A 129,589-nucleotide genomic window follows, 5' to 3' on the forward strand; every position below is an offset into this window, starting at 1 on the left:
AAACCAACCTTGAATGCCTGTGACCTTCGATCCGTCAGGCGGTACTGCATCAAAAACTGACATCAGTGTGTAAAGGATATCACCACATGGAATCAGGAACAATTCAGAAAACCACTGTCAGTAACTACAATTTGTCGCTACATCTGTAAGTGTATGTTAAAACGCTACTATGCAAAGCGAAAGCCCTTTATCAACAACACCCAGAAACGCCGCCGGCTTCGCTGGGCCCGAGCTCATCTAAGATGGACTGATCCATCCATCCATCCATTTTCTACCGCTTATCCCTTTTGGGGTCGCGGGGGGTGCTGGAGCCTATCTCAGCTACATACATACAAGTCGCCACCTCATCGCAGGGCCTAAGATGGACTGATGCAAAGTGGAAAAGTGTTCTGTGGTCTGACGAGTCCACATTTCAAATTGTTTTTAGAAAACTGGGCGTCGTATCCTCCGAAACAAAGAGGAAAAGAACCATCTGGATTATTATAGGCAAAGTTCAAAAGCCAGCATCTGTGATGGTATGTGTGGTGCAATATGAAGCCTAAAATATCACAACGGACTGTTGAACAACTTCAGCTGTACATCAAGCAAGAATGGGAAAGAATTCCACCTAAAAAGCTTCAAAAATTGGTCTCCTCAGTTCCCCAAACGTTTACTGAGTGTCGTTAAAAAGAAAGGCCAAGTAACACAGTAGTAAAAATACCTCTGTGCCATTTTTTTTGAAATGTGTTGCTGCCATTAAATTCTAAATTAATGATTATTTGCACAAAAAAAATTATGATTCTCAGTTCGAACAATAAATATCTTGTCTATTCTATTGACTATACAGTTGTGCTCATAAGTTTACATACCCTGGGAGAATTTATGATTTCTTGGCCATTCTTCAGAGAATATGAACGATAACACAAAAACCTTTCTTCCACTCATGCTTCATGGTTGTGTGAAGCTATTTATTGGCAAACAACTGTGTTTACTATTTTTAAATCAAAATGACAAAAGAAAGTACCCAAATGACCCTGATCAAAAGTTTACATGCCCCAGTGACTTTGATCTGATAACATGCACAAAAGTTGACACAAACAGGTTTGAATGGCTAATCAAGGTTCCAATCCTCACCTGTGACATGTTTGTTTGTAATTAATGTGTGTGTATAAAAGGTCAGTGAGTTTCTGGGCTTCTGACCGACCATTGCATCTTTCAACCAGTGCTGCACAGATGTTTCTGGATTCTGAGTCATGGGGAAGGCAAAAGAATTGTCAAAGGATCTGCAAGAAAAGGTAATTGAACTGCATAAAACAGGAAAGAGGTATAAAAAGATATCCAAGGAAATGTGAATGCCAATCAGCAGTGTTCAAACGCTGATTAAGAAGTGGAAAATGAGGGATTCAGGTAGACCAGCAAAGATTTCAGCCACAACTACCAGGAAAATTGTTCGAGATGCAAAGAAAAATCCACAAATAACTTAAGCTGAAATACAGGACTCTCTGAAAAATTGTGGTGTGGCTGTTTCAAGATGCACAATAAGGAGGCACTTGAAGAAAAATTAGCTGCATGGTCGAGTCGCCAGAAGAAAGCCATCATTCCAAATTACTTTGTTCCAGAAGTTTTTAGGCTTGTCTCTGTGCTGTTTGGCGTAATGTAAGCGGGATACTTTGTGACATTTGCGCAGAAATGGCTTTCTTCTGCCGTTCGCGATCAGATAATAAATAAAACGGAAATAACTAATTATTGTGCGGCCCGGTACCAATCAATCCACGGACCGGTACCGGGCCGCGGCCCGGGGGTTGGGAACCACTGCTTTACACCACTGCATCCAACGCTTTGCATTGGACTTCGTGATGTATGGGTTAGATGCAGCTGCTCGGCCATAGAAACTCATTCCATGAAGCTCTCTGCGTACTGTACATGGGCTAATTGGAAGGTCACATGAAGTTTGGAGCTCTGTAGCAACTGACAGTGCAGAAAGTCTTTGCACTGTGCGCTTCAACATAGACATTTTGAAAAGTGTCTTATTTTGAAAAATGACCAGATTCTCTCGGTTATATCTTGGTCACTTGAGCGCCAAAATTTTACCCAGCTAGCAAAATGAGTAAAAACAGACGTCTTTGTAAAGTTTCTTTGTGAAGGGTAAAAGGCACAGTGAAGAGAGAAAAGAACAGCCTATGACTTCCAACAAAAAGAAAGCTTTTAATAGACAATACCAGGAGCCATACTTGAAATATGGATTTATGGCAACAGGTGATTCCCACGCACCAAGCCCGTTCTGCATAATATGCGGCGACCGGCTCTCAAACATTAGCAGAGATTTTGCGTGGGACTGAGCCTGCGCCTTCATTTACCAAGCTGCTGCACGATCACCTGTCTGTGCTTTTAAAAGAGTTAAAGCGCTACTTCCCAACTTCAAAGGACCCACGAACTGCCAAGGAATGGATCCGCGACCCATTTGTCAAAAAAGCAGGTGAATCCAGCATGTCTGTGCAAGAACAAGATCAACTGCTGGAGATTGCAAATGACGGCAGCCTTAAAAGTGTGTTTGAGACGAAAACTCTGCCTGCTTTCTGGATTAAAGTCATGGCAGAATACCCCGAGATCGCCACCACAGCACTGAAAACCCTGTTGCCATTTCCGACATTCTACCTGTGTGAAGCGGGACTTTCTGCAGTGACAGCCACCAAAACAAAACAACGGAGCAGACTGGACATAAGCAACACACTTTGTCTCCCATTACCCCCAGTTGGGACCGTCTTGTTGCAGAGAAACAAGCTCAGGGCTCCCATTGATTTAGCGTTACGGTGAGTTAAACTTCTCATGCACTTTATATTCGATTTTAATGTTGTAGCTGTAGAAAAATAACATTCATAAAGAAAGTAGTGTGGAATTGCTGGTTCTTGTCAATTATACATTTTTCCACGTGATTTTTTTATGTATGTAATGGGCTGAGTACACAGTGTTTATGTTTTCTATCTTTGCAGTATATTTGATTAGTACTATTTTTTTATACTTAGCCTAACCTAAGCCTTGGTAATAATCTTGGGGGTTAACACATGCTTGACATAATTTGTTAAACTGTAAGTAGGTTATATATACCGTATTTTTTGGACTATAAGTCGCAGTTTTTTTCATAGTTTGGCCGGGGGTGCGACTTATACTCAGGAGCGACTTAAGTGTGAAATTATTAACACATTACCGTAAAATATCAAATAATATTATTTAGCTCATTCACGTAAGAGACTAGACGTATAAGATTTAATCGGATTTAGCGATTAGGAGTGACAGATTGTTTGGTAAACGTATAGCAAGTTCTATATGTTATAGTTGTTTGAATGACGATAATATGTTACGTTGACATACCAGGCACGTTCTCAGTTGGTTATTTATGCGTCATGTAACATACACTTATTCAGCCTGTTGTTCACTATTCTTTATTTATTTTAAATTGCCTTTCAAATGTCTATTCTTGGTGTTGGGTTTTATCAAATAAATTTCCCCCAAAAATGCGGCTTATACTCCAGTGCAACTTATGTATGTTTTTTTCTTTCTTTATTATGCATTTTCGGCCAGTGCGACTTATACTCCGGAGCGACTTATACTCCGAAAAATATGGTACTGTAAATATCAGTGGCGTGCAGTCACTAGAGGCAGGGGAGGCACGGCCTCACCTGCCATCATGGAAAGAAGAAAAAAAAGAAAAAGAAAAAAAAATGTATTAAATTGTTATATATATCCAGTGATTATACTAAAGTTATTTTCCATTTAACTTCACCAGTTTTAGATTATTTTTATTTTTATTTTCACATTTGCCGTTCAAATACTGAGAAGAGACGGTGTGGTGATCAGCAGCCAGATGAGGCACGTCACTGATTTGTGCCTCACCATGGATTGTGACTCGGCTAACTGCTGGCCTGCTGTGCAGTGAGACCGTATTGCTATATGAATTATATTATACATTTCCATAGTTTAGTTAGCTGAGGTATATAATGTACAGTGTATTTTGTCAACAACTGTATGTGTGTAACGTATTTTTAGTGCTGAGCGATCATAAATCTGCTGCGGAGACACACTGTGTGAGGCTCGTATCATAACCCCGCCTCCTGGTGCCAAGCACCTCCGCCGCAGAATGCACTGCCCGACGGGAGCACCGCGGCCACACCAACCAAAGCCCACACCCAAACCCTCCACGTGCAAGACCGAATCCACCCAAAAAAAGTCACTTAACAAGAAGCCAAAAAGTGCAAAAACAACAATGCTCGCGCTGCAGGAGCCGCGAACGACCGCAGGGACACAACATTAGGTACACCTGCACTGCAGGTTCATATGTTTTTAAATTTGACTGTGATGATGTAGTCGTGCCTCACCAGACATTAACCTCACCGCACGCCACTGGTAAATATTGAATACAATTAATCTCAAGAGTAAACATGCTAACATTAAAGTGCTAGCTTTTTTAGCTAATTTTGCAACCGTTTAACCTAGAGTCATATAACTTGGTTTGTGACAGCTGTTAACTGTTAGTGTGCTAACTTAAGCATGCTAACTTTTTCATCTAATTTTACACTTGTTTTCTCTATTTCCGCAGCCATAAACTTTACCGCCGTGTTACTTGAAATGTGAGACATGCTAACTGTTAGCATGCCGTCCTTAGCACACCTGCTAAATGTTAGCAATTTTATGTAAGCATGCTAACGTTTTAGGCTCGCTCTGTAGCTCATTTTATACAGTACACCTAAAATTGACTGATTCAGACACTCGGCACCATCTTAAAAGTACGGCGGCTTCCGGCGACCCCCGGCCAGAGGTCCAGGGCACAGATAGCAGGCCGAACCAAATTTCCGCGTGAAATTTTCTAGTTATTGAATATGTGGGGGGAGATGTAGCCAGCGCTACCTGTAGAAGTAAAAGTCACCGCCGCTGTCCGTGGTGCTGAGGACGAGCTCCATCGGTTGCTGACAGCGAGACACAGCTGGCAGGTGATTAGATTTCACAGGTGGTACGTGTTAATCTAATCATCTGTTGTCTTTAACAGTGAGCGGCCGGGTGCAGGAGGAGGAGGAAGTTTGGAGAGAGACTGGAAAGTCCTGAAAGAAAGCATATTATTTGATGGTTGTGTTGAAAAACATTAAACCTGTTGTCAACTCTGTACGCTTGGGTACTTGACGTGCATATCAGTGGAACCGCAAGACAGCGACTTCTACAGAATACAATTAACTTCAAGAGTAAAATGGCTTATTCAGTGTTAATATTTGAGTGGGCTTCGGGCCCCTCCGTCGCGGAAAAGTAGGGCGCCCATGTCAAAATAATGAGATACCCCTAATGTAGACCAAAAGGAGGTGTTTTAAAAATGAGGGTAATGTTATGTTTTTTTTTTATTTTAATATTTCATACTGTACAATCGAGACAAAGCAAATGCATAATCATTTGTCAAAATAATTAAGAGGGTAAAAAGATAAATGCATTGTGTTGTGAATAGCAAAAAAACACAACTGTCACTCAGGTAAAACAATGTTGCCATAAAGATGGGGTGTTTCTGTGAATTATAATTGTCATAAATAAAAATATGGTTTGAGTTTAGTCTAGAGTTCATCTCTCTCTTCTCCTTGGCAGTAGCATGACGCTCGCTGGCTGTTCATGTAGGGTCTGCAGCCCAGAGTCCACACTGTGTTGAACAAAGTGTCTGCCACCGTCTCACATGCTGTTGAGAGAACATTACATTTTATCCTCAACTATAATACCAAGTAATAATAAGACTGAGTTACCAACCTTCAACTTTAGACACAAAGCCAAGGCTTTTCTTGAGGTCGGAGCAGATGCTGTGGAGGCACCAGCGGAACTTGGAGTCACAGCGGTACTTGTTAGAACCGCAGGTCTCGTAACACATATCCAGCTGGTTGCAACACTTGGTCATGGCGGGGATGCCCATGTCCATCTGAAGTACAACAAACAGTGGCAATGATACACATAAAATATGTTTCTAATAAATTGTTGATGCCACAAAGTACATTTTGCATGATATTGATCATTTCAATTACAAAGTAAAAAAAGCTGTTAAAACATGTAGTCTAACTATACGAAACAAAACCTATATTCTATCAGCGGTGTGCCGTTAGGGCCGGCAAGGCCTTCTCTGCTGGCCTAACATAAATCATGATCATGATCTACTTTCCATAAAGTTCACATCATATTCTCTTCATGTCTTATTAGGATCCAGTGTTGCTTGTTTTTATGTTAGAGCTTTTATCCAATCAGAATTCAGCCAGCTTGTTGCCAGCGCCGTATGAATTCTGCCGGATAGACAGTTGTGATAGCCAATAAGATCACGAGTTGTTGACAGTAGCTAAACGTGACTGTTATTGGATTATCACTTGTCACTCCCAAGTGAGAATCCAATCACAGGTTGTAATTTGCGAAAAGCAGGAAGGGGCACCGGAGCCATACCCGGCCAACAGAGAAATCATCGGTTCTCACTTTTTTAACTCACAAAGAAAAAGTTCAAATATTTTATTGATTTATTTTTCCACATTTAATATATTCTTTACAATTATTTAAATTTTGACAGTACCACGTAATGTTTTAAATGCTGATGCGGGTTCTTAGATTTTGAAATGTGCCGAAATATAGCCTGTTTTGTACACTGTTAAGGGTGTTCAATGTCCAGTAGTGCACAAGTGTGTTTCTGTATAGTATTTCTCCAGCCGTGGTCATGTGGTGACATAAATTATAGTATTTTGAGGGGTATTTATTAATGTCCGACTAACCAGGACATCACTGAAGGCCTAGGTGGGAATCGCACAGCCCGCCACTGTATTCTATAGTCAGACTTAGCAAAACAAAACAGTCTCGACTACAGTACAAAACATACATGCTAGTATCGACTTTCCAAAACAAAACATAGTCTATATTTAAAGTCTGACTATACAAAAAAAAACATAGTCTGACTCCAGTACACAGTACAAAACAACATACATTCAATAGTGTGACTGTTTTTATGAGTTGGACCATTATTTTCATTGCTTATAAACACATGCTGTTACGATACACAAAATGATCCGCAGTAACAGAGAAATCCGCTGAAAAAAGGACACGCTACAACACCTGTGTCAGGCTCCGCGAGTCCGCGTGCACACAGACACACACACCTCTCCCCTGAGCCCTCAGTAAAGCAGTGTGGAGGAATTAAAAACAACTCGGGATCTTTCTGTGTGGAGTTTGCATGTTCTCCCCGTGACTGCGTGGGTTCCCTCCGGGTACTCCAGCTTCCTCCCACCTCCAAAGACATGCACCTGGGGATAGGTTGATTGGCAACACTAAATTGGCCCTAGTGTGTGAATGTGAGTGTGAATGTTGTCTGTCTGTGTTGGCCCTGTGATGAGGTGGCGACTAATAAGCCGCCCAAATGCAGCTGAGATAGGCTCCAGAACCCCCTGTGACCCCAAAAGGGACAAGCGGTAGAAAATGGATGGATGGATGGATGGACTAAAAGTGTCAGAAACAAAATGCAATCATATTTAATTTTGTCTTGTAAATGGTTGGGACAAGTTCGGAATATATCCAATTACAGTTCTTTTATAGCGTACAATATGAGAGAGGGTGGGAGTTAGCGACGAAGGTGGGCCGATCAGATGCTTTTCCTTCTGAGATGAGGAAGTTCAAGTTGAAAGCAAAAAGGTGATGATTTAACGTGTACTACATCGTAATATGTGAACACCTGGGGAAAAGTGAAGAGGACCAGTGTTGGGACTAACGCGTTACTTTGTAACGCGTTAGTCCCATATCTGTATCATGAATCAATTTAAGTGGACCCCGACTTAAACAAGTTGAAAAACTTATTCGGGTGTTACCATTTAGTGGTCAATTGTACGGAATATGTACTTCACTGTGCAACCTACTAATAAAAGTCTCAATCAATCAAGTCCCAACATGCTATAGTATACAAAACCTATATTATATATATTATATTATTATTATATTTTCTGCCTTGGCACTTGGTCGAGGCGGTCACATTTTTTCCCCCCTTCTGTCTCTCCCTGCTTGCTCTCTTTGTTTTGTCTTGTCTATACTTTTTAGGCCTCTTTCTCTGCGCTATCCTCCAAAATCTAAACACCAGAAATGGAATTGATTAGCTGGACTCTCTGGACTTGACAAAATCTTTTTGACGAGGAAAAGAGGTTCTGGGGAGCCTGGCTGCCCTGACAGAGTAATTGCTGCAGGGTGCGTGAGAGACTCCTGGCAGAAATGGAGAATCATGTGCCTGTCAGGGCTTTCCATCGAGGACGTGGAAGACATCTACCTATTTGGAACCCTGATCGCAGGGCATCTGCTGATTGGGCTGAGCATTGGTTTGGTGTATCGTTAAATTCGGAAGACGATGGCTGCCACTCAAGGAGCCCAAAGGCTGTTTGTTGCAATGGAAGGCATGGGTCCAGCTGTGGGTTCACAGACCTTGGATATTTCTAAACTGAATCGTAAATTGGATCCCATCATAGAGAGGCTTATGGAAATGCAAAATTTGGATATGAGAGAACGATTAGAACAGACAAGCCATGGAAATGTCTGCTCGCTTGGAAAAACAACAAACCTAATCTACGATTTGACTCCCTCGAATGGCCTTGACGCTGCTCAAAACAGAAGAAGGCTGTTCTGAAAACATCCCCTGAGGACACCTCAGTGATGGACACTCTGACCTCCCTCCCTCCTCAACAACACCTGGGAGTTGAACTTTGCTTGCACTGCCTGCAGAGCGGCTCCAGGCCTATAGACACTCACCACACCCTGGACAATGGCATATGCACCCCCTAACCCCCACCCCACGCCTTCACCACCGCTTTGATGGAGGACTGAGTAGCACTTATACAGCAGCAGCCGGCCTCTGTAACTCACTCCCCTCTGTTGCAAGTTTTGTTGATTCTATTCATTCATTCTATTCCCACCTTTTTAAGGGGCACCGTAAGTGGCTGACCCGTCAGCGGTCCTGTCTTGTCTCCCTGTAATGTATGTCTGCTCTGAGTGGGACTGTGCTGAAAACGTAATTTAAATTCTTGTATGCCTAGTACATGTGAAGAATGGACAATAATAAAGCAACTTTAACTTGAACTTGACCATAGTATACAAAACAAAACATACATTCAATAGTCTGACTATACAAAACGAAACATAGTTTGACTATAAAATACAGAACAAAACTTACATTCTATTTGGTCTGACCATACAAAACAGAACCTAAGGTATGACTTTCCATACCAAAACCTTTTTTTCTCTGTAATATCCAGAAGAAACATACTATATCGTATGATTTGTTTTGTAAATGCAGACCGTAGGTTTTGTTTTGGAAGTTCATGCCATAGATTGTCTGTACAGAATAGAACATTTCGGACATGCCAACTATTCAGTGTAGATATACATATTGCCAGTCTGACTATACAAAAACAAACCATATCGTCTAGTCTGACTATATGAAAGAAAACTAATTTTATAGTCAAACCATACCAAACAAAACCCCCTTTGCAAATCACTACCTTATTGTGGTACAGGGATTTGAGTACCCGAGTACAGCAGTTTTAGACATGACTGGCTCTGTGTTGTTAGAGGGGACCGTATATTTACACTCTTTACATTCCATCTAACTGTCATTTATTCAGTGTTGACTGACCCATTAAAATATATAACAAAATATTTGCAGAAATATGAGCAATGTTGTCACATATATTATTAATAATAATAGCTTGCGGACATAGAGGAACGTTGCAACATTCAACTCAAGTCACCAGTGACGTCCCTGTGTGATCATCTGATTAAGCACACTGAAAGTGCATGTAAAATACAGAACAGGCCAAAAGTTTGGACACGCCTTCTCATTCAATGCGTTTTCTTTATTTTCATGACTATTTACATTGTAGATTGTCACTGAAGGCATCAAAACTCTGAATGAACACATGTGGAGTTATGTGCTTAACAAAAAAAGATGAAATAACTGAAAACTTGATTTATTTTCCAGTGTCTTCAAAATAGCCACTCTTTGCTCTGATTACTGCTTTGCACACCCTTGGCATTCTTTCGATGAGCTTCAAGAGGTAGTCACCTGAAGTGTGCTTGAAGCTCATCGAGAGAATGCCAAGTGTGTGCAAAGCAGTGATCAGAGTAAATAGTGGCTACATAACTCCACGTGTTCATTCACAGTTTTGATGCCTTCAGTGACAATCTACAATGTAAATAGTCATGAAAATTAAGAAAATGCATTGAATGAGAAGGTGTGTCCAAACTTTTGGCCTGTATTGTATGTTAATCAAAAAACTTGGGTTAAAGTACATATAAGATCACACATGGGGCACACTTGATCATAGGTTGTACTTCTGTTTTTGTCAAGTTGGTTGTCCAAAGGACTAAATACATAAGCCCAAAAGTGCCAAGACTGTGCTTTAAATTCATCATATTGTACCCCTTGAAAAATTTGTTAAATGCACACCTACAGTTGTCTTAAATGGAGTGAAGTACATACCCCTTCTGGAACAGGAAGACCAAAGAAGTAGGAGCTGCACCCATCAGGTTCTGGCATTTGGTACCCAGGACGTGGCAGAGGAGCGTTACCTGTACACATTATTGCATGAAGAGTTAGTGAAATTCTTGGTCAATTAGATTTTATTTTACATTACATTTTTTATTCCACAAATTTAAATGTCTTTAAATACATATTAACATTGATGCAACACACTGTGGCGTAGTTTATAAAAGGCAGTGGCATTGCCTGCACTCTAAATAACAAATGATTATACTACTATATTTATGTTAGCATTTTGGATAGCAAGCAATTAGCAGCACTGTACTGCATTATTAAATTATTTTACTATTGAGTTGAGTTGAGTTTAAGTTTATTTCGCACAATAACAAGGTACCTTTAGGACCATTTAAATTGAAAACTATTGTGTAGGACAATTTTATTCAGGACATTTACATTTGGGGGTCCTTGGCCTTGAAAACGTTAAAGACCCCTCGTCTACGGCTACCGAAAGAGGCAAACGCCCAGCAGTGTCCAAACAGATGCTAAACGAAAATGCTTCAGTCATTTGAACGTTGTAGAATCAAAAACAAATGGCTGAAATGTCAGAATGAAAAGGTAATTTTGTTTTGTCTGTGTCTCCATGTTACTAGCTGGAGAATAACATGCGTACATATATATATCTATATATCTATATATATATATATATATATATATATATATATATATATATATATATATATATATATATATATATATATATATATATATATATATATATATATATATATATACAGTATATATATATATATATATATATATATATATATATATATATATATATACAGTGCATATATATATATATATATATATATATATATATATATATATATATATACAGTGCATATATATATATATATATATATATATATATATATATATATATATATATATATATATATATATATATATATATACACTACCGTTCAAAAGTTTGGGGTCACCCAAACAATTTTGTGGAATAGCCTTCATTTCTAAGAACAAGAATAGACTGTCGAGTTTCAGATGAAAGTTCTCTTTTTCTGGCCATTGTGAGTTTAACTGACCCCACAAATGTGATGCTCCAGAAACTCAATCTGCTCAAAGGAAGGTCAGTTTTGTAGCTTCTGTAACGAGCTAAACTGTTTTCAGATGTGTGAACATGATTGCACAAGGGTTTTCTAATCATCAATTAGCCTTCTGAGCCAATGAGCAAACACATTGTACCATTAGAACACTGGACTGATAGTTGCTGGAAATGGGCCTCTATACACCTATGTAGATATTGCACCAAAAACCAGACATTTGCAGCTAGAATAGTAATTTACCACATTAGCAATGTATAGAGTGTATTTCTTTAAAGTTAAGACTAGTTTACACTTATATATATATATATATATATATATATATATATATATATATATATATATATATATATATATATATATATATACATATATATATATATATATATATATATATATATATATATATATATATATATATATATATATATATAAGTGTATATATATGTATATATATATACTTATATATATATATATATATATATATATATATATATATATATATATATATATACATATGTAAGTATATATATATATATATATATATATATATATATATATATACATATACATATATAAGTATATATATATATATATATATACTTATATATATATATATACTTATATATATATATATATATACATATATAAGTATACATATATATATATATATATATATATATATATATATATATATATACATATGTAAGTATATATATATATATATATATATATATATATATATATATATATATATATATATATACATATATAAGTATATATATATATATATATATATATATATATATACTTATATATATATATATATACTTATATATATATATATATATATACATATATAAGTATACATATATATATATATATATATATATATATATATATATATATATATATATATATATATATATATATATATATATATATATATATATATATATATATATATATAAGTATATATATATATATATACTTATATATATATATACTGTATATATATATATATATATATATATATATATATATATATATATATATATATATATATATACATATACAGTATATGTTAGGTCGGTAAAAACACAAGAGGCTATATCATCCCTACAAGCCTGTTTCACAGGTTTCCCTGTGAAAGCACAGAAACATATACATACTGTATATATATACTGTACATATATGTATATATAGTATATGCCAACAGTTTGGACACACCTCATTTCAATACGTTTTCTTTATTTTCATGACTATTTACATTGTAGATTGTCACTGAAGGCATCAAAACTATGACACCTGTGAAGTGAAAACCCTTTCAGGGGACTATGTCTTGAAGCTCATTGAGAGAATGCCAAGAGTGTGCAAAATAGTGAAGTGTATTTCTGGTCTTGTCGTCCTCGTCCAGACAAAATTATGTTACGGCAGTGCGGCTGGATCAAAAGAGACGTTGGAGACTCTTTACTGAACCAAAAGTTGCCATATTACAAGCGAGCGTCTGCCGTACCCAGAGGAACCTAGGTCAAAAAAATGAAGGACTCCTCAACTGGAGAAGCCAAACCACCAGTTTTATATTCCTACCTCGTGTCTCTGTGTGTGTGCTGGGTCAGGAGAGCACATCCTGACCATAAAAGGAGATGTTACTGTGTAAGTGTCTGGAAAACAACTGCTTTAAGTCATAACTTAAATGTTAGCGTTGAGCTGGACAGGTAGTCTCCTCTCAAGGATATGGTTATCACTTTTGCATTCCAAAGTCCCAATCAGGGCCTCTTTCCTACGAGTAGTGATCCAATCCACCTGCGAATATCAAACTAAAGGGCCTTATCTTATCATGTGCTCAAACTGAAATACCACTCTTTACTCAAACTTGGTGGTTTGCTTTCTCCAAGATGAATATAAACATTCACTGTATGTAGAACATGATATGAGTTAATTAATTCACTTCTATAGTAATCAGAGCAAAGGGTGGCTATTTTGAAGAAACTAGAATATAAAACATGTCTTCAGTTATTTCCCCTTTTTATTGTTAAGTACATAACTCCACATGTGTTCATTCATAGTTTTGATGCCTTCAGTGACAATCTACAATGTAAATAGTCATGAAAATAAAGAAAACGCATTGAATGAGAAAGTGTGTCCAAACTTTTGGCCAGTACTGTACATGTACTATAATAATCTTAGGTCTTTCGCTTACTAGATTGGCATATTTTGCTCTTTTGAAATCCTGAGGTCTTGGAATCACTTTAGAACAGCAACAGAATGCACTGCAAAAAGTCAGTGTTCAAAAACAAGGAAAACATAAATAAAAAAATTAGGGGTATTTTACTTGAACTAAGCAAAATGATCTGCCAATAGAACAAGAAAATGTGGCTTGTCAAGACTTTCCAAAGCAAGTAAAATTAGCTAACCTCAATGCACCCAAAAATACCTTAAAATAAGTATATTCTCACTAATAACGAGTGCACTTTTCTTGGTAGAAAAAAAAAGAGACCTTTCTGCTCAATATGTTGAAAAATATTCTTAAATTAAGTAAATGCTAGTGCCATTGTCTTGACATAATGATATGCGCTCGGCATTACATTTTTTGAAACCAGCAAACTTATACTAAAAACTAATTTATTGTTCTTAATGGAAAGGCAACAAGGCAACTGCTTGTTACTCTCGGGGTCTCCTAGCCGCTCAGGCAAATCATATTGTCTAAAAATGCATTTTTCCATCGACAACATGACATCATCGTGCCAAATGCGTGCTCTTTCAGTCAATTAGTGCGCATACACACAGCCCTTCCCCCAGCCAAATTTTTTTTATTGTAATTTTGAAGAATTTATCTGAATGTGCATGAACTATTTGTGTTCAAAATTGTCAGAAATGTCACATGTTAAATGTTTAAATAGTAACTGTCAGTTTACTGTACTGTACCAATAGTACGTATTTTCTATTGTTTCATTGAAAATAAAACAGCATTTCATCTGTTTTAATTATGATACACAATTGTGTCAAAGTCATGATTTTTTTTTTCATGCTTGAAATAAAAAAATATTACTGTAAAAAAGTAGTTTTATACTGTGAGTGTTGATGACACAGCTTTGCAACAGTTGTTATTCTAGTTTCAAGCATGTTTTACTCAATATAGGTCATAAAATGTCAGCAACAAGCTGCAATATCTTACTGCGATATGTTAGGACCAAAACCCTTCAAACAAGTAAAACACTCTAACATAAAGTCTGCTTAATGAGAAGAATGATCTTATCAGACAGAAAATAAGCAAATATCACCCTTATTAGAGATATTTGCTTATTTTCTGTCTGATAAGATAATTCTTCTCATTAAGCAGACTTTATGTTAGAGTGTTTTACTTGTTTTAAGTGTTTTGGTCCTAAATCTAAGTAAGATTAAATATCACCCTTAATTGAGATATATTTAATCCTACTTAGATTTCAGTTTTTGCTGTGTGGTTTGAAAATTTGTATACGTTGAAAATTATTATGCTGACACGATATTTCTATCATCGCCTTTTCCTATCAGGCTTGAGGCCACAGTCCAGATGATAACGACATTGATAATACTAAGGAATTTACAAAACAGTATCAGTCTCAAGGAAGTGTTGGTATAAGAGTCTTCAAGTTTTGGTATAAAAACATAACATTTGTGTGATTTCTTTGGGAAATGAATCTGCATATTGTCCTTTATCCTTCCTTTCCTCCATAAGACAGAGGAAACCCAAACCCCCAGTATGCGTTCAGACGATATTTTGCTAAATCTGCATTACCGTATCGACAGCGATATTGGCAAAGTCCATCCCGTCCACCCATGAACTCCAGCATTGAGTCAAAGTAGCCACTGACTGCCTCGAAGCTTCCTCTCAGGGAGTTCAGGCCCCATTCTTCGTTCTCTTCCTCCGTACCGTTGGATGCCGAAGGTGGAGGTGGTGCCGCGCTTTGGTCCGTTTCTTGAGCGGCAACGCTTTGTAGGAGCAGAAGCAGGAGGGGAGCGATCCCTGCCCAGCGGGTCATTCTGCAACACAGACGGTTCCGCACAAATAAACCGAGTGAGCGAGGCCGAGGGGAAACACTAATCAAACTGCCTGACCTGACCTTTGAGCCAGACGTCAAGAGAGCCTTGCATGTGGAAGAACAAAGTCCGCATTTTGTGGAGCCTTTAATCATTATTGATGATTCATGTCAGCCTGATTGCGTTTCATATTCTGCTTACTGGAAATAGGTATCAAAGATGAAATCTCATGTCAAGAACAGGATGGCACTTTTATACAATTAAAATGTATAAGTGCAGAGACAAAACACAACTGCTCATACGCTGGTTTTGCTATTGATGGACAAACTGAATAAATAGTTGTTTTATAATAATTAATGTACAAAAATGAATTAACATTTCATAACATGACAGTGTGACTACTAGGAGTGTGGGAAAATTTTTTAATCGCGATTCTCACGTTGTGCGATTCAGAATCGATTCCCTTTTTTTTTAAATCAATTTTTTTTCTTTTATTTATTTATTTTAAATTAATCAATCCAACAAAACAATACACAGCAATACCATAACAATGCAATCCAATTCCAAAACCAAACCCGACCCAGCAACACTCAGAACGGCAATAAACAGAGCAATTGAGAGGAGACCAAAAGTAGTGAAACAAAAATGAATATCATCAACGACAGTATCAATATTAGTTACAATTTCAACATAGCAGTGATTAAAAATCCCTCATTGACATTATCATTAGACATTTATAAAAATAAAAATAAATGAACAATGGTGTCACAGTGCCTTACACTTGCATCGATCTCATAAGCTTGACAACACACTGTGTCCAATATTTTCACAAAGATAAAATAAGTCATATTTTTGGTTCATTTAATAGTTAAAACACATTTACATTATTGCAATCAGTTGATAAAACATTGTCCTTTACAATTATAAAAGCTTTTTACAAAAATCTACTACTCTGCTTGCATGTCAGCAGACTGGGGTAGATCCTGCTGAAATCCTATGTATTGAATAGAGAATCGTTTAGAATTGGGAAAATATTGTTTTTGAATCGAGAATCGCGTTGAATCGGAAAAAATCGATTTAGAAACGAATCGTGACCCCAAGAATCGATATTGAATCGAATCATGGGACACCCAAAGATTCGCAGCCCTAGTGACTACTCACTACTGACTTTCCAGAAAAAATGGCGGCTATCTCATTTAAAATTTTAAGCAATGAGTACACAGCATGAATAAAATGTTCTTATTTGTATTTTATTTGGCTACATTGCCAACCTTATAACTATTTTAAATTGTCTTGATATGAAATCACAATGTACGAATAACTGGACAGTGTATTGGTTCATTTTGAAGTTTGTCATCAAACCCAACAGGCGCAATAAATACATTGGCCACTAGATGTCACTGTTGATCAGCATTGCCAGAAATGACAACTCGTTGTACCAGAAGTGTAAAGCTATTCAAGTATTATTGTAGCAAAACTATCTGCAAATGCTTGTCTCAGTCTGTGCGTCTGTAATCCATTTCACGTGTCTGTATCTCAAAGTGTTTTTGTGTGTGTGTTCTCTTGTATTTCTACCCTTCTTGAGACATCGACAAGGAAACTTACCTTCCATATGAGGACCGGCGAACAAGTTAGGACTGAAATCATGGTCCCAATACGGAAAACCATTGCATCTAATAGAGAATGTCTCATTTGCACCCCTGGTGGTGAAATCTATCAAAATTAGGATGGTCCCAAAAAGGAGGGATTTTTCAAATTGACTGTGTGTCGATTTTAAAAGTGCTTCCCCTCTGGTCAACATATGAAATAACAAGTGTGTGTAAAAATTTGAAGTGCTCCCCCTCTGGCCAACATATGTAATAACAAGTGTGTGTAAGAAATTGAAATGTGCCCCCTTTGGCCAAAAATAATTTTAAATAAATATGTATATAGAGACATACTGTAATAACTTGAAGTAAATAATGAAGATTAAAGGCCTACTGAAACCCACTACTACCGACCACGCAGTCAGTTTATATATCAATGATGAAATCTTAACATTATAACACATGCCAATACGGCCGGGTTAACTTATAAAGTGACATTTTAAATTTGCCGCTAAACTTCCGGTTCGAAACGCCTCTGAGGATGACGTATGCGCGTGACGTAGCCCGGGGAACACGGGTATGCCTTCCACATTGAAGCCAATACGAAAAAGCTCTGTTTTCATTTCATAATTCCACAGTATTCTGGACATCTGTGTTCGTGAATCTGTTGCAATTATGTTCATTGCATTATGGAGAAAGAAGCTGAGCAAGCAAAGAAGAAAGTTGTCAGTGCGAAACGGACGTATTTTTCGAATGAAGTCAGCAACAACAGTACACAGCCGGCGCGTCTTTGTTTACATTCCCGAAAGAGGCAGTCAAGATGGAAGAACTCGGATAACAGAGACTCTAACCAGGAGGACTTTTGACTTCGATACACAGACGCCTGTAGAGAACTGGGACAACACAGACTCTTACCAGGATTACTTTGATTTGGATGACAAAGACGCAGACGTGCTACCGTGAGTATGCAGCTTTGGCTTCTAAACATTTGATCGCTTGACCGTATGTGCGCAACTTTTTTTTTGCGTATGTACGTAACTTTTTAAAAATATATAAGCTTTATGAACCTTGGGTTAGGTGAACGGTCTTTTGGGCTGAGTGATTGTGTGTGTTGATCAGGTGTTTGAATTGTATTGGCGTGTTCTATGGAGCTAGGAGCTAGCATAGGAGCTAGGAGTTAGCATAACAAAGACGTAGGTGTTTTTATGCAGGATTAATTTGTGTCATATTAAATATAAGCCTGGTTGTGTTGTGGATAATAGAGTAAATATATGTCTTGTGTTTATTTACTGTTTTAGTCATTCCCAGCTGAATACCAGGTACCGTGAGTATGCAGCCTTGGCTGCTAAACATTTGATAGCTTGACCGTATGTGCGCGTCACGTACGTAACTTTTTAAAAATATATAAGCTTTATGAACCTTGGGTTAGGTGAATGGTCTTTTGGGCTGAGTGATTGTGTGTGTTGATCAGGTGTTTGAATTGTATTGGCGCGTTCTATGGAGCTAGGAGCTAGCAGAGGAGCTAGGAGCTAGCATAACAAACACGTAGGTGTTTTTATGCAGGATTAATTTGTGGCATATTAAATATAAGCCTGGTTGTGTTGTGGCTAATAGAGTATATATATGTCTTGTGTTTATTTACTGTTGTAGTCATTCCCAGCTGAATATCAGGTCACCCCCGGCTCTCACAGCATCTTCCCTATCTGAATAGCTTCAACTCCCCACTAGTCCTTCACTTGCACTTTACTCATCCACAAATCTTTCATCCTCGCTCAAATTAATGGGGAAATTGTCGCTTTCTCGGTCCGAATCTCTCTCACTTCATGCGGCCATCATTGTAAACAATAGGGAACTTTGCGTATATGTTCAATTGACTACGTCACGCTACTTCCGGTAGGGACAAGCCTTTCTTTATCAGATACCAAAAGTTGCGATCTTTATCGTCGTTGTTCTATACTAAATCCTTTCAGCAAAAATATGGCAATATCGCGAAATGATCAAGTATGACACATAGAATAGATCTGCTATCCCCGTTTAAATAAAAAAAATTCATTTCAGTAGGCCTTTAAATACCAATTACAAACAAAAAATAAATATTTATTAAAAGCTTACCTTTTTATATTTACATAGTATGTATATATTATTATTGTTGTAAATACAAATCTTTATATATCTAGAAAGGGTGGCCCTAAAGATGTAGGCATTTTTCTGAGGTCTCAAGAAGGTAACAAATACAAGAATGTGTATGTGTGTGTGTTCTTGTATTTCTACCCTTCTTGAGACATTGACAAGGAAAAGTACATCCCATATGAGGACCGGTGAACAAGTTAGGACCGAAATCATGGTCCCAATACGGAAAACCATTGCATCTAATAGAGAGTGTCTCATTTGCACCCCTGGTGGTGAAATCTATCAAAATTATGGTGGTCCCAAAAAGGAGGAGATTTTTCAAATTGACTGTGTGTCGGTGCTCCCCCTCTGGCCAACATATGTAATAACAAGTGTGTGTGTGTGTGTGTGTGTAAGAAATTGAAATGCGCCCCCTGTGGCCAAAAATAATTTAAAATAAATAAATAAATATGTATACAGAGACATACTGTAATAACTTGAAGTAAATAATGAAGATTAAAAACCAAACAAAAAATTTAAAAAGAAAAAAATTAATTAAAAGCTTACCTTTTTTTTATATTTGCATAATATGTATATATTATTAATTTTGTAAATACAAATCTTTATATATCTAGTGGTCCTCAAGAGGTAGGCATTTTTCGGAGGTCTCAAGACGGTAACAAATACAATAATTTGTGTGTGTGTAATCAGATTCCCTTAAGTGTGTTTTAAGTTGTCGGTCCGTATTATGATTTGTGTGTGGGGAAAAAAAATATGTCTGCCAGTATTTCCTTGATTGGCTGTCTTTTTACACTGATTTTTTGGCGACCTTTCTGCACTTAAAGAGTCGTGTGTCCGTAATCATAGGTGTGTCCATGTAAAGCAATATGTGTGTGCGTAAAACAATGTGTCTGCAATCAGATTCATGTGAAGCAGGAACCCTAATTGGCCGTCTTCTTACGCGCGACTTTTTTTTACACTCCTGCTGTGAGTTGTGTCCGTGCAGCGATTCTAAGTTGTAAAAAGACTTGTCTTTGTAACGCCACCTTCCCTTTCTTTACAGTATACTTGCCACTTGTCGGCGCCTTGCATCCACTCACACTCGTGATAGTGTTAATGGACTTTCCATCCATCCATCCATTCATTTTCTACCGTTTGTCCCTCAATGTGTGTAAATCAAAGTTCATGTTTTAGCAGTAATTGTCAGAAGTATGTTGTACTCAAATAAGTAATGTTATGACATATAGCAACCAAAATTATCACGTTTCCTCCGTCAGGGAGCGGGGCTTCCATAGGGATAGGGCAGAGGTTGGCAACCCAAAATGTTGAAAGAGCCATAGTAGACCAAAAAATTAAAAATAAAAATCTGTCTGGAGACGTAAAAAATTAAAAGCCTAATATAAGTGTTATAATGAAGGCAACACATGATGTAAGTGTCTATATTAGCTATGTTAGCCTACTATCAAAATGACTATGTTTCGCAGGCTGACACAAACGTTGACAGAAATGTTGACATTTCAGTATTTATTCTACACATTTTACGCAACATTGGAAAACATTACTAAAATGTAGGCTTCTCAGAAGGTACGATAACTCCTGGAAATTACTGGCTCAGAATGGCCAACGGTATAGATGTGTGTGTCCAAGTTAAAGGAAACGGCAGGCTGTCTTCTTCAAAATGATTTATCACAATCTTTGCAAGCTGGGTAACGTTTGCTGTGGTCTGGAACAACATGGCACACAAACAACTATCAGAAATGCAGCCAATATTACATACAGATAATGTGTCATGAGACATGCAATATTTCATTAAATACACAGAGGACATAGGTAAAGGAAATTTAATGGGCTCAAATATACCTACAAACGAAGCATAATGATGCAATATGTACATACAGGTAGCCTAAATAGCATGTTAGCATCGATTAGCTTGCGGTCATGCACTGACCAAAAATGCCGGATTAGCCCTCCAACAGGTCAATAACATCAACAAAGCTCACCTTTGTGCATTCACGCACAGCATAAAAGGTTTGATGGACAAAATAAGACAAAAAAGGAGTGGCATTAAAGGCCTACTGAAATGATTTTTTTATTTATTTAAATGGGAATAGCAGATCCATTCTATGTGTCATACTTGATCATTTCGCGATATTGCCATATTTTTGCTGAAAGGATTTAGTAGAGAAAATCGACGATAAAGTTTGCAACTTTTGCTCGCTGATTAAAAAAAGCCTTGCCTGTACCGGAAGTAGCGTGACGTCACAGGAGCTAGTATTCCTCACAATTCCCCATTGTTTACAATGGAGTGAGAGAGATTCGGACCGAGAAAGTGATGATTACCCCATTAATTTGAGCGAGGATGAAAGATTCGTAGATGAGGAACGTTACAGTGAATGACTTGAGAGGCAGCGATGGACGTATCTTTTTTCGCTCTGACCGTAACTTAGGTACAAGCTGGCTCATTGGATTCCACACTCTCCTTTTTCTATTGTAGATCACAGATTTGTATTTTAAACCACCTCGGATACTATATCCTCTTGAAAATGAGAGACGAGAACGCGAAATGGACATTCAGTGCCTTTTATCTCCACGACAATACATCGGCGAAATGCTTTAGCTACGAGCTAACGTGATAGCATCTTGCTTTAATTGCATATAGAAACAAAAGAAATAAACCCCTGACTGGAAGTATAGATAGAAAATCAACAATACTATTAAACCGTGGACATGTAAATCCACGGTTAATGCTTTCCAGGCTGGCGAAGGTTAACAATGCTGTGCTAACGACGCCATTGAAGCTAACTTAGCATCCGGACTGCACAGAGCTATGCTAAAAACATTAGCTCTCCACCTACGCCAGCCAGCCCTCATTTGCTCATCAACACCCGTGCTCACCTGCGTTCCAGCGATCGGCAGAAGGACGAAGGACTTCACCCGATGCGTTTGGCGGCCCGGAGACGTAGGAAGTCAAGGTGAGGTCGGCGGCTAGCACGGCTAGCGCGGCTAGCGCTCCAACAAAGTCCTCCTGGATGTGTTGCTGTAGTCCGCTGCTAATACACCGATCCCACCTACAACTGTCTTCTTTGCAGCCTTCATTGTTCATTAAACAAATTGCAAAAGATGTCCAGAATATTGTGGAATTATGAAATGAAAACAGAGCTTTTTGTATAGGATTCTACGGGGTACCATAACTTCCGTTACTCTGACTTCGTCACACGCATACGTCATCATACCGCGATGTTTCAGCCGGATATTTCCCGGGAATTTTAAAATGTCACTTTATAAGTTAACCCGGCCGTATTGGCATGTGTTGCAATGTTAAGATTTCATCATTGATATATAAACTATCAGACTGCGTGGTCGGTAGCAGTGGCTTTCAGTAGGCCTTTAAACATGTCTTTCTGTGGCAGTGTCGGAGAAAGTTGTACATGTAAATAAACTATGGTGAGTTCAAAGTCCACTGAAATTAATAAGACAAAACGGCGCTCGCCAAATACTCTCATCAGTGAAGCATGTTTAATATAAGCAGTTGGATTTCAAACAAGTAGGAAGGTTTATGTCATGTTTATCCTCCTACAGAAACTATATTAAAACAAAAAATAGGTTTTTGCCCCATCTTTTTCCATTTTAATACATTTTTGAAAAAGCTCCTGGGAGCCACTAGGGTGGTGCTAAAGAGCCGTGGGTTGCCGACTCCTGGGATAGGGTGACTATGCGATGTGTGCTGTCATCCGGAAGGAGTTAAGAGTACAGCTGCTGCACCTCCACATTGAGAAGAGTCAGATGAGGTGGTATCTGGTCAGGATCCGCCCGGACACCTTCCACGTCGGGAGGTGAGGTGTTTAGGGCATGCCCGAACGGTTGGAGGCCACGGTGAGGTCACCCTTGTCGCTAAAGAAAGCCTGTTTTTATCATCTCAGAAATATTTCTAAAGTGAGAAATTTGCTGTCAAAATTGGATCGCACGCGTTCATTTAATCTTGTATTGACTATAGGTCACTACTGCCTAGTTTCTCTTGTTATATTCTTATTTTTCCTGTTATAGTTTTATTCTTATTGTTGCTTTTTATTTTTATTCTTTTTGTAATATTTTTCTATTTTATTTCCATTTATACTATCATTATTTACTTTTTACTTTTTAAATTCGATCTCAATTCTGTACGCTCCTGCTGGAATTTTAATTTTAATTTTCCTGAGGGAACTTTCCTGAAGGAATCAATAAAGTACTATCTATCTAGATAGCGTTTTAAACTAAAATTCTAACTCTTTTTTTTTTTAAACTACAAAAAACAGGTTAGGTATTTTGAACCTTACATTTATGAATATAAAACTTAGCCAATAGTATCAGAGGTTGCAAAGGTAACGTTATTTTTCAAAATTTTTCTCATATTGTGTATATCCAAATAGCACATCTTTAAGACAAAGCAAAACTTTTTATTTTTAATTTTTTTTATTTTTGTTAATCAATCCAACACAATTATACACAATAAATAATACAATTCCAAAACCAAACCCGACCTAGCAACATTCAGCAATCAACAGAGCAATTGAGAAGACACACAAACATGACACAAAACAATCCAAAAGTAGTCAAACAAAAATGAATAATATCAACAACAGTATCAATATTAATAGGAATTCCAACATAGCAGTGATTAGAAATCCCTCATTTACATTATCATCACAGCCATTTATAAAAATTATTTAAAAAAACATTAAAAAAAAAGAACAATATTTTATGTTTTAATTGTATATATATATATATATATATATATATATATATATATATATATATATATATATATATATATATATATATATATATATATATATATACACACACAACCCTGCGTTGACGTGCGTGTAAGTGACGACATGCCAAGACCCGCCTACAACTGCTTCTGATTGGTTGACATTGCGTTCTGCCTTCCGTGGTTGGCTAGATTTAGGCACAATAATTCATTAACTGGTGTGTGATTGGTTATTTTGGTAAACCAATCAGTTACTCGAACTACGGCAAGCCACGAGTAGTAAAGAGGTTATTATTATGAAAACAAAACTAGAGAATGGCTAAATATGCCGTGAGAATGGGTTAAATTGCGTAACTCTTGGCAGATTTTAAATAATTAAATATAATGACTGTGTTTCTGGGATTTTAACACTCTTTGAAAGTATTGACAATGACAAGAGAAGATTCCGAGGTACCGCGAACGCAGCTATATGACGTAAAATGTAGTCGACACGCTGAGAGTGAACGTGCGCGTTACATAGTACATTTTGAAGACTTGTTAATCTTTTTATTACATTTACAGTCCACAGAGGCGAGCACATCCTAAGTTTGACACGTTTTTTTATTATCATAATGGCTTTCACCAATCTTTTTTCGAAGCTGTCAGACGTTAATGTGAAGCGTCCTGATCAACCGGCGTCTACTTGCAGGTAGTTGTAGTTTACCTTTCATACATTTTGTAATTATCAACAACATTTATTCAAGTCTCACTCGTGTTCATTTGACCAATCTCATTTAGAAACGACACTGGCCATGTTGAAATCGGCGAGAGAAGGAAGAGGAAAAGCGACCAACATGGTCCATATATGAAGGTATGAATGACCAAATGTTTATTACAATCCATCCATCCATTTCCTACCGCTTGTCCCTTTTGGGGTCGCGGGGGGTGCTGGAGCCTATCTCAGCTGCATTCGGGCGGAAGGCGGGGGACACCCTGGACAAGTCGCCAACACAGATAGACCATACTTGCCAACCTTGAGACCTCTGTCACGCCAATTTTCTTCCCATCACAAAAACCTTCCTAACCCCCATTTACTTCCGGGGTCATTTCCGCTTACGTCAGTTCCTCTTATGTCATTTACAGCGATCGATATCACTTCGTTTGACTCTTTTTTATAATACAGCGTTAACAAAACGTCTGTATTAATCGGACAAGTATTAATCTGACAAATTAACTTGAGGATATTCCTGACTGCACATTTGACTCGTGGACATATGCGGAAATGAATAACAGTGTACAATAAGTTAATTCATTATCAATAAACATTATCAAACTTTATTAAAACTAAATTTATTCGTTAAATTCAGTTTTTTTTAGTTTTCTGTGTAAGTGAACTAAATTAAAATGACATTTATGTGCACATATGTACCTCAGTGAAGTCAGATGACCCGTGGTCAGACAAACGACAGTATTTAGAATAAGAACATAAAAATAAAGAAAAACCTTGGGTATTTCTTCAAGACTTTAAAATGAGACAAAAAACTGCAATGTAAAATGATTTTTTATTGTTTACAAATGTTTTGTTCCAAACATTGCACGAGCTGCACCTAAAGAATGGGGAACACAGATAAAGGACAGAGCGGCAATTATAATCACAAGTGGTGGTCACCTGAGAAGTAGACATGTTATAGTGAAAAGCTCTTAAACCACATCAAGGCACAAACCAATTAAGGTTATTAGATTATTATTTTTGAACCAGTTATTTTTTCCCCCAGCTTACATATTTCTCCAATCATTCTTTTTATGGAGAAATATAGGTATGATACAATTTATTCGCTTTTGTGTCATGGCATACCAGTACTGTATTCAGTTAATCTTTGATGACGCAGTCGATGGCCTGGACTGAGTTCTGGATACCCTAAAGACTGGCTGAAGAATGCCCTGCAATAGGCCGCTCGCCTTGTCTGTCCAATAACAGAACCTCTGGCCATGCCTTTGGGGAAATTGATGAAAAGCTCTTCAGATTACAGTTACTAATCCATCAATCCATCCATTTTCTACCGCTTGTCCCTTTTTGGGGTCGCGGGGGGTCGCTGTAGCCTATCTCAGCTGCATTCGGGCAGAAGGCAGGGTACACCCTGGACAAGTCGCCACACCTCATCGCAGGCAGTTACTAATCATGATAAACAATACATCAGATATTTCAAGAAGTTGTCCTACCCTTCAATGCCAAAGCGCTCCATTAGAAGGACACACCACCAACGCCGGATTGACTGCATGTCCAGCTAGAGCAGATATAACAATGAGTTCATTATTTTTACCTCTCAGAGCCGCTTATTTTGAAATCTTTTAAATATCTAAATACTTACCACACTGTAGTGAAAAGTAGTGTCCGTACAGAGCCAGAGGGAGTACTAAAAATAGAAAATAGTAATTTTTCTGAGCACATGTAATAATTGTGTAATGAAAAAAATATTTCTCTACTTTGTAATAATCTACTAAATTGATTAAAAGAGCCGTCAACATCAATACTGGAAATGTGATGGATAGGAATATCTCTGGAAGCAATAATGGCAACCAAATATTTTTGTAATTTGATACTGTGTTTCACATCATTGTGGGGGAAGTTTAACCTACTCTTCTTCTTTAAAAATGCTCAACTTACCATGAACATGAAAACACCACAGTCATCCCCCGAGGTCTGGCGTGGGATCTCTTGGTAATACACATTAGCACCATGAAAATGTATACAGCCTTTGGGTTTACTACAATAAATGTATATTTTATAGAGTAAACCTATTACCTGCATGTCTTTTCCAGTGAGCTCACTCCAGCTTCCTGGGACGATGTGCTGTGCAATGCTCCTGCAGTAAAAAAGCCAAATGTGAATACAATAAAATGCAATAAGCCACTTGGCATATTAAAACATGAAGACAAATTGTAAATAAACAAGTGAAAATTCTATTAGAACACTGCCAAAGCATGAACAAAATATTGTTTCACCAGTACTAGTCCATGACTCTGTGGTTGGGGACCCCTGTAGCACACCACTGGAACATGGCTAGAATGGGAACATAGCCGAAAGAAGAACATGTCTAAAACATGAGCATAGCGGGGAAGGGAAAGATGACTACAACAGAACCATAGCCAAAACCAGAACATGGCTGGAACAAAAATTGGCCAAAATGGAACTGTGGCCAGGATTATTATAGCGGGGAAGGGAAAGATGACTAGAACAGAACCACAGCCAAAACCAGAACATGGCTGGAACAAAAAGTGGCCAAAATGGAACTGTGGCCAGGATTATTATAAAGGGACCTAAAGATGGCTCTGTACACCTCATCACCAAAACCAGATGGCCAAAGGGCAAACTGCGAGTCCAGCAAGAGAATTTCTCTCTTTGCCGGCCTCAACACCTACAATGGTCAATGCAGAAAGAGGCATAAATAATGTAATTGCACAAGAATTATAAGATATCTCCAGTATTTTTCCTTTCAACACTTACACAGAGAAAGTAATGCTCTGGCCCGTTGTGCTTGCTCCACGCTGGGAAGAGGAGTGCATCCTTTAGATGTGCATCCCTCTGTAGTAAACATTTATGAATATTTTAGAAATAAATTTCAGATTAGTGTAGCTATTATCATTCAAATTTCATTGTACTCACTGGAAGGCTTGACATTGGATCGACGTCTTTGTGCTTCCACGTTGGTACAATATACATGTTGGCAATGAAGATATCTTTGCCCTGTAGCAGTTTTGAATCCAAAAACATGAGGATATGTGAGGTTTTATATTAACCATTGAATCAGATTTTTTAATGACTAAAAGCAGCCTCTGTTGTGCAGCTCTAAGAAATCATACATGTCTCTGAGCAGCTTCCTGAACCAGCTGGAGGCAAGCATTTCCCATCGGTCATCACATTACAGATGTAACAAAGTTATACATATCCATGGAATAAGCAGTCAAGTGAAACAAACATAACAGTTACAGTACTGACCGTGGAGTCCATGTCTCTGGACAACCCGAGAGACCAAAACTCTTCTCGGGTTAAACACACCCCTCCCTCTTTAACGATCAGCTCCATAGCTGGACGATCGCAGGCCAAAACATACTCGAGCTATTCATGAGAAAATTTTACATTACTCGACTTGAAGATAACCTTGGCTACTTCACAAAGCAATAAATGTATATATTTTTAATCATATACTGGCTCCAATGTCAACATTTTACTCAATTTGAAACCTGCTCACCAGTTGTTTCTGGTCGGGGTGCAGCTCCTTTTTCCAGGGTGATGTGGGGCCAGCATATGTATGGTCCGTGAAACAATGACACTGGACCTGTGTCAATCATACAAATAGTTAGAAAGCTACATGTATGGACACATTAACACTTTTTTTCTGAAAAAGTACCTCAGTTTCCTCCTCCGATGATGAAGTCAGCATTTCAGCATCTCCTGGAAGCACAGGGGCTGAAGGGGAATCCTTTGGCCAGCCAGGGTGAGTCCCTAAAGGAGAGAGGAGGCATATTATGATACAGGGGAGGGATATTAAGATCTCTGAAGAAAAATTGCCTGTAAACAGCATTCAGTTTGACATACTCGGGCGCAGAGGTTTCAGTGATGCATACGGGGTCATCATATGCTTGGGCTTTCCATCCAGGGTCTCCAGCCTAACCATATTGTTTGGAAGAACCTCCATAACTCTGTAACATCAAGGGAATGAGTTCTGGCTTGGTCATCACCAATATGACAATCAAGAAACATTTACCAGTAACGTTGTGGTTAGAATTCAATATTGCATTCAAGCATGTGAGTACATTCAGACTGAATTACAATTCTAGAGTACAATAGTCAAAGACCACCATTTACTTGGTTTCCAGTCAAATCATTTTTTCTTTGCAAATATTTTCACAGATAACAATCAAACAGATGTATTGAGCTGAAAATAGAAAAAAAGCCATCAGCGATACTTTTGGTATGAACATTAGATAAGCATACCTGTAGATGGTCTGGCTCCAGTTTGGGTCCATGGTTCGCCCAGGTCTCCCTTTCTTCCTCGCATCCTTCTTGAGGACCTCCATTCCAGGTTGGATGATGAAGCACTTATTAAGATTAAGATTAAAGTACCAATGATTGTCACTCACACTTGACCCCCTTCTTCATCCTCTGCCGGTATGACAATTTCTGTCTCTCTTGTGCCCTCTCCACATTGATTCAAGATGTTTAGATTACAGAGCATTTAAAGAAAAATAAATAACTAAATATTAACCAGTAGCCATTAAGTAATCATCCTTCAACAGTACCTGTTGTCATACATCAACATAATGAGTACCTTTCCAAAAACGTCCTCATCCTGGCCAACTCGGAGCTGCACAAAGGCCTCCAGAGAATCCGCCTGGTCAGGAGCTGCCATCACCTCAGGACACTCAGTTGTAACCTTTAACACATTGAAAGACAACACAGACTTCTAAGTATGAATTTATGGCTACAAAGACACTTTCATCTACACAGGAGCGTATTGTTTTGTTCAAAAGGCTGTGGTTATATTAGGGTCCTGGAATGTATGAATGGCACGAATATAATTTCTTATGGGAATATTTGGCTCACAAAATGAGTTTCACATAATGAGCTCGTCTAGGAATTAAATTAACTCCTATTGCGAGGTACCACTGTGTAATGAGCACTCATTTTGATTTGACCTACATAGAGCTAAATAAAAACAAACCACCTACCTCCGTAAACATCCGTGCCTCTTGACCAAACATCAGGCGGAAGGGGGAGTACCTGGTCGATACCTGTACACAGGTGTTATGGGCATACACTATCTCCCTGAGGTTGTCCTCCCACTTCTCCTGTTGGCCCCTGACGGTCTTCCCAATAGACACTTTAATGGTTTGGTTCGTCCTCTCATCAAGCCCATTGGTCTGGGGGTGGTATGCTGACCAAACCCCATGTTCAATGCCCAACTCCTTGAAAGCTACCTCAGCCTATACACGAAAAAGGAGTCCGTTACGTGTTACTGCAGTTTAAACGTGCAGTTGTAGAAAAAGAAAGTTACCTCTTTCTTGAATTCAGTGCCCTGGTCAGTGAGGCAAACTTCAGGCAAACCATGAGTAAAGAAAATGTCCCTCAAAGCCTGTGGGACACCACAGAAATTATATTAGTACAACTAATAATTACAATAGAATTTTATATATATATATATATAAATTATGCACTTTAGTGGCTTTTTCCCTTTCTGATTATGGCCATGGGTAAGTGAAACACCAAAATATAAAGAATACCTCCTTCACATTGGCTGCTGTCTTTTTTGGGAATGTTCTTGCTTCAACCCACTTGGTGAAATAATCGGTCAAAGTGAGACAATATCTGTTCCCCTTAGACGACTTTTTCACAGGTCCAAAAAGGTCCACACCTAGAGCATGAATTCCAGTTCTCAGTTTAGCAAATATTTGAATGTGGACTAAGTTTTTGTATAGTTGTGCGTGAAAAGGTGAGGGATGTGTGAATAAAGCCACTCACCAACCATGTACCAAGGTGATACGACCTTGATGGGCTTCAGCTCAGGCGCCTCGGTCTTTCATTTTTCAAAGCGCTGGCAGTCAGGACATGTGCGCACCTAAAAGCAGTAATAAAGGGAAACATATTGTAGATATGATTTGATTCCACAACACTTTGCGACCTACTACTAACTACTAACCTGAGTGTTTCAACTAAAAATAAAAATTAAAAGCAAATATCTTCCTTCTAGGAGCTTGCTTACCCAATCCAATGTGTCCTGTGTGATGGACCGCCAATAAAACCGGGGAGCAATCTTCGCTTGCATCCTCCGTGGTCCAAAATGGCCTGCATGGGCTTTGGTTAACACAGCCACTTTCTCCTCCTCTGTCCAAATGACCCTTCTGTTCCCATGGTACAAGACCTCTTCTACACAGGACACACAATATTGTAGTGAAATGGTTTCAACAATAATGTTGATTAAAAGTACAGACATTTAACAGTATTATATATTAATTAATATTAGTGAAATGGTTTCAACAATAATGTTGATTTAAAGTAGTACAGACATTTATAAATGATAAATGGGTTATACTTGTATAGCGCTTTTCTACCTTCAAGGTACTCAAAGCGCTTTGACAGTATTTCCACATTTACCCATTCACACACACATTCACACACTGATGGCGGGAGCTGCCATGCAAGGCGCTAACCAGCAGCCATCAGAGGCAAAGGGTGAAGTGTCTTGCCCAAGGACACAACGGACGTGACTAGGAAGGTAGAAGGTGGGAATTGAACCCCAGTAACCAGCAACACTCCGATTGCTGGCACAGCCACTCTACCAACTTCGCCACGCCGTCCCTTAATGTTGATTTAAAGTACAGACATTTAAAGGCCTACTGAAACCCACTACTACCGACCACGCAGTCTGATAGTTTATATATCAATGATGAAATCTTAACATTATAACACATGCCAATACGGCCGGGTTAACTTATAAAGTGCCATTTTAAATTTGCCGCTAAACTTCCGGTTCGAAACGCCTCTGAGGATGACGTATGCGCGTGACGTAGCCCGACGAACACGGGTATGCCTTCCACATTGAAGCCAATATGAAAAAGCTCTGTTTTCATTTCATAATTCCACAGTATTCTGGACATCTGTGTTCGTGAATCTGTTTCAATCATGTTCATTGCATTATGGAGAAGGAAGCCAAGCAAGCAAAGAAGAAAGTTGTCGGTGCGAAATGGACGTATTTTTCGAACGTAGTCAGCCACAACAGTACACAGCCGGCGCTTCTTTGTTTACATTCCCGAAAGATGCAGTCAAGATGGAAGAACTCGGATAACAGAGACTCTAACCAGGAGGACTTTTGATTTGGATACACAGACGCCTGTAGAGAACTGGGACAACACAGACTCTTACCAGGATTACTTTGATTTGGATGACAAAGACGCAGACGTGCTACTGTGAGTATGCAGCTTTGGCTTTTTTTTGCGTATGTACGTAACTTTTTTAAAATATATAAGCTTTATGAACCTTGGGTTAGGTGAACGGTCTTTTGGGCTGAGTGATTGTGTGTGTTGATCATGTGTTTGAATTGTATTGGCGTGTTCTATGGAGCTAGGAGCTAGCAGAGGAGCTAGGAGCTAGCATAACACGTACCGTACCGTAAGTGCGCGTCACGTACGTAACTTTTTAAAAATATATAAGCTTTATGAACCTTGGGTTAGGTGAACGGTCTTTTGGGCTGAGTGATTGTGTGTGTTGATCGGGTGTTTGAATTGTATTGGCGTGTTCTATGGAGCTAGGAGCTAGCAGAGGAGCTAGGAGCTAGCATAACAAACACGCAGGTGTTATTATGCAGGATTAATTTGTGGCATATTAAATATAAGCCTGGTTGTGTTGTGGCTAATAGAGTATATATATGTCTTGTGTTTATTTACTGTTGTAGTCATTCCCAGCTGAATATCAGGTACCGTGAGTATGCAGCCTTGGCTGCTAAACATTCGATAACTTGACCGTATGTGCGCGTCACGTACGTAACTTTTTAAAAATATATAAGCTTTATGAACCTTGGGTTAGGTAAACGGTCTTTTGGGCTGAGTGATTGTGTGTGTTGATCAGGTGTTTGAATTGTATTGGCGTGTTCTATGGAGCTAGGAGCTAGCAGAGGAGCTAGGAGCTAGCATAACAAACACGCAGGTGTTTTTATGCAGGATTAATTTGTGGCATATTAAATATAAGCCTGGTTGTGTTGTGGCTAATAGAGTATATATATGTCTTGTGTTTATTTACTGTTGTAGTCATTCCCAGCTGAATATCAGGTCACCCCCGGCTCTCACAGCATCTTCCCTATCTGAATAGCTTCAACTCCCCACTAGTCCTTCACTTGCACTTTACTCATCCACAAATCTTTCATCCTCGCTCAAATTAATGGGGAAATTGTCGCTTTCTCGGTCCGAATCTCTCTCACTTCATGCGGCCATCATTGTAAACAATAGGGAACTTTGCGTATATGTTCAACTGACTACGTCACGCTACTTCCGGTAGGTGCAAGCCTTTTTTTTATCAGATACCAAAAGTTGCAATCTTTATCGTCGTTGTTCTATACTAAATCCTTTCAGCAAAAATATGGCAATATCGCGAAATGATCAAGTATGACACATAGAATAGATCTGCTATCCCCGTTTAAATAAAAAAAATTCATTTCAGTAGGCCTTTTAACATTATATATTAATTATCAACAATAATGTTGATTTAAAGTACAGACATTTAACATTATATATTAATTAATATTACTGAAATGTTTCAACAATAATGTTGATTTAAAGTACAGACATTTAACAGTATTATATATTAATTAATATTAGTGAAATGGTTTCAACAATAATGTTGATTTAAAGTAGTACAGACATTTAATGTTGATTTAAAGTACAGACATTTAACATTATATATTAATTATCAACAATAATGTTGATTTTAAAGTACAGACATTTAACATTATATATTAATTAATATTACTGAAATGTTTCAACAATAATGTTGATTTAAAGTACAGACATTTAACAGTATTATATATTAATTAATATTAGTGAAATGGTTTCAACAATAATGTTGATTTAAAGTAGTACAGACATTTAACAGTATTATATATTAATTAATATTTTTTGCACGTTACCACGAAGACAGAAGTTCGCAGCAGCGGCCCTAACACTCCGCTTGAAATGTTGCGAAGCCTGCTGGTGTTTGACATAAGTCCCCTGGGACAGATAAAGATGAATATCATCCAGTGACACCACCATTTTCAGGAGATTTGGATTTATCGATCGCTGTCAATGACGTAAGCGGAAATGACGTAAGTAAGAGGAACTGACGTAAGCGGAAATGATCCCGGAAGTAAATGGGGGGTAGGAAGGTTTTTGTGATGGGAAGAAAATTGGCGTGACACCTCCAATATCGGGAGGTGGGGGGGCCTTAGTCGGGGGTGGGGGGGCGTGGTTAAGAGGAGAGTATATTTACAGCTAGAATTCACCAACACAAGTATTTCATATATATATATATATATATATATATATATATATATATATATATATATATATATGTGTATATATATATATATGTGTATATATATATATGTATATATATATATGTATATATATATATATGTATATATATATATATATATATATGCATATATGTATGTATATATATATATATATATATATATATATATGTATATATATATATGTATATATATATATATATGCATATATATATGTATATATATGTATATATATATATATATATGTATATATATATATAGATATATATAAATAGATAAATACTTGACTTTCAGTGAATTCTAGCTATATATATATATATATATATATATATATATATATATATATATATATATATATATATATATATTTATTTTATTGTATATATAAATAAAATAAATACTTGAATTTTAGTGTTCATTTATTTACACGTATACACACACACACACACACACACACACACACACACACACACACACACACACACACACACACACACACACACACACACACACACACACACACACACACACAGACACACACACACAACACTCATCTACTCATTGTTGTACTTGAAAGTACAATGCTTTGTTAAGGGTTGAATTGTCCATCCTCTTTCTATTCTCTGTCACTATTTTTCTAACCATGCTGAACACCCTCTCTGATGATGCATTGCTGTGTGGCACGCACAAAAGTGCTTTCATCAAATGCACGAGAGTGTGGAATCTTCCATCTCTCCCTAGCATGGCCCAAAACCAGTCAATCCTTGCTTCCTGGGGAAGATCTTCCCTGGCAAGCAATTGGTACTCCAGTACTTGTACCCGGAGGCTGGTCAGGTCCAATCGCAGCTGCGGCAGACTTTTTTTTTTTTGGGCGTGGCCTCCAGCTCCGGCTGAATACCGGGAGTTTGTCGGGAGAAAATCTCTGTCGGGAGGTTGTCGGGAGAGGCGCTGAATATCGGGATTCTCCCGCTAAAAATGGGAGGGTTGGCAAGTATGAGATAGACAGACAACATTCACATTCACACACTAGGGCCAATTTAGTGTTGCCAATCAACCTATCCCCAGGTGCATGTCTTTGGCGGTGGGAGTAAAATTGTTAAAAATGTGTTTTCTGTATGTTGACTTCATTTTGCTGTGATGAGGTGGCGACTTGTCCAGGGTGTACCCCGCCTTATAAATGATAAATGATAAATGGGTTATACTTGTATAGCGCTTTTCTACCTTCAAGGTATTCAAAGCGCTTTGACAGTATTTCCACATTTACCCATTCACACACTGATGGCGGGAGCTGCCATGCAAGGCGCTAACCAGCAGCCATCAGAGGCAAAGGGTGAAGTGTCTTGCCCAAGGACACAACGGACGTGACTAGGAAGGTAGAAGGTGGGAAATGAACCCCAGTAACCAGCAACACTCCGATTGCTGGCACAGCCACTCTACCAACTTCGCCACGCCTTCCGCCCGATTGTAGCTGAGATAGGCTTGATGGATGGACTTCATTTTGAAGCACAATTACTTATTTGACTAATTGGACACAGAAGGCCATTCTTCCAAATCGGTGCCATTTGCTTGCTAAAACTCTCATAATTAAACTTGATTATTTCTTTTTAAACTCTAAAACTGATCATACACTTATAAAACTTGGCCCATCTAAGGCTACACTTTTTAGTACAATGGTTCCTATGGCAAATAGGACTAATTTAAAGGCCTACTGAAACCCACTACTACCGACCACGCAGTCTGATAGTTTATATATCAATGATGAAATCTTAACATTGCAACACATGCCAATACGGCCGGGTTAGATTACTAAAGTGCAATTTTAAATTTCGCGTGAAATATCCTGCTGAAAACGTCTCGGTATGATGACACCTGCCCGTGACGTCACGGATTGTAGAGGACATTTTGGGACAGCATTGTGGCCAGCTATTAAGTCGTCTGTTTTCATCGCAAAATTCCACAGTATTCTGGACATCTGTGTTGGTGAATCTTTTGCAATTTGTTCAATGAACAATAGAGACAGCAAAGAAGAAAGCTGTAGGTTGGAAGCGGTGTATTTCGGCCGGCTACAGCAACACAAACACAGCCGATGTTTCATTGTTTACATTCCCGAAAGATGACAGTCAAGCTTTACCATTGGCCTGTGGAGAACTGGGACAACGGAGACTCTTACCAGAAGGACTTTGAGTTGGATATGCAGACGCGGTACCGTGAGTATGTACGCAGCTGCGGCTTCCAAACATTTGATCGCTTGCCCGTACGTGCGTGCCGCTATGTGCATGTCACGTACGTAACTTTGGGGACTTTGGGGAAATATATGTGCTGTATGAACTTTGGGGAGGTGAACGGTACTTTGGGCTGTGGGATTGAGTGTGTTGTGCGGGTGTTTGATTTGTATTGGCGGGTTATATGAACAGGAGGGTGGAGGTGTTTGTTATGCGGGATTCATTTGTGGCATATTAAATATAAGCCTGGTTATGTTGTGGCTAATAGAGTATATATATGTCTTGTGTTTATTTACTGTTTTAGTAATTCCCAGCTGAATATCAGGTCCCACCCGCCTCTCAAAGCATCTTCCCTATCTGAATCGCTTCCACTGCCCTCTAGTCCTTCACTCTCACTTTCCTCATCCAAGAATCTTTCATCCTCGCTCAAATTAATGGGGAAATCGTCACTTTCTCGGTCCGAATCACTCTCGCTGCTGGTGGCCATGATTGTAAACAATGTGCAGATGTGAGGAGCTCCACAACCGGTGACGTCACGCGCATATCGTCTGCTACTTCCAGTACAGGCAAGGCTTCTTTATCAGCGACCAAAAGTTGCGAACTTTATCGTCGATGTTCTCTACTAAATCTTTTCAGCAAAAATATGGCAATATCGCGAAATGATCAAGTACGACACATAGAATGGACCTGCTATCCCCGTTTAAATAAGAAAATCGCATTTCAGGAGGCCTCAGCCTACAGGACTCCGCGTTGGCGTTAACGCACTTTTTGTGTCTTTTTACGTACGTTAACATTACATACGGCGCTCAAAAATCGATCAAAATGTTTTAGTAGTAAATATTTTAGTGCCATTTATACTATAAAGTAGTGTACAGTTCTTACTTATATCTGTCAATAAACTCGCCATGAAAGCGCTAAAACATACCAGTGTAGTGAGTTTACATTATTCACGTTTATGACAACCTTTTTCCAAAACACAATATAGAATGTGTGATATAACAGGATAATGGATACATTTATTATTTGTTTTCAAAATGCTTACAAAAAAGTGGGCCCCCAACAATTTACTGTGGGACCCCATTTTTATGACTTGATGAGGTCCCTGGGACCCCATTTTGAAGATTACTAGCGCCAACACAAGTAACAGTTTATTTATCCAACATGAAATATAGCTACTTAACATTAATGCTGAAAATCTCAGTGACTCACAAAAATTAAGAAATAAAAACATTTTAGGAGCAGGACTGTGCTGATTTAGTCATAGATGGAATATCATGGAATATACAGAAACATCCATCCATCCATTTTCTACCGCTTGTCCCTCAAAACCCCCAAAAAACCTTTTTGGATGATTTGGAAATCATTTTAGTTCATGGTTGGGTATTATTTTAGGAAGAGGTAATGAGCAATTAAGGCTATTTTTTCCAGTGTTCAGGATAGTTTAAATAAATGTAAATATTAAATTGTATTAATTAAATTTCCTATTTACAAAGTGCATGAAACTTTGCTTAATAAAACATTTATTCTACCGTTAATATTATCGGGCTTTTATAATTATTTATTCGGTAATCAAATGGAACTGATTCAATGGATTGGCCTTTTAACCCATATATTGATTGTTCTTCAATCTGTATTTCACAAATACACTATGATAAACTCAATACTAGTGGTGTCCCAAACCAATAACAGAAAACAATGTAATGGATAATATATGCTTGTATCTAAAATGTGTTATCATTTCCTATTTAAAAAAAAAAAAGTCCTGCAGTGCGTTTACTTGTGCAAAGCTGGACAGCCAGTTAACGTCTAAATGTCTTCTAATAAGCACACAAGGTTGGTTTTCTCTTGTATTTTAGTCAAGTCATTTAGAAAAGGTAAACATGGAATGCTACTAGGATGGAGCAGCTAAGCACACAACAGCACACAAGCTAGACATACAGTGCATTCGGAAAGTATTCACAGCATTTCACGTTTTCCACATTTTTATTATGTTACAGCCTTATTCCAAAATGGAATAAATTATTTTTTATCCTCAAAATTCTGTAGACAATACAACATAATGACAATGTGAAAAGTTTTTTTCAGAACATTTGCAAATGTATTGGAAATATAAACCAAAAAAGTACATATCGACATAAGTATTGACCGCTATTGTTCAATACTTTGTTGATGCACATTTGGCAGCAATTACAGCCTCAAGTCTTTTTGAATATGAGACCACAAGCTTGGCACACCTGTCTTTGGGCAGTTTCGCCCATTTTTCTTTGCAGCACCTCTCAAGCTATGTCAGGTTTGATGGGAAGCGTTGGTTTTTATCCAGGATGTCTCTGTAGATTACTGCATTCATCTTTACCTCTATCCTGATCTCAAAGTTCCTGCCACTGAAAAACATCCCGACAGCATGATGCTGCCACCACCATGCTTCACTGTAGGGATGGTATTGGCCTGGTGATGAGCGGTGCCTGGTTTCCTCCAAACATGATGCTTGTCATTCACGCCAAAGAGTTCAATCTTTGTCTCATAGGACCAGAGATTTTGTTTCTCTGTTTTTCAAGTGAATATTGGCAAACTTTTTATTAAGAAATGGCTCCTGTTTGGCGACAATACATTATTCAGGTACTGATTGGTGGAATGCTATAGAGATGGTTGTCCTTCTGGAAGGTTCTCCTCTCTCCACAGAGGAATGCTGGAGCTCTGACAGAGTGACTATTGGGTTCTTGGTCACCTCCCTGACTAGACTAGACTAAGATGAATGCAGCAATGTACAGAGAAATCCTGAATGAAAACCAAGGCTTTCCATCCAACCTGTATGATCTTGAGAGGTGCTGCTAAGAGGAATGGGCAAACGGGAATGGGAAAATTTGCCAACCTTGTAGCATAGTATTCAAAAAGACTTGAGGCTGTAATTGCTGCCAAAGGTGCATCAACAAAGTATTGAGCAAAAGCTGTGAATACTTACACTATATTGCCAAACCTATTTGGCCACCTGCCTTTACTCCACATATGAACTTGAAGTGCCATCCCATGGAATTGTCCAAAATGTTTTGGTAGCCTGGATTATTCAAAGTTCCTTTCACTGGAATCAAGGGGCCAAGCCCAACTCCTGAAAAGCAACCCAACACCATAATTCCTTCTCCACCAAATTTCACACTCGGCACAATGCAGTCCGAAATGTAGCGTTCTCCTGGCAACCTCCAAAACCAGACTGGTCCATCAGATTGCCAGATGGAAAAGCGTGACTCATCAGTCCAGAGAACGCCTCTCCACTGCTCTAGAGTCCAGTGGCGACGCGCTTTACACTACTGCGGACTTGGTGATGTGTAGCTTAGATGCAGCTGATCGGCCATGGAAACCCATTCCATGAAGGTCTCTGCGTACTGTACGTGGGCTAATTGGAAGGTCACATGAAGTCTGGAGCTCTGTAGCAACTGACAGTGCAAAGACTTTCTGCACATTGCGCTTCAGCATCCGCTGAAGTCAGTTTACGTGGCCAACCACTTCGTGGCTGACTTGCTGTTGTTCCCAAACTCTTCACTTTTCTTAGTATAAAAACGTTTAAAATACATTGGAAAGTTAGCGCTCTCCCTGCACCTTGTGTAGATGTTGCAAACAGCCCCTTTAACTTCATGAATAATTGTGGCCACTATTTGTCGCCAAAAAACTATTACCACTCCACTTCAAAGTAAAGACAGCATAAGCCAGTTCCAGACGGATAATAATGAAGAGCTTGGTGGTTTTCATACTTACCATTTTTTGTTTTTGGAGTAATTTCACTTGATCAAACCTTTTCTAACATTACAAGTAGGGCTGCATAATTAAACAATTTTAAATCGTAATACGATCAATTAATTATGATGTTTAAAAAAACAGTATTATGTCTTGCACCTTTTTAGCTAGAATCCTCCAGTCTGCATAGACCACATACATGTAGACACACACACACACACACACACACACACACACACACACACACACACACACACACACACACACACACACACACACACACACACACACACACACACACACACACACACACTTCAGTAGTTCCCATTTATGAATTATGAATAAATTATAACAAATCTGTGGCGGATGTATCATAAATCCGCTTCACAACACACTTAATAATACAAACCTGTTCTGACAGAGAAGATGCAGCGAAAGGGTTCTATGGTGACCATATAGAAACTTTGACATAATAGTCTTGCGTTGTGCAGTTATTTGATAATTAAATATAAGTAGTCACGAAAGGCTAAGTATTCGCCTGTGTGTTACGCACTTTTCCTTAAAATAAATCTTGAAGTGATACACCACAAACCAATATTTAAGACAATATAGGCTTAGCCATTTAATCAGATAAAATACGAGTACACTGTCACTATCAGTGAAGCATAAACTCAAAACATGCACAATAAATGATAAATTATAAATGGGTTATACTTGTATAGCGCTTTTCTACCTTCAAGGTACTCAAAGCGCTTTGACAGTATTTCCACATTCACCCATTCACACACACTGATGGCGGAAGCTGCCATGAAAGGCGCTAACCAGCAGCCATCAGGAGCAAGGTTGAAGTGTCTTGCCCAAGGACACAACGGACGTGACTAGGATGGTAGAAGGTGGGGATTGAACCCCAGTAACCGGCAACCCTCCGATTGCTGGCACAGCCACTCTACCAACTTCGCCACGCCGTCCCCAATAGTGGGCTTTCTAACATTTTAGTTATTTAAAAAAATATTTCTGTGTGTGTATAAGTATTTTTTGGGCACATTCAACAATACCGCTATAATAATAACTGATAATTTTGGTCCGATAACCGTGATATGAAATGTTCTTATCATTACATCCCTAGTACCAACACACAGAAAGCCTCTAGAAGCAAGTCAACTTTTATCACTTCCATAAGTGCTAAGAACTTAAAGACACTCTTCTGTCATTTGGCAACACTTTGCCCTCCAGGTGAAATATGTAAACCATGTGATGTCGAAAGTGTGGTGGCCCAAGGGCTAATTGCGAAGCACAGCTTTTTTATGGTCCATGTAGCAGATTGTAGAAATAATATAAACAAAAAACATAAATGAAAAAAATAGAGCAGAAAGATAATTAAAAATCTGAAATGTTGATACAAATATTAAAGACACACATATTTTGTATTTAAATATTTGAACAATCTTCCTTTAGCCTTTTTATTATTCTATTTTATTACAAATAAGATTATGACATTAGCAAACCCACTCCTATGTGTTTTTTTGTAGTTTTTTATCTGAAATCGTAATTGTAAATGGAGGTTTCACACATCAAAAATCAAACAACCCTACATTCCATGTTACAAAATAATAAAAGTATGTATAGTTCCTGCTGATAACGTATTAGAACAAGATTGATACCAGCTAATTATCAGGCTCCAATATGCTTTTGTATCAAAAGCGAAAAAGTTGTGTATCAGGACACCCCTACTTCTTACCGACAGCTATTTGATTTCGGCAACTGATTCATGTGCTTCTTTCAGAGGCAGTATCATCAGGCAACCAGTGTTTACTTTGGTCATTCCAAGGCTGTAAAAGACCAAGTGCACACTGACTATGAACATGCAAGTGGTGACTTCACGAAGGGGATCGCGTCCAAGCGTGCCAACGGCCGTTACGGTGACCAATTTTTTAAAACCAGACAGAATGTGAACAAACAACAAAAACATCATCGCAACCGTCAATGGCGACCTCCACGACAAGGTGATGGCTATCAAAACGTAAGGATGAATAAAGGAGGTAGTAAAAACAGAAATAATATGCAGGTGAGCTTGTAAAAGGTTTATTTTTATTTGATCAATTAATACTGTGGAAGGTCTGATGCTCCTCTTTCTCTTCATAGGTTGCCAGAGTTAAAACCTTTTCGCAGGATTTTCTAGACCATCATGCTGTGCTTTTCGATGGACGCCACCTTTGCCGATTTTTTCTTTTAGGAAAATGCAATATGGTGGGTTGTGTTTCAGATATTTTTTTATAATTAAGGACTACCTAATGTGTTTTCCTTCTTCTGCCAGAGTGATAGCTGCCAACTGGAGCACATTGAATCTTTCAACGATATTTTCAAAGAGTGCTGCAAGTTTTACGTACAAGGACTCTGCAGTAAAGGGGAGAGCTGTCCGTATATGCACAATATCCTTTATTTGACCAAAATTGTATGATATGCTCTTTATTATCATTGCACAAGTACAACAAAATTTCATTTTCTCCACAAACCTGTTCAATATTAGCCAAACAAACACTGTACAGGTAGACAGAACAGGAATAGCGATGGGTCGCCACTCACGGCGCCCTGTAAAAGGTGGACGAATAACTACACAAATGGCGTGTCACTACTACTTTTACAGCATGTAACAAAGTAAACCGTGAATTTGGATGTGATTCGTTCCCCTCGTCCTTTATTTCACATTTATTTTCAAACTACGGGGTCGGAGTCCAAGTGAACAGCTCGCCTCGCCACTTCGAAGTCTGGCTGAATACTTTATAAACCTCTGTAAATACGTTTAAAGGTGTGCGTCCACATTTTTTGTAGCTTTGCGTATTGAAATTAAGTTTGTAAAAATGAATAAACATAAATTATTGGCATACTAGTGTAAAGACTACAGCTGAGTAAAAACACTGCAAGATAGTTCCACTAATCAGCGTTCTTCAGCACACAGATGCTTAGTAAAAGTTGCACGCACTGCAGCAGTGTCAGCCAACACAGGGATGTAAACAGTCATCACAATTACAGTACATGTGAAAACTCCTGGGGATGTAATAAGGTTTAACACTGACTGCCAGTAGCTCAATGTCCCTGCAATTAGAAAGGTATGGAATCAGAGGGTTAGTTTTGAACTGGGTAAGAAGCTACTTAACCTACAGGAAGCAATACATGCACATCGACAGAGCTGAAAATATCTTGTGGCGTACATCAGGGATCAATACTTGGACCAAAATTGTTCAATCTTAATACGAACGACATATGTAAAGTTACAAAGGACTTAAAGTTAGTATTATTTGCAGATGATACAGCTGTATTTTGTTCAGAGAGAACCCACAGAAGCTGATACAAATAATAACAGAAGAAATTAACAAATTAAAAAGATGGTTTGACAAAAACAGACTATCTTTGAATCTCAATAAAAGTAAAATAATGCTGTTCAGTAACAGTAGAAGGGAAGTCAAATACAAATGGATTGAGTAGACATTGAAAGGGTGAAATAAAACACATTTTTTGGTGTAATAATAGATGATAAAATGAACTGGAAATCTCATGTAAACAATATGCAACACAAAATAGCAGGAAGCACGTCAATAATGAATAAAGCAATATACACTATATTGCCAAAAGTATTTGGCTACCTTTGACTCACATATGAACTTGAAGTGCCATCCCATTCCTAACCCTTAGGGTTCAATATGATGTGGGTCTACCTTTTGCAGCTATTACAGCTTCAACTCTTCTGGGAAGGCTGTCCACAAGGTTGCGGCGTGTGTTTATAGGAAATTTCGACCATTCTTCCAAAAGCGCCTTGGTGAGGTCACACCCTGATGTTGGTTGAGAAAGCCTGGCTCTCAGTCTCCGTTCTAATTCATCCCAAAGGTGTTCTATCGGGTTCAGGTCAGGACTCTGTGCAGGCCAGTCAAGTTCATCCACACCAGACTCTGTCATCCATGTCTTTGTGGACCTTGCTTTGTGCACAGGTGGTGCATAGTCATGTTGGAAGAGGAAGGGGCCCGCTCCAAACTGTTCCCATAAGGTGGGGAGCATGGAATTGTCCAAAATGTATTGGTATTCTGGAGCATTCAAAGTTCCTTTCACTGGAACTAAGGGGCCAAGCCCAAGTCCTGAAAAACAACCCCACACTATAATTCCTCCTCCACCAAATTTCACACTCGGCACAATGTAGTCCGAAATGTAGCGTTCTCCTGGCAACCTCCAAGCCCAGACTCGTCCATCATTGCCAGATGGAAAAGCGTGATTCATCACTCCAGAGAATGTGTCTCCACTGGTATAGAGTCCAGTGGCGACGTGCTTTACACCACTGCATCCAAAGCTTTGCTTTGGACTTGGTGATGAATGGCTTAGATGCAGCTGCTCGGCCATAGAAACCCATTCCATGAAGCTCTCTGCGTACTGTACGTGAGCTAATTGGAAGGTCACATGAAGTTTGGAGCTCTGTAGCAACTGACTGCGCAGAAAGTCGGCGACCTCTTTGCACTATGCGCTTCAGAATCCGCTGACCCCTCTCTGTCAGTTTACATGGCCTACCACTTTGTGGCTGAGTTGCTGTTGTTCCCAAACTCTTCCATTTTCTTATAATAAAGCCGACAGTTGACTTTGGAATATTTAGGAGCGAGGACATTTTTTCGACTAGATTTGTTGCACAGGGGGCATCCTATGACAGATCCACGCTGGAAATCACTGAGCTCCTGAGAGCGGCCCAGTCTTTCACAAATGTTTGTAGAAACAGTCTCCATTGCTTGATTTTATACACCTGTGGGTTGGACTCCGCCAGGGCTGCCCTTTGTCACCAATTCTGTTCATAACTTTTATTGACAGAATTTCTAGGCCCAGTCAGGGGATCCGGTTTGGTGGTTGCAGGATTAGGTCTCTGCTTTTTGCAGATGATGTGGTCCTGATGGCTTCAATCTGGGCAGGATTTTCAGCTCTCACTGGATCGGTTCTCAGCCGAGTGTGAAGCGACTGGGATGCGAATCAGTATCTCCAAGTACGAGTCCATGGTTCTTGCCCGGAAAAGGGTGGAGTGCCATCTCCGGGTTGGGGAAGAGATCTTTCCCCAAGTGGAGGAGTTCAAGTACCTCGGAGTCTTGTTCACGAGTGAGGTAAGAGTGGATCGTGAGATCAACAGGCGGATCGGTGCGGCGTCCAGTAATGTATCGATCCGTTGTGGTAAAGAAGGGGCTGAGCCGAAAGGCAAAGCTCTCAATTTACCCGTCGATCTTTGTTCCCATCCTCACCTATGGTCATGAAGTTTGGGTTATGACCGAAAGGACAAGATCACGGGTACAAGCGGCCGAAATGAGTTTCCTCCTTCGGGTGGTGGGGCTCTCCCTTAGGATAGGGTGAAGGGCTCTGTCATCCGGGAGAAGCTTAAAGTAAAGCCGCTGCTCCTCCACATCAAGAGGAGCCAGATGAGGTGGTTCTGGTCAGGATGCCACTCGGATGCCTCCTTGGGGAGGTGTTTAGGGCACATCCGACTGGTAGGATGCCACGGAGAAGACTCAGGACACGTTTGGAAGACTATGTCTCCCGGCTGGCCTGGGAACACCTAGGAATCCCCCTGGAGGAGCTGGACGAGGTGGTTGGGGAGAGGGAAGTCTGGGCTTCCCTGCTTAGGCTGCTGCCCCGCGACCCGACCTCAGATGAGCGGAAGAAAATAGATGGATGGATGGATGGATGTTTTGGACTAAAAATCTCTTCATATTCTCTACTGCCCACTCGTGTTACCATATCTGAGTTATTGTGTAGAAATATGGGGAAACAACTACAAATGTGCGCTTCATTCACTAACGGTGTTACAAAAAAGATAAATTGGAACAATACATAATGTTGGATATAGAAAACATACAAACCCTTTATTGAATATTAAATTCAACGATTTGCTGCATTTGCAAACAGCTAAAATGATGTACAAACCAAACTATAACCTGATACCCAAGAATGTACAACAATTCTTCTCAACAAAATAGGGAAAATATAGCCTTAGAGGAAAATCTAATTTAAAACATTTGTATGTGCGTACAACACTTAAAACCTTTAGCATATCCGTTTGTGGAATTAAATTATGCAATGGATTAAGCAAATAAATCAAACAAAGCACCAATATGATCCAGTTTAAGAGACTACAAGAGTTCACAAAGTACAAAGTAGAACAATTACGATGAACATGTTGAACATTTTTGTTGTTTTTTTAGATAATGATTATGTACTTAATATTTGTTTACTTATGGTATATTTGATTATTTATTATTTATTTATTTACTGTTCTGTTACAAACAGAACAAGGAAATGGGATAAAATTGATATGATATGAAAAGGGGTAATATTAAATAAGCTCTGCTTCTTCCTGCTCCTTTTCGGACTTGCTGTAATGAGACTACTAGAAATATGTGATGCCTTACATTGTATCGTACGCATGTTCGAAATAAACTGAAACTGAACTGAACAGAACATTGCTGTCTTTTAACAGGACTACACCATTTGTTATTCACATCAGCCCCCCTCCTTTCGTCTTTGCGTGGATGAGTGTGAATTGGTCCAAGGACTCTGTGAAACACATGATACTGCTCCCTTTATATTCCCACTGCAGCCTTGTCAGCATCATCAGCTCATCCATCTTGTTGAAGAAAGCGTTAACATGGTAAACACAGTTTAAACCTTCGCTTTCTCCCAACGCTTAACTGCAACTTTACACCCTTGTCTCCATATCTCCACCGGAATCTCTGGTTTGTCCATGTGGACTCAGGTGTGCGGGAGAGCTAGCAACTGGTTTAAGGTGTAAAGAATTGAGCCATGGCTAAAAGGCTGCCCTGGGGCAAATTCTAAAAGTCTGCAAAAAATAATTAAAAGTTGCGCAAAAGTGACAAAAGTACCACCCTTTGTTGCGCATTCTTGGAGGAGTTTAAACACAACGTTGTAAAGAGGGAAACATTAAAAGAACACAAAGGAGGACACCAAAGAGTATAGCGCAACCGGATGCCACTTTTGGGAAAAAAAACAAGTTTGTCTCTGGATAAAGTCACAAGTAAAAGTGCGAACAATGATTCTGGTTCCATTTTGGTAATGTTGACAATTGGAGTGATCAGGATCACAATGGGTCCGACAGTTGCGTTTTTTTAAGTGATTGGTGATTGGCTGATGATCTGCCGATCTTTACAACAGCTTTGTCACAGTAAGGCCTGCAGTGACTCATTGAGTAAATCAATTAATTAAATTTGAAAATCATTTATTTGTATCTTGTTTTTTTCCGTTGATCCGTTTAATGAGTAAAACACTTCTCTACTAAAGCGCACATAAGAGCGGTCCACAATATAGCTTGCGTTGCCGGTGATGAGGTCTGTGTGTGCATGTGGTTGACGGGGAGTGTAGCTAAAGATGGATAACTCGAATGAAAACAATAAAAAAGTAGATGAGACAAATATTATACGGTTTGTTTTTTTTGTTTTTCTTATAATTACAAAATAATGTTTTGGGTCGTCATTGCTTACAAACTCAGGAAATAAGTCTCTGGATACAGGAAGGCTTTGAAGGCAAAACCCAAATGATTTAAATAGGAGCCAATTGTAGTTTTGTCTCTTGTTTAGTTGTTGTGCAATACCCACTTTGTTATGGTGTTAGTTTATTTTCAATATGCATACAATCGCAATATGATAAATCACATATTTCCATTTTCTCATTGCAACATGTCTGAAAAGGAGTAGGAAGAAGCATACTTAATCCTAATTATTATTAATAGTATAATAACTTTATAAAATAATAACTTTATTTTGTTAAAAACAAATGTATGGAGCATTCAATACTACAAGTGTAATGCATCGGCTGATGTACAACAATACTAGCAAATTCTAAATGTGTCAAGATACGTTTTATAAAAATTAGTTATTGTGTTTACTTTAGTTACTTGCTATGAAACATTTTCAGTTCTCTAATCTAATGTCAAAATATCAGATTGGGACTCGAAATCGGGATCGAAGGCCAAAAAGTTTGGTCGGGACATCCCTATTGACAACCGTTGTTTATGTGAGTTGCGAAGTACGAGGGCCATTGACTAAAATGGTGTGCACTCTTTATTGTTAAGTGTTTCTGCACATTAGAACAGAGCTGCGCAGTTCCATTCCGGTTGTTTCCTGAATTGCTGTCACAATCCTTCCCCTGCAAATACTATCATAAAGGAGGGTGTCGAAGACAAAATTGTGCGTTTTCCCATGAGCCACTTAATGACGTCACCACTAAACTATTGGATGAGGTGAGTACAGTTTACTTATTCACATATGTGTACATTTTCTTTATATAGTACAAGCTGCTCCAAATTATTGACGTTTCTTTCCTCCTGCAGGTAATAAAAAAGGATATTGAGTTTGCAATTAAATTGGAAAATGAGCTTGCACAAGAAACTGAGCAGACGTCTTCAGTTCAGCAAGTGACTGCAGACAATCCGGAAATCACACCAGTTAACAATCCACCTGATAAAAGGACTACACAAGCAGATATGGCTTGCGATCCATTAGCAAAGCCTTTAAGGTGCGTGTTTTACATTCTAATTTAAATACTGTACATTAGATCCCTACTATTCAGGTTACGTGCAAAGATCCCCCTCTGAATGGCGGGAAGAAAAACACTAAAATTGGACACACCATAAAAAGCCCTATAAATGCCTTTTTTTTTGTTACTCTCAACCAATGGGCTACACCCATCTTGGGCTGCAATTATTAATTAATTTGTTTAGAAAGAATGTCTTTGCAGAATGTCCCCGTCTTGACATTTCCACATTGCACGTTTTGCAGATCCCTGTCTGTGGGTATTTCTCAGATATATGAAAATACGTCCACACAGCAAACATGTTACCATCACTCCATACAAGGGCATGCTTCCTTCTTACGTCATTTCTACATATGTTTCAGCAGTGGTGTTTCAGTGATAAAAGCATTTCGTACAAAGGATGAAAATGCGAATATTTTGCAGTGGCCGCATTTTGCACATGTGCACAGTGCATTTTGGCATGAGCTTGAACGCAGTTTTCAATGCCTGTGTTTGTGGGGGTTTTACATTCTGGCTACTTTGTGACGTCACAGCGAGGTGGACATGCTTATTTGGACATTGAGGGGCCAGTCCCCGAAGAGCAAGATGACTCGGAGAAGAAAAATAACAAATGTACTGTATTTTTCGGACTATAAGGCGCACTTAAAATCCTTTTTTTTCTCAAAACTCGACAGTGCGCCGTATAACTCATTGCGCCTAATGTATGGAATATTTCTGCTTTTGCTTACCGACCTCGAAGCTATTTTATTTGGTACATGGTGAAATGATACGTGCGACCAGTAGATGGCAGTCACACATAAGAGATACATGTAGACTGCAATATAAGGGGGACGGCGTGGCGAAGTTGGGAGAGTGGCCGTGCCAGCAATCTGAGGGTTACTGGTTCAATCCCCACCTTCTACCATCCTAGTCATGTCTGTTGTGTCCTTGAGCAAGACACTTCACCCTTGCTCCTGATGGGCCTGGTTAGCGCCGTGCATGGCAGCTCCCGCCATCAGTGTGTGTGTGAATGTGGAAATAGTGTCAAAGCGCTTTGAGTTCCTTAAAAAAAGGTAGAAAAGCGCTATACAAGTACAACCCATTTACCATTTATAACTCAAGTAAACAACATGTTCCATTGAAAATATAAAACATTACACACGACGCTCAAAAACCTATCAAAATATTCTAGTACGACTTTGGTAAGCTATGAAGCTGCACAGCTTGATGGATTGTCGGTGCATTAAACGTATGAGTATTATTATGGTGTGTGTATAAAGTAAGACATATTATCTGGCGTTTTGTTTCGCAATATTATGCAAAAACAACTTTTCTTACCCACTGTTACCTGCTGATCTGTATTTGGGATCTGCATAAATCCTGAAAAATTGTGTGAGTCCGCCTTTGTAGTCCGTGGTGACGCCGTAGTTGATACGCTTCTTTTTTTATCATCTTGTTATGGGACATTCATCCTCTGCTATTTCTAATATAAAGTAGTGTAAAGTTTACTTATATCTGCCATGAAAGCGTTAAAACATACCAGTGTAGTGAGTGTTTTTTCACGGGACACATTTGTGGCGGATCAGGACATGCTGCTCCGTTATTGATTTAAGTAAAGTCTGAATGTCATTAAAACAGTTAGCTCCATGTTTTGACACTTCTTCCACTCCCGTCCTTGCACGCTACACCGCTACAACAAAGATGACGGGGAGAAGACGCTGCCGAAGGTGAGCCACGTAAATAAGACCGCCCACAAAACGGCACATCCTGAAGAGACTTTCAGAAAGCAGCTTGAAGATGATCTGTAAAACATAATCTATGCAACAATTTGACCAAAGAACCACCATCACATGTTATGTAGACCACAAGAAAGTGTTTTACATTTAGAAAGAAAAAAAAAAAGACTCCTTTAATGCGCCCTATAATTCGGAGCTCCTTATATATGAAAAAAGATCAAAAATAGACCATTCATCGGCAGTGCGCCTTATGGTCCGGAAAATACGGTATATTGCCCGAGGCGGCGTGCTTCAGGAGGATAGAGTTGCCGAATGGGAAAAGTTTTCAGAGTTTTTTGCATGCATGTTATCGAATTTACCGCCATAACCACAACACCAGGGGGAGCTCCACTAACCATGTTAAACCCAGATTCCGATCTAACAAAGGTCTAAACTCTTTCTCCTTCTATGCCACATCAATATGGAATGCACTCCCAACAGGTGTAAAAGAAAGTGCATCTCTATCCTCCTTCAAAACCGCACTAAAACAACACCTCCAGGCAACTTCAACCCATGACTAACACCCTCCCCCTTCCACATCCCACCTCCCCGGATTGTAAATAACCAAATGTAAATAATAAAATGTATTTCTAATGTATATACTTGTTCTTATGCTATCTGAACCCACTATGTTCTCTGCTTGCTGTACATATCCTACCAAGTCAGACCTACACTGTTTCAATGCCCATTTCTCTGATGATGCAATTGTTGATGACTGAAGTGCTATTATCAACCAAACCCTCCTCATCCCACCCCCCGGATTGTAAATAATGTAAATACTTCAATGTATATACTCTGATGATTGACTTGTGTGATGACTGTATTATGATGATAGTATATATTTGTACCATGAATTGATTACGTGGACCCTGACTTAAACAAGTTTAAAAACTTATTCGGGTGTTACCATTTAGTGGTCAATTGTACGGAATATATACTGTACTGTGCAATCTACTAATAAAAGTTTCAATCAATCAAAAAAAAAAAGACATGTAACTGTCAGACAGCTAAGAGAGGTTGGTGGATGAGAATACATTTTAAGGTAAAATACAGTGTAGAAATGTACCCAATGGCATAAAATGTAGTCTTGATTTTCTAGATTTTATTTCGGGGCTTGCGTGGCAGCACTTTGTGCCGATAGAAATTTTCTTTTTTGTCAGTTTTCCTCTTTTTTTCTTAAAGAGTGCTCACATGCCTGATGTTTACATTGTTTCTTATGGAAAAATTAGCTTAAATATACAAACTTTTCTACTTACAAATCCTGTTCAAGAACCAATTAAGTTTGAAAATCAAGGTGTCACTTTACTTTATATTAAAATTTCCTCAAAACAACCCGTCACAAATTTGCGTATATGCGGGGAGAGAATGGCGAACCATGAATATGCGTGGATCTGATACTGTAAATATGCCAGTCTGTGGTAAAGATGTGTGCAGGTGAAACCGACTGACTTGCTCTGATTAAATCTACAGATTCAACTTCTACAACAGTGCAGAATCAAACGCTGTTGAGAACAAGTTGATTCCCACTGAGGATGCTTTGGTTGTTGAGGAAAACACGCCGCCAGAGGGACCAGCTGATCTGTCTCCAACTGCTCCGTCAAACCACCTCCATCCTGCGGCCCCCGTTTGCTATTCCGTGGAAGCTTTGCTTGGACGTCAGTTGTCCAGTCCTTTGTCTGGTGCCTTCCAAAGGCCTACAGCTCAAGATGACTCTACTCCTTCTGTTCCTGCCACTACCTCTGATTGCAGCAGCTGGAGAAATCCTAGCAAAGTTCCCATCTCTGTGGATGCAGTCCTTAAGTCACCAATATCCTGTAACGCTGCATTGCGTCACACGCTTCCAACAGTTACTCGCACACTACAGAGTGTATTCTACACTCCAACGGCCCTCCCTGAACAGAGTTTAGCAAGCCAGAATGATGAGGTCTCAGGTGTGCTATCTACCAAAAACAAAGCTTTCAAAAAGACACTCCAAGAGGTTCGGCATGACAGTAAGGAACCTGCGTCTTCTCACGCAGAATACAAGACAGCGTGTCGTGAGACCGCAAACGTGGCATCCTCTGTGGGCTGCGGTCAGGGTCTCAAGCCCAGCAAGGGTACTTTTCATAGCCTTTTTTCAAGCGCCCCAAGTGTGGCGTCATCACCAAAACCTTCTACAGTCTTCACGTCACATCGTTCACATGAGACAAGTGTTCCCCAAGCCACGGTCCATCCTTTTAGTCACCCTTGTGAGCGATCAAAGCAGCTAAAAGACGATTTTGCCGCTGTTGAACCATCCATCCCCTCCACTGAAATCATTGATCCTGTGAAACGTAACAGCCTTTTAAAAAACACCCAGTCTGAGACATTACCACGTTATAGTTCAGCTGGACCCACAGATCCTCTTGACTCTGCACCCGGATGTCCTAAACCCGTGAAAAAGACGTTCAAAAGCCTTTTTGCCGGCAACATCACAGGCACTTCAACAACACCCGCCAGCCCTCATGGCTTGATTCCCTCTAACGGCGCAGTGGAATGCCAAAATATTCTGGTTAGAAAAACAGTTGAACCAGACCAAGCTCGTGCCGGGTTTCTGCGCAGCCTGTTTGCGACCCCACTCCCAGGTGTGCCGTCTCAACCTCATCGTTCAATAACTTCCTGTCCTACCTTGGAGTCAGGGCAGCCAGCTAAAAACACCCTTCCTTTGTCAGACGGCGTTTCAAGTTGTGTCCCACAAGCAGAAATCTCCCCAAAAAACACTACTGCCAACAAAGACAAACGCTTAGTTGATGTTGTCATTGAAGCGCCCATTAAACACGAAAGTAAAGAAAAAACTTACTCTGGAACCTGTCAGCGATTGGTCATCAAGCCAGCCGATGTTGGTAAGAACATACACTCTGCTTCTGCATCAACACTTGTGTGAGAAACTGATTGGTCTTTTTCCTGACGTAGATTCCGCCCCAGCAGCCGCCTCCAAGACAGCCCTGAAAACTCTCTTCCTGTCTCTCAGCCCGTTTAGGCAGGATGGAAAGTAACCCAACACAATTCAACCACTTCTGACGGGTAGTGGATATTAAAAAGTTGGTGTGCCTCATTTCAGTTTTGCTAATGTGCCTCGTTGTGGGTCATTTAATTATGATGAAATGTTTTTTTTGTCAATTAGAATCAAATAAATACTTTTGCCGGTCACGAGAGGGCTCTTGCACAAGTGTGTCAGGTTGTTTTTAAATGATTTATTTTAGAGATGCCCGATATTATCGGCCGATAAATGCTTTAAAATGTAACATCGGAAATTATCAGCATCGTTTTTTTTATTATCGGTATTGTTTTTTTTTTTTTAATTTATTAAATCAACATAAAAAACACAAGATACACTTACAATTAGTGCACCAACCCAAAAAACCTCCCTCCCCCATTCACACTCATTCACACTCATTCACACAAAAGGGTTGTTTCTTTCTGTTATTAATATTCTGGTTCCTACATTACATATCAATATATATCAATACAGTCTGCAAGGGATACAGTCCGTAAGCACACATGATTGTGCGTGCTACTGGTCCACTAATAGTACTAACCTTTAACAGTTAATTTGACTAATTTTCATTAATTACTAGTTTCTATGTAACTGTTTTTTATATTGTTTTACTTTCTTTTTTATTCAAGAAAATGTTTTTAATTGATTTATCTTATTTTATTTTATTAATTAAAAAAAAAAAAAGACCTTATCTTCACCATACCTGGTTGTCCAAAATAGGCATAATAATGTGTTAATTCCACGACTGTATATATCGGTATCGGTTGATATCGGTATCGTTAATTAAGAGTTGGACAATATCGGAATATCGAATGTCGGCAAAAAGCCATTATCGGACATTCCTAATTTATTTACATTAAACATGGAAAATATTTTGGGCAGAGGTAGAGCGGGGTAACCAGAGGATTCTTGGTTTGAATCCAGCTTCCGCAACCCATTCACTGCTCTGCCCCTTATCCACATTACCACCAGGGATGCCTCACTGACCACGATGCTGGCCTACCACCCAGAGTCAGTTGCTGGGTGCTGCATGATGGCTGCCCTAGAATGGGTACTGAATTCACTATTGACCGAAATCCATCGGTACTCCCACGTACTGATTCACGTAAAATCAAACGGTACAATATTCTGATAACGTTGTGACAAACTTTGTTACAAACCTGCGTAGTTGTAGCGGTCTGCCTCTAAAGAATGTAATTTACTGTGCAACAAAGCAAGCATGCCTGATAAAAAAGCACTCAAAAGTAAAGTTGCACTTTTTAAAGTATGCTCGCTCAGTACTAACTTCCATTGGATGTTGGTAAAAAGTAAATAGCTTTGTAGGACTCAACAAAATAATAGAGCCACTTTCCCATTTAAAGCAATTTAATATGTTGCATATTGAAAAGAAATGATCATTTCTCAATCAATTTTCATATGTCAATATTGTCACATTCTTGCATCAAAATAGTTATTGTGCATTTGAACTACTGTTTATAAGAGTTATGAAAAATGTATTTTAGACAAATTAGACCCTGCATCACAATTTTCAGTATCGCCCAAATAGGGATATAAAAGTAACCTGTGGTAAAACTCGACATTAATAGTTTCAAATGATAAGTATCGTGGTTGATAACCGCTCTCTGATAAACTCACAAAGTGGTGATACTGCTCATTGCCAAGAGAAGCAAATTAAGTAGCGCGCTGATCACAACCTTGCAACCATAGTGCCGCTGATCGCTAGCTTGCAGCTAACGCTGTAGCGCCACTAATCGCTAGCTAGCTTAAATGCTACATGAATAGTGACATTAACATCTTCCCCCATTCCAAATGTCATACCCCTGACTATACTTGTACAAACACATTGCTGTCTGAGCAACTAAAATAGTCCATTGTGCACATTTGATTTGTGCTTTTATGACAAAGTGGTAAATTCAAAGACATTTTAATAACATGGTGGTAGAAAACATAATACACAGAAAACAAACACTAGTATACATAAATACCATCTTTCAGAACGGCGACAATATGATCATAAAAATTTAAAATATCTTCCATATACTTTCAAAATGTGGCCATAACAAAAATATCAGATTATCTACTTTAGTACTTAGTCTAAATGAAGGTCGTGTCAACATATAACAGGAAAAGAACCCACGTGCCAGTTTTTAGAAATTCTAATAGAATAAGAAAACACATTTAAATGCCCCCCGCGACCCCGAAGGGAATAAGCGATAGAAAATGGATGGATGGATGAATAATATATGGCTCTTTGGAAACCAGAACGATATTTATTGCTTATTCTGCAAAATAAAGTATTGTGGGATTCGAGATAATGAAGCGAGAGAGCAGTAGTTCTGAGCCGGTGAGTTTAATATCAGATTTATTTCCACAACAATAACTTTTCCCGGATCTAATTGGCTTAATGGTTTGCAATTATGAATCAAATCTTGGAGGATGAATACGAGTAAAAAAAAAAACTTAAATTGATATCTTTGTCAAAAACATTTAAAGTCATTTAGGTAGCCTATTCGTCTGTTTTTTTTTTCTTCATATTTTTGATTATTATAAAAATAATTACAATATAAAAAGTAAGTCTAAGTCTTATTATTAATTATTACTCTATCTGTATTAGCTTTTGTTTGATTTCTTTGACATGTTTTGCTGATGTTGAAAGTGCCTTGACTTTGTGTGCATTATAAATGTATGTTTGTTGTTCAATAAAAAAATAAAAAAATACAAAAAAAATAAAACTACAAAAACTTTTCCCGGAAGTGTGTTCCCTATAACTAGTCACATCCGACCTATGCACCAATTAGGGATGGGCGATACCACACTTTTAGGATTCGATACGATACCGATACTTTTTCTTGCATTTTCATCGATACCGATACCATTAATTTTTTATTGGCAATTTTTGTCAGTCAAAAATATTATTACTATTGTTATTATTTAAGACAAATCACAAGACAAATACAGACCATTTATACCACATTCATTATGGTCAATATATAATAAAAGTAAAATTAAAATACATAACATAAATATGAAAAATAAATTAAATATAAACAAAAATATACACATTTTCACTTTTCTTATTTCTCAAAAAAAAAAAAGTATTGGTAGGAAAAGCTTAAAAAAACATTTATTCATAACAATGTTATGTTTCAAACCTCTTTGTGGAAGTAAACTTATAACACTTCTCTGAAGCAAAGTCAATAACTTCCTTATCACAATAAACTAGGATTTCCCTGTCCTATAAACCTGCATACGAAAGACAGTTCCCTGAGAAAATGAACTTGGAAAAATTATCTACAAAAATGTCTGACACCTTTAGTGTACTCGAGATATGTCGTCACACGTCACACTTTACTGAAGTCTCAGATTGCTGTTCTGGAAAAGTAACAACGCTGTCGGCTGGCTGTGTGTGTGTGTGTGTGTTGCACGTTGACGACGCTCATTCGCTGTCTCCTGTCACGTGACTGGGCCAGCTCTATACTCTGCCAGGTACAGGGGTGTCCCAGCACATAGTAAGTTAAGTAAGTAATCAAAAACATCTGAAAGCGATGCTTGCACCCCCCACACGCCGTTTTTTGGTTTATATCGATACTTTTTTCAGAAAAGTGATGCCAAATGAGTAGTGTGTGAGTATCGATATATCGATACCACAGGATCGATACGCACATCCCTAGCACCAATCCCCAATCTGGTGATGAGAACAATTAGTGCCCCGCTAAACCAGTTTTGGCACTAACACAAAACACACTTCAAAGAGAGAAGAAGAAACTAAAAAACACAGAAAGGTGTTTTTAGGTCGTCTTAATGGGACGCCCATAGCGACTAATCCGCACAGTATCCATGGGTACAGACAATGTTGCCCTTGGGGGCCGACCTCGACGCCGGCGAGTTTGGGGCCGAAACAGCGGGGGTGAGTTTAATATCAGACTTTTTCCACATCAGCGGCCTGGTGAGTTTAATATCAAGACTTCTTTCCACAACAGCGGGCTAGTGAGTTTAATATCAAGACTTCTTTCCACAACAACTTTTCCCGGAAGTGTGTTCCCTATAACTGGTCACATCCGACCTATCCACCAATCCCCAATCTGGTGATGAGAAAAAATAGTGCCCCGCTACAGTATATTGTCTTTTTATTTTATGCTTTGTATGTCATTTTTTAAAAGTTTGGTTAAAATACTTCAGTGTTTGTAAAAGTACTGTTTGAGCACTTTCAACAATACAGTGGTGATAATAACCTACTATACCCAAACCTCTGCTCTACACTTTTTGTCCACTTATCCACAAAACGCCTTCTCTTATAGTTGGTCAACCGCGCCATCTTGTGGACAAAATTAGCGAATTGGGCACATTTACCTGCCGATCAAGTAAATACTGTACAGGGAGGACAATCTTGACAGTGTCAACTTGAATCTCGTCACGATACTTTATTTGTTGATCATGATTATAAACAAAAAAGTTTTCTTATAAAAAAAAAAAAACATTGATATTTGCATCGCCCACACTGGTGATGGCATGAATTGACATGTTCATGTTTACGTTCTTGGCTCTAAACGATAAGACAACTTGACGTCATTAAGGCTATGATAACCTTGTGAGTGGTGACGTCATTACGCAGGTTTAATGCATTCAAACTCATTTTTATGTTGGAAAATATTTATAGACTTGTTTATCATGCATGGGTTTAAGTAGTTGTGGACGTGAAATCGGCGACAGGAAAGGTAGTAATTATTGTATACATAAAAAAAAAAGTAGCTTAATATGCGGGGGATTTTGAATCTTACTGGACTTTGTTTGTTACTTATGAGTTTTTGTGCTTTCTATTTGCAGAGAATGTGACCATGAAGTTTAAAAGTATGTTGCAGAGAAGTTACTTGCATGCCAATACTTCATTTGCATCTAGTCGAAAAGGAAGAACTTTCATTTGCTGCTTGCTGTGTCTCTGATACAAGGTGTGCATGATAATAATACTCATTCATCCTTCATTCATTCATATGACTCGTAAAATAACTTCACATAATTATGACACACACAAAATGTGGCTGACACATTCAGGTTTAGCAGTAATATTGACTATTAAAATTACCGTCTACTCAAATGAATTTGATATTTTTATAATGTGTGCAATTACATTTAAATTGTTAATTCAATATTTATTATTTAAAATGTCTGTATGGGGGCGATACCGCAAATTTGGATAGCAAATCGATACTAACGAAATAGAGAGCCTGATGACATTGTCAGGATCATTAAATGATTTTGTCATTTTTTGATCACGATTTTAATCAGAATAAAACTTGTATGTGATCATTTTAACAATACATAAATCAATAATGACAATGTAACAATATCAACAATATAATAATAGCATTCAGTTATAATACATACAGTTCAAAACAACTCCAATAAAATGAATGAATAGATAAAAGGTAAAGCTTAAATACACACAAAAAAATGTTGGGTTAAAAAATAACCCAATTTTAACCCGACTGCTGGAAAGAAATACAACAGAAAAGGACAAACCCCTTATTTGAGTTACTTTAACTCAACACTCAAACTCATCAAGGACCCCGAAGTTAAAAAATATTTTATTGTTTAGACCAGCTTATACAAAACCCAAAACCAGTGAAGTTGGCACATTGTGTAAATCGTAAATAAAAACAGAATACAATGATTTGCAAATCCTTTTCAACTTATATTCAATTGAATAGACTGCAAAGACAAGCTGTTTAACGTTGGAACTGGAAAACGTTGTTATTTTTGGCAAATATTAGCTCATTTGGAATTTGATCCCTGCAACATGTTTCTAAAAAGCTGGCACAAGTGGCAAAAAAGACTGAGAAAGTTAAGGAATGCTCATCAAACACTTATTTGGAAAGTCCCACAGGTGAACAGGCTAATTGGAAACAGGTGGGTGCCATGATTGGGTATAAAAGCAGCTTCCATGAAATGCTCAGTCATTCACAAACAAGGATTCGTGAGCAAATTTGCCAACAGTTTAAGAACAACATTTCTCAACGAGGGCAGCACGGTGGAATAGGGGTTAGTGCGTGTGCCTCACAATATGAAGGTCCTGGGTTCAATCCTGGGCTCGGGATCTTTCTGTGTGGAGTTTGCATGTTCTCCCCGTGACTGCGTGGGTTCCCTCCGGGTACTCCAGCTTCCTCCCACTTCCAAAGACATGCACCTGAGGATAGGTTGATTGGCAACACTAAATTGGCCCTTGTGTGTGAATGTGAGTGTGAATGTTGTCTGCCTATCTGTGTCGGCCCTGCGATGAGGTGGCGACTTGTCCAGGGTGTAACCTGCCTTCCGCCCGTGTGCAGCTGAGATAGGCTCTAGCACCCCCGCGACCCCGAACGGGTCATGCGGTAGGAAAATGGATGGATTTCTCAACAAGCTATTGCAAGGAAATTAGGGATTTCACCATCTACGATCAGTAATAACATCAAAAGGTTCAGAGAATCTGGAGAAACCACTGCACGTAAGCTGCAATGCCCGTGACCTTCGATCCGTCAGGCAGTACTGCATCAAAAAGCGGCATCAGTGTGTAAAGGATATCACCACATGGGCACAGGAACACCTCAGAAAACCACTGTCAGTAGCTGCAGTTCATCGCTACATCTGTAAGTGCAAGTTAAAACTACTATACGAAGCGAAAGTAATTCATCAACAACACCCAGAAACGCCGCCGGCTTCGCTGTTTGTATTTACGATTTACACAATGTGCCAACTTCATTGGTTTTGGGTTCTTGGTTTGGGTTTTTGGTTCTCAAACTTTTTTCATCAAGTACCACCTCCGAAAACTCTTGGCTCGCCAAGTACTACCATAATGACCAACATTAAAATACAGTAATACTTAGTAGTAGGCCTAAGTATTTAAAGTTCATTAAAAACAAGGCTGAAGTTTTGTTTAACAAGAATACTTAATATTTTTTTGGGCAGTTTAACATTACCCACAGTTTGAACAGTAATACTGTGTTTAGATGTAGGAAAACAAAACACTGTACTTAAATAATTAATGAAGTAAAATTAATTGCAAATACAATATTTAATTAAGGGATTCTGTGGCGTACCACAATTTGAGAATCCCTGATATAAGACATGTTGTAAGACAGGGTATGTCTGTTTGTTTGTCGGTTAACAGCTTGTCAGCTATCTAGCAACGTAAATCAAAATGTTTTGGATTGAAACAAGTGTTGTCATTTTAGGGCTGATCAGAGTAATTTCTGCTATGTTTCTTTACGCTTTACGTTATATTCACAGACGTTTATTTGGCAGTCCAAAAAAGTGAAAATAAAACCAGCAAAAGTGACATGAATAATACATGCATTTGTATGACTGCTTCAAAAAATGAAAATAAAGACAGTTGTTTACGAGAGTAGTGTGTTTGAAATGTACATCATTTAATTAGCATCTGTTTTTCCAGCCAAAGGTCACAGTCAAGATGGAAATTGATCCGGATGAAAATGAAAGGTAAAGTACACAAGTTCTACTTGTGTTAAATGATTCTGACACGTGCAAAAATGTTCCTAAAACATTTTAAAATCATAATTATCTATGGTCCGTGTACCTTCCGTTCTTTCTAGTTCCAATTCTGAAACGCAAATAAAAAATCAAAATTAGGGCCGTTCGATTTTTAGTATATATGGCAGATTTGAAAACAAACAAAAACGGGTTGATTTTCATTAAAATATGGCTATAAAATTGGATTTTGTACTGTTTTCCTTTTTATGGATTTTAAGTTTTCCAGATAAACACAAAAATCCAATTTATGTTCAAAGCGTGGTTATCTGTCCATCCATCCATCCATTTTCTACCGCTTGTCCCTTTTGAGATCGCAGGGGGTGCTGTGTGATGACAAACTGAACCGGAAGAAGTATTTTAGCTTTTCCTTCGCGTTTAGCATGTTTTTAGCATCATCGTAACATCTTTGTTCAGCAGGAGTCCTATTGTCATCTCATTAAATAGCCGTTTATTCTATTTTGAATTCTTAAATGCAAATCAAAAAACACATTTTGGGCAATTTTTTTCTGTTTTCATTTCTGAAACAAAAAGTTTAATGACACTTTTAAAACGACAATAGGACTCCTGCTGAACAAATATGTTACCGTTATGCTAAAAACATGCTGAACACGAAGGAAAAGCTAAAATACTGCTTCCAGTTCAATATGTCATCACACAGACAACTGCATATTTTTGCATTTTGGATGAACATAAATTGGATTTTTGTGTTCATCTGGAAAAATAAAACTCCATAAAAGGAAAACAGCACAAAATCCGAATTTTATGGCAATATTTTAATGAAAATCAATCCAGTTTTGTTTGTTTTAAAATCTGCCATATATGAAAAAAGAAAGAAAGAAAAACGGCCCTAATTTTATATTTTGACTTGCGTTTCAGAATTGAAACCAGGATGAACAGAAGGTACATGGACCATCTGCTCATAGTTAATTGTATATTGTCCCATGACACTGATTGATGCACCATTGTTCTGTAATAAGTGTGGCTGTCGAACGAAAACATTCAACTTATCACAAAAAATGACCACATTAATCAAGTATAATGGCAGATTAATCACACAATTTGTGTGGCTGTTCATGCTTCTTCACCTTAACCGCCAATGGTTACCTGAAAGATGTGTGTTGTTATACAGTCAGTAATCAGGTCAGTGCAAAGATGAGTGCTAAATTTGGTGGTAAATTTCACTTTAAAATGCACCCTTCGCTAAAACTGTTGGCAAGTTTTGAACAAATAAATGACATACTCTCTTATATACACCCTTAAAAAAGAGATTTTAAATCAATGAGTTTTTTTTATCTGGTTAAATAAAATAACATGAAAAATAAATACATTCAATTAAAACACTTGAAAAATGTTCCTTTATGATGTTCTGACAATAAAAATAAATTTTTGTCAAATGTAATTTATGCGTACATTTAAATAATGTATGCAGGTACAAACCCCGTTTCCATATGAGTTGGGAAATTGTGTTAGATGTAAATATAAATGGAATACAATGATTTGCAAATCATTTTCAACCCATATTCAGTTGAATATGCTACAAAGACAACATATTTGATGTTCAAACTGATAAAAAGTTTTTTTTTTTGCAAATAATCATTAACTTTAGAATTTGATGCCAGCAACACGTGACAAAGAAGTTGGGAAAGGTGTCAATAAATACTGATAAAGTTGAGGAATGCTCATCAAACACTTATTTGGAACATCCCACAGGTGAACAGGCAAATTGGGAACAGGTGGGTGCCATGATTGGGTATTAAAGTAGATTCCATGAAATGCTCCGTCATTCACAAACAAGGATGGGGCGAGGGTCACCACTTTGTCAACAAATGCGTGAGCAAATTGTTGAACAGTTTAAGAAAAACCTTTCTCAACCAGCTATTGCAAGGAATTTAGGGATTTCACCATCTACGGTCCGTAATATCATCAAAGGGTTCAGAGAATCTGGAGAAACCACTGCACGTAAGCAGCTAAGCCCGTGACCTTCCATCCCTCAGGCTGTACTGCATCAACAAGCGACATCAGTGTGTAAAGGATGTCACCACATGGGGTCAGGAACACTTCAGAAACCCACTGTCAGTAACTACAGTTGGTCGCTACATCTGTAAGTGCAAGTTAAAACTCTCCTATGCAAGGCGAAAACCGTTTATCAACAACACCCAGAAACGCCGTCGGCTTTGCTGGGCCTGAGCTCATCTAAGATGGACTGATACAAAGTGGAAAAGTGTTCTGTGGTCTGACGAGTCTACATTTCAAATTGTTTTTGGAAACTGTGGACGTCATGTCCTCCGGACCAAAGAGGAAAAGAACCATCCGGATTGTTATAGGCGCAAAGTTGAAAAGCCAGCATCTGTGATGGTATGGGGGTGTATTAGTGCCCAAGACATGGGTAACTTACACATCTGTGAAGGCGCCATTAATGCTGAAAGGTACATACAGGTTTTGGAGCAACATATGTTGCCATCCAAGCAACGTTACCATGGACGCCCCTGCTTATTTCAGCAAGACAATACCAAGCCACGTGTTACATCAACGTGGCTTCATAGTAAAAGAGTGCGGGTACTAGACTGGCCTGCCTGTAGTCCAGACCTGTCTCACATAGAAAATGTGTGGCGCATTATGAAGCCTAAAATACCACAATGGAGACCCCTGGACTGTTGAACAACTTAAGCTGTACATCAAGCAAGAATGGGAAATAATTCCACCTGAGAAGCTTAAAAAATGTGTCTCCTCAGTTCCCAAACGTTTACTGAGTGTTGTTAAAAGGAAAGGCCATGTAACACAGTGGTGAACATGCCCTTTCCCAACTACTTTGGCACGTGTTGCAGCCATGAAATTCTAAGTTAATTATTTGCAAAAAAAAAATGAAGTTTATGAGTTTGAACATCAAATATCTTGTCTTTGTAGTGCATTCAATTGAATATGGGTTGAAAAGGATTTGCAAATCATTGTATTCCGTTTATATTTACATATAACACAATTTCCCAACTCATGGAAACAGGGTTTGTAATTTACTGCAATTTTACATGATTGTTATAATAATAATAATGGATTAGATTTTATATCGCGCTTTTCTATTGTTAGATACTCAAAGCGCTCACAGAGAAGTGGGAACCCATCATTCATTCACACCTGGCGGTGGTAAGCTACATTTGTAGCCACAGCTGCCCTGGGGTAGACTTTATTCCAAAAATGCATTCAGTTACAATTTAATACTCACATATTTCCAGTTTCTCATTACAGCATGTCCGAAAAGGAGTAGGAAGAAGCAGAGTTGGTTTAATCCTACCTCTTTTAGTTTCATAGCCATTTCTAACTTATGTGCTTGTTCTCAATCCAACACAACAGTATACATCCAGAGATGTGCATGAACGAGCTCCAAACTTTACAAGAGGAGCATGGCACAGCGGCTGAGGAGGCGCTCATTAAAAACTTCGAAACACAAGTGGAGCTCTTCAAACAGGTGTGTACTATTTGTTTTCATGAAATATATCGGCTTGTGACCTCGTCGTTTGAAAAAAAAAACGACCTGTGAGCGACAATGAAAAGCTCAGAGTACAGTAGGAAGGGGATGGCCCCCTTCATCGCGGTTTACCTGACACATGAAACGTGACCAATTGAGGGGAATACAATCCATTTAGCCACCAAATGGTACAGTAGGTACCACTATATTTTTACCTAATGGCCTCATGTGAGAATCTTGCATGTGACTGAAGCATTAAGGAGCGGGACCATCCAGTACTAGCTGCAGTGTGCTCAAAAAACCACTGGGTAGCATCGTTGAGAGGATAATACTGTATCATCTCTCTCTTTCGTACTTATCAGGGCGTGCATTCTTCACGCATTCTTCACTCACGCTTACAGTGAAGGATGAGGCAAAATTACACTGTAAAAAAAATATTAAATATCTTAAAGCGTGTTTTGTGGCTATTCCAACTTTGACCACATTGTCATTTGCTATTCATATGTAGTGTGGCACTTTCCACCATTTTCTGCAGACTGCATTGCAAAATGAATATCGCCCTCTCTTCCTCTCACACGAGATCCACCCAGGAATGGGTCAATATGAATCCCTTCCCTACTGTAGCTAACTCTAGTGATGCAACAAAACACTATTTTATCATATAGTTCAAACATTTTTATGTCAAAATAAAATTAAATAATTAAATATCTGCTTGATTGAAGATTTCAAGCAGTTTATCCATCAAATTATACACTCAGAAAATAATAATAGACTTCACACCAAAATTTTGGTGACTGAACCCCCGTATTTTTTTTTGTTTTTTTTTGCAGTAAAAACAACTTTATTACCATTTTTCAATATACAGCAATGTACTATAAAAACAACTACCATACATTTTACGGTATAAAAAACAAACTGGTAGCTCAGTTGAATTAATTTTCCTGTGGCTCTGTACCGAGGATGTCGTTGTGGCTTGTGCAGCCCTTTGAGACACTTGTGATTTAGGGCTATACAAATAAACATTGATTGATTGATTGCTTGTGAAAAACAGTGGTACAGTTTTTTAATTCCATTTACAGTGATATGGTGTGGGAAAAAAACTATGCAAAGTTTATGCTAAACTTCTAGTGACTCAGCTGCCAGTTTTTTACAGTGAAGTCTAAATATTTTTATACAGTGTACATAAAAAATATCTAATCAAATACATAGGCAAATATATAAATGTATTATATATGTACAGTACAGGCCAAAAGTTTGGACACACCTCCTCATTCAAAGCGTTTTCTTTATTTTCATGACTATTTACATTGTAGATTGTCACTGAAGGCATCAAAACTATGAATGAACACATGTGGAGTTATGTACTTAACAAAAAAAGGTAAAATAACTGGAGAACATGTTTTATATTCTAGTTTCTTCAAAATAGCCACCCTTTGCTCTGATTACTGCTTTGCACACTCTTGGCATTCTCTCGATGAGTTTCAAGCACACCTCTGAAGTGAAAACAATTTCAGGTGATTACCTCTTGAAGCTCATCGAGAGAATGCCAAGAGTGCGAAAAAGTAATCAGAGCAAAGGGTGGCTATTTTAATACATTATTCAATGTTACAAGCGGCCCTCTGAGGTTCAGCCATAACTGCGATGTGGCCCTCAATGAAAACGAGTTTGACACGCCTGGATCATTAAAAAGTGTGAACACTGCTCAAAGATGGACACAATCCTCCCCTACGACCAACAGAACTAAGAAAGTTAGTGTGAATGAGAAGACGCGTACAACCAAATTAGTGAAACAAACTATTAAAAACATGTCCTGCGGGTTGGCAGTTTACCCAGCAAGTCAGCCCCAAAGCAGCATTGTCAGTCCATTTATTTATAAAAATATAAAGAAGCTGCAGATGCTGGGTTTGACGTGTTTCAGTTTGTTCCGTCTAGTCCCGACTCAACAAACAGTCGAATATTAGCTTTGGTACGCAGACATACATCACTTGTTGTCAACTGTGACCTACCTGGTCTGTCACTCAAATACGTTTGTTTACAACATAATTAGCAATTTTCTAGTTCCTATTGTTATGCTATGGAGACAGTGATGTCGCCGAGAGAAACATGCAACTAGTTTTATAAAAACAAGTTGCTAAAAATAATTTGGTAACTTTGGACAGAGAAGCAGCCAAAAGAAAACAATATCATAACATCCATCCATCCATTTTCTACCGCTTATCCCTTTCAGGGTCGCGGGGGGTGCTGGAGCATATCTCAGCTACAATCGGACGGAAGGCGGGGTACACCCTGGACAAGTCGCCAGCTCATCGCAGGGCCAACATTATTACATATTACAACTGCACAAATAGCAAACATGGTTATGAACATGGGCTTTTTCTCACTGGCACTCATCGAGGGCGGACGCTCCCCTTTCCTCTCCCTTATCTCTCCTACTTGCTTCCTTGTCTTGTCTTGTCTTAATTTTTTTGTTGCCCCGTTTTGCACTGCTCAACCAAATCTAAACATTGGAACTATTTCACTGGCCTCAACAAAATTGACAAGATCTTGGGTTTGGGGGAACCTGCTTGTCGTGACGGAGCGGTTGCTGGACACACGACGGACTCTTGGGAGAAGGAGTGCCGAGTGCCTGGCAACCCTTTTCAGTCGAGGACGTGAAGATATCTACCTATTCAGAATTATGACAACATGACATCTGCTGATTGCAGTAAGCGTTGCTCTGGTTTGTCGACAAATTGGAAGTTGCTGGCAGTCTTCAGAGTACCCCAAAGCTGCCACAAATGATTGGAGGATGCGGGAAGAACTGTGGACACTCTAGGGATTTGGATCACATCGGACTACCCCGCAGGATTTTGAGGACCAGTCATAGACAATTTAGAGTGAAAAGCAAATTTTATTTTCACTCGTATACAAAACATTCTAACTCGGATTGTTTCCCCGGCTTCGAGACTCTCCCGGAGGACAGTGCGGCGAAGACGCAACAAACTCCCTTCTTGTCTCTGCTGTACACACACCTGTTGTTGTTGTTGACTTTGGACTGACTATTGGCTGCACGACATCAAGGCCGCGGAACAGAGACACACTGCGGGCTTACACACACACATGTATACGCCACACACACATACCCCACCCCAGACCTGGGCATTCTGCGGCCCGCGGGCCACATCCGGCCCTTTGTGCGTCCCTGTCCGGCCCGCGTGAGGCCAATCATAAATTACAAAATAAATTTAAAAAAGTATCTATGTCGAGTGTGCAATACAACGCTGTTGCTTTTGTTTTGAAAAGCGTTATTTGTATTACTTCCGTGTGGACGTATGCGCGTGAGTGAATGTGAACAGCGGCAATCACAAATTACAAAATAAAGTTGAAAAAACATCTATGTCGTGCGCGCAATACAACTGTGTTGCTATTATTTTGAAAAGTTTTATTTATGGGCGTATGTCTGGGTGTAACCTGTGAGTGAAGGTGCACAGCGACAAGTGATGCACGGTGTGACAGTCCTAACTGCCGTGCGGGTTCTCAGGATCATCCAGGGAAGACATTGTCGTGCGACGGTTTAGACTTCTTTATTATTTCAATAACAAGAGTCTTTTGCGTGCTTTTCAGCAGCTGCCTTTTCTTACGTGAGCACAGAAATGGTTTCCTTCCGTCCGTCGTCTGCTTTTCAGCAGCACGTCGCCGTCGTTCGCGTGATAGCAGAGGATGGTTTCCTCCCGTCCGCCGTCTTTCTCTGTGTCTCTCTCTTGATGTTCACATCTCTCGCCCTCTTATACGGTTCGAGAGGGTGATTGCACTGTCCACAGCTGCGCGCTCCACGCCCCTTATGCTGATTGCGGCGTCGCTCCCAGCACGCCCCGCCTTGCCGCTCCCTCGTCCACGCCTCCCCGCCGCCATCTTGGAGCGGGCGCCGTCGGTCCGCCGGCCCCGCCTCCCCACAAACGGTTACCCCCGAGATGCTAAAAAGAGAAAAGTTGATGACGAATGCCGTGTTTTCAACAAGACATGGACTGCCAAGTATTTCTTTAGAGAAATTAAAGGTAAAGCCGTGTGCTTAATTTGTGGTACACAGCTTGCTGTGTTTAAAGAATATAATTTGAATCGCCACTACATGACGAAGCACGAGGAAAAATACCGGAATCTGTCCGATGAAGAGCACGCAAGATGGTGAAACTGCAAACCCAACAAGGACTTTTTGCCATATTTCACACCCCCAGAATGCAGCCGTCAGGACAAGTTTCGTCATTTCTCACAAAATCGCCAGAAAAAGTAAGGCATTTTCTGACGGAGAGTTTATTAAAGAGTGCTTATTGGACTCTGTTGCGCTGATATGCCCGGAAACTTGGAGCTTCAGCTGAAGAACAGAACGGCCGACTTTGACTGTTTTTCGCTGACTTTGGATGAGAGCTGCAATGTACGTGGCACCGCCCAGCTACTCATCTTCTTACGTGGGATAACTGCAGACTTTCAAATCACGGAGTAGCTGGCAGCCATGCAGTCAATTAAAGAGACAACCACAGGTAATGACTTGTTCACATAGGTAAATGCGTGTTTGGACATGTTAGGACTGAAATGGGACAAGCTGGCAGGTGTGACAACAGATGGTTGTCCAAATCTGACGGGGAAAAATGTTGGACTTTTAAAGAGGATGCAGGATAAACTTTAAATGAACCCTGTGCAGAAATTGACATTTTTGCATTGTATTATACATCAGGAAGTGTAGTGTAAGACACTGTTAAAAATAAAACCATCAAAAGCAATCTGCTTTTTTTAATAAAGTTAAGTTAGGTTAAATGAAAGTATTATTATTATTAATTATTATTATTATTATTATTATTATTTTTGTTACGGTATATCAAAAATAATATTGAGCTAAATTTAATTGAAATATTGTCGATGTGGCCCTCCAGCAGTGCTCAGGTTGCTCATGCGGCCCCCGGTAAAAATGTATTGCCCACCCCTGCCCCACCCCCATCCAACGTTCTCGACGCAAATCCCATAGGGGTGATGGAAGGATGGGCAGCGCCTGAGAGCTGCGGCCTGCCACCATGGCCCCCCACTCCCTCCCCTGTGTTGCTAGATATCTCGAGATGTACGTTGTAATATGTATATGTGCTTTGCTATGGAGGTTTTCTCCCACTCCAGACTGGGCCCCCTTAGGAGCCCAGTCTAGATTGTATTTTTTTACTCATCCTTCCCCAGCGTTGATCTTTTTCTCATCTTTTACGGGGCGCCTTGTGGCGACCCATCAGCGTTCCTGTTCTGTAACCTGTACACTGTTTGTTTGTCTAATCTTGAACGAGTTTGTGCTGAAAACAAAGTTTCGTTGTACTTGTGCAATGACAATAAATACATACCCTATCCTATACTATCCTATCGAAGTGTAAAGCAAATCATCCGAAGCATCCTGATTGACAACCATGGACACGTGACAGAGCCACCGCTCAGACCGGAGCAAGGGAGGCAAACAGGAAGTGGAATGAAAAATAAGAGCGCTAGACAGGAAATAATATAAGAAACTATTAACTATCATCATGTGAGATCATGACAGATTTCAATTCATTTAAACGGACATGGTTCTGAGTTACGAGCTCAAATATCACTAGAATAAATTCTGCTCTGAAATATCATTAATCAGGTTGCTTTAATCACATTAAAAGTGTCTGACATTGCAAAAAAAAAGGTCAGACATTTGTTATCAGGTTAAGGTGGCCCTGCTTGGAAACTTAAAGCTCGGGCACCCCTAGATAAACCAAATGTAAATGCACTGGCCAAAAAATCAAGATGGCTGCAAAATCCTAATTACCGCACATTTGCTGTTTCCCTTGAGTGGTTGTTATAGTCAGCTTTGCCTGTACATTAAAGTGTTTACTTGTTACTTCAACAGGAGCGCTTGCGGGCCATGGAGATGTGGCCCACAGCACCACAAGATGAGAACCAACTCCAGGAGCTCTACCACAAGGTTTTCACTGATGGACACCACCCAGACGCCATGATGCAGCAGTTCAAGGTTTAGTGTTCTCTCTGTAATGGTCTGTCAAGGTTAACACATACGAGTACTGTATTTTCCGCACCATAGGGCGCACCGGATTATAGGACGCACTGCCGATAAATTGTCTATTTTTTATATTTTTTCATATATAAGGAGCACCTTATTATTATTGTTATTAGCACATTATAGGGCGCATTAAAGGAGACATATTATTATAATTTTTAAAAAAATTTAAAACACTTCCTTGTGGTCTACATAACATGTAATGGTGGTTCTTTGGTCAAAATTTTGCATAGATTATGTTTTACAGATCATCTTCAAGCCGCTTTCTGACAGTCGCTTCAGGATGCGCCGTTTTGTGGGCGGTCTTATTTACGTGGCTCAGCTTCGGCAGCGTCTTCTCCCCGTCATCTTTGTTGTAGCGTGCAAGGACAACAGTGCAAGAAGTGTCAGAAGATGGAGCTAACTGTTTTAATGACATTCAGACTTTACTTAAATCAATAACAAAGCAGTATCTCCTCATCCGGAAACAACATCAAGGCCAAAAGTATGGAACTCTAATAAGTAAAGTTCCTTGGGTGAATAATGTAAACTCACTACACCGGTATGTTTAGCGCTTTCATGGCTAGTTTACTGACAGATATAAGTAAGAACTTTACACTACTTTACATTATAAAAGGCAACAGCGGAGGATGAATGTCCCATAACAAGAACACAGAAAAAAAAGAAGCTTATCGCCACAGACTACAAAGGCGGACGCGCGCAATATTTCACTTATGCAGATCCCAAATACAAATCAGCAGGTACTAAAAGGTAAGAAAAGTTGCTTTTGCACAATATTGACAAACAAAATGCCAGATAATGTCTTACCTATAAGCACACCATAATACTCGTATGTTGAAGCACATCAAACGGTGCAGCCTACACTTATCTTTTATGTGTGACTGCCATCTACTGGTCACACTTATCATTACAACATGTACCAAATAAAATTGCTTCGAGGTGGGTAAGCTCAACCAAACTTATCCCTTACATTAGGTGCACCGGGTTATAAGGCGCACTGTCAGGAGTTTTGAGGAAAAAAAAGGATTTTAAGTGCGCTTTATAGTCCGGAAAATGCGGTAATCGCACACCATTATTGTACTAATCATGTATATATGCAGGAAAAAAATCTAAGATGTTTCCCTTTCTTTGCAGAATCAGCTCCTTGATTTTATACAGCAGACACGTAGACTCAGAGCGACCAATCAGGAAATGCAATGGGTAAGACATGTGTAACACAGATCAAAAGTGTATATTTTGTACATCTTTATTGTATTGGATGCCGAAGGTAAAAATTCAGTCCCACTTTTTTAACAGATATATTTCTCACATTTAGCTCGTTTTTTTCATATTTAACTCACTTTTCTTACGTTTAGCTCATTTTATGATAAATGATAAATGGGTTATACTTGTATAGCGCTTTTCTACCTTCAAGGTACTCAAATTTTCCTCACATTTAAGTTTAAAATAAATGTTGACTCGAAATGTTGTATCCAAATGTTAAATCTAAATATTAATGTTAAATCTAAATCTAAATGTTGAATCTATATATAATTGGTAAAAATAAATCTATATGTTAAATCCAAAACATAATCTTAAATGTAAATCTAAATCTAAATGGATGAGTAGCTATACTCCAAGTTCCTCCTGAATGACAGAGCTTCTCACCCTATCTCTAAGGGAGAGCCCCGCCACCCACTGGAGGAAACTTATTTCAGCCGCTTGTACTCGTGGTCCTGTCCTTTTGGTCATAACCCAAAGCTCATGACCATAGGTGACGATAAGAACGTAGATGGACTGGTAAATTGAGAGCTTTACCTTCTGGGCTCTGCTCCTTCTTTACCATGACGGATCGATACAGTGTCTCTCATGATCCACTCTTCCCTCACTCATGAACAAGAGTCAGAGGCACTTAAACTTCTCCACTTGGGGCAAGGTCTCCTCCCTCACCCGGACATGGCATTCCACCCTCTTCTGGGCAAGTACCATAGACTCTGATTTGGAGGTGCTGATTCTCATCCCAGTCACTTCACACTCAGCTGCGAACCGATCCAGTGAGAGCTGAAGATCCTAATGAGATTAAACCAGCAGGACCACGTCATCTGCAAAAAGAAAATACCTAATTCTGCAGCCACCAAACCTGATACCCCAATGCCCTGACTGCCCTTAGAAATTCTGTCCATAAGAGTTATGAACAGAACCGATGACAAAGGCCCTTGAAAATCCGGGGGAGAAGGTGTAAATCTCGCGCCAGGCCGTACCCATATCCGCAGCAGGTCTCCAAGGTGAACAGCCTCTGGCATGTTAGAACATGCCAGAGGCCGGCATTACCCGGCATTAAGTCGGGTAAAGTCCAACCCGACTTAATGCCGGCAATGCCAAGCTCTAACACTGATCATACAGGCCACAATCAGGCCGTCCGATACCCCATACTCACTGAGCACTCCCCACAGGACCTCGAGGGACATGGTCAAATGTCTTCTCTAAGTCCACAAAACACATGTAGACTGGTTGGGCAAACTCCCATGCACCCTTGAGGATCCTACAGAGACTATAGAGCTGATCCACAGTTCCACGACCAAACCACACTGTTCCTCCTGGATCCGAGGTTCAACTATCTGGCGTAGTCTTGACCCTGTATAAACCTCACCGGGAAGGCTGAGTGTGATCCTATGATAGTTGAAACACACCCCTTCTTACAGAGAAGAACCACTACCCCGGTCTGTCAATCCAGAGGCACCGCCCCAATTTCCATCCCCACCATACACAGTGCACTGCTTCCCCCTCCTGAGGTGGTGAATGGTGGTCCAGAATTGCTTTGAAGCCAACCGGAAGTCGTTTTCCATGTCTGAGTTTTTCCTCCGCGACCGCCGAAGCCGCACACCGCTTGGCCTGTCGGCCCCTGCCCCCTGCCTCCGGAGTCCCACGAGCCAAAAGGACTCCTTTAGCTTGACGGCATCCCTCACCGGTTTATGAGATTACCGCCACAACAGGCTCCAACCATTTGCGGCCACAGCTGCAAACGGCCGCTTCGACAATACAGGCACGGAACATGGTACACTCTGACTCAATGTCCAGCGCCTCCCCCGTTACATGTTCAAAGATCTACCAGAAGTGGGAATTGAGACTCTTTCTGACAGGAGACTCTGCAAGACGTTCCCAGCACACCCTCACAATGCATTTGAGTCTGCCAGGTCTGACCGGCATCCTCCCCCACCATCGGAGCCAACTCACCACCAGGTGCTGATCGATGGAAAATTCCGCTCCTCTCTTCACTCAAGTGTCCAAAACATGGGACCGCAAATCTGAGGACACAACCACAAAGTCGATCATTGAACTGCGGCCTTGGGTGTCCTGACGCCAAGTCGTCGTCGTCGGCGGTCACTCGAAACGAGTATGACTGTCCTCCAAGGGATGTTAGGGTGGATTCCCTATATGGAGGACGCCTGTGCGTGGAATCTTTTAATGTGGGGAGACTGGTGCACGGTCAGCCACCACACAGTCCTTGGCATTGAGCGGGCCAGGGTCCAGTGGCATGGAAACCAAGACGACTGGGGACCCGTCTTTGCTGCAGCCTTCATCCGCCTTCCCAGCCGTTGTGGTGCATTCCGCTGCCGCCATCTTCCGCCTGGTCCACCGTTGAGGCGGTTTTCACTATTCGCCCATAGCTGGGGTTATTTACCCATAGCTGGGACAGGGGTTGACTGGGCACCAGGGCATGTCCACACACCGGTGGGCCTGCATGCCCCGTCTCTGGGGCCCCCTGCTGCTCCGAGATCCCGTACAACTTAGCCTGGAACCGCGAGGTTCCAGTTACCGTGTGTGGCCACGAGGAGGCATGTACGAGTCTTGACAATGGAGAGGCTATGTACCGGCTGAGGAGGCTTATGCACTCGGCTCCTCTTTTCGCCCTCTGAGACAGAGGGCTAGCCAGCGGCACTAGCTGAAAGCAATGAGTATCAGGCAGAAGCAGCATGCAGCATAGCAAGCAAAAGCGGCATGCAGCATGCACTAACTACAGGTACTACTACTCCAAGGCTACTGCACTAGACGCATCACATCGCCCTGTGCGATGTTTTCTGCACACACACACACGCCAAGTGCACATATGGACACCCTTATATTTATCTTTGTTCCACTCGGGTACTGCCTCCTTTATTTATAAATAATAAATGTATAGCGCTTTTCCACCTTCAAGGTACTCAAAGCGCTTTGACAGTATTTCCACATTTACCCATTCACACACACATTCACACACTGATGGCGGGAGCTGACATGCAAGGCGCTAACCAGCAGCCATCAGAGGCAAAGGGTGAGGTGTCTTGCCCAAGGACACAACGGACGTGACTAGGAAGGTAGAAGGTGGGAATTGAACCCCAGTAACCAGCAACACTCCGATTGCTGGCACAGCCACTCTACCAACTTCGCCACGCCGTCCCTTTATCCAACAAAGTCAGTAGTAAGCAGCTGCGGTCATTGCTTCAAGTCCGGCTTCATACTCCACCATAAATGCGTTTTAAAAAGTCTGTTCACTTTTCGTTGATTTGCGTATCGAAATGAAGTTTATGAAAACAATAAACAACATTAAACTGAATATAGTTTAAAGACTAGCAGAGTAAAAACACTGGAAGATAGTTGCACTGATCAGCGTTCTTCAGCACACAGATGCCCCACAAAAGTTGCTGCAAGTCGAAAGTTCCTTTCGTTCTTCTTTTTTTTTGTTGTCAAGTTTTTTGTAGTAGAAATACACAAGAAATAAGAAATAAACAAGTCGCCCTTGCATAATCCGAAATGGCGGTCGTGTGTGTTTTGAAGAATAAGGTTTTGGAACGCCACCAACCAACTGTGTTCAAACAATCAGCTTTCGACAGCACAGCCCGCCTCCGAAAAGGTTCCGAAAAGCTTCGAAAAGTCCCACCTATCTAGGAGGACCTCTTAAACGTTCAGGAAAAACAAAAACTACCCGGGTAGTTTTTGGTGGAAACACGGGGGAACTTTATTTTGTAAGTGGGAAAGTTCCTGCAGTGAAAAAGGGCCTATAGTTGAAAACAAGGAACTCAAACAGCTGATCGTTTGACAATGCTTTAGATCTGTTCTAAACAGTGTTGGTAATAACGGCGTTAGAGTATAACACTGTTATTAACGATGTTATTTTTTCAGTAACGAGTAATCTAATCCATTTCTGTTCCCATCGTTGCTATGCCATTGCCGTTACTGAGAATATGAAGAGCCTCGTTACTCCAGTTTGGTTGAATGAAGCGCAAGGTGTCTGGTTTCGGCCAAACTTCAGCTGCCTGGAGGGAGAGCAGGGGTGAGGATAATGACGTCGTTCTAAAGGCGCTCATGATGATTAGTTGGGCGGGTGGCTCATGCCCTCCTCACGCTGTCTCGCTGCATGCTCTGACTGACACACAACAACACCCGCGATAATTGCCACAAGCCGCAGCCAGGGAAATTCAAAGGTAGCGTTCTCAAACTGAAGCTACCGGCACTACTTTTTGCTCTTTGGAATAAAGGGCAATAATTGTTATGTAACATGCTCGCTATGTCCAGGAAACACCAAGCCCAAATACAGACAATTTTTTAAATCAGATTTATGACATTTTGGAATTTGGAGTAATCATGATTAATCACAGGTGCTTGAATTATTATAATTAGCTTTAGAAAATGTCCCAATATTTGTAGACAAATGCAATTGTCTTGTCAGAAAGTCATTCGGGAACATTTTTAAATGTTTTAATTAAATGCATGCCATTTATTTGCCCAGAACTTGGTAACAGTTTAGTTCCTTCAGGCTGTATTTTGGTGTAAAGGTACAGAGAATTGGACTATTTAAAGGTCCAATATTCCTTTGTGTCTTTTTACCTTTTTACCTACATTTTTGGTACTGTATTGGATTATGTAATTTCTATATTTAATGTTGTTTCTTTACGGAATATTTATTTTTAAAAATGTTTTATTTCTATGCATTTCATGTAGCACATTGCAATCTATTGAGTTCAGATAAATGCCAAATGTTTTATACTGTATATAGTGTCCTTATTCTACAACCAGTTATTATAAACACCTTTGACGTTAAAGATGTTATTGATCGTGTATAAAATAACGAAATGAAAAAGGATCACAGTGACTTTGCTGAGTAACTAACTATAACTACCTAAAATGAGGTAACTGAGTCACAAACTCAATTCTTTTTTTGGAGAAATAATTTGTCACTGTAATTATTTACTTTTTTAAGGTCAGATGACTAACAGTGGTTCTTAAGAATATGTCTTAGTTGTTAGCTAGATGGTAAAATGAAGATCATAAGTGAGTGTGAATTATAGTGATCATTTGATCATTGGTTCGATTCCTGCACAAATGTTACTTTTTCATCTTCGTTCCTGCTCCTCGCTGGACGACACAGCACCGCCGTCTTGAGTTGTGGGCGTGTCTTGGCGAGCTGAGAAGCTTGATGGAAAATGAAGTAAGATGAAGGAAAGATGACTTTAATTCAGACTCACTATGATCTAGTTTTTGCTATTTAACTCACATTTAGGGCATATTCTTAACAGATCTAAAGCATTGTCAAACGCGGAAATAAAGCAATAGTGATAGTCTTGTTTTCTACAATGTCTTTAAGCAACACACCATGCACGCTCACACGTTTGGAGCTAACATTTTTAACAATAGGCAACTTTATTGACATTCATTTGTAAATAATCAGCTATCATGTTTCCTTCTACAGTAAAAAAAAGAAAAAAAGGCAGATATATATACAGTACAGGCCAAACGTTTGGACACACCTTCTCATTAACAGCACAACTTATGGTCCCAACCGCATTGATAAAACAAGAAATTCAACACTGATAAGGCACACTATTTCAGGTCACTACCTGTTGAAGCTCATCGAGAGAATGCCAAGAGTGTGCAAAGGGTGTCTATTTTTAAGAAACTAGAATATAAAACATGTTTTCAGTCATTTCACCTTTTTTTGTTAAGTACATAACTCCACATGTTTCATAGTTCATAGTTTTGATGCCTTCAGTGACAATCTACAATGTAAATAGTCATGAAAATAAAGAAAATAAATTGAATGAGAAGGTGTGTCCAAACTTTTGGCCTTTACTATTTATATATACCTGTGTGTGTGTGTGTGTGTGTGTGTGTGTGTGTGTGTGTGTGTGTGTGTGTGTGTGTGTATATATATATATATATATATATATATATATATATATATATATATATATATATATATAAATTGTTGCGTTGACCAGCATTCCTCCAATGGGGAATTCAAATTGCTAGTCTCTCCCAGATTCTTTTTATGGCACATAAGCTGATGTTTATATTCAATCAACAGGCAGTAATTGGTATTTTGTGGTTTATTCTCCAAGCTTAGAGGAAAAACGTGAGACCAATCCAGCACACCAGCGTTCCCCAGCCCGGTCTAGCTCGGTCTCCCTCGGTCTAGCTCGGTCTCCTCTCAGACCCCCGGAAGTCCCGTGATCTTCCCTCTGTCCCTCGCCCCCACTCCTTTTGTTTAGACTACTCCGAGTTATCTCTACTCTGACACATTCCAATGTAGAAGGCCAACACCTTACTATGAGACTCAAAAGAAGGAAGAATACTAGCTATTCTTTATATGACTAGGAGTTTAGAAAGAAGTAACACTTAAATATGGATATGATTCTGATCTGCTTCCAACAAGTCCCCCTTTAAGATCTTCTAATAAGATCTTTATTACTTGTACAAAACTTATAAAGCACGCCCCACATTAAAGTAGGTGCTGTTTTTTTTCTTTAAGCAAGCTAGCAATAAAACAACAGCTTATTTACATGGGAGATAGATGGAGGGAGTCCACGTCAATGTCGTCATGGTCAGGGAAGTAAACCAACAATTCTCGAAAGCCTTAAAGTTACCACTTTGCTAGACCCCCTTTAGTGACACTTAGCCCAAGGGGCGATAAAGCAACCGCATGAGGCTATGATGGCCAAAAAAGCTCCGAATGGAGACCAAGACAGACTTAATTAGGTCAGTCCACCTGCCTAATGTGCTTTGAAGCCAATCTTTGAAGGGGTCAGAGACCCCTGAAACTTCAGTAGTTCTCTAGACAGGGCCTGGAGGCCCTTTAAGGCCCTCTGAACTGAGCCATCGGGGGCAGTGTTGTTAGGAATGAAGGTACAGCATTGGTCACCAAACATTGCACACACTCCTTCTTCCTTGGCTAGGATGCGGTCAAGGGCTATGCGGATCTGAACGGCCCTGAGGGAGGTCGGGGCAAGCTGTTCAGCAAGTCCCTCAACGGCGTCACGAGTCAGGTTGGTTAGTCTCAACGGCGGCGGGGAGTTAGAGAGGCCGCTGAAACAGGAGTTCCAAGGGGTGTTAATTTGGTGAGTGGGGTCACCAGTCTAACCATAGCACAAAGCCCAATGGCTGACGTCGGGATTCTAATGTACAATCTGTGCTTCCCACAACACCAGAATAAGTCAGCTCATGCCCAAGGGCCTATCTTAGAGCCATCTATCAGTGTGGTGCACCAGTAACGGTTGATGTCACCCAATTTGTTGGGGGACGAAGAGGGTCCTGTAATTTGAAAACGCGTGTAATTCAGCTTTTGGGCCACAAAGGGAAGAAGTCGGGTGGCATTGTCAACAGAAGGGTACACATGTCAGTCAACTTAAAAGGGACGTCCAGCGGAAGAAGCAACACAGTCACCCAGGTTTTGGCATCCACCTGAGCCACAGGTTGTCTGCACCCGCTCCTAAGGTCAAAGGTCAAAGTTACCAGGCCTTCGGTGGTGATGTCATTAGCACGCACAGATGTGAGCCTTTGAAACACCACCGAGGTGGGGTGGTACTTTAGGTGCTACAGAGGGTGTAGAGGTAGTTAACGCCCTCTCAAGGACATTAATTATAATAATTCCTTTAGCGTCTGTATCAGTCAGGTCAAGCCCCAAAACAACATAAAAGGGACGATGGGCACCATTACCATAGTATGTTGTCTGCATCCGACACCATAGGGTTCAGGGTTGAGTCGTAACAAATATAGAGGTTATTACCACGGTAATAGCTATTGTGTCCCCCGTAATTAATCACACTGCACAGGTCAAAAATAAGTCTTGCTATCCCCTTTGACCCAGTCTATTTAAAGTCCGCTGTATGTTCTTAGACACTTGTCAGTCACTGTCGTCAGGAAGGATGAACTGAGACACAAAGACAGTAGAACACGCCCAAGCACCAGTCCGTCAGGGAACACTACCGGGTGTAACATCCTGCCTTTCGTCTATCAATATCAGAGTAATTTAGGTAACAAAACGGGGATAAACATCAAACTTTTCACTTAATGTAACGACACAGATTGTTATGCTGCAAACAACAGATACTTATGCTGCAAACAAGCAAGAAAAACTAAGAAACATTTAGCATACTGGATTGGTCTCACACAAGGATTTACAATATAGAAGTTGAAAAGAGTAATGTAGGTAGAAAATCTCTCTCGTCTCCTGGGCTGAGGGGCAGATGTTGTGGCGATGTCAGCAATGACATCCCCTGGTGATCTGTCAGGTTCTTCAGCTGTAGTGCAGAGAGAGAGGTGGTACCAGGTGTCCCCTCTACCAGCCAGTCGAAGGGCGTGGGACGTCCGTTCCACAACCTTGAAGGGACCAGTCCACCTGAGCTCCGTCCACTTGCGTTTGATGACCTTGATCTTGACCCTCTCAGCGGGCGGAAGGGAATCTGTACAGAAGAACTGGCACACAAATTCTGCAATTTTTTGTGTAAAATACCATTTTGGTTTTACGCTGAGTCCTCCTTCCATGGGGGGCTGCTGGTCCTGTGAATGGCTGACCTGCATGCAGCTCATAGGGTGAAAAACTCTAAGGGCAGTAAAACAATTTTATTCCCGGACCTTCGAATGATCATTAACGCTAATTGCAACATGTCAATCCAATTAAATTTGGTCTGTGCACATATTTTAGCCAATTAGTTTTTTATGTTCTGGTCCATCCTTTCAACCTTACCTTGGGACTCAGGATGGTACCCCAAACCTGTGTTCTAGTCCGAAAGCCTTTTCGACCAAGGCTAAGTGAGTATTTTTTTAAATGGTTGCCGTTGTCTGACCTAATCTTTTTGGGGAAACCATGTCGGGGTACTAGGTCATTCACAAGTCATTTCATTACTGATATTGCATCCTCTTTTGAGGTTGTTGTTGCTTCCGGCCAACCACTGTGATTGTCAACACAAGTCAGTATGTACCTTTTCCCTTGTACCGTATTAATCATATCAGTGATAATAAAAAGACTATACATGGTTCACCCTCACCTCCATATTCTAAATTTGATATACTAAAGTACTATCGATGTGTAAAATCGTTATTTTCAAATTAAAATTAGTTATAACTTCTTACCCACGGGAAAAACGTTAAAACTATGGAATGTGTCAGAGTCGGATGATTGTCGATTTGGTTCCAAGGAGTCTGTATCCACCCTCACTCACCCCCTTCTGTTTCTGAAAAAAGGACTGTTAGTCATACTATCACTTTCAGAAACATCAAAGAAAAAGGTCAGCTAATAGTCAAGTAGCGGAGGACAGGTCATGTTTGAGGTTAATGATTGTCTCTTTAGCCTCTATGGTCCACTGGGGGGTGGTGTTAGGGTAGGGGACCCCTTAGCAATATCACAAATATCTCAAACTCAACTAAACCCTAACTTTTATGTAACTTATTCAATATAGTGAAAGTAACAAAATATGCTTGTATTTATGTTGTCACCAATACTAGAAAAATACTACCCTTATGGCGGATGCTTTAGCAATAGTATTTTGAAATTTTACCACACCTAGTGGCCCCAATAATTCATTAAGTCAAGCTCATGTTGTAGAAAGTTGAATGATGCAGACACGTTTGTTACTGAATACTTTCTATCAGACTTCTGTCTTGACGACTATGTGTATGTAATGAGCAACTATAATTATTTGATATGCTTAAATGCGTAATGTGTCGTTTTAGCTCAGCTGTTGTGTAGCTGCTAGCTCCTCGTAGCCTACAGGTGTCTAAAGTTCAGCCCATAGTTATGTGTTTAACATAACCATGGGCTAAACCTAAACAATTGAAAATGTGGTATTTGGGTGTCGGTGTAATGTTTGGCAGCTACGCCGTGTCTTATCATTGGACCTAAGTTCTTTGGTTTGGTCGGCGAGACAGAGAGCAAGGGAACAATGTGGGACACTATTGTGTCCATCTTATACCATGCTAGCTGTTGCAAAGATAGGTCAACATGAGCAGCCACACCTTGAGTTCCAACATATATAAATAATCATAACATATTGCGAGTCGGGTGGCAGAACACACGGAAGCATCTCAGTCAGTCAGGGTTTTCACTGTTAGAGCAGTTGGATGTCAGCCATTCCTGTTGTTTCAGGCTGTGGTATGAGCTCATGGAGGAGTCTTGGTAGTGATGTCGCAGCTTGGTGGTTGAGCCGTCAGGTAACACCAGGAAGGTTCCTTCTGTGCGATATTGAATGTCAGGGTACAGTCTGTAAAGGAGGTCCAGCAATCTGAACCGGAAGTGGTTTGGTGACAGGTAACCTTCTTGTGACCCCAGCGAAGCCTTCGACCTTTAAAGAGGAAGCACACAGTTTTTTTGGTACCTCTGCATTCAGAATCGAATGGGTGGCTGATAAAATTGTCCGTTGACACTCATGTCCAGCAGGGGTCCTGTCGGTACTTCCTGCTGCGGCTCCTGATGTGGGCGTCCTCTTTCCCGCCTTCGTGTTCGTTTGTTGGCACGACGGAACCTTTCCTGTTCGAAAATGTTCGGACAGTCACGACTCCAGTGACCAGGCTGGTCACAGCCGAAACAGTGTCTACCCCAGACTGGCTTTGAAGCATCGTGTTGTCCACCACCCGAGTCCAACCACACGTCTGTTGAGGATTCTTTCCTCCACCTGTTGGAACTTAAAAGCAAGGTCACCCACTGCTGAATATACCCTAGCTGATCTTTGACCTTTTGGTTCTTTTAACCTTTTATTTTCAGCGATCTGTAATTTAAGTAGTCGTTTCCTTGTTGCTCTGTCATTAGCCCTATTTTGCATGGGATGAATAAAATGTCCATGCCATATGTTGGTTTTGGCACCGTGTATATCAGGGTTAACTTTGTCCAAAGTGTTTGGCCAAAGGTTCCCTCCCGGAGGTACAGGTGGGAAAGCAAGGTCAACAATGGCTTGCATGTATGCATCGGCAAGAGACTTATATTGTAGTATGTCCAAAGTGTTAATGTCATGTGTCAAAAATGTCTGCCGGAGAAAATGGTCAGACGTGTACAAGGGGTTAATTTTCGGAGGCAGGATTAATCTTAGAGGGGGCGTGTTAATACATCCTTCTCTTGTCACTGGAGTAGGGGGCGGTGTCCTAGTCAAAGTCTGGGCGGGTCGTTTGACACACACACACACACACACACACACACACACACACACACACACACACACACACACACACACACACACACACATACACCCACACACACACTCAGCAGCACACTTACACACGCTCACGCACACGCTAGCACTCCCGCACACACACACACACACACACACACACACACACACACACACACACACACACACACTCAGCAACACACACACACACGAGCACGCGTAAGCACTCCCGCACACACACTCACACTCAGCAGCACACTCTCTGCGTTTCACTTTACCATAAAACTTCCAGTTACTTTATTTTTTATTTTTTTAATTTTATTTTACCAGACGTTTGAGTTCACGACTTTTCGAGTATTGTAAACTCCCTCTTAACCCTTTCAAGGAACGTTCTCTTTTTTTTTTTTTTTTCTCTACCTGCTAGTTCCATTGTCGACAACCGTCCATTCAATTGATCATTACACAGTAATGATTAATCACATTTTTCCCCGACCGTCATCACATTCCTATCCGTCACACTTGTTCATGTCAAACCCCGTGGTCATTGTGTCTCTCATGCCCCATCCGTAACCTGAGAATGTATTTCTCGTATTTTTCATAAGGACTTTAACCTTGAACTCTATTAGGGGTAACCAAATCCCCAGGGCGAACCACACCCGACTCGTCAGTGAAGCAGCCCGTCACGGTAATCTTTATCGTATTATTAATAAGGACTCCAACCTCAGAATTAAAAATACGAACGGACTTTAACCAACAACTTTACCGTATTCTTCAGAAGGACTTTAACCTTGCGAATTTAATATACGGATGGACTTTAACCAACAACTTTATCGTATTATTAATAAGGACTCCAACCTCAGAATTAAAAATACGAACGGACTTTAACCAAGAACTTTACCGTATTCTTCAGAAGGACTTTAACCTTGCGAATTTAATATACGGACGGACTTTAACCAAGAACTTTATCAGGCACAGATGAAAGATTCAAGACACAATGACATGAGTTGACCACTATGTACAACTATTATGTAAAATGGCGGACAGGGCAAAAATGCAATCTATCAAAATCACCACTCTGTGCCTGGGATTACAAAACAGTGTTTGACTTACAGACTTCAGGACAGACTCCTAACGCAGATTTTATCTAAAAAGAAAGGTTCTGCTTACCTTGAATTGGCCAATTGAGTCTGTCCAGAAGATTGCAAGAAGTCATCAATCAACAGCGTGCCATCTCGGACGAAGCCCCCAAATTGTTGCGTTGACCAGCATTCCTCCAATGGGGAATTCAAATTGCTAGTCTATCCCAGATTCTTTTTATGGCACATAAGCTGATGTTTATATTCAATCAACAGGCAGTAATTGGTATTTTGTGGTTTATTCTCCAAGCTTAGAGGAAAAACGTGAGACCAATCTAGCACACCAGCGTTCCCCAGCCCGGTCTAGCTCGGTCTCCCTCGGTCTAGCTCGGTCTCCCCTCAGACCCCCGGAAGTCCCGTGATCTTCCCTCTGTCCCTCGCCCCCACTCCCTTTGTTTAGACTACTCCGAGTTATCTCTACTCTGACACATTCCAATGTAGAAGGCCAACACCTTACTATGAGACTCAAAAGAAGGAAGAATACTAGCTATTCTTTATATGACTATAGGAGTTTAGAAAGAAGTAACACTTAAATGTGGATATGATTCTGATCTGCTTCCAACAATATATATATATATATATATATATATATATATATATATATATATATATATATATATATATATATATATATATATATATATATATATATATATATATATATATATATATATATATATATATATGTATATATATATATATATGTATATATATATATATATATATATACAGCCCGGCCCCAAGCTAAATTGTTTTAACCCAATGCGGCCCCCGAGTCAAAAAGTTTGGGGACCCTTGATTTAGAGTCACAGTTAACATTTTACATGTAACATTTAGATACAACATTTAGAGTCAACATTTAATTTAAACTTAAATTTGATGAGAATGACAAAATGTGAGAAAAATGTGTTAAATGTGAGAATAATGTGTTAAATGTGAGAAAAGTGAGGTAAATGTGAGAAATATCCCAGCAGGCACAAGACACTGATACAGCGTTGATTATACATCCATGTCCTTTAAAACTGACTTTGAAACAACGTTGCAAAATAGTTGTATTTGTAAATTGATACAGCGTTAATGTTTACCGTTGGGTTCACGTTATTGGTTGGGAAATGACCCAAATTAAAAGGTCACAACTCAATGTCAGAACCCAACATCGATTAAACGTCGTCAAAAAGCATGTTGTCTCGACGTTGTATTTGCGTTGTAGAATATTAGTTGGGAAATGACCAAAATTCAATGGTTAAATCAATTTGAAAACCCAATATTGATTAAACGTCATCAAAAAGCATGTTGTCTTAGCGTTATGTTTGAGTTGCTCAACGTCAGGACTTTTAATTCAACAAGTTCTCAACGTTGTTTTTTTGCCTGCTGGGATATCTGCTATGAAGGTTTGAATTTTTGCCCCATATTCATGGGGATGAATGTCATGTGTGATTTATGTGTCTGCGTTTGAACAAGGTCTGGAAGAAGTCCCACTCAAGTTGTTAAGTACAGTTGTTTGAACTGATGTTAAAAAATGCAGGCATTCCCAGCCTGTGTACAAGTAGTCCTCGTTTTACCACGTTTCTTTTAACGTTTTGTGGTAACGACACGCCAATGTCAATTTTTATTACTCTACAAAAACAGTACTACTGTATTTACGTTCAGTGGAAGAAAATGTAGACGCATTTTATGTAAGCTACTTTGTCAGAAGAAGAAAGTGAAAGTGAAATTAGACATTGCAAAAAGTTTAGAAATTTAACAAATATAGGCCGACATTGCCAAATGGGAAATGACAACTTGAAGTGATCCTATCTTTAGAGACAATTATCGTACATATCCAATTTGATGTTGCTCAGCACCATCTCCTACAGCAGAACATGACCACAGTAGTTTAGTGTATAGAAAAGCACTCAGAGAGCGCAGACCTCCACCAGGCCCCACCTCCCAGTAGTAAAGAGGTCTTGCAACCAGACAGCAATCCGGAACAGCACCAAAATCTAATCACTTGTTTCTTATGATTTTTGGCATTTCCTGAGAGTTTCATGAAAATCCACCCATAACTTTTTGAGCTATGTTACTAACAAACGAACTAGTTAGGTAATTAAAAGAGTGTGTTCGTGTGTAAATGTTGATGTTACATTTTTTAATAATAAAATCTTTTTTTTTTACTTTTAAAAGCGAACTGATAATAATAGCTGTGCTGTCCAGTTGTTATATCATGTTTTCTCACACTTGTGAGTCTCATTTACAAGTATTATAGAGTCTACATGCAGTTGTAATTCCAAGACTTTAGATGGGCTACAGGCCACAATATGGTGCCTAGCTAGGAAGCAGTCTTTGCCATTAAGTTAAATGTGCCAGTCTTGTGGTTTGTTGAGTCCTATCTAGTGTTTATACTATTAGTATTGTGCTTGTGTCTTTATCATTACCCCATTTGGGTGTCATAAAAATATATATTTTTTCAATGCTAATCAGCCGCGCGTACACAGCACGGAGTTAGCACATTTTGAAAGGTTGAGCCTTCCTTTTGAGCGCTTTCTATCAGGCATGCTTGCTTTGTTTGGCATGAAAAATGACAACATTACCAAGAGATAGTACGGCTGAGTCCGCTCGGAGTGCTTGTTTCCTCGCCAAGTGCTTGAGTCAGTGCTGAGTCTGCAACCGGACGTGACTTCATGTTCGAATCAAAATATTGTACCATTTGATTTTACAGTGATCGGTAACCCAGTAGTAACGATGGAATTCGGTCGGCGCCTATGAAAGTACATTTGGTTCCCAGCTAGACACACTTTGAAAACTACATGAAATCAACGATTTAAGAACCAAAATGAATGATATTTATGTCCATGATAAGTACGTGAACTTTTGACTGCAAATGTCAGGTTTTGTGCATCATTGGCTTGGTAGTGAGAAATCAATCTCACTATCCACGTGATTCCTACAAGATCCACAACTTTTTAAAAAGATGACATAAAGGACATTTTAGATTTCAATGGGGCAGCACGGTGGCAGAGGGGTTAGTGCGTCTGCCTCACAATAGAAAGGTCCTGAGTAGTCGTGAGTTCAATCCCGGCCTCGGGATCTTTCTGTGTGGAGTTTGCATGTTCTCCCCGTGACTGCGTGGGTTCCCTCCGGGTACTCCGGCTTCCTCCCACCTCCAAAGACCTGGGGATAGGTTGATTGGCAACACTAAATTGGCCCTAGTGTGTGAATGTGAGTGTGAATGTTGTCTGTCTATCTGTGTTGGCCCTGCGATGAGGTGGCGACTTGTCCAAGGTGTACCAGGCCTTCCGCCCGATTGTAGCTGAGATAGGCTCCAGCGCCCCCCGCGACCCCGAAGGGAATAAGCGGTAGAAAATGGATGGATGGATGGATAGATTGCAAAGGTTCTAGTCATCTATTTATTGTCACACATAGAATAACGAGCAGCTTTTAAAGGCATGCCAGAGCAGAATGAAAACATAGAGGAGCTACACAGACGGCTCAGGTAATTAAATACACCACATATAATGTACAGTCAAACCTGGCTAGCAACCACTCAATGGAAACAGCAAAAGTGACCATTACATGTAGTAGGCAGCCATTTTGAATATGCGGCCATTGTGTTTTTTTGGCCAGTGCACTTACATGTGTTTTGTCATGTGTGTGATTGGGTAATTGAAATAGCAATGTTATTGTGGAGAGTTATGGCACGTTCCACTAACCTCATAAATTGGAAGTCTGAGCTGGGAATTAAGTCACAGGGGAGTTATGAGCATACTTGCCAACCTTGAGACCTCCGAATTCGGGGGTGGGGGGTGTTGCGGGCGGGGTTGGGTGGGGGCGGGGTTGAGGTGCAGGCAGCATACCCCTTCCCCTTCGAGCTTTTCTGGATGAAATGAAATTATTTTTTCCAATCATTTTGGAACTTCCAAGCGTATTTCTTCTTCTTACTCGTCTTCGCCATGTCTCTTTTTCGTTCTTCTGCTTCGTCTCATTGTTGTGTGTGCAGTTGTGCACTGAGCTCCAAAAGGCGTAGATGTTATTGTAGCGTCCCGGAAGAGTTAGTGCTGCAAGGGATTCTGGGTATTTGTTCTGTTGTGTTTGTATTGTGTTACGGTGCAGATGTTCTCCCGAAATGTGTTTGTCATTCTTGTTTGGTGTGGGTTCACAGTGTGGCGCATATTTATAACAGTGTTAAAGTTGTTTATACGTCCACCGTCAGTGTGACATGTATGGCTGTTGACCAAGTATGCCTTGCGTTATTATTAAACCAGTTAGATAATCACACAACGTGTCAGCATTACTTGACATCTATCTACGAGTAAAGACCATTATTAAACCCGTCCAACGCTACATTATTATGTGACTGGGCCGGCACTGTGTTAATATGGAGGAAAAGGGGACACCTGGACAGCATGCGGCTGTTAAGGGGTGAAGGTTTCAGGTGAGAGAGGACGCTAAAGGCAGTGCCTTTAAGGCGCGCCGCCAATATTGTTGTCCGGGTGGAAATCGGGAGAAATTCGGGAGAATGGTTGCCCCGGGAAATTTTCGGGAGGGGCAGTGAAATTCGGGAGTCTCCCGGGAAAATCGGGAGGGTTGGCAAGTATGGTTATGAGCCATCAACATGGCCACATCTACAAAGCTAGTCTTGCAATCAGCACTCCTTCTGCAACCTTCAAACACTGTGGATGAAGAGGAAACAGACGACAGACGCTAATGCTAGCAATGTACAAAGTATATAACAGTATAAAAACACACATTTAGACTAGTGTTGTCCCAATACTAATATTTTAGTACCAGTACCAAAATTATTTAGATACTTTTTGGTACTTTTCGATACTTTTCTAAATAAAAGGGACCACAAAAAATTGCATTATTGGCTTTATTTTAACAAAAAATCTTACGGTACATTAAACACATGTTTCTTACTGCAATTTTGCCCTTAAATAAGATAGTGAACATACAACACAACTTGTCGTTTATTAGTAAGTAAGCAAACAAAGGCTCCTAATTTAGTCTGCTGACATATGCAGTAACATATTGTGTCATTTATCATTCTATTATTTTGTCAACATTATGAGGGACAAGTGGTAGAAAAGGAATTATTAATCTACTTGTTCATTTACCGTAAATATCTGCTTACTTTCTCTTCCAACATGTTCTATCTACACTTCTGTTAAAATGTATTAATCACTTATTCTTCTGTTGATTGATCAATCAATCAATCAATGTTTATTCATATAGCCCTAAATCACGAGTGTCTCAAAGGGCTGCACAAGCCACAACGACATCCTCGGTTCAGATCGCACATCAGGGCACATCCGCAGATGTAGGGACCCACCCCCATAGGGCGACCGGTGCAATGGACGTTGAGTGGATCTAGCATAATATTGTGAGAGTCCAGTCCATAGTTGATCTAACATAATAGTGAGAGTCCAGTCCATAGTGGGGGGGTGTTTGTTGGTGGATTTTGTATTTTGTAGCGTCCCGAAAGAGTTAGTGCTGCAAAGGGTTCTGGGTATTTGTTCTCTTGTGTTTATGTTGTGTTACGGTGCGGATGTTCTCCCGAAATGTGTTTGTCATTCTTGTTTGGTGTGGATTCACAGTGTGGCATATATTTCTAACAGTGTTAAAGTTGTTTATACGGCTACCCTCAGTGTAACCTGTATCGCTATTGATCAAGTATGCATTGCATTCACGTGTGTGTGCGTACAGAAGCCGCACATATCTTGTGACTGGGCCGGCACGTTGTTAGAATGGATGAAAAGCGGACGTGACGACAGCTCGTAGAGGACGTTAAGGGCAGTCCGGGTGGACTACGAGATATAATGACTGATGAACACCTTCGTTCGATAATGAAGGTTGCCTCAGCTCAAAGCCTGAGCCCCGACATTAATGAACTAGCATCCAAGAAAAGATGCCAGGTATCTGGCTTTGGCACAACAGATTGGATCAGTGTGTTGCAAACTGAGCAGTTTAAAGTCCTGAATGGTTGGTTTATTCATTGTTATTTTATTTTCAAATTTATTAGTCTGTGGAAAAAGATAATGTTGATATTTACCTCAGAAGGCTGCAAATAGAAAAGAGGCATTCAATTTTTATTTAAATTGTATTTGATATGCCATTGATATTTTTTTTAAGTATTATTATTATTATTTGAAACTCGATTTTGCATGTCACTATAAAGTTATATAAGCCTTGCTTGTTCAATATTCAATGCAAAACTTGTTTGGGTCCCTATTAAAAGGTTAATTTGTTCAACCTTGGCCCGCGGCTTTGTTCAGTTTTAACTTTTGGCCCACTCTGTATTTGAGTTTGACACCCCTGCATTAGCAGCATAGATTACAATAGTCTGGAATTATATAAAGACATAGATCTAGATTTAAAAAAAATGCACACCAGGAATAATTGTTTTTATTATACAGACAGACAATATAACAGAAACATTAAAATAGACAACAAATTATTCACTTAAACAGCAGAAGTTTGTATGCAAACTACAACAACTTAAAGCATTTTATGGAACAATTCGACAAACCCTTCAAAATTATCGCTATTTCAGAAACTGGAATGGATTTTGACCTGGAACGATATGAACTAAATTATATCAACAGAACCAACAAGAACAGAGAAGGAGTAGGTGATGAAAAACCTAAACTACAAAGTGGTAAAAAATATGTCATTAGAATAGAGTTTTATTGTCATTACAGTGAACAGGTTCAAAGAACAACGAAATTGGAGCAGATCCCCTAAGGTGCATACACAATAATTTAGTAATATAAATAGTAAAAAAAGATAAAAAAGAAGATATGTATTTATATATATATCCACACACATGCACATATCCATACATATGCATAGCTATTAATCATTTCTTAAAATGTATGAACATTGAAATATGTCATGAAAAAAGCACAAACGTTGTATATATAGATCAACAAAGTCAAACATTGATACGTTTGAGATCTGGATTAAGGCAACTTTTACTGAAATCAGTCAAAAACAAACTTTCTCATGTGGCGACTTCAACATTGATCTCTTGAACCCTAAGAAACAAAAGCCCATAGATGACTTTATTGACACAATGTATAGCTTGAGTTTATATGTCAAGATTACAAGGCCAAGCAGAATCTCAGGGCACAGCGCCTCACTTATTGATAATATTTCTACTCACGATTTTGACGACAATACCACGAGTGGTCTGGTAATATCCAACATCAGTGATCATCTGCCAGTTTTCATCATCTATGACGGAAAACTACAAGAAGAGGAACATTCAATCAATTAATCAAAGTTTATTTATATAGCCCTTAATCACAAGTGTCTCAAAGGGCTGCACAAGCCACAACGACATCCAGATCCCACATCAGGGCAAGAAAAAACTCAACCCAATACTACAAGTACAAGTACCAATGATTGTCACACACACACTAGGTGTGGTGAAATTTGTAACTTTAACTTTACATACTTGTTCCTTATTACTCGTAGGTAAGCTATTTTTTTATACTTAACATTAATAAAACATTCAAATATCACAGCACATTACTTAATATGTTCCGAGTACAATGTGACTAACTTAGGGGTTCATTTAGCTATTATTTAAGTTGTCTTACACTAAAAAAATAGGCGTCCTTGGACTGGAACTCGTACGTAGACCGAGGACCTCCTGTTCAGGGGCTTTAGAATGACTTTGTATGGACTCAAAGGAAACTACGCTAATGTTGTGTTCTCTGTGTGCCACAGAAAAACTAAAGATGATCTGATAACTGCCACAGCCAAAACAGAGGAACTGACCAGAGAACTACAAAGTGTTGCGCAGCTGATAAAAACAAAGGTCAATAAAGACAGTAAATTATACTGTTTGTAAAATTAAATCTGCTCTGTTAATAAATTAGGTTACATAATGGTTAGACGATTGGTGATTGGGGATTCCTTTCAGCCACTTCTTTGTTTTTTGGCCATTTATTTTGTTTGGAACACCAATCAATGACTCATCGTTGGTGTTCTGGCTGAGTACTGGAGGTTGTCTTCCAAGATTGTACAATACATTGGCCTCGTACATCATCCTTTCGATGAAGTCTTCCTGTGCACTTCGCAGAGAAACAGCCCTAAAACATAATATTTTCAGTAAACAATGTTATGCTAAAGAGCTCTATTTTGGTCTTATCTGACCACATTACAGTCTCACGTCTCACATTGAGTGTCAAACTTCAGACGGGCCAGAACATGTCTTATGCAGTGGGACCTTTCAGACACTGCGAAGTGAGTGGCCAATGGTCTTATTTGTGCTTGGGGCACCCCTCCCCAAGATTAACCAGTTATTCCCTGTAATTCTGGGTGTGTACCTCACCTTTCTCTCAATCAGCCTTACCTCACCAGGTGAAATCTTGCAAGAAGTTCCACGGTGTTATCTTGTATTTCTGCCACTTCCAAAGTATGGCATCACCAAGCTTCTTGTTAATGGCCTTCCATGCCAACAATCTTGACCCTGAGGGATTTGGGCATCATTTTGTCACGCGTCTTTTATGCACATAAAAGATCAAGAGGTACTTTCCTGAAGGACCACGATTCATTTCTTTAGACGTGCTGTCATTTTTTCCTAAATTGCATGCTGGTGGGGTCCAGGTAGCTCCCATTTGTACTTGGAGGGGTCCCAAAAGATCAGAAATCTACCCAAAATTGGCCTCCCCATACTCTTTGGGCAAGTTTCCGACTTTTTAAGTCCACCGGGACCTTTAGGATTCAGTTCTTTTTGGCGAAACCCAGGGACAATTAGGGTTTGGTTTGAGTTGGTGTAGCCCTGGGACCTTCTGGGATTAAGTCCTTATTGTGTGAGTCTGATATTTAGGACTTTCTCGGATACAAGTAGATAGATCCTAACCCCTTTGGGGTTAGTTCTGGTAAAAATAAATACCTCTGAAATTTTACCCTAATCCTTCGTATCCTAATACCATCCAAGAAAGTTGTCATTCCCTTAGGGTTTATGGGGGTCAGAATGCTTGCTGCTTATATTTATTTCCTTAAATCAAATACAAATGTATTTACAACCTTTATTCACAAATCATTCATTGCAAAATGGCTTTAATAAAATGTGTGTTTTTAGGAAGAAGATGTAGCAGAGCCTCGTCGCCATGAAGAGACAGAACTTCAACAGCGTCAGTGGATCTTCAGCCAGCAAGAGGAAAAGTAAGCATGTGACTGCAACTTCTTGGCTCCACATTCATGAAGTAGATAAATTCATCCCAGGTAAGAGTTTGATTTTTTCACCTGCTTAGACCAAGAGCTTGGCCAAAAAGTGCTTCTGAAGAGCAACCTCCATGGGAGATACAGATGGGAACCCTCCAGGCCCAATGTTCTGCACTGGGGCAGGAGACGTATGAGGCTTATAAAGTCCATGAGAGAATGCAAGTGGCTGAAGTGCTGTTGCTGCAGAAGCAGGATGGGGCTAAGGTCTGTATTTGTTACTCTCCTCGTCATATCCTAACCTTGTGACCAGTGCTGAGTCTTCACCTCTTTTTTGTTACACTGGGCATTGACTCTTTTAGACTGTATTAGTGGAGAAGGCAGACAGTCTGGGAAACAAAGACAAGGCCATCCAGCAGTTGATCCAGGAAGCTGCAATCCGCACCAGGCTGGAGGTATCGTCTTTCTAATGTGTTTCTTGGTGGCAGTGTGGTTTGGGTTTAAATGCGACTCTAACTGTGTGAAGAGTACCTCGTCCTTGCTTGGCTTTACTCTGGAGTTTGTGGTGTGACAATGTGAATGGTTGTTTATATATATAGAGGTTTATTTGAAATAGGGACGGATACAAAAACATAGACATCTGAAACAGTTATCCAATGTATGCATCATAGTGTTTGTAGCCAAAGCTAATTTACAACACTTGTCCCCAACAACAACAACAACACAGATCCAACATCATTAAAATAGGAAAATAAAAAATAGAATGAGTCGATAATAATGATAATAGTAATAATACAGACAAAGTGCAAACTAGATAAATGCCAATAATAATAATAACACAGAGAACGTGCAGACTAGATAAAAAACAATTAGTAAAAATTAGTAAAAACTAAACATGGGAACACGATTGTTGCTCAACTAGCCATAATTTTGTTTGTTTTTTGAAAGTGACAAGTGCAGGTATACTTTTCAAAGTGTCCGGTAAAGAGTTCCATAGTTGTGGTCCTTTTATTGAAAAGGCAGTCTGGGCAAAATATGTTTTACGGAATGGAACACAACAGTTGCCTTTTGACATTGTTCGGGTGGTAGATCTGGTACCACTTTGCAGTCTTGTAATTGCCTTGCAGAGCAATTGGGGAGCAGAGTTATCCAAGCATTTAAAAACCATTTTGACTGTGTGTAACAAAATAAAATTGGTAAAACTTAAAATATTGTATTTGGTTAAAATTTGGCAATGATGATATCGTATACTCTTCTTGTCTAGAACTTTCAAAGCGCGGTTATAAAGACACTCAATGGTCTTGATTGATGACTGGTGTGCCTGGGGCCATGTAGTTAAGCCATACGTAGGGGTGTAATGGTTCGCCATCCTCTCTGTTTGGTAGGTACCTTGCTTTTTATGGTTATGTTTTACTTCATTCTCGGTATAAGTCAAACAGTAAGTGTGGCGCATACTATATAATATTTTTTGCCTCTCTCTCCATCTATGGCCTTTGGGCCTTTACTTTCACAGTTAACCAGCTACATAGTGGAAGTAGAAGAGACTGGTCACAGTAAAGGACTTTTAGGCCACATGAATTATAACCTGACAGCTGTCATGCTACATTTGTAGTCACAGCTGCCATGGGGTAGACTGACAGAAATGGTTTTGCCAATTAGCACCAACGGCCAACCACTACCTAAAATCTAATTTATATTTATACACCTTGTAAGGTGCACTCGCGGCAAGGTGGGTACAAGTGTCTTGCCCAAGGACACAACAGTATTGACTGGGGCAGAGAAAGCGGGATTTGAACCTAGAAGTCTCCGGTTACTGGACAATCTGCTACCTCCTGATCCACTGCCGCCCTCAATTACCGTACATTGTCCTTTCTCTAGTCGCTTAACCCCTCCATTCTATTTTCACTCTTTCTATCTACCCTCTGTCCCTCTATTCTGTTTCTCTAACTCAACACACCCAGTCAAGACAAATGGCCGCCCCACAGATCCTCAGTTTTGTTGGAAGTTTTTTCCTTCCTTCCATTTCCAAATTTTTGCACATATGGGGTTCAGTTGGTTCTCTTTAATGATACACAGTGTGGTTTGAGACCTGTCCTATGTGAATGGCATTAAGATACTTTCTGATGTAAACTGGTGGTATATAAACAATTTGTGTATTCAACAGATAGACAACGTCCGTGAACAGTGCAACATCGGAATCCATGGAATAGCAGAGGAGCTGTCCCATTCGCAGATGGTACAAATCCACCCTACAGATCCCATTTAGTCATTTACTGTATTGTGCACCTCTCTACTGGTTTTTCCAAGTCTGTGTATAAGCTGTAGACCAGTCTGACTCTTTCTATATTTCCCCCCTATCCGTCTCCAGAAGTGTGCAGTCAAAGACTCTCACATTGAGAGGTTGAAGCATGAGAGAAAAGCTCTACAGAAAGAATTGGACAAGGTTAGGATCCCGTGAAAGACAACGTATATTTTTTTTATGTACCGTATTTCCTGGACCATAGGGCGCACCGGATTATAAGGCGCACTGCCGATGAATGGGCTATTTTCAATCTTTCTTCATATATAAGGCACACTGGATTAAAGGGCGCATTAAAGGAGTCATATTATTTTATTTTTTTATAAACTGAAAACACTTCATTGTGGTCTGCATAACATGTAATGGTGGTTCTTTGGTCAAAATGTTGCATAGATTATGTTTTACAGATCATCTTCAAGCCGCTTTCTGACAGTCGCTTCCGGATGCGCCGTTTTGTGGGCGGTCCTATTTATGTGGCTCATCTTCGGTAGCGTCATCTCCCCGCCATCTTTCTTGTACCAGTGTAGCGTGCAAGGCCGGGAGTGGAAGAAGTGTCAAAAGATGGAGCTAACTGTTTTAATGACATTCAGACTTTACTTAAAGGCCTACTGAAACCCACTACTACCGACCACGCAGTCTGATAGTTTATATATCAATGATGAAATCTTAACATTGCAACACATGCCAATACGGCCGGGTTAACTTATAAAGTGCAATTTTAAATTTCCCGGGAAACTTCCGGCTGAAAACGTCTAGGTATGATGACGTTTACGTGTGACGTCAAGGGTTGAAGGAGACATTTTGGAATAGCACGGTCGCCAGCTTAAATCGTCTGTTTTCATTGCTAAATTCCACAGTATTCTGGACATCTGTGTTGGTGAATTTTTTGCAATTTGTTCAATAACAACGGAGACTGTAAAGAAGAAAGCTGTAGGTGGGATTGGTGTATTAGCGACGGCTGCAGCAACACAACCAGGAGGACTTTGAGTTGGATAGCAGACGTGCTACCGTGACTACAGCTTTGGCTTCCAAACATTTGATCGCTTGCCCGTACGTGCGTGGCGCTATGTGCATGTCACGTACGTAACTTTGGGGAAATATATGTTTCTTGCCGACTCTGATGGCGGCCGGGGTGTCGTCGAAAGCTACAACGCCCGCCGCCGCACCGCTGTCCTCACCTTGACCTCCTCTGTCTCCGGGCCGCCGACTGCATCGATGATCGGGTGAAGTCTTTCGTCGCGCCATCGATCGCTGGAACGCAGGTGAGCACGGGTCGTGATGAGCAGATGAGAGCTGGCGTAGGTGGAGAGCTAATGTTTTTAGCATAGCTCTGTCGAGGTCCCGTAGCTAAGTTAGCTTCAATGGCGTCGTTAGCAACAGCATTGCTAGGCTTCGCCAGGCAGTACAGCATTAACTGTGTGGTTACAGGTCCAGGGTTTAATAGTAATAGTAGTATTGTTGATCTTCTGTCTATCCTTCCAGTCAGGGGCTTATTTCGTCTGTTTCTATATGCAGTTAAGCACGATGCTATCACATTAGCTCCATAGCTAAAGTGCTTCGCTGATGTATTGTCGTGGAGATAAACGTCACTGTGAATGTCCATTTCGCGTTCTCGACTCTCATTTTCAAGAGGATACAGTATCCGAGGTGGTTTAAAATACAAATCCGTGATCCACAATAGAAAAAGGAGAGAGTGTGGAATCCAATGAGCCCTTGTAACCTAAGTTATGGTCAGAGCGAAAAAAGATACGTCCTGCACTGCACTCTAATCCTTTACTCTTATGTTCCTCATCCACTAATCTTTCATCCTGGCTCAAATTAAAGTGGTAATCGTCGCTTTCTCGGTCCGAATCGCTCTCGCTGCTGGTGTAAACAATGTGCAAATGTGAGGAGCCCTTCAACCTGTGACGTCATGCTACTTCCGGTATAGGCAAGGCTTTTTTATCAGCGACCAAAACTTTATTGCCAATGTTCTCTACTAAATCCTTTCAGCAAAAATATGGCAATATCGCAAAATGATCAAGTATGACACATAGAATGGATCTGCTATCCCCGTTTAAATAAGAAAATTTAATTTCAGTAGGCCTTTAAATCAATAACAGAGCAGCCTCTCCTCATTCGGAAACAACAACAAGGAAAAACCGTCCGACCGGAACTCTCTAATAACTAAAGTTCCTTGGGTGTATTATGTAAACTCACTAGACGGTATGTTTTAGAGCTTTCATGGCGAGTTTACTGACAGATATAATTAAGAACTTCACACTACTTTATATTACAAATGGCAACAGCGGAAGATGAATGCCACATAACAAGAAGATAGAAGAAAAGAAGAAGCTTATCGACTACGGTGTCGGCACGCACTACAAAGGCGGACGCGCGCAATTTTTCAGGATTTACGCAGATGCCAAATACAGATCAGCAGGTACCAGAAGGTAAGAAAAGTTGCTTTTGCATAATATTGCGAAACAAAACGCCAGATAATATGTCTAACCTTATACATACACCATAATAATCCTCGTATGTTTAATGTGCCAACAATCCATCAAGTGGTGCGGCTTCATAGCTTACCAAAGTTGTACTAATACATTTTGATATATTTTTGAACGCCGTGTGTAATGTTCTATATTTTCAATGGTACATATAAAATGTTGGTGTTGTTTACTTGAGTCATATTGCAGTCTAGACGTATCTCTTATGTTTGACTGCTACATACTGGTCACACTTATCATTACACCATGTACCAAATAAAATTGCTTCGATGTCGGCAAGTAAAACCAGAATTATTCCGTTCATTAGGCACACCGGGTTATAAGGCACACTGTCGAGTTTTTAGGGGAAAAAATATTTTAAGTGCGCCTTATAGTTCGGAAAATACGGTAAACTGTATGATTTTCTGCACCAGCTCAGCTCAATTTATAAAATGTTTTTGTGTTTGTTTCAGGCGACTAGAAACCGGGCTGATGAAGACCTTGAAAGGACAAGTGCTCTTCACCACAGGTGTCTAAATGCAGAGAGGATGAAGGACGATATGAGCATCACGCTGAAAAGCATTCAAAGTAAACTAAAAAAGTTAGAAATGGAGTAAGTTTAAAAAGTTCATACTTGGCATTATATGTCTGTGTAGATTCTCAAAGGCATAAATGGAGGGACCCAGCCTCTTCTTGTTTGTTGAAGAGAGTGGACACTTATGAATTTAAGAACTTAAAGAAGGATGACAAGTCAAATGTCTTCAGCAAACAAAAAGAGTCCAGTTGCCTCCCTGTCAACCTTCTTGGACATGGTCTCATAGGTCTACTATACAACAATAGAGCGATACAGCACGTTTTGGTATTGAACCGATACCAAGTAATTACAGGTGGTCTGTTCAAACAACGTAATGTAAGTCGAATTTAAGTGTAGGTCGGAACACATACCCAAGGATAACATTTTGATTTCAGATGTGGGAGGGACACAGCTGTTTTTTTTAGTACCTGGGGCGTGACCTGCTCAGTGGCCTTGCGGTTAGAGTGTCCTGAGATCGGTAGGTCGTGAGTTCAAACCCGAGTCATACCAAAGACTATAAAAATGTGACCCATTACCTCCCTGCTTGGCACTCAGCATCAATGATTGGAATTGGGGGTTAAATCACCAAAATGATTCCTGGGCTGATTCCACCGCTACAGCTCACTGCTCCCATCAACTCCTAGGGTGGGAACAAGGGGATGGGTCAAATGCCGAGGTTAATTTCACCACACTTAGTGTGTGTGTGACAATCATTGGTACTTAAACTTGGAGGAATTAGATGCATGTTTTTTGATGGTAGAGTGTAGAGTGTTTGTCGTTTTTCAGTTTGTTCTGTCTAGTCTTAACTCAACAAACTCGATCGAGTATTTGGTACAAAAACCAATACTTGGCTTATTGTGTTGCTCCCCGGGTGACTTCCACTCACTCAAAGACATTGAAGACAGTTGTAAGGACAAAAGAACGCAAGAGCTCAGTGAAAACAAGTAGTCAGCAGTAGTCACCAACAAGTATTGTTGACTTAGCTGAAAAAGTACTTAAGCACACACTGAAATATTTTAACCATGTTGTATTTAAGAAAAAAAACTAAAACAGACACCCAACATACCTTCTTGGCTAAAGAAACATTAAATATCATTCTGGCTTTTTGAGAGCAACATTTTTATTGGAGTGTTTAAATATGTCTTATTCCATTTAAATTTGTTTTAAAAAGTTTTATTGCTAATGAGTGTTACAATTTTATTGATGAAGGCAAATTGCGTGTTCACTTGGCTTCATTTCCGATTTATATGTTCACTTCCTGTTGTAGGCACCTCCGTCGGTGTTAATAAAGTTGATGGAAAAAAAACCTTCGTCTGTCGTCTTCCTCCGAGTAAATGCGATCACTCTCTGCTAGGACAGCACAGTCTGTAGTTTCAATGTACGCAATTGAATATCTTAGTTGCTCAGACAACAATGTGTTTATACAAGTTTATATTGGTGTATGTTGTTTCTTAATGGGGAAAAACGTTAATGTGTCTTGTATTCATGTTAGCATCTAGCGCTAGTCAGTTATTGAGTTTATTAAAGTGCGGTTATAAATCACAGTTTTTTGATAATATTAATTTAAAACGGTAATAATAACCGTCGGGAGTTTTACCACAGAACGCTTAGCGTTGCATCTCTAAGTTGCATATTACTTCACGTACAAAGTCTCCAAGGCAGAAGCATATTAGAAAGTATTCAGTAAGAAATGTGTCCGCATCATTCAATTAATTGCATCATGAGTAGGGATGTAAACCGCGTAGTTATTTTTTGGTACCGGTTCCTAATAAGGTCGGTCCATGAGGACTGTGAAGATTCTGGCCTAACAATACTGCTATCAGTATTTTTTGTTCTAGCTGACCAACGTAATTATGACACGTCACATTCAGTTCAGCTGCCATTGCTGCACACTAAAATCAGCTTTTAATAATGACAAATAAAGAAGCAACACCACACAACAGTATTTCCTCCTCAAAAGTTCCTCAAAGTTGAGCAGGCTGTGTCAGTTTGAAGTGAACGCACTTTACACTGTCCACAAGTCACGACCGCGTTTTACCAACCGTCCTCCTAATGATCCATTAATCCACAGGCCAATATCAATTCACTCAAAAAATGCAAACATTGAGGTTATATAATCCATGAAGTTGATTTGAAGCAAAATTGCATCCGCTGTGACTGACAAGTCTCTGGTTGCCGTCTGACATCACTCCTGTATAACATGCTAATTGATTGTATTGATTTATATGATATATTTGATAGGATATATCATGATTGTAAAAGGTATGTGTTTTGCACATGCATGCCATATACAAATGTTATTTCCAGCTGAGTGTAATTGTAATTAATAAAAACAGTGATGGATCGGTGGTCTTTACAAGAAAATGACAACCTCATTTCACCTTACACTGCACACATAGTTGACTTCTTTAACACTTAAAAAAACGGGTTGATAAAAGACTTCCCTGCTCTGAGATGTTTGGAAATTTACCAATAAAATCTTATCATCCCTAATCATGAGCTTGACTTAATGAATTATCGTGACCACTAGGTGTCGTCAAAAAACAATAACACTCCATTTCAACTAGAAGACACAGCATAAGTCCTTTCCAGACGGTTAATAATAAATAGGTTAGTGTTTTTCATGCCTAAAATTGTTCTGTTTGTCTAATTTTACTTGGTTAAAACTTTTAAAACATTCCACATACCAAAATAATGAAAGTATGTATAATTCCTGCTGGATCAATAATAATTTCGGATCGTATTGGCCAATACTCAGTATCGCATCGGAAGTTAAAACATTTTATCGGGTGTAAGACAATGTAACAATATCAACAAAATTATACAATTACTCCCTTTTGTTTACCTACAAAATAAGTAAACAAAAGCAAACACTATAATTGGCTCTAATTAAAATATTTTGCCTTTTAGCTTTGTCTACAAGAACTTATTTTTAAATTTATAAACAATATAACAAAAAAGAGGTACAGTAATAATATCAATAGTGTTGTTAGGAATGCTCTTCTTAGTGGAGGTTGTGAGTACGGCTGCGAATCTTTGGGTGTCCCACGATTCGATTCAATATCGATTCTTGGGGTCACGATTCGATTCAAAATCGATTTTTCCCGATTCAACGCGATTCTCGATTCAAAAACGATATTTTCCAGATTCAAAGCGATTCTCTATTCATTCAATACATAGGATTTCAGCAGGATCTACCCCAGTCTGCTGACATACAAGCAGTGTAGTAGATTTTTGTAAAAAGCTTTTATAATTGTAAAGGACAATGTTTTATCAACTGATTGCAATAATGTAAATTTGTTTTAACTATTAAATGAACCAAAAATATGACTTATTTTATCTTTGTGAAAATATTGGACACAGTGTGTTGTCAAGCTTATGAGATGTGTAAGCCACTGTGACACTATTGTTCTTTTTTTTAATTTTTATAAATGTCTAATGATAATGCCAATGAGGGATTTTTAATCACTGCTATGTTGAAATTGTAACTAATATTGAAACTGTTGTTGATAATATTAATTTTTGTTTCACTACTTTTGGTTTGTTCTGTGTCGTGTTTGTGTCTCCTATCAATTGCTCTGTTTATTGCAGTTCTGAGTGTTGCTGGGTCGGGTTTGGTTTTGTAATTGGATTGCATTGTTATGGTATTGCTGTGTATTGTTTTGTTGGATTGATTAAAAAAAATAAATAATAATTTATAAAAATAATTTTTTTAAAAAAATCAATTTTTTAAAAATGAGAATCGCGATTCGAATTCGAATACATTTTTTCCCACACCCCTAGCTGTGAGCTCAAAAGGCGGAAGACAGCAGGCAGCTTTCAGGTTAAGGAGTGTTTTAATGGCCACAAATCCAAAATCCAAGTTAGAGTGCAACGGATATGCACAAAACAAGCACAGTGGAACTGTGCATGAAAAAATAGCAAACAAAGTAATGCAAAATAAGAAGTCAAAAATGCTGCTAATCGTGAAAGTTCTTCCGACAAACAAGACCCCAAACATTTCCAATGATCCAACCCTGACAAAGAAATAAGACTGGCTTAAATGCTGCCCAGGTGATGATTAACAGCAAGTAAAAAACATAATGGTAATCAAGTATTGACCCAAAAGTGATACTACCCTTGGTATTGATACTGTTGCTATCTGGATTGATCCGCCAACCCCTACAGGATACATACTACAGTCAGCAGTAACGTGTTGCGTTCTTCCTTTGTGTCCATCAACAGCAGCAGTGAGGAGCTGTATCGCAGCCAGGAGGAAGTGCAGCGCCTGCAGGGATGTTTGGCAGCAGCCTGGAAGGATCGCGACTGTATCAGTGAGGATCGACTCCAGTTGCAACAGGAGAACTTGCGGCTCCACAGGGAGATGGATGAGCTGCACAGAACTACCTTGATGGTCAGAAACAAGGCCAGACATCAGGTAAGGGCGCGACTTACAGAAAAATCAAGAACTTGTGTCATTAGCTCCACATTTGTTCGATACAGGTGGTGTCCTTTTGTGGTGCAATTTAAAGGCCTACTGAAACCCACTACTACCGACCACGCAGTCTGATAGTTTATATATTGTTGCGTCGACCAGCATTCCTCCAATGGGGAATTCAAATTGCTAGTCTCTCCCAGATTCTTTTTATGGCAATACGCTGATGTTTATATTCAATCTCCAGGCAATAGTTGGTATTTTGTAGTTTATTCTCAAAGCTTAGAGGACAAACCTGAGACCAACCCAGCACCCAAGCGTTCCCTAGCCCGGTCCAGATCGGTCTACCCTCCACCTCCTGTCCCCCCAAGCTCAGCACTGCCCAGTGCTCCTTATCTAAGGAATGTTATGGCAGTCTCAACAGCGCTCTGCCTGTCTACTCAAGGACACTCGAATCCAAGCACTTTGTACCACACGAGACATTAGCTGATGTAAATATGACTATAGGAGTTTTAGAAAGAAGTAACACTTAAATATGGATGTGATTCTGATCTGCTTCCATCAATCCCCCTTTAAGATCTTCTAATAAGATCTTTAATACTTGTACAAAACTTATAAAGCACGCCCCACATTAAAGTAGGTGCTGTTTTTTTTCTTTAAGCAAGCTAGCAATAAAACAACAGCTTATTTACATGGGAGATAGATGGAGGGAGTCCACGTCAATGTCGTCATGGTCAGGGAAGTAAACCAACAATTCTCGAAAGTCTTAAAGTTACCACTTTGCTAGACCCCCTTTAGTGACACTTAGCCCAAGGGGCTGTGCGGTTCTGGATGGTCTTGAGGGAGGTTGTTCAGCAAGTCCCTCAACTGTGTCACGAGTCAGGTTGGTTAGTCTCAATGGCGGCGGGGAGTTAGAGAGGCCGCTGAAACAGGAGTTCCAAGGGGTGTTCATTTGGTGACTGGGGTCATCAGTCTAACCATAGCACAAAGCCCAACGGCTGACGTCGGGATTCTAATGTACAATCTGTGCTCCCCACAACACCAGAATAAGTCAGCTCGTGCCCAAGGGCCTATCCTAGAGCCATCTATCAGTGTGGTGCACCAGTAACGGTTAATGTCACCCAATTTGTTGGGGGACGAAGAGGGTCCTGTAATTTGAAAACGCGTGTAATTCAGCTTTTGGGCCACAAAGGGAAGAAGTCGGGTGGTATTGTCAACAGAAGAGTACACATGTCAGTCAACTTAAAGGGAAAAGGGACGTCCAGCGGAAGAAGCAACACAGTCACCCAGGTTTTGGCATCCACCTGAGCCACAGGTTGTCTGCACCCGCTCCTAAGGTCAAAGGTCAAAGTTACCAGGCCTTCGGTGGTGATGTCATTAGCACGCACGGATGTGAGCCTTTGAAACACCACCCCACGGGGTGGTACTTTAGGTGCTACAGAGGGTGTAGAGGTAGTTAACGCCCTCTCAAGGACATTCATTTTAATAATTCCTTTAGCGTCTGTATCAGTCAGGTCAAGCCCCAAAACAACATAAAAGGGACGATGGGCACAACTTACCAGAGTATGTTGTCTGCATCCGACACCAATGGTTCAGGGTTGAGTCGTAACAAATATAGAGGTTATTACCACGGTAATAGTTATTTTGTCCCCCGTAATTAATCACACTGCACAGGTCAAAAAATAAGTCTTGCTATCCCCTTTGACCCAGTCTATTTAAAGTCTGCTGTATGTTCTTAGACAGTGACTGACAAGTGTCAGTCACTGTCGTCAGGAAGGATGAACTGAGACACAAAGACAGTAGAACACGCCCAAGCAGTCCGTCAGGGAACACTAGTCGGGTGTAACATCCTGCCTTTCGTCTATCAATATCAGAGTAATTTAGGTAACAAAACGGGGATAAACATCAAACTTTTCACTTAATGTAACGACACAGATAGTTATGCTGCAAACAAGCAAGAAAAACTAAGAAACATTTAGCATACTGGATTGGTCTCACATAAGGATATACAATATAGAAGTTGAAAAGAGTAATGTAGGTAGAAAATCTCTCTCGTCTCCTGGGCAGAGGGGCAGATGTTGTGGCGATGTCAACAATGACATCCCCTGGTGATCTGGCAGGTTCTTCAGCTATAGTGCAGAGGGAGAGGTGGTACCAGGTGTCCCCTCCACCAGCCAGTCGAAGGGCGTGGGACGTCCGTTCTACGACCTAGAAGGGACCAGTCCACCTGGGCTCCGTCCACTTGCGTTTGATGACCTTGATCTTGACCCTCTCAGCGGGCGGAAGGGAATCTCTACAGAAGAACTGGCACACAAATTCTGCAATTTCTTGTGTAAAATACCATTTTGGTTTTACGCTGAGTCCTCCTTCCATGGGGGGCTGCTGGTCCTGTGAATGGCTGACCTGTATGCAGCTCATAGGGTGAAAAACTCAAAGGGCGGTAAAACAGTTTTATTCACGGACCTTCGAATGATCATTAACACTAATTGCAACATGTCAATTCAATTAAATTTGGTCTGTGCACAGATTTTAGCCAATTAGTTTTTGATGTTCTGGTCCATCCTTTCAACCTTACCTTGGGACTCAGGATGGTACCCCAAACCTGTGTTCTAGTCCGAAAGCCTTTTCGACCAAGGCTAAGTGAGTATTTTTTTTAAAAATTTTTATGGTTGCCGTTGTCTGACCTAATCTTTTTGGGGAAACCATGTCGGGGTACTAGGTCATTCACAAGTCATTTAATTACTGATATTGCATCCTCTTTTGAGGTTGTTGTTGCTTCCGGCCAACCACTGTGATTGTCAACACAAGTCAGTACGTACCTTTTCCCTTGTACCGTATTGATCATATCAGTGAAATCAAAGACTATACATGGTTCACCCTCACCTCCTCCATTTTCTAAATTTGATCTATTAAACTACTATCGATGTGTAAAATCCTTATTTTCAAATTAAAATTAGTTATAACTTCCTACCCACGGTAAAAAACGTTAAAACTATGGAATGTGTCAGAGTCGGATGATTGTCGATTTTGTTCCAAGGAGTCTGTATCCACCGTCAGGTGGATACAGACTCAGGTCATGTTTGAGGTCAATGATTGTCTCTTCAGCCTCTATGGTCCACTGGGGGGTGGTGTTAGGGTAGGGGACCCCTTAGCAATATCACAATTAACTCAAACTCATCTGAACCCTAACTTTTATGTAACTTATTCAATATGGTGAAAGTAACAAAATATGATTATATTTATATTGTCACCAATACTAGAAAAATACTACCCTTATGGCGGATGCTTTAGCAATAGTATTTTGAAATTTTACCACACCTGGTGGCCCCAATAATTCATTAAGTCAAGCTCATGTTGTAGAAAGTTGAATGATGCAGACACGTTTGTTACTGAATACTTTCTATCACACTTCTGTCTTGACGACTATGTGTATGTAATGAGCAACTATAATTATTTGATATGCTTAAATGTGTAATGTGTCGTTTTAGCTCAGCTGTTGTGTAGCTGCTAGCTCCTCGTAGCCTACAGGTGTCTAAAGTTCAGCCCATAGTTATGTGTTTAACATAACCATGGGCTAAACCTAAACAATTGAAAATGTGGTATTTGGGTGTCGGTGCAATGTTTGGCAGCTACGCCGTGTCTTATCATTGGACCTAAGTTCTTTGGTTTTGTAGGCGAGACAGAGAGCAAGGGAACAATGTGGGACACTATTGTGTCCATTTTATACCATGCTAGCTGTTGCAAAGATAGGTCAACATGAGCAGCCACACCTTGAGTTCCAACATATATAAATAATCATAACATATGGCGAGTCGGGTGGCAGAACACACGGAAGCATCTCAGCCAGTCAGGGTTTTCACCGTTAGAGCAGTTGGATGTCAGCCATTCCTGTTGTTTCAGGCTGTGGTATGAGCTCATGGAGTAGTCTTGGTAGTGGCGTCGCAGCTGGGTGGTTCAGCCGTCAGGTAACACCAGGAATGTTCCTTCTTTGCGATTTGAATGTCAGGGTACAGTCTGTAAAGGAGGTCCAGCAATCTGAACCGGAAGTGGTTTGGTGACAGGTAACCTTCTTGTGACCCTAGCGAAGCCTTCGACCTTTAAAGAGGAAGCACACAGTTTTTTTGGTACCTCTGCATTCAGAATCGAATGGGTGGCTGATAAAATTGTCCGTTGACACTCATGTCCAGCAGGGGTCCTGTCGGTACTTCCTGCTGCGGCTCCTGATGTGGGCGTCCTCTTACACGCCTTCGTGTTCGTTTGTTGGCACGACGGAACCTTTCCTGTTCGGAAATGTTCGGACAGTCACGACTCCAGTGACCAGGCTGGTCACAGCCGAAACAGTGTCTACCCCAGACCGGCTTTAAAGCATCGTGTTGTCCACCACCCGAGTCCAACCGCACGTCTGTTGAGGATTCTTTCCTCCACCTGTTGGAACTCAAAAGCAAGGTCACCCACTGCCGGATATACCCTAGCTGATCTTTGACCTTTTGGTTCTTTTAACCTTTTATCTTCAGCGATCTTTAATTTAAGTAGTCGTTTCCTTGTTGCTCTGTCATTAGCCCTATTTTGCATGGGATGAATAAAATGTCCTGCCATATATTGTTTTTGGCACCGTGTATATCAGGGTTAACTTTGTCCAAAGTGTTTGGCCAAAGGTTCCCTCCCGGAGGTACAGGTGGGAAACAAGGTCAACAATGGCTTGCATGTATGCATCGGCAAGAGACTTATATTAAAGTAGGCCCCTATAATTGTCATGTATCAAAAATGTCTGGTGTGCACCGCCCTCTGCTGGAGGAAAATGGTCAGACTTGCAAAATAAGGGGTTAATACTTTCTTTTTTAACGTTGATGTCCCAGGTAATTTAATGTTCAGTGAATGTATAGGATAGGCCGATGTCGTTGTGGCTTGTACAGCCCTTGGAGACACTTGTGATTTAGGGCTATATAGATAAACATTGATTGATTGATTGATTGATGGTTGATGGTTGATTATATGACCAAAATGAACTTATTTCATTTATTCATTCATTTTCTATCGCACTCATAGTTTTATTCCATTTTGCATCTAATTATTCCTATTGATTTCTTCCCATTTCACTCAAACAACTAAACAAACAAATAAACAAACTTGCAGCTAACCACAATCAACAGCATACCATTTACGAATACCTTCATTTGTCACTTTCTCATCTTTCTTTCACTTTCGTTTTCCTTTACAAACAACCTCCTGTACGCTAACTCTTCCTTACACTTCACACAATGTTTCTATTTTCTGTTCTCCTAGAAACCATTCACGTATATATATACATTTTTTTATGTGTATATATATGTATGTATATATATATATATGTGTGTATGTGTGTATGCATGTATGTGTATGTGTATATGTATGTATGTGTATGTATATATGTATATATATATATTTATTTATTTTTATTTTATTTTATTATTATTTTAAATAATTTTTATTATTTACTTACTTTATTTAATTTAATTATTTGTATTTGTTATTTTTAATATAATTTGTATTTCATTTTATTATTATTTTTTTTTATTTTTTATTTTATTTTTTTTAAATTATTGTTATTTTTGTTTAATCTTATTATTTATTTGTGTGTGGCGTCGCGCGGGTCTCGCTTCCTGTTGGGTGGGGTCCGTGTCCGTGTGGCCCGACCTTGCGCTGTGGGGTCTCTGTTGGCGGCTTGATGTGGTGGCGGCGCGGCGCCCGTGTCTGGTCTGGATACTGTGTCTCGGTTGTTTGGGCGGTGGTGTGTTTGTGCGGGTTTGGGTTGGGGTGGTGGGGTCTTTTGGTGGGGGGGGGGGGGGGGGGTGTTGGTGTCTCTTGTTTGCCTGTTGGCGTTTGGGCTTGCTGGCGGGCTGGCGCTGGCTGGTATCTGTGATCCTGTTGGCGTGTGTTTGCCGGTCGCGTTTTTTTTTTTGATCGCTTTGATTTGATTGGGTGGTGCTGGCTGTCTGTGGGTGTTGTGGCTGCTGTTTCTGCTGCCGTTTGTTTGTGGTGTGGGCGCCCGTGGCTGCTGGGTCTGGTGCAGGGGGGTGGCTGATGTTGTGACTGGTGGCAGCGCGCGCGCGTGGTGGTTGTCGGGGCTGACAAACTGTGTATATGTATGTGTATGTGTGTGTATGTATGTATGTATGTATGTATGTATGTATATATATGTGTATGCATGTGTATGTGTGTGTATGTGTACATGTGTATGTTTATGTGTATGTATATATATGTATGTATATTACTGGGGGTACATTCTGGGCCTGCCTGTCGGGTGGGGGTCGGCGCCTCAGGCTACTGCATCCGGACTGCGTGTCTGGAGCTCCTGGGTCCCGCCGTCCATCCCTTCCGGGTGCCCGTCTTGAATGGGGCCTACTGGGTCTGGTCCCTGCGTCTACTGTGGTGGCTTGGTGCTGCAGGGTATTCCGAGGTGCTGCGAGTCGGCCAGTTGTTGGGGTAGCGACCTTGTGTGTCAGCATGTCTGTGATCTTCTTTTAATTATTTTTTTATTTTTTTATTTTTTTTATAAATAGATTTAATTATTTATTTATTTTTATTTTTTCCCCTTTTTAAAAAAAATATATTTTATTAATATTATTATTATTATTATTATGTATTTATTTATTTTATTTATTTATTCCCCTACCTCAGGGGGCGGGGGGGGGGGGGGACTCGGCGGGGCGGTTGCTGGTTGTTCCATCTCCATCGTTGGGGTCCCTGCAGGTGGGGTGGGTGGTTCCTGTGGCCCCGTGCTGGGTGGTCCTGTGGCGGCCGGCTTGGGTGGGGTGGCCGTGGGCTGGCCTCGCCGCGCTCTCCGGGGGGGGGGGGGGGGGGGGGGCTCGTGGGGGCCCTGTTGCCGGTGGGGCGGGGGCGGTCTTCCCGTCCGGTTGCGGGGGGTCTCCGGGCCCCTCGGGCGGGGCGTCCCGCCTTTCTGTCCGTGTGGGGTGTGGTCTCTCGCTGGCTTGGGGTCTGGCTTCCCCCTGTTTTTCTCGTGCCTTGTCCTCTGCCGGGTGCGTCTGTCTGCGGCCTGCTGCTGGCCCTTGTGGGCGGCACGGTGGGCCAGGCTCTGGGGTTCCTGTCGCTGTCCGGCTTGGCTGCGTGGGGGCGGTGGCCCCTGGTTCCCTGGGCACCACACCTACTGTTTGTGGGATGGGTTCTCGGGGAGGCTGGGGCCGTACTCTGGCTCCCGCACACACTGGGAGTCAAATGTATTGTACATGCAAATTCACATATACTCACACACATACATACAGACATACATAGGTACCTACGCTCCCACATACATATACAAATAAATACAGTACATATTTACACACTCAAAGTTCGTACATCCACACGCACGTTCATTATACAAACATACTGTATACACATACTGTACATATACATTCACTGTAAAAACATACATATACACATACTGTACATATACATTCACAGTACAAACACACACATACACATACTACACATACATTCACTGTACAAACACACACATACATATACTGTACATATACATTCACTGTACAAACACACATTTACACATACTGTACATATACATTCACTGTTCAAACACACATACTGTATACACATACTGTACATATACATTCGCTGTACACACATATACACGTACTGTACATATACATTCACTGTACAAGCACACATACGCATACTGTACATATACAAGTACATATGCACACATACACTCATGCACATAATCACGTTTCATCAAACATATATTAACGTTGTTGCCCTAGGGTAAACTGGGTATAACACATGGCACACTGACAAAGCTTAACCTATTGTTACTATAACAATCTACAAGGTTAAGGTTGCTTCTCTTTCTTCCCCTCCCTTTTTCTGCATTCTTTCGTATCTCAAGTTATCATTACGTATATGTATTATTGCATTTGAACAATTGTATTGTTGATAATAAAGGTAAAGTACTGGTATTGTTTATTATCAATAGCACTATTTCTATTGGTATTCATATTGCTCCATTTTTAGTGTAATAATGCTCATTGTCATTTCTGTATTTTTTTTTTTTTAAATTTTCGCTAACTGCTTATTTGCTATTACTTTTACCATCATATTTGTACATGTCGTATTTGCTGATGTTGCTCTGTTGTTGTTGTTGTTGTTGTCTCTCTGTCTAATCCCCCTCTTGTCCCCACAATTCCCCCCTCTGTCTTCCTTTTTCTCTCTTTCTATCCCCTCCTGCTCCGGCCCGGCTGCACCAAATGATAATATAAATACATTTAATAAAGTCAAAATACAAGTAAGGCAACAAGAGAAGTATCCTACACTTCTCTTTTGTAAAGTAAATCTGAACAGCCGATATGGGCATCTACATCTGCTATATGATTTGCCCGAGAAGCTGGGCAGGACATTATTAAAAAAAAAAAAAAAAAGAAAAAGAAACCATTCACGTAACGTAAGGTTATAAACATCCTTTTCCCCTATTGTTAATGTCATTTGTCAAAAATTTCTGCCGTAGGAAAATGGACAGACGTGTAGAAGGGGTTGATTTTCGAAGGCAAGATTAATCTTAGAGGGGCGTGTTAATACCTCCTTCTCTTGTCACTGGAGTAGGGGGCGGTGGCCTAGTCAAAGTCTGGGCGGGTCGTTTGACACTCAACAGCACACACACACACGAGCACGCGTAAGCACTCACGCACACGCACACACACACACACACGAGCACTCTCTTTCCTTTTCACTTTACCATAAAACTTCCAGTTACTTTTTTTTAATTTTTTTTTTATTTTACCAGACGTTTGAGTTCACAACTTTTCGAGTATTGTAAACTCCCTCTTAACCCTTTCAAGGAATGTTCTCTTTCTTTTTTTCTTTTCTTTTTTTTAACTCTACCTGCTAATTCCATTGTCGACAACCGTCCATTCAATTGATCATTAAACAGTAATGATTCATCACATTCCTCCCCCGCTGCCATCACATTTCTGTTTTTCACACTCCAAGGCCATGTGTCTATATTTTCTTAATTCTAGTGCCCTTATCGCACTGGGATCTTCCAACCCGGGAGTCTTTATTGTACCTTTTACAAATGGCCTCCAGCCTTTTCCGTACGTTTCAGTGCCCTATTATCGTCACTGGGATCTTGCAACCCGTACTCATGAAGGGACGACCAAATTCCCAGGGTAAGCTACACCCAACTATTAGTTCACTCGTCAATGAAACTGCCCGTCACGGTAATCGAGACACAATGGCCTGAGTTGACCACTTATTTACAATTTTAATGCAATGGCAGGCTCGGCAAAAATGCAATCAATCTATCAAAATCACCAATCTGTGCCTGGGATTAAAGAACAGTGTTTGACTTACAGACTTCAGGACAGACTCCTAACGCAGATTTTATCTAAAAAGAAAGGTTCTGCTTACCTTGAATTGGCCAATTGAGTCTGTCCAGAAGATTGCAAGAAGTCATCAATCAACAGCGTGCCATCTCGGACGAAGCCCCCAAATTGTTGCGTCGACCAGCATTCCTCCAATGGGGAATTCAAATTGCTAGTCTCTCCCAGATTCTTTTTATGGCAATACACTGATGTTTATATTCAATCTCCAGGCAATAGTTGGTATTTTGTAGTTTATTCTCAAAGCTTAGAGGACAAACCTGAGACCAACCCAGCACCCAAGCGTTCCCTAGCCCGGTCCAGATCGGTCTACCCTCCACCTCCTGTCCCCCCAAGCTCAGCACTGCCCAGTGCTCCTTATCTAAGGAATGTTATGGCAGTCTCAACAGCGCTCTGCCTGTCTACTCAAGGACACTCAAATCCAAGTACTTTGTACCACACGAGACATTAGCTGATGTAAATATGACTATAGGAGTTTTAGAAAGAAGTAACACTTAAATATGGATGTGATTCTGATCTGCTTCCATCAATATCAATGATGAAATCTTAACATTGCAACACATGCCAATACGGCCGGGTTAACTTATAAAGTGCAATTTAAAATTTCTTCCGGTTGAAAACGTCTATGTATGATGACGTTTGCGCGTGACGTCAATGGTTGAAGCGGAAGTATTGGGACACATTGTATCCCAATACAAACAGCTGTTTTCATTGCAAAATTCCACAGTATTCTGGACATCTGTGTTGGTGAATCCTTTGCAATTTGTTTAATGAACAATGAAGACTGCAAAGAAGAAAGCTGTAGGTGGGATCGGTGTATTAGCGGCTGGCTGCAGCAACACAACCAGGAGGACTTTGAGTTAGATAGCAGACGCGCTATCCGACGCTAGCCGCCCGCATCGATGATCGGGTGAAGTCCTTCGTCGCGCCGTCGATCGCTGGAACGCAGGTGAGCGCGGGTGTTGATGAGCAGATGAGGGCTGGCGTAGGTGGATAGCTAATGTTTTTAGCATAGCTCTGTCAAGGTACCGTAGCTAAGTTAGCTTCAATGGCGTCGTTAGCAACAGCATTGCTAGGCTTTGCCAGGCGGTACAGCATTAACCGTGTGGTTACAGGTCCAGAGTTTGGTAGTATTGTTGATCTTCTGTCTATCCTTCCAGTCAGGGGCTTATTTCGTCTGTTTCTATCTGCATTTAAGCACGACGCTATCACGTTAGCTCCGTAGCTAAAGTGCTTCGCCGATGTATTGTCGTGGAGATAAAAGTCACTGTGAATGTCCATTTCGCGTTCTCGACTCTCATTTTCAAGAGGATATAGTATCCGAGGTGGTTTAAAATACAAATCCGTGATCCACAATAGAAAAAGGAGAAAGTGTGGAATCCAATGAGCCAGCTTGTACCTAAGTTACGGTCAGAGCGAAAAAAGATACGTCCTGCACTGCACTCTAGTCCTTCACTCTCACGTTCCTCATCCACAAATCTTTCATCCTCGCTCAAATTAATGGGGTAATCGTCGCTTTCTTGGTCCGAATCGCTCTCGCTGTTGGTGTAAACAATGGGGAAATGTGAGGAGCGTTTCAACCTGCGACGTCACGCTACTTCCGGTACAGGCAAGGCTTTTTTTATCAGCGACCAAAAGTTGCGAAGTTTATCATCGATGTTCTCTACTAAAGCCTTTCAGCAAAAATATGGCAATATCGCAAAATGATCAAGTATGACACATAGAATGGATCTGCTGTCCCCGTTTAAATAAGAAAATTTCATTTCAGTAGGCCTTTAATGTTGCAGTGCAGCAATCTCCAATGTTTAGGATAGGGTAGACTTTATTCATCCCACAATGTAGAAGTTATGTTGTTGCAGTGCAGATACAACAAGTCCACAAAAAATAAGGTAAAAACACATGAAATCAAGAAGGAAACGTTAAAGAACGCAAAGGACAAAAAAGACATTAAGGTCTTGTTCATACTGCAGATGATTCAGATTTTATTTATTTATTATAATCATTCGCCAAACTAGACAGTTACAAAATAAATAGTTGACAATGAAGCAGAAAACAGACGAAAATAAAATGTTTTAGGAACTCTCGCAAACAAAGCTCAACTCCTGTCTCCAACTGCTCACCCACACAGTAGTGATGTGCATTTATGGTCTTGTCATCCTCGTCCGGACAGAAGGGTGACACGGCAGTGCGGCTGGATCAAAAGACACGTCGGAGATGCTTTACTGAACCAAAAGTTGCTTTATTACAAGCGAGCGTCATTATACAGGACTGCAGTTCCTAGAGGAGGTCAGGTCAAAAATGAGGCACTCCTAACTTGGAGAAGCCAAACCATTAGTTGTATATTCCTACCTCTTGTCTGTGTGTGTGGGCTAAGTCAGGAGAGCGCATCCTGGCCATAAAGGGGATGTTTGTGTGTAAGTGACTGAAAAGAAAACAGATGCCGGTTGTATCTTAGATGCTGTCATTAGGCTAAATATGTAGTCTCTTCTCATGGATAGGGCCATCACCTTTGCATACCAAGCAAGGTCCAATTTTATTGCCTTTTCTTCCGCGAGAACTAATCCAATCCACACAGAAATGTCAGTACTAGAGGGCCCTATGTTATTATGTGCCCAAACTGAAATACCTACTATTTACTTAAACCTGGTGGCTCACTTTCTCCGAGATGAATATAAACATTCACCATATGCAACACATAATATGAGTTAAATAATTCACTTCCGTAGCAAGCAGACATCGAAGAAAAATATCTCGTAAAACTGCCAGAGCCAAAATACTTGTCCTCTTCCTTTTTAATCTTCTAGGTGCAATTAGTCGGTTCAGAAAATGTTGACTTTAATAGCACAAAATCCTTGAAATTACCAAAAATGCGGAAGTACTGAGGCCAACTGGAGTTGAAACCATTTTTACTTCCGTAAATGTTCGCATGTGGGTCAGATTGCAATCATATTAGAAATTAAAATTTTTTTGTAATGTGAACAAGCGCAAAAAAATCGGATTTGACAAAGAAAATCAAAATTGGCCCCGCGGTGTGAACGTAGCATACGAGAGCACAGAACTGATGTGACCAGCTGCACCATTTTTACATAAAGCTACAAAAGTAAAACACAACTAAAAAAACAAAAAAATGAGCGATAAATATAATGCATATTGCGCACATACGATTGCACCATGCATAGACAAACAACAAAACAAAACAAAAACACCATTTCAACACCCACCCACCCACCCACTGTAGTGGCCTCTGCAGTGCTCCACGCCATCTTCTGCTGGGGTAGGGGGCAGCATGGCCAGAGACAGGAAGAGACCCAACAAAGCAACCATAGAGCCCACTCCATCCTAGGCTGCCCACTAGCCACCGGCCAATGTTTGGTCCACGCGGATGAGCAAAAATCTGTCGAGGGCAGTGATTCTTAAACTGTGGTAGGTAGGTTCCATCTAGTGGTCCATCAAAGAATCCTTTAATTTAATATTTAAACCCAGTGTTAATGACCAAACTGTGTGTAATGTTAGTGGCCAAAAATATTGAATATACTTGTTAAATAAAACCTCTGCCTTGTTTTTAATTAATACTTAGGCCTACTGTGCTACTGTTTTTTAATGTTGGTCTATATGCACTGCAAAAAGTCAGTGTTCAAAAACAAGGAAAAAAAATACAAAAGTTAGGGTTGTTGTACTTGAACTAAGCAAAATTATCTGCCAATAGAACAAGAAAATTTGGCTTGTCAAGACTTTCCAAAAGAAGTAAAATTAGCTAACCTCAATGAACCCAAAAATACCTTAAAATAAGTATATTCTCACTAATAACAGGTGCACTTTTCTTGGTAGAAAAAAAAGAGACCTTTTTACTCAATATGTTGAAAAATATTCTTAAATTAAGTAAATGCTAGTGCCATTATCTTGACATAATGATATGCGCTCGGCAGTACATTTCTTGAAACCAGCAAACTTACACTAAACTAATTTATTGTTCTTAATGGAAAGGCAACAAGGCAAACCGCTTGTTACTCTCAGGGTCTCCTAACCGCTCAGGCAAATCATATGGTCTAAAAATGCATTTTTGCATCGACAATATGACATCATCGCGCCAAGTGCATGCTCTTTCAGTCAATTAGTGCGCAAATATACAGCCCGGCCCCCAGCCAAATTTTTTTTATTGTAATTTTGAAGAATTTATCTGAATGTGCATGAACTATTTGTGTTCAAAATTGTTAGAAATGTCACATGTTAAATGTTTAAATATTAACTGTCAGTTTACTGTACTGTGCCAACTGTACTACTATATGAGTACGTATTTTCTCTTGTTTCATTGAAAATAAAACAGCAAAGTCCATTTGGCTGTCATCTGTTTTAATTATGAGACACAATTGTGTCAATGTCATGATTTTTTTTTTCATGCTTGAAATAAAAAAATATTACTTTAAAAAAGTAGTTTTATACTTGTAAGTGTTGATGACACAGCTTTGCAACAGTTGATATTCTAGTTTCAAGCATGTTTTACTCAATATAGGTCATACAATCTCAGCAACAAGCTGTAATATCTTACTGAGATAATTTAGGACCAAAACCCTTAAAAAAAGAAAACACTCTAACATAAAATCTGCTTAGTGAGAAGAATTATCTTATCAGACAGGAAATAAGCAAATATCACCCTTATTTGAGATATTTAATCTTACTTAGATTTCAGTTTTTGCAGTGTGGTGGTACTTGAAGTTTTTTTTCTGAGGTGGTACTTGGTGAAAACAGTTTGAGAACCACTGGTCTCGGGAGACCAACGTGTCCGATACATGCTGTTTCAGCTCTGTAAAGCTCGTCGATCCTCTTCCTTTGCATCTCTCCATGCGGAGTCCGGTGTGGCAGACAGCCATGGACTAAAGGCTCTCCCGGGCAGATCAAAATGCACTGCAGAAGTCACAAAAGTGCCACCCTCTGTTGCACTTTCCAGAAAGGGGGAACCAAAAGGCAAAAACCACACAAGAACAAAATGGAAACATCAAGAACACAAAAGAAAGAGCGCAGAGCTCCTGCGACCAGCAGCCGCCACAGTGGCGCCATCTTATAAAAAAAAAGATAAAATAGAACATTATTTTGATTGTAATAAGCTTATTACTCCAAACCTTGTCTGTTCTGATGTCAGCAACCTCGCCCCACTTCCACAGATGTTGCAGATGGAGCAAGACTGCAAGTTGAAGGAGCAGACCTTCCAAGCCCAGATGATGATGCTGGAGGAGAGCAGCCGTAGCTTGAATGCTGATCGCAGACACCTAATCTCAGCGCAGCAGAAAAGTCTTAAGCAGTCCAAGGATGAGGTCGCGAACATGGCAAAGGCTTTTGAAGCCAGGATTCAACAGCTCACGTAAGAACCTGCTTTAGTACTACAGGGCTACCTTCAAACAAGGATTTTCATGGTCGAGCTTGATTCGTTCAATTTTGTCCATAGCTAAACATTTTTTGGTATACACATATATATACACACACACATATATATATATATATATATATATATATATATATATATATATATATATATATATATATATATATATATACATATATATATATACATATATATATATATATATATATATATATATATATATATATATATATATATATATATATATATATATATATATACATACATAAACATATATATATATATATATATATATATATATATATATATATATATATATATATATATATATATATCAATCAGTGACGTGCAGTCACTAGAGGCAGGGGAGGCACGGCCTCACCTGCCATCATGGAAAGAAAAAAAATGTAAAAAGAAAAAAAATAATAATTAAATTGTTATATGTATCCAGTGATTATACTAAAGTTATTTTCCATTTAACTTCACCAGTTTTAGATTATTTTTATTTTTATTTTCACATTTGCCGTTCAAATACTGAGAAGAGAGGGTGCGGGGATCAGCAGCCAGTTGAGGCACGTCACTCAGTTGTGCCTCAACATGGATTGTGCGCAATGACTCGGCTAACTGCTGGCCTGCTGTGCAGTGAGACCGTATTGCTATATGAATTATATTATACATTTCCATAGTTTAGTTAGCTGAGGTATATAATGTACAGTGTATTTTGGCAACAACTGTATGTGTGTCACATATTTATTGTGCTGAGCGATCAGAAAACTGCTGCGAAGACGCACTGTGAGAGGCTTGCCTCATAACCCCGCCTCCTGGTGCCAAGCATCTCCGCCGCAGAATGCACCGCCCGACGGGAGCGCCACACCAACCAAAGCCCACACCCAAACCCTCCACATGCAAGACCAAATCCACCCAAAAAAAGTCACTTAACAAGAAGCCAAAAAGTGCAAAAACAACAATACTCGCGCCGGAGGTGCTGCGAACGGCCGCAGGGACACAACATTAGGTACACCTGCAGACTGCAGCACGGATTTCATATTTCATTCATTTAAAACTCCTCCAACACAAACACCACTGTTCCCGCACTTATAAGTAAAGGTAAGACCATAATAATAATTTTTTATTTTTTTAATTAAATGTGCTTTTTTGTGTGCTACAGTTTGTAAGTGTAAAGTTCAAGTTAAGTTAAAGTACCAATGATTGTCACACACACAGTAGGTGTGGTGAAATTTGTCCTCTGCATTTGACCCATCCCCTTGTTCACCCCCTGGGAGGTGAGGGGAGCAGTGGGCAGCAGCGGCGCCGTGCCTGGGAATAATTTTTGGTGATTTAACCCCCAATTCCAACCCTTGATGCTGAGTGCCAAGCAGGGAAGAATGCTGGTATGAGCTTTTAAACATAACCCGTTAACTGCTGCCAATCACATGGTGAATAAGATACTATTTAGGGTTCACATGTTTGTAAATCTGACTGTGATGAAGTCCGTGCCTCATCAGTCATGAACCTCACCGCACGTCACTGATATATATATATATATATATATATATATATATATATATATATATATATATATATATATATATATATATATATATATATATATATTAGGGCTGCAACAACTAATCGATTAAATCGATTAAAATCGATTATTAAAATAGTTGCCGATTAATTTAGTCATCGATTCGTTGGATCTATGCTATGCGCATGCGCAGTTTTTTTTAATTTATTTTTTTAAATAATTAATTTTTTAATTTTTTAATTTTTTAAATAAACCTTTATTTATGAACTGCAACATGTACAAACAGCTGAGAAACAATAATCAAAATAAGTATGTTGCCAGTATGCTGTTTTTTTTCCAATAAAATACTGGATAGGATAGAAATGTATTGTGTCTCTTTTATCCGATTATTAATCGGTTAATCGAAGTAATAATCGACAGATTAATCGATTATCAAATTAATCGTTAGTTGCAGCCCTAATATATATATATATATATATATATATATATATATATATATATATATATATATATATATATATATATATATATATATATATATATATATATATATATATATATATATATATATATATATATATATACATACATACATACATACATACATACATACATACATACATACATACATACATACATATATATATATATATATATATATATATATATATACATACATACATACATACATACATATATATATATATATATATATATATATATATATATATATATATATATATATATATATATATATATATATATATATATATATATATATATATCAAGCCAAACGACGCTCGTGCGCATGCGCCTGACTTTGTGTTGCCTAAAATGCATTAATAAATTACGTTTTTTCGGTAATTACAAAAATTAGACGGTATTACTAACCGTCTGGAATTTTATTGCAAATTATCATTATAATGTTTATATATGACGGCAAATGACGAGTCTTTTACCGCAGTTGCTGTGGTTAAATTCGAGCCCTGGATTTGTCCCCTCTTGTTTACATTGAATAGCTTTAGTTTAGCGGTTTGCTATGCTATAGTGATGGGGATACGGCATCACCTTATGTTGACAGTGGGACGGTGTGGCGCAGTTGGGAGAGTGGCCGTGCCAGCAACCTGAGGGTTCCTGGTTCGATCCCCACCTTCTACCAACCTCGTCACGTCCGTTGTGTCCTTGAGGAAGACACTTCACCCTTGCTCCTGATGGGTCGTGGTTAGGGCCTTGCATGGCAGCTCCCGCCATCAGTGTGTGAATGGGTGAATGTGGAAATAGTGTCAAAGAGCTTTGAGTATACCTTGAAGGTAGAAAAGCGCTATACAAGTATAACCCATTTACCATTTTACCATTTACAATGAAAACACAACCAAAAAAACATAACAAAGATAAAATTATAGTCGATATTTCAAAGTAATTTCGGTGTACATTTAAATTATTCCAATCTTATCTTATTACAGCTACCAGTGAATTTTTTCCTTGTATTAAAAAAATATATATATACTACTATAATAACGAACCAGTCCTCTTTGAAAATAATGGTTCCTCAAGATCTAGCTCCCCTCAAGGAGCCATAAACCGCATCTCCTCTACTTAGAGAAAGCAAACTCTTTAAATGAGTGATGAATGTTGTGTCTAAATATGATTTCAGGACAGAGACGCAACAACACAAACAGCGATTATACGAGCTTGAGCTCCAGCAGTATGAGAGTCAGCTAGCAGAGTATCAGGAGAAGTCGGTTAGCTTGCAGAGACGTTTGACGCATGCTGAGCAAAGAGCAGCGACTGCAACACAAGAGGTACGACCACCGATTACTGCTGTGTTATCCTGTAGTTACTTGGTGACATCATCATTCCCTCATTCTAGTCTATTTTTATCATCTGTGGCCCAAATGTGATATTTATCATGTTTTTCATTGTTTCATTTCATTTTTCTGTCGAAACAGGTTTCTCACGAGACTGCTTTATTGGAAAAGCCATAAATGTTGTTTTTTTTTAGATTTGGTGAGTCTTAACAAAAAAGACTGTGTGACTAATGTGACTGTGCATACGATATAATTTTGATACTTGGTCATTTCCCCCACAGCTTTGTTTCGAAATCCCAACGAACAATTTTTGGGACTGCAAATTGAAGATGTGAACCCACATTTTCATACAGTGCAACGAAGTAGCTGACTAAAGTTGGCGTAAACGAAACTAGCCGTTGCTAGCCCAAGACATAAGGAGAAGGGTGTTTACATCCTGTATTTATTTAGCTTTTTGGACATCTTGCGCTTTTGATTCTGTGTCAGGGTGGAACCACGAGCAGGAGCTGCGACCACTTTTCTCTTCTACTATCTAACGTCCTCAGTGCTGCAGGATTGTAACGACTTCCTGGTCAGTCATTCAGTCTTCATACTGATGTTAATAAAGTCAATTTATTCTTCTTTATCTTTGTTGAAACATCTTAATTGGAGCCGCAAATAACTTCTATGTTGATCACTAACTAAAGTTAACGGTTAACTGACAAATATGTAGGCATACTTGCCAACCTTGAGACCTCTGAATTCGGGAGATGGGAGGAGGGGTTTGGTGGTAGCGGAGGGTGTGTATTGTAGCGTCCCGGAAGAGTTAGTGCTGCAAGGGGTTCTGGATATTTGTTCTGTTGTGTTTATGTTGTGTTACGGTGCGGATGTTCTCCCGAAATGTGTTTGTCATTCTTGTTTGGTGTGGGTTCACAGTGTGGCGCATATTTGTAACAGTGTTAAAGGCCTACTGAAACCCACTACTACAGACCACGCAGTCTGATAGTTTATATATCAATGAAATCTTAACATTGCAACACATGCCAATACGGCCGGGTTAACTTATAAAGTGCAATTTTAAATTTCCCGGGAAATATCCGGCTGAAAACGTCTCGGTATGATGACGTTTGCGCGTGACGTCACGGATTGTAGCAGACATTTTGGAACAGCACAGTGGCCAGCTTAAGTCGTCTGTTTTCATCGCAAAATTCCACAGTATTCTGGACATCTGTGTTGGTGAATCTTTTGCAATTTGTTTAATGAACAATGGAGACAGCAAAGAAGAAAGCTGTAGGTGGGATCTGTGTATTAGCGGCTGGCTGCAGCAACACAACCAGGAGGACTTTGAGTTGGATAGAAGACGCGCTATCCGACGCTAGCCGCCGACCGCACCGATGATCGTGGTGAAGTCCTCCGTCGCGCCGTCGATCGCTGGAACGCAGGTGAGCACGGGGGGGGTTATGAGCAGATGAGGGCTGGCGTAGGTGGAGCGCTAATGTTTTTAGCACAGCTCTGTCTAAGGTCCCGTAGCTAAGTTAGCTTCAATGGCGTCGTTAGCAACAGCATTGCTAGGCTTCGCCAGGCGGGACAGCATTAACCGTGTGGTTACAGGTCCAGGGTTTGGTTCGGTGTCTCCTGATAGTAGAAGTAATAATAGTATTGTTGATCTTCTGTCTATCCTTCCAGTCAGGGGCATGTTTCTTCTGTTTCTATCTGCAGTTAAGCACGATGCTATCACGTTAGCTCCGTAGCTAAAGTGTTTCGCCGATGTATTGTCGTGGAGATAAAAGTCACTGTGAATGTCCATTTCGCGTTCTCGACTCTCATTTTCAAGAGGATATAGTATCTGAGGTGGTTTAAAATACAAATCCGTGATCCACAATAGAAAAAGGAGAAAGTGTGGAATCCAATGAGCCCTTGTACCTAAGTTACGGTCAGAGCGAAAAAAGATACATCCTGGAGTCCTGCACTGCGCTCTAATCCTTCCCTCTCACTTTCCTCATCCACAAATCTTTCATCCTCGCTATAATTAATGGGGTAATCGTCGCTTTCTTGGTCCGAATCGCTTTCGCTGCTTGTGGCCATGATTGTAAACAATGTGCAGATGTGAGGAGCTCCACAACCTGTGACGACACGCTACTTCCGGTACAGGCAAGGCTTTTTTATCGGCGACCAAAAGTTGCGAACTTTATCGTCGATGTTCTCTACTAAATCCTTTCAGCAAAAATATGGCAATATCGCGAAATGATCAAGTATGACACATAGAATGGACCTGCTATCCCCGTTTAAATAAGAAAATTTCATTTCAGTAGGCCTTTAAAGTTGTTTATACGGCCACCCTCAGTGTGACCTGTATGGCTGTTACTTGTGTGCGTGTAAAAGCCGCATATATTATGTGACTGGGCCGGCACGCTTTTTGTACGGAGGAAATGCGGACGTGACAACAGGTTGTAGAGGACGCTAAAGGCAGTGCCCTTAAGGCACGCCCCCAATATTATTGTCTGGGTGGAAATCGGGAGAAATTCGGGAGAATGGTTGCCCCGGGAGATTTCCGGGAGGGGCACTGAAATTCGGTAGTCTCCCGGGAAAATCAGGAGGGTTGGCAAGTATGACCGTAGCGCGCATTAAAGGGGTCATATTTTTTTAAACATTTTTTTAATGGAAAAACTTCCTTGTGGTCTACATAACATGTAATGGTGGTTCTTTGGTCAAAATGTTGCATAGATTATGTTTTACAGACCATCTTCAAGCCGCTTTCTGACAGTCGCTTCAGGATGCGCCGTTTTGTGGGCCGTCTTATTTACGTGGCTCACCTTCGGCAGCGTCTTCTCCCCGTCATCTTTGTTGTAGCGGTGTAGCGTGCAAGGACGGGAGTGGAAGAAATGTCAAAAGATGGAGTTAACTGTTTTAATGACATTCAGACTTTACTTCAATCAATAACGGAGCAGCATCTCCTCATCCGTGGCTCACTAGTGCAACAACAACGATGCAATGTATCCCGTAAAAAAACGTCTGACCGGAACTCTCTAATAAGTAAAGTTCCTTGGGTGAATAATGTAAACTTACTACACCGGTATGTTTTAGCACTTTCATGGTGAGTTTACCGACAGATATAAGTACGAACTTTACACTACTTTATATTAGAAATGGCAACAGCGGAGGATGAATGTCACATAAGAAGATAGAGGGAAAAAAGAAGCTTATCGACTACGGACTACAAAGGTGGAAGCGCGCAAATTTTCAGAACTTATGCAGATCCCAAATCTCTTTTCCACTAGGTGTGGCAAAATTATTATCTGCATTTGACACAGATCAGCATGTACCAGATGGTAAGACAAGTTGTTTTTGCATAATATTGCAAAACAAAACGCCAGATAATAGGTCTTACCTTATACACACACCATAATCATACTTGCCAACCCTCCCGTTTTTAGCGGGAGAATCCCGATATTCAGCGCCTCTCCCGACAACCTCCCGACAGAGATTTTCTCCCGACAAACTCCCGGTATTTAGCCGGAGCTGGAGGCCACGCCCCCCAAAAAAAGTCTGCCGCAGCTGCGATTGGACCTGACCAGCCTCCGGGTACAAGTACTGGAGTACCAATTGCTTGCCAGGGAAGATCTTCCCCAGGAAGCAAGGATTGACCGGTTTTGGGCCATGCTAGGGAGAGATGGAAGATTCCACACTCTCGTGCATTTGATGAAAGCACTTTTGTGCGTGCCACACAGCAATGCATCATCAGCAGGCACGTGCACACATAGGGCCCTATGGGTGCTTGAGCACCTGCCCTTTTTTGCCTCGTCTTAAAAAGTGCCCTCTGCCTGTGTGTGTGTGTTTCTTTTTTTCTTTTCTTTAAACAACATTAATAAATTCCTGTCAGGGATGTAAAAAAAACACACAAAAAAACAGCGGTACAAAAACCCCCTGCCGCTTCCGCTGAGACGTGACAGTGGAACAAGTTGAACCTGTGAGTTATGGTCCAGTCGCCGTCCACTTATTCAGCATCTAATATGGGTAATATTTCAGAAAAACGCTGTATTATTCTATTATTCAATGTGTTAGCTTCTGTTTTTGCCGGACGTCGGAGCACGGCGCATCAATTGAGCACGTCACATCAAGTCCGCACAGAGCAGAGCGGATCGTGCGGGACAGGAAGTAGTGTCCAAAATACAAAATAAAACACCGGGTTCATTTTCAAAATAAAATGCACTGTGTTTACGGCGGATCACATTTTTCTCACAGTAGAGTTTTAGATGTATTAAGTTTATTGTGACTTTGCTATTACTGTGTGGGTTAGCAAAATAATAAGGATAATAATGATAATAATAACAATAATAATAATAATAATAATTATTATTATTATTATTATTATTATGAATAATAATAATAATTTCAGCATTCTGGGGATATAAGATGTAGGTTATATGTTAGGAATATTGCCATCTGTATTTAAACTTGATTCATGTTGATTATGCCTCCAGCACAATGCCAAAAAAAGAAAGGATACAGCCCTCTACTGGCCCCTGGTCCATATTTTTGGCCCTGTATTGCCTTTCAGTTGTTTAGTCTGAGCATTAAGTGGGAAAGACCATAAGTTACAACTTGATGGTGTTTTCATCAAGTTAAGGGAAGAAGGACAGATTTTCACATTGAAGTTTTTTCCATTTGGGTATTTATTTTTGTATTTTTTTTCAAAGTTCATGTTGCACTGTTCAATGTTCAATATTAAAATGCTTATCTTTAACAATAAATAGCCTAATAATAAACCAGTGTTTTGTTGCTTTTCATGTCTTCCAAGCCTATGATAATGTGAATTAACTCATTATGACCATAATTTGTTGACACAAAAGAAATGGCAATCACTTTTACCTACAAAGGACACACAGCTAAGTAGTTAGCTTCCTATTAGCAAATTTAATTTTACATTAATTTCCATATTGTGTAAAAAAAAAAAATCCTGCCCTATTCTGACTTTGAGCCCCTGCCCCTCTATAATCATGTGCACGTCCCTGATCATCAGAGAGGGTGTTCAGCATGGTTAGAAAAATAGTGACAGAGAATAGAAAGAGGATGGACAATTCAACCCTTAACAAAGCATTGTACTTTCAAGTACAACAATGAGTAGATGAGTGTTGTGTGTGTGTGTGTGCGTGTGTGTGTGTGTGTGTGTGTGTGTGTGTGTGTGTGTGTGTGTGTGTGTGTGTGTGTGTGTGTGTGTGTGTGTGTGTGTGTGTGTGTGTGTGTGTGTGTGTGTGTGTGTATGTGTAAATAAATGAACACTAAAATTCAAGTGTTTCTTTTATTTATATATATAATAAAATAAATAAATAAATATATATATATATGTATATATATATATATATATATATATATATATATATATATAAATATATATATATATAGTTAGAATTCACTGAAAGTCAAGTATTTATATATATATATATGTATATATATATATATATATATATATATATATATATATATATATATATATATATATATATATATATATATATATATATATATATATATATATATATATATATATGATAAATGGGTTATACTTGTATAGCGCTTTTCTACCTTCAAGGTACTCAAAGCGCTTTGACAGTATTTCCACATTCACCCATTCACACACACATTCACACACTGATGGCGGGAGCTGCCATGCAAGGCGCTAACCTGCAGCCATCAGGAGCAAGGGTGAAGTGTCTTGCCCAAGGACACAACAGACGTGACTAGGATGGTAGAAGGTGTATATATGAAATACTTGAGTTGGTGAATTCTAGCTGTAAATATACTCTCCTCTTAACCACGCCCATAACCCCGCCCCCAACCCCCACCTCCCGATATTGGAGGTCTCAAGGTTGGCAAGTATGACCATAATAATACTCATAAGCATAGTACAATCCATCAAGCGGTGCAGCTTCATAGCTTACCAAAGTCGTACTAAAACATTTTGATAGATTTTTGAGCACCGCGTGTAGTAATGTTCTATATTTTCAATGGAACATATAAAATGTTGGTGTTGTTAACTTGAGTCATATTGCAGTCTACACGTATCTCTTATGTGTGACTGCCATCTACTGGTCACACTTATCATTACACCATGTACCAAATAAAATAGCTTCGAGGTCGGTAAGCACAACAAATTATTCCGTACGTTGGGCGCACCGGGTTATAAGTCGCACAGTCGAGTTTTGAGAAAATGAAAGGATTTTAAGAAAAATGCGGTACACATATCTAGCATATTTGGCCCTAATTTAGCCATCGGCTTTTAAATTCAGCTTGAGATATTTTTAGGCATGTGCTAAGGACGCAAGAAATTAAGCTCAGCTTTCCTTACCGGAGTTTTAAGTAATGCTGGAGCTTTCCTTTATTACAGCTACAGGACAGATTACTGACATCTTCGAGACATGGATTATGCTGTTAATAAGCAAAGTGAAAATGCAGCTAGCCCACATTCTAACTAGCTATAAGCGGTTGCCTAGCAACCCGAAACTATAGAGAGATCAGACTGTGAAAGTTTGGACATACTTTAAGCGTTTCTGATCACAGAAAGTTATCTCTAAGACTGACACAGCTTTGACCGGCCAGGACTGTATATTTAGCTTTTTCATTTAAAGCACAGGTGACCCTAAATGAAACGAATTAGGAGCACGCCAGAATACACTTGAATGCTGATAGCTTTTCAATGTAGTTGGGTCCTGGGAAAATTCAGTGGGTCCCCAATAAAAGTGAAGTGAATTATATTTATGTAGCGCTTTTCTCTCGTGACTCAAAGCGCTTTACATAGTGAAACCCAATATCTAAGTTACATTTAAACCAGTGTGGGTGGCACTGGGAGCAGGTGGGTAAAGGGTCTTGCCCAAGGACACAAGGGCAGTGACTAGGATGGCGGAAGCAGGAATCGAACCTGGAACCTTCAAGTTGCTGGCACGGCCACTCTACCAACCGAGGGGCTGTTTGCAACCGTTCTGGGCGTGCCTCGTTTGTAACAATAGCAATAGCTTTGTGTATTGTTAGGTAATGATAGTGAAGTGAATTAATTAACTCATATTATGTTCTACATATGGTGAATGTTTATATTCAACTTGGAGAATGCGAACCACCAGGTTTAAGTAAATAATGGTTGAGAAAGAGGCTTAGTTGGACATTCACATGTGGACTGGAATAAGCTCTCTCATGAGAAAGCAATACAACCAGGCTTGGGAATGCAAAAGTTATAGTTCTATCCTGGAGTAGAGATTCCATGTTTATCTTAAATGTCAACCTACAAGTTGTGGTATCTGTTGTCTTCCCAGTCACTACACACAAACATCTTACATGGTCAGGTTGTCCTATCCTGACTTAGCACACACCCAGACAGAGAAAGAAGGAATATATAACTGATGGTTCGGCTCCTCCAAGTTAGGAGTCCTCCAGGTACTGCGGACCTGTTTAATGATGCTCGCTTGTAATGAAGGAACTCTTTGTTCAGCAAAGCGTCTCCGACGTCTCTTTTGATCCGGCCGCACTGCCGTGTTGCCCTCCTGGCCGGGAGGGGGTGACAAGACGAGAAATACACTTCAATAGCAACCTAGACAACTAACATTAGCTATCATTGAATGAATATTATAGCACAACAATATGACTGCAAATTATTTGGTTCTCTTAGACTGTTTTTGTGTATGTGCACGCGCTCCCTGCGTGTACGAAACAATGGTGAGTGACCAGCATGAACGCAAAACAAATTTATCAGACCGACAAACATTCAATAAAATTAGTAATTTTGAAAAATATAGACACTTTAAAAAAAAAGTATGTTCTTTTAAACCACTGTGTTTACTAACAAGTCTTCATGGCCGAGTTTCTTAACATGGAGATATTCTCACTACTTTTTTTTTGTCGAGCACAAAGAAAATAACATTTTAGTTCAATGTAAGTTGTGTCTTGGATCAAAGATCCCATCTACTGCCCAAAACAGCAATTCAAATCTGCTGAAACAGCTACAAAAGCAACATGCTTCGACGAAGCTAGTAAAGAGAGACACAGACTCCCATGCCACTTCACCTCCACCACCACCTGAAGTGGTGGAGCACTAGCCGCAACAGCGGCTGGATTTTAACTGAGGGACTGCTAGCCAGGACAACATTGATAGAGCCATTGCAGCGTGTGTTTTAGAAGACATGCAGGCTATTTGTACAGTGGAGTCACCCGCTTTCAGGCAGCTAATTAGCATGATAGCGGGCGTCAAACGGCAAATGGCACGAAAATATTTTCCAAGTTCCTGGACACAGTGGACAGTGAGTACATAAAAATTGAAAGCAAGCTAAAGAAGACACTCCAAACTCTGCCTCTGCTCATCATTCAGCACTGAAGGTACACACACTCTGACAATTCTCTTATATACTGTTGCTCTTTCATTCTAGACTCCATCCATCCATCCATCCATCTTCTTCCGCTTATCCTAGGTCGGCTCGCGGGGGCAGCAGCCTAAGCAGGGAAGCCCAGACTTCCCTCTCCCCAGCCACTTCGTCCAGCTCCTCCCGGGGGATCCCGAGGCATTCCCAGGCCGGCCGGGAGACATAGTCTTCCCAACGTGTCCTGGGTCTTCCCCGTGGCCTCTTACTGGTCGGACGTGCCCTAAACACCTCCCTAGGGAGGCGTTCGGGTGGCATCCTGACCAGATGCC

The 129,589-nt window shown here is 39.9% G+C and overlaps 4 protein-coding genes and 2 long non-coding RNA genes across 6 annotated transcripts; 2 read left to right on the top strand and 4 right to left on the bottom strand.

Moving 5' to 3' along the window:
• Positions 1-5,345: 5,345 nt before the first annotated feature.
• LOC133633528 (group XIIB secretory phospholipase A2-like protein) lies at positions 5,346-15,683 on the bottom strand. The gene is made up of 4 exons (XM_062026078.1): positions 15,386-15,683; positions 10,487-10,575; positions 5,755-5,920; positions 5,346-5,686 (listed from the first exon to the last, which is right to left on the bottom strand). The coding sequence occupies exons 1-4, from the start codon at positions 15,627-15,629 to the stop codon at positions 5,568-5,570; spliced, it is 618 nt and encodes a 205-aa protein (XP_061882062.1). The 5' UTR covers positions 15,630-15,683; the 3' UTR covers positions 5,346-5,567.
• An 8,708-nt stretch (positions 15,684-24,391) lies between these two features.
• Positions 24,392-53,563, top strand: LOC133633909 (uncharacterized). The gene is made up of 9 exons (XM_062026715.1): positions 24,392-24,760; positions 24,850-24,922; positions 41,844-42,125; positions 42,203-42,307; positions 42,375-42,489; positions 48,226-48,329; positions 48,420-48,604; positions 51,847-53,237; positions 53,308-53,563. The coding sequence occupies exons 1-9, from the start codon at positions 24,684-24,686 to the stop codon at positions 53,388-53,390; spliced, it is 2,415 nt and encodes an 804-aa protein (XP_061882699.1). The 5' UTR covers positions 24,392-24,683; the 3' UTR covers positions 53,391-53,563.
• LOC133633530 (uncharacterized) lies at positions 25,906-26,566 on the bottom strand. The gene is made up of 3 exons (XR_009821767.1): positions 26,421-26,566; positions 26,113-26,336; positions 25,906-26,044 (listed from the first exon to the last, which is right to left on the bottom strand). It is a non-coding gene; the product is annotated as an uncharacterized LOC133633530 (long non-coding RNA).
• On the bottom strand, positions 26,851-29,902 carry LOC133634238 (uncharacterized). Its single transcript, XM_062027358.1, has 11 exons — positions 29,782-29,902; positions 29,382-29,486; positions 29,048-29,151; positions 28,649-28,752; positions 28,461-28,555; positions 28,302-28,388; positions 28,049-28,168; positions 27,716-27,796; positions 27,557-27,634; positions 27,055-27,112; positions 26,851-26,915 (listed from the first exon to the last, which is right to left on the bottom strand). Exons 1-11 carry the CDS (start codon positions 29,812-29,814, stop codon positions 26,851-26,853), a joined length of 930 nt encoding a protein of 309 aa, XP_061883342.1. The 5' UTR covers positions 29,815-29,902.
• LOC133633531 (uncharacterized) lies at positions 30,270-30,948 on the bottom strand. Its single transcript, XR_009821768.1, has 3 exons — positions 30,813-30,948; positions 30,572-30,668; positions 30,270-30,464 (listed from the first exon to the last, which is right to left on the bottom strand). It is a non-coding gene; the product is annotated as an uncharacterized LOC133633531 (long non-coding RNA).
• Positions 53,564-57,096: 3,533 nt separating the features above from the next.
• On the top strand, positions 57,097-121,433 carry LOC133633910 (sodium channel and clathrin linker 1-like). Its single transcript, XM_062026716.1, has 17 exons — positions 57,097-57,299; positions 58,217-58,338; positions 60,816-60,862; positions 64,259-64,373; positions 70,255-70,377; positions 71,557-71,622; positions 93,021-93,103; positions 93,193-93,367; positions 93,463-93,555; positions 95,265-95,336; positions 95,469-95,543; positions 98,341-98,480; positions 102,666-102,858; positions 117,383-117,579; positions 120,783-120,930; positions 121,078-121,135; positions 121,218-121,433. The coding sequence occupies exons 3-16, from the start codon at positions 60,834-60,836 to the stop codon at positions 121,111-121,113; spliced, it is 1,545 nt and encodes a 514-aa protein (XP_061882700.1). The 5' UTR covers positions 57,097-57,299; positions 58,217-58,338; positions 60,816-60,833; the 3' UTR covers positions 121,114-121,135; positions 121,218-121,433.
• The last annotated feature ends 8,156 nt before the right edge of the window (positions 121,434-129,589 follow it).

This window comes from Entelurus aequoreus, linkage group LG18 (assembly GCF_033978785.1).
Source record: "Entelurus aequoreus isolate RoL-2023_Sb linkage group LG18, RoL_Eaeq_v1.1, whole genome shotgun sequence".
NCBI lineage: Eukaryota > Metazoa > Chordata > Actinopteri > Syngnathiformes > Syngnathidae > Entelurus > Entelurus aequoreus.

Excerpts from the sequence above, each read along its gene's own strand:
- LOC133633528 (XM_062026078.1), bottom strand. The coding sequence starts at position 15,629 with ATGACCCGCTGGGCAGGGATCGCTCCCCTCCTGCTTCTGCTCCTACAA. Across the intron at positions 5,921-10,486 it reads GTCTTCCTGTTCCAGAAGGG|ATGGACATGGGCATCCCCGC; the intron begins GTATGTACTTCA and ends GTTGTACTTCAG. Across the intron at positions 5,687-5,754 it reads CTTTGTGTCTAAAGTTGAAG|CATGTGAGACGGTGGCAGAC; the intron begins GTTGGTAACTCA and ends TTCTCTCAACAG.
- LOC133634238 (XM_062027358.1), bottom strand. The coding sequence starts at position 29,814 with ATGTTTGGTCAAGAGGCACGGATGTTTACGGAG. Across the intron at positions 27,797-28,048 it reads CCAGAGACATGGACTCCACG|GGCAAAGATATCTTCATTGC; the intron begins GTCAGTACTGTA and ends AAACTGCTACAG. Across the intron at positions 26,916-27,054 it reads AGAGTCATGGACTAGTACTG|GAGCATTGCACAGCACATCG; the intron begins GTGAAACAATAT and ends TTTTTACTGCAG.
- LOC133633909 (XM_062026715.1), top strand. The coding sequence starts at position 24,684 with ATGGCTTTCACCAATCTTTTTTCGAAGCTGTCAGACGTTAATGTGAAG. Across the intron at positions 24,761-24,849 it reads CAACCGGCGTCTACTTGCAG|AAACGACACTGGCCATGTTG; the intron begins GTAGTTGTAGTT and ends AATCTCATTTAG. Across the intron at positions 48,330-48,419 it reads CCACTAAACTATTGGATGAG|GTAATAAAAAAGGATATTGA; the intron begins GTGAGTACAGTT and ends TTCCTCCTGCAG.
- LOC133633910 (XM_062026716.1), top strand. The coding sequence starts at position 60,834 with ATGGAAATTGATCCGGATGAAAATGAAAG. Across the intron at positions 60,863-64,258 it reads GATCCGGATGAAAATGAAAG|TATACATCCAGAGATGTGCA; the intron begins GTAAAGTACACA and ends CCAACACAACAG. Across the intron at positions 102,859-117,382 it reads GAAACAAGGCCAGACATCAG|ATGTTGCAGATGGAGCAAGA; the intron begins GTAAGGGCGCGA and ends CCACTTCCACAG.